Here is a 125,278-nt window from a genome sequence, read left to right as displayed (position 1 = left end):
AATGATCTTTACCAGTAAGCCAAAATAAATAGGTAAACCTAGGAATAAACTTCACAAAACTCTGCAAGAAAGACCTGTATGAAAAAAGAACTTTAAAATTGAATTGAGGGAAATAAAAAAGGTTTGACCATATAGAGAGACATATCATCATCCTGGGTGGAGAAAGTCAATAGTTTAAAGATAGCAATTTTTCCCAAATTCAATTTATATTGAACACAATCTCAATTAAAATGATTTTTTGGAGGAAACTTATCAAAAGGATTCTAAAACCTTCTAGAGCTATAAATGTCTGAATAAAACCTTTGACTGTGTAGATCACAAGAAACTGTAGAAAATTCTTAAAGAGATGGGGATACCAGACTAACTTACCTCCCTCCTGAGAAACCTGTACACAGGTCAAGAAGCAAAAGTTAGAACAGGACATGGAACAACAGACTGGTTCAAAATTGGGAAAAGAGTACATCAAGCCTGCATATTGTCACCCTGCTTATTTAACTTATAATAAGAGTCTATCATGCGAAATGCCAGGCTGGATGAATCACAAGCTGGAATCAGGACTGCCGGGAGAAATATCAAAAACTTCAGATATGCAGATGACACCACCCTTATGGCAGAAAGCGAAGAGGAACTAAAGAGCCTCTTGATGAGGATGAAAGAAGAGAGCGAAAATGCTGGCTTAAAACTCAACATTCATAAAGCTAAGATCATGGCATCTGGTCCCATCACTTCATGGTAAATCAATGGGGAAAAAATGCAAACAGTGACAGACTTTATTTTCTCAGGTTCTAAAATTACTTAGGATGGTGACATCAGCCGTGAAATTAAAAGACGCTTGCTCCTTGGAAGAAAAGCTATGACAAACCTAGACAGTGTATTAAAAAGCAGAGATCACTTTTCTCTTAAAGGTCCATATAGTCAAAACTATGGTTTTTCCAGTAGTCATGTACCGATGTGAGAGTTGGACCATAAAGAAGACTGAGTACCGAAGAACTGATGCTCTCAAGTTGTGGTGCTGGAGAAGACTCTTGAGAGTACCATGGATAGCAAGGAGATCAAACCAGCCAATCTTAAAGGAAATTAGTCCCGAATATTCACTGGAAGGACTGATGCTGAAGCTCCAATACTTTGGCTACCTGATGTGAATAGCTGACTCATGGGAAAAGACCCTGATGCTGGCGATGACTGAGGGCAGGAGAAGAAGGAGATGAGACAGTGGATGAGATGGCTGGATGGCATCATCAGCTCAATGGACATGAGTCCGAGCAAACTCTGGGAGATAGTGAAGGACGGGGAAGCCTGGGGTGCTGAAGTTCATGGGGTCGCAAAGAGTTGGACATGACTAAGCGACTGAACAACAACAAAGGCACTTATGAAAATGGCAAGTAAGAAGAAGCAGGCAGGTACACTCAACCATATATTTAGATATATAGAGGAGCCACAGAAACTAGAGATCACGGTACAATAGCACCAGTATAAGTGGACCAGTCACTAGGGCAAACCAGAGAGTGCAGAAGTACAGCTAAGCAGATCAGTGCAGTTCAAGCTGACAGCTGCGTGGCTAAAGTGACCCTCAGCCTCTCTGAACTTCACATTCCACATCTATAAAATGGGGCTAATAAGCATTGTCGCGAGGCCTGTCAGATAACATACATGAAGTGCTTAGCATGCCACTTGTACACAGTAAGCAAATTCAACAAATTCTAGTGCCTTCCGCAGTAGGATCCAGAACAGGAGCTCTTATCCTTTCTTAATTAGATGGACACTAATAAACTGGCCAGAGCAAAGGGGTCCCACAGTCTCTAATTAATGTAGGGGCAGGTTTCAGGTAATGATGGGCTAGGTGGATGGGCGGATGTAAAAACTTCATTGATAAAGATAGCTTGGGAGATTTCCCTGATGGTTCAGTGGCTAAGACTCCATGCCCCTAATGCAGGGGGCCTGAATTCAACCCCTGCATGCCACAACTAAGAGACCCCACATACTGCAACCAAAGATCCTGCGTGCCGCAACTAAGACCTGGTGCAGCCAAATAAGTAAATAAATAAAAACAGAAGGCAGCCTGCACTGTTATTCACCATCAGTGAGGCGGAGGAGAAGCAGGGAGGGGAAGGAGGCGAGGATGCTGGTCTTGGAGCCCTGGAAGCCACATGGGAGCCAGCCTAGGATTAGCAGCTTCTATGCCCAGGGGACCCAGAATCTCCTTAGGAGGGATGGGTGGGAAGAAAGGGGTGCTGGGCACCCAGCCTGAAACCACCTCCTTGGGGGAGAAGCCTCTAGAGGGGTGACAGCACGTCCAGCGGGATTTGCCCCATCACACTCGACTGGGAAATACCAACCTAGAAATAACTATTTGATTAAGAAATTAGTGCTTGCGGAGTCTCATACCTAGTTATCTCTTGGTTGTTTAGAGAAAAAGGTAGAATGGGTTTTACTTAGAAACTGAGTGCCTTTTGGGAGGGGTGTATCAGTTTGCACTGTGGCTTCCTAGAACAAATAACCATTTTGTTTTATTCCTAGAGAAATAATCCATGACACATGGGTTTTTAATCACAGAATAAAAATGTCAAACTTTATCTTTAGAACAAAATAAATGTTTGAGTATAGTCTTTTGTCATTTATTGTAAAATATGTTATCTATGCTACATCTTGGTAAGCATCTTACTCTCCAACCTTCTTGATAAAATAGGTGAGTAATGAATTTCTGAGCTTGGTGCATTTCCTCTGTAAGAGATCATTTGCATATTTACATTTTCATACTGAAAGAAATCCTAGAAGCTAAACTACAAAAGTTGTAGACTTTGCGTAGATAAACATCTGCTGTTTAATGGTGTTTTGAATCACAAAGCTACCACTTAAATATTATTAATTCTTTTCTTCTTTATAACTGAGTGGGTGGGGATATGGGAAAGAATTGTAAAGAACAGTCACCTCTCTCTCTCTCTCTGTTTCATCCTCTACAGAGCTGAAGTTTCCACACCTGACATGCCTTCCTTGTGTAGTTCAATGAGAACTGAAAGGGAGAAGATTTAAAAGTACTTCAAATTTCTCAAGAGACTACCTAACAGGAGGGTTTGTTTTGTTCATTGATGAAAACACTCTTCAAAGTCTTTCCTGGCTCAGGTTTTTAAAATGTTATATTCACTCTTTCTTGTTACTGATCCGTGGAGAATATGCATTGGTCATTTCATAAATAATATAAATGTTAAGTTTTAACAAGATGGAATATATTCATCATTCATTCATTTAACCAGTAATTCCTGAGCACTTAACATAGACTGCACCCTGGAGATACAAAGATGAACAAAACTCAGTCATCATATCGGCTCTCATGGAACTTACAGTCCACCAGGAGAAATAGACCCTAAGACAGAATCGTACAGATTCTGCAGGGTTACTGCAGTCAGGGAGGGCTTCTGGGAGGAGGTGGCTTTTGAGCTGAAACCTGAAGAATGAGAATGGGCCATACATGGAAGAGCTTAAGAAGAATATTCTGGGCAGAGGTCAGCAAGAGCAACAGCCTGGAGACTGGATATGGAAAGAAGCCAGCATGACTGGAGGGTGGTAGGTGGGAGTAGCAGAGCATGAGCAGAGTCTGTATCAGATCAGACCAAACCTTCAAATGTAAACACGGCTCGTTTCTGAAGAAGCATTCCAGATGGAACACTCCTATCCTTCCACGAGGTGGGCCTAGGTGACCTACCCAGACTCCGATGCAGGTGAGCGTGGGCGGTACTGATGCTTGGAAAGACTAGCTGACCTGCCCAAGAAGCACCAGTGTCCACGGATCCCCTTTCCCTGGCACCAGCTCCTAGAGGGCAGGGGGAGGGTGGGTGACCCAAGGCTTACTCGCTGGTCAGGCCAGGATTAGGCCCAGGGGGAGAAAAGAAGGTAAGTTCACCCACTTCTTTTGACTTCATTATGTAAAGCTCTTTCCAGTAAACCAGGCCCTACCTGAGACTCCTTGGTGGGTCACGGCTACACCAAGAGAAGACGCTTTGCTCGTGGGGCCACCGAGCTCACGCCATAGACAGCCGCAGGAAGTAATACACTTGGGCCTTCTGCATTTCAGAGAACCTGGCCGCCAAAGATTCCAAGGCCCCCAGTCCCTTTCCATCTGTATGGAGGGCTGACCTGAATAAGCAAAGGACAATGGGAGAAGAGACGCAGGGCCACCAGCTTCTAGCTGCGCCCTTCTCAGGAGTGGGAGACAGCCGGCCGTATCTTCTGAAAATAAGGAATGCCGTATGTCAACTAGGCCAGGGGCAGGCTACTTTTTTCTATAAAGGGTCAGAGGCTCAATATTTTAGACATCACAGGCTACATACGTTCTCTGTCATGAAGTCTTCTTTTCTTTTATCTATTAATTGTAATTTTTACTGGGGTATAGTTGCTTTACAATTTTGTGTTAGTTTCTGCTATACCACGAAGCGAGTCAGCTGTATGTATATATATAAATATATCCCTTCCCTTTGGCCCTCCCTCCCAGCCTCCCATCCTGCAACCACCACCCCACCCCTCTAGGTCATGACAGCTCTGAGTTGAGTTCCCTGCTCTACACAGCAGCTTCCCACAGCTATCTATTCTACACACGGCAGTGGACATACCTCATTCCCAATCTTCCAACTTATTCCCTGCCCAACCTGTGGCCACACGTCCATTCCCTACATCTGCATCTCTATTCCTGCCCTGCCAATAGTTTCATCTGTACATTTTAACAAACCTTTGAGAGGATTAAAAACTATTGTTAGCTTGCAGAGCTTACACTGAATCTGGCAAAAAAAAGTTATAGCTTGTTGACTCCTAACCTAGACTGCGTTGTCCTGTCAAATTCAACCTAAGGCTATCTAATCTACATTACCTGCTGTATAAATATTTCTCTTAATTTTTATAAGAATCCTCTGAGATAGGCTTTATATATGACAACCCCATCCCCAGTTCATCCTGTTTTATGGTCAAGAGACGGTAGCTTGGAGAGGTCAAGACACCTACCCAAGGCCATGTGTTTAACAAATGGTAGCAGTAAGATCTGAATCCAGGCAGCCTGTTCTCAGGGTTCCTGGTCTTAATCGTGACACCATACAATCCCCTCAGTAGCTGACTTTGGACGAGTCCATATTTCTTTCTGGGCACACCCCCATCTGCAGTGAGTGGAGACTTCCTCGCGTGAGAGGTATACCTGATGTCATGGCAAGTGGTTCCCGTGGTTCATACACACAGCATTAAATAATGTTGATTCAAACAGTGAGATGACTGGCCTTTCAAATCTCTTAAAACTTCCAGTGATGTCAGGGAAAAAGGCTCAGTCTGACCCTCACATGTCTTTAACATCTCTCCAGCATGTGCTGGTTTCCGTTTATATTAAGAGCTTCCCATTTTTACTGAGTTTCAAGGTTCAGGGTCTTCAGTAGGCAGTGAAACCTAGCTAGAATTTAGGACCACTCTTCTGTTCTTATCATTACTTTCTCTTGTTGCTTCACAGTTTCATTGTTATTGTTTTTATGATTATTTTCTGTTTATGTAAAGTGTTAGTGTTGCTATTGTTGCAATTCTCTTCTTCTTTCCTTCATGGTTATAAGATTGCTGCTGAAGCTCCTGCCATCACATCCATGCCCAAACTGGTAAGGGCAGGTTTCAGCTACTCTTTTCTCCTTCTACCAAGAAAGCAAAAGAATTATACAGACCTCACATTGAACAGAACATGTCACATGGTGGCCTGCAGCAGCAAGAGAGCCTTAAAAAGTGAATGTTTGGCTGGGCACTTGCCACCCGGAACTAATCAGGGTCCTACCTTCAGGGAAAGGGAACAGACACCAGGCTTGGTAATAAGTGTTTACCATAGGCTAGGGGGCCTTTGAACCTTCTTCTTCATGCCTGCGGAGCATAGGCTTGGAAGTCAGAGGGGTGGGAGGATTTGAGGAATTAAGCAGAAAGCCAATTTCTTTTTATCTTGTTTGCCACCAAGATACTGCTTTTCTTGAGTGCAGCCACACACCAATGATCCATTGCCACTCCTAAGAAACAACAGGCACTGAGAAAAGCAAAAACGTCCCAGAGTCTTAGAGAAGGAGGAGGAGTGGTGAGAAATCTTATGGACTTGCTCCTGTGGCCGCTATGGCACGGCGCCCAGCAGAGCGCCTTTTCAGTCTCTGTTGCATAGAAGATGCACTTCCGTCATGTCCGACTCTGTGCGGCCCCATAGACGGCAGCCCACCAGGCTTCCCCGTCCCTGGGATTCTCCAGCAAGAACACTGGAGTGGGTCGCCATTGCCTTCTCCAATACATGAAAGTGAAAAGGGAAAGTGAAGTCGCTCAGTCGTGCCCGACTCTTAGCGACCCCATGGACTGCAGCCCACCAGGCTCCTCCGTCCATGGGATTTTCCAGGCAAGAGTACTGGAGTGGGGTGCCATTGCCTTCTCCTTCTTAAGCGCACACACCTCCAAATATGTACCCTAGATCTAAAAATCTTATAAAATCTCAGTTTATGTTCACCTTCCTTACTATTTCGAAAAATTTTCATATTAGTGATTTGACCCAGAAACATCTAGTAATGGCCCATTGTTCCCCAGGCACTTTCCCAAGTGCTGAGGATACAGAGGTGAGCTATATCCTCAAGCGGCACATATCCTGATGGAAAAGGCAGACAAATACACACATACACACACACACACACAGGGAAGCAGGAGAGTCAAAATATGAAGGTCTGGACCTGGAGGTCAGACGTCTGGGTTTGAAGACAAAATTTGTTGCTTTCTGGCTGTGTGCTTTTGGGCAAATTTGGTTTTGGGCAAATTGCCTCTCTGTGACTAGTTTCCCCATCTATAAAATAAAATAATGAGGATAATTATACTGCGTACTACTTAAGGACACAGTAAGACTGCTTTTTGGCTCATAGCGATAAGAACAGCTTCGCCAAAAAATCAAGAAGGTAAGCTGCAGTCAGTGTTTTAAAAGATTTTAAAAGGAGATGACACGTTAGTACGAACCTCATTTGATGGCTGTATGCATTACATGGCTTAATTTCCATAAAGCGGTTAGAACTGTGGCTAGTATGTACTAAGTACTCGATAAATGTTAACTATTGTCTTATTTTGAGCACAGAGTTTTTAACTGGATGTTGCACAGTGCTATGGAAGTTCCTTAAAGATGCCAAGGAATCCTCCAGGCCAGTTTTAACAGGCATTGTTGCCGCATTCCTGTGCCTTAGTTGAAGACTTCCTCCTTCAGTCACTTGTTCAAAGATGCATTTCATCTGTGTGAGGTAGAGACTCTGGCCCCAGGCATGGAAGCCAAGGTTAAGATTGGGGAGCAGAATATAGTTGGACTGAAGTAGTAATGATGCAATGATGTGTCTGAGCTTGCAAAACCCTGATGACAGGACAACTCTCCTGCGCTATTTCTCATCTTCCCCGCCCCGCCCCCCTTCGTTAGAATACCAATGACTAGCTATTATATCAGCATTTCCAATAAAGTTAAAAGGGGGAAATACAGACAGGCTTCATGGAAAGTATTTTCACTCTCACAACCAGAACCTTAAAAAAATTATCGTTTTAAGATCTTTAGCTTTTCCTACAGCATTGTGGCACCTAACTTTTTGAAAAGCATCATTTCTGAGGAATGATACTTTCTGGGACAACGTAACATAGTCTTCGCCAAGTGACTCAGTTTGAGATATATGTATACATACACAATTTTTTTTTCAATGTCAGGTGGCCCAAACTTACAGAGAAAAAGTGGGCATTGGTATCAGTTTGATGTCAGGGTTTTCCCATGTTAGTGGCTTTAAATACAACGTGATCTGAAGGCATCTGAAGGCATTTGAAATCATTTGAAGACTAAGCTCCAGCTCTGTGTCAAGATGCTCCTGGCTGTGGTCCTTGCCTCTGCCCTGTTCCTCTGCTCTTCAGCCAGCCAGGGGTGTTTCACCTATGTGGGAATCAAGAACATTGTGTACCTCATCGACAGCCTGCAGGTAAGACGCAAAGGCGGGGCACCAGTGGGAAAGGCAGCTATTGAAAATTGAAGTGAAATATAAGAGGATGAACAACATACCACTCTTCATGGGTTCTTGTTTCTCTACTTTTTAGAAAGACACATCTTCAAACTGCAGCTGCAGCACCGATGTAAGTAGATGCTCTTAAGAACTTTCGAAACTGATTTTAATATTCTCATCTGGGATCTTCACATCTGAAATTCCTCTTTTGCAGGCGGCTGATTGTTTGTGTCTGCCCATGTCCTCTGTAAGTATAGTAAAAGTGAATTATCTTGATCTTGTTTTATCTTAAGCTTTTAAGTCAAAATTGTTCGATTTGATGTATTTTAAGTAAGAAAGTGTGACTTCATTACAATCATTACAGATTAGTAACAATTTTGAAAACCTTTCAAAATCTTGAAATTCTATACTGTACACATTTCTTTGCATTTAGTCTCCCTGAGAAGTCTGAACACCTTTCAATAAAAAGAATCTTGAATGTGTTTTGAGATTAGTGGCCATGTGCACAATTAAATCAGTGTGGGACTGAGAATAGAATAAGTGATGTCATTCCTAGCTCATTGTTTTCTAATCCATTTACTGGTAACTCCAGGGTTGCAAAACAATGTAGATAAGATGACAGCCCTTTGTCCTTCCTCTGGCCTCAACTGTTCATATGCTCTGTCTTCTCCCTCTGTCTGTCCCTCCCTGCTTCTCTCCTTCCCTCCCTGTACTTCTCTTCAGCTGATTTATAGTGGTTATTGCAAGGTTTGAAGGCTGACCTCCGGGAGGATAGGGTGTCTGAGATTGCGGGTGGAGGGGAAGTAAAAAGGGTTTCCGGGGAGGAAAGCTTCTGAGGAGGAACCACACATTTATGCCCTAGCCCATCCCCTGGGTTTATAATCCACACTTTTAGCTGCTGCTGCAACAATGGTGGTGGTGGTTTAGTTGCTATGTCACGTCCAACACTTGCGATCCCGTGGATGCAAGGCTCCTCTGTCCATGGGATTCTCCAGGCAAGAATACTAGAGTGGGTTGCCATTGCCCTCTCCAGGGGATCTTCCCAACCCAGGGATCGAACTCGCATCTCTTGGATGAGCAGGCGGATTCTTTACCACTGAGCCACCTGGGAAGCCCAAGTTTAGATTACACTGGTTAAATTAAAATCGCCTCTAAAAGCATTCTCTGTGATTCCTACTCAAAGCTGTTTCTTTTCCTAACTCCCTGTTATTCACCAGGGCAACTGCTCCACAGCATGCTTCCAAGAGGGCCTGTCACAGCTGAGCAACTCCACAGTGAGCACGAGATTCCGCCTGACTCTCAACCAGGTGAAGAGAATAGTCGTAGCCCTCAAGAGCAACAAGTGTGGAGTAAGTGTGTTTTTATCTGTGATGTGCTCTGGTTAGTTATTTCTGTGTGAATGTCGATGCCAACGCCACCTGAATGAGAAAGGGTGATAAGGTTGGCACTGGTAGTTCAGGGTTGATTAGAGACATCTAAGAAACCTATTCAGAATAAGAGAATTAATGTGAGCTCTGCCTGGAGGCCATGGGATCCCAGAGTCAGACACGGCTGAGCAACTGAACTGAACTGCCCGGATGGCTCATCGTTCCATCTCATTTTAAAAAACCACTCACCTCCCTGTTGGCTTTTACTTCTCTCCACCTCTTGAATAATGAAAGAATCTAGCCACATTGTAATTAGAAGCTAAATCTTGAGAATCAGGGCTATAGCCCCATACCATTCTAAATTATCCTAGAGATTCAGTTAGCTGTGTAGACAATGTGACCTGTAAGTTACAGGTTTTCTTTCCACTGAACAGGGAGGTGTTTAAAGGAAGACACATCCACATCCAGGTGGAAGCTTGTCACGTGCCCTAAACGCCTGTGTGTGTGTGTATATATATATATATATATATATATATATATATATACCCTAGACCCTGGAGGAAAGGGCAGGGGGTAAACTATTTCATTACTGTTGCTACAAGGGCCCCTCCTCACTCAGTTACTGGCTTGTAGAGGATTCTGCCATCAATAGCATGCAGTTCTAGGTGCTTCATTTATACTGTTTCCCTGAATACCTGCCTTAATGACAACTGTCAGACTTACGCCCTATGCTGTGAAGGAGGAAACTGACGCTCAGTGAGGTTAACTGATTCGCCCAAGGCTACATGTTTAACAAATGGCAGTGTTGAGATTTGAACTCTGGTCTATAAAACGGCCAAATCCTGTTCTCAGTCATTGTGCTATAAAACAACCTTGGAAGGACAACCAAACAGGACAACAACAAAATTTTAAGCCTCAAAGTATCTCAAGAAGACATCCTCTAATAAGATTTAGGACCCCTTGATAAGGGTGTGTGTGTGTGGCAAGCAGGCGCCTGAAATCCTACCACAAAGTCAAGCATCTGTGCCACCTACACAAATGTTAGCCCTGGAGCCTCACTCATTTGCTCCTTACCTCAAGCCCCTTACTGCCTGCACACCCTCCATCCCAATGACCACCCCTCTCCTGCTCACCAGGTTCTAGGCAGGGCAGTTTCTGGGGTTGCTGGGCTCCCTACTGTCTTAGTCCTCCTTACCTCAAGCCCCTTACTGCCTGCACACCCTCCATCCCAATGACCACCCCTTTCCTGTTCACCAGGTTCTAGGCAGGGCAGTTTCTGGGGTTGCTGGGCTCCATACTGTCCTAGTCCTCCTTACCTCAAGCCCCTTACTGCCTGCACACCCTCCGTCCCAATGACCACCCCTCTCCTGCTCACCAGGTTCTAGGCAGGGCAGTTTCTGGGGTTGCTGGGCTCCATACTGTCCTAGTCACTCTGCCTTTTTCAACTTTCACCCCCACAGTCTTTTGCCTGTGAACAGCCATGCAACCGAACCACAACAGGCAATACGGTGACATTTCTGAAGACTCTGCTGGAAAGTTTCCAGAATGAAAATATGAGAGGCAAAGTGTGAAGCTGAAATGTTATTTATTCTATTTATTGAATTTAGAAAGCCTCCTCTTTAAGTTGTTATAATTTAAAAAATCAAATAAGCCATGTTAAATCAAAATCAGCTGTAATAATTTGTTTAAAATGTTATGTGTTTATTTTGGAATAAATAGATATGGGAAAAAAGCTCAACCTGGTCTGCAAGTGCTTATTTGTTCCCTGATGCTCAGAACAAAGAAAGCCATGAGCTCTGTCAATGAGCTGATGGGTCAAGTGAAGGTGAAACGTGTTGATCGCTCAGTTGTGTCTGACTCTTTGTGACCCCATGGACTGTAGCCCATCAGGCTCCTCTGTCCATGGAACTCTTCCGGCAAGAACATTGGAGTGGGTAGCCATTCCCTTCTCCAAGGGATCTTCCTGACTCAGGGATCGAACCCAGGTCTCCTGCATTGCAGGCATATTGTTTACTGTCTGAGCCACCAGGGAAGCTCCTGATGGATCAAATACTCCTGTAATAACTGTAAGGCTTATTCCCTGAACAAAAACTTGAAGCCTCACGAACTGTGTCTGGGGTTGTTAGGAAGGGTACATGGGAGTGGGCAGACAGTCTGAGGGTGTTGTAGGGGAGGCCAGAGGCAGAACTGAGGTACCCTATCTATGGGTTCTGTTGGAGGGATGTTCAGGGCACTGCCAAGGCATTTGGGGTCCTGAAAAGCCAACTATGTATCTGAAATGGGAGAAGGCAGCAGTTTGGTCAGGCCAGGAGATGAAGGACACCCAAGAACGTGGGCATGTGTGTTTGTAAGAGAGGAAAGCACTTGGCCAAGCTGAAGAAGCAGATGATCTGGGCCAGAGCAGAAAGCAGAGAAACCCTGGGGTCCACATAGTCACCCACTCCCCTGAAGGAGCCTCAGTTAGCACCCACCTTCTGCCAGATGCAGTGCCAAGCTGGGGTGCAGAGCTTCATGGGGGTGTACTGCAGCAATGGTTGAACTAGGTTGTCGGGCTGCCATGGTGTGACTGTAGCTATCTGTCAATTTTATGTGTCAACTTGACCAGGTCTGGCATGCCCAGATATTTGACTAAACGCTCTTCTGAGTTTATGAGGGTGTTTCCGGAAGAGGTGAGCACCTGAATTGGTAGATCGGATTAAGCGGATGCTCTCCTAGTGTGGGTGGGCCCCATCCAATCCACTGAGGGCCTGAAGAGAACACAAAGGAAAGGTAAGGAGAACTCACACTCCGCCCGACAGCTTGAGCTGGGACACTGGTCTCCTAACACTCGGACCAGGACCCATACCACCAGCTCCCCGGCTTCTCAGGCCTTTGACTTGGATTAGAACTACACCACCAGCTTCCTGGTCCTCCAGCCTGGAGACGGCAGAGAGGGGAACTCCTCAGCCTCCATAATTGCATTAGCCAATCCCTTATAATAAAGCTATCTGTCTATCTGCCTGTCTATCCATCCATCCACCTATCCATCAATCTTACTGGCTCTGTTTCTCTAGAGAACTCTGACTATTAAACCATCCATCTCCTGCCTGCCAATGCAGGAGATGTTAAAAAAGTGAGGGTTCCATCCCTGGCTCAGGAAGATCCCTTGGAGTTGGGCCTGGCAACCCACTCCAGTATTCTTGCCTGGAGAATCCCATGGACAGAGGAGCCTGGTGGGCTATGGTCCATAGGGTTGCAAAGAGTCAGGCACAACTGAAGTGACTTAGCATGCACACACCTTAATACTCAACCTACCCCCCCCCCCCCAATCAGTACTTCTGATTCTGTTTCTATGCCACAGTGCTCACCACCTTCTAGGATGCTTTCTCGTGTACTAATTCATCATGGTCACTGTTTACTGTCCTGAGGACACAGAACTTGGTGTTGCTCATGTTTGTGTCCTGAATGCCTATCTTGGGCCTGTCCTGCTCGTGCCCTGGAGGAGGTGCTCTATAAATATTGACTGAATGGATGAAACGCCTTTAAGTTGAAAAGCAAAGGACAAAGTTGTATGTGGACAGGGAATGTGCCCACCTGTAGAAGAATGGTACCTAGAGCATACTATACAAGCTCAGAAAGGTGAATTCCATTCAAACACCCCCAGGAGGGCCCACAGCATGGGATTCACATGGCCTGGCCCCTTGCGGGTGGTGGTGGAGGGGGCAGCCTGCCAGCATCCCTCCTGCTTGGCCTCCCTGGCTCTGTGTGATAGGCAGGAAGGAGGCAGGGTGAAGGGTCTTGGGGTTGGGGTGGTGTGGCAATCAGGATGGCTTTTTCTGCACTGCCTGAAGGCTCAGAGGCTTGGGAAGATCTTAGAGGAATCTAATCAGGGCAGTATTTTTCTAGGTACTGGCAAAATTAAAATGGTTTCTTTTTCCTATGAGTCTAGACCATCCTTCAGTACTTCTGATGTCAATAATAAGTAAAGCTCAGAGCAGCAAGAGCCAGGATTCCTCAAAGGGATTTCCTCAAAGGAATTTCCATCAGTTACAATGTCAAGCAATATCCAACATGACCTGCACAACAAATAGGCCTTGGCCAGAGATGAGGTTCCCTAATGATGTGGGCGGCGTGGTCCCCGTAGCCATCCAGCATGGTTAGCAATAGGGTTGGCATGAATTTCACCCTCCACCTGCATCCAAGCCCCTCCCACACAGGGAAAGTAGCGGAGTTTTGGCACAGGGGGCCAAAGTCAAGGGAGCTTTTTATTATTAGTGAGTCCACGGGAACATCCAATCACGACTATGTTAGTCTTGGTTTTGACACAGACAAGCTTCTCAGTGATGAATTCACAGTGCTGTGTTTGTCAAAGGGCAACAAGTTGGATCTTTAAGTCCAGAGGTTTTCAGTTCAGTGCTTTAAACCTGGTCCTCCCTCAGCACCAAATGCCATCAGGCATGTTGCAGGGGACACGTACCTCCATACAGATGACAGTCACAATCTGTCTACCCTGAGAAAATGGAAAACTTCATGCAGCAGGGGTGGGGCACAGGCTTCCTCGGGATCTTCCACAACCTTAGAATTCGGGCTCCAGCTATGACTGTTTTTACGCACATCTCCCAGCAGCTCCTATATGATTTCCTCTGGGATATTCAAAGGCTGACCCCTACGTGTCCTCAGGGCTCTGCCTCTTGGCGCCCAGCTCCCAGGACTGGAGGCTGCCCTGCCGGCTGTGCTGAGGGCACAGTTCAGCTTTGGCTGCTGTGTGGGCTCCCCAGCTGGCCCGTGGAATCCCACAGAAAAGGCACCTACTTACTATTATATAAAGGCATATACTTACTATTATGTTTTAATATTACTCATGTAATATTAAGCCCTTACTCTCTATGGTCCTTATTGCAAAATTCAGACTTAAATTGAAGAAAGTAGGGAAAACCATTAGACCACTCATGTATGACCTAAATCAAATCCCTTACAATTATACAGTGGAAGTGACAAATAGATTCAAGGGATTAGATCTGATAGACAGTGCCTGAAGAACTATGGATGAAGATTCGTAACACTGTACAAATGGTGGTGAACAAAACCATCCCCAAGAAGAAGAAATGCAAAAAGGCAAAATGGTTGTCTGAGGAGGCCTTATAAATAGCTGAGAAAAGAAGAGAAGCAAAAGGCAAAGGAGAAAAGGGAAGATATATCCATCTGAATGGGAGAAGGAAATGGCAACCCACTCCAGTATTCCTGCCTGGAAAATTCCATGAATGGAGGAGCCTGGCAGGCTATAGTTCATGGGGTCGCAAAGAGTTGGACATTGCTGAGCGACTTCACTTTCTTTCATTCTATAGTTCCTTTTGAAGAAGGAGATGGCACCCCACTCCAATGTTCTTGCCTGGAGAATCCCATGGGCAGAGGGGCCTGATGGGCTACAGTCTATGGGGTTGCAAAGAATCAGACATGACTAAGCAACTAACACACACACACACCCATCTGAATGCAGAGTTCCAAAGAATTGCAAGGAGAGACAAGAAAGCCTTCCTAAGTGATCAATGCAAAGTAATAGAGGAAAACAGAATGGGAAAGGCTAGAGATCTCTTCAAGAAAATTAGAGATACCAAGGGAACATTTCATGCAAAGATGGGCACAATAAAGGACAGAAATGGTATGGACCTAACAGAAGCAGAAGATATTAAGAAGAGGTGGCAAGAATACACAGAAGAACTGTACAAAAAAGATCTTCATGACCCAGATAACCACAATGTTGTAATCACTCACATAGAGCCAGACATCCTGGAATATGAAGTCAAGTGGGCCTTAGGAAGCATCACTATGAACAAACCTAGTAGAGGCGATGGAATTCTAGTTGAGCTATTTCAAATCCTGAAAGATGATGCTGTGAAAGTGCTGCACTCAAATATGCCAGCAAATTTGGAAAACTCAGCAGTGGCCACAGGACTGGAAAAGGTCAGTTTTCATTCCAATCCTAAAAAAAGGCAATGTCACAGAATGTTCAAACTACCTCACAATTGCACTCGTCTCATACGCTAGCAAAGCAATGCTCAAAATTCTCCAAGCCAGGCTTTAACAGTATGTGAACCAAGAACTTCCAGATGTTCAAGTTGGATTTAGAAAAGCAGAGGAACCAGAGATCAAATTTCCAACATCCGCTGGATCACAGAAAAAAGCAAGAGAGTTCCAGAAAAACATCTACTTTTGTTTTATTGACTATGTCAAAGCCTTTGACTGTGTGGATCACAACAAACTGGAAAATTCTTAGAGATGGGAATACCAGACCAGCTTACCTCCCTCCTGAGAAATCTGTACACAGGTCAAGAAGCAACAGTTAGAACTGGACATGGAACAATGGACTAGTTCAAAATTGGGAAAGGAGTACTTCAAGGCTGTATGTTGTCATCCTGCTTATTTAATTTATATGCAGAGTACATCACGTGAAATGCCAGGCTGGATGAATCACAAGCTGGAATCAAGATTGCTAGGAGAGATATCAATAACTTTATATATGCAGATGATACCACCCTTACGGCAGAAAGCAAAGAGAAACTCAAGAGCCTCATGATGAGGGTGAAAGAGGAGAGTGAAAAAGCTGGCTTAAAACTCAGTATTCAAAGAACTGAGATCATGGCATTTGATCCCATCACTTCATGGCAAATAGATGGGGGGAAAATGGAAACAGTGATGGACTTTGTTTTCTTATGTTCCAAAATCACTGTGGATGATGACTGAAGCCATGAAATTAAAAGATGCTTGCTTCTTTGAAGAAAATCTATGACAAACCTAGACAGCATATTAAAAAGCAGAGACATTACTTTGCTCTAAAAGGTCCATAGAGTCAAAGCTATGGTTTTTCCAGTAGTCATGTATGGGTGTAAGAGTTGGACCATAAAGAAAGCTGAGAATTGATGCTTTTGAACTGCGGTGTTGGAAGAGACTCTTGAGCATCACTTGGACTGCAAGGAGATCCAACCAGTCCATCCTAAATAAATCAGTCCTGAATATTCATTGGAAGGACTGATGCTGAAGCTGAAGCTTCAGTTCTTTGGCTACCTGATGTGAAGAACTGATTTATTGGAAAAGACCTTGATGCTGGGAGAGATTGAAGGCAGGAGGAGAAGGGAACAACAGAGGATGAGATGGTTGGATGATATCATTAACTTGAGGGACGTGTGTTTGAGCAAGCTCCGGGAGTTAGTGATGTACAGGGAAGTCTTCATGCTGCAGTCCATGGACTTGCAACGAGTCTGACATGACTGAGCAACTGAACTGAACTGAACTGAACTGTATGGACTGGACTCCTCATGGCTCAGATGGAAAAGAAGCCCAAGGAATATGGGAGACCTGGATTTGATCCCTGGGTTGATAAGATCCTCTGGAGAAGGGAATGGCAATCCACTCCAGTATTCTTGCCTTAGAGAATCCCCATGGACAGAGGCGCCTGGAGGGTGACAGCCGAGTCGGACACGATGGAGTGACTAACACTTTCTTCTTTCTTTCTGTATGTACTAAGCATGCATTATCTCATTTGTGTTACTCGCTCCTTCACATCAGACTCTGTGTGACCTCATGGACTGTATAGATCGCCAGGTTTCTCTATCCATTAGGATTCTCTAGGCAAGAATAACGGAGTGGGTTGCCATTCCCTTCTCCAGGGGATGTTCCCAACCCAGGGATCGAACCTGGGTCTCCCACATTGCAGGCAGATTCTTTTCATCTGAGCATTTAACCTCCTAGTAAACAGCAGGAGACAGGTATTATTTCTGTTTTACAGATGAGGAAATCAAGGCTCAAAAAGGTTAAATGACCTTCCCAAGGTCCCATGGGTTCTGAGATTCAGAGTAGTGATCCAGCCCCAGTTGTCTCTGATTCCAAACGCTTTGCTCTCTGCATTCTGCTCATTTCTTACACTGTGTAGATCAAGTTTCTGTGTTGTGCTTCCTCTGATGACAGCCCAACAGTAAAACAGATTCATGATAATATGGGTCCACATTCTATTATCCAAAAACCCGGGGGCCAGAGGGTTTTCAGAATTCAAACTGTTTAGCCTTTTAGAAAGAGAATATGCTGTTCACACGCCATATATTACACAACATCCAAAGAGAGCCTGGGGTAGGATGCTGTAATTAAACACATTAATATTCTGCAAAGCACACAGAGCCATCACCAAGGCAGTCGGGCCTGGCAGCCAAATGAGTCTCAGCGAGTCTTGGGCTGTTTGGATTTCAGAAATGTGATAAGGGATTTGTGGGTGTTTCTTCAGCTCTGACCCCACTTACAGAAACTGGGGGACACTCTCTCAGCTCCTCTCTGGGCTTCCCCGGGGCACCTCCAGGAGGGTCAGAGACCTCGGTAGCTCCCTGGATGGCCCACCACGAGGCATCCAGGTGACGGCAGCAGGGCCTCCCCCTCTGCTCGTCTCTCCATCCATCTGGGTTTTCTGAATGACTGGTCCCAAACACAGAGCTGTGTCGTGTTACACAATGAGGTTTACAGTCTGCAGCTTCGCAAGTGCCTCCTCAGCAACACTCACCTCACACGGGGATCACAGCAAGGACACATGCTGGCAGCTGGGGATGATTTCAAAACACAACCTAAGGACACGACCAGATGCCAGAGAAGATGGCAGAGAGATAAGCTGCGGCCCACTGTCACAGCTTAGTCACCAGCAGAGCTTTGTGGTTTCCCTCAGCTTTTCTGCAAAAGTGGTATTACCCACAGCTTGCACCCCTGCAGACAGCTCAGAGCAGGGTTCTCAGGGCTGTCTGCAGTGAGGTGCCCTGTTATAACTCTCCTTCCTGTGCCAGGGCAGTTGAGATTGATCTACAAGTCACCTTGTAGACAGGAGAAGAAGGACTAGTATTTACTGTTTACTTTATTATCAGGCACTTGGTGAAGGATGTTTTGTTCACTCTCTAGTTGAAACTTCATGAAGCCCATGAGGTCGGTGTGCAAAGTGAAAGTGAAAGTCGCTCAGTCATGCCTGACTCTTTGTGACCCCGTGGACTATATAGCCCATGGAATTCTCTAGGCCAGAACACTGGAGAGGGCAGCCTTTCCCTTCTCCAAGGTAGGTGTAGGTAGGTAGGTTTTTATGATCAGCTCACAAAAGAGGAAACCGAGGCCCAGAATGGTAATATAGCTTGCCTGGGCACACTGCACAAGTGGAGAAGCCAAGATTCTAACTCAGGTAACTGACTCTACAGCTACATTCTTAAATCTGACCCACAGGAGGGTGGGCCAGCTACTTTGTTCATGTTGCCCGGTCCCTGGCGGGGCTAGTTTTCAGGAGATTCCAGACCAGGGCACACTGCAGAGGGCCAAAGCCAAGCTCAGACACTGCTGGCCTGAGAGTTACCAGCCTACATGCACCTGTCGGTCTGTCCCTCTCTGCCCATCCATCCGATGTGAGGCAGGAAGATACTGTACAGTCTCAGCCCTGCAATTCCTTTCCTACCTTGCTCCCCTCCTTATTCATCCCAGACCAACACCTTTCATCCTCTGGGAAGGGAGTGCTCGGCAGAACTGCAAAGACCATTCACCTATTGACAGTGTACAAACTCAGTGGTTTTGAGTATATTGACAGGGCTGGGCAGCCATCAGCACAGTCTAATTTCAGAACATTTTCATCACCCACAAAAGAAACACATTAGCAGCTGTTTCCTCTTCTCCCTTCCCCCAACCTAACCAACTAATAATCTTTCTGTCTCTATAAATTTGCCCCTTCTGAATTCCCCCATAAATGAAATATGACATGTGTTTTTCTGGGACTGGCTTCTTTGACTTATAATGATGCTTTCAAGGTTCATTATGTTGTAGTATGCATCAGTAGCTCATTTCTTTTTATCTCTTTATTATTATTTTTTAAATTTGGCCATGCTACACAGCATGTGGGATCTTAGTGCCTTGACCAGGGATTGAACCCGCGCTCCCTGCAATGGAAGCCTGGAGTCTTAACCACTGGACCACCAGGGAAGTCCCGTTTCATTTCTTTTCATAGCCAAATAATATTCCATTGCATGGATAGACTCTGTTTTGTTTATCCAATCAGTTGATAGACATTGCATTGATTCTGTTCTTTAGCTGTTATGAATAATGCTGCTGTAAATATTCATAGGGCTTCCCAGGTGGCTCAGTGGTTAAAACTCTGCCTGCCAAAGCAGGGGCCACAGGAGACATGGGTTTGATCCTTAGGCTGGGAAGATTCCCCTGGAGGAGGAAATGGAACCTGCCCTGGTATTCTTGTCTGGGAAATCCCATGGACAGAACAGCCTGGTGGGCAACAGCCCGTGGGGTCACAAAGAGTTGGACGCGACTGAACCGTTGAGCACGCGTGCATGCAAACATTCACATAAAGGTTTTTTGTGTGGATACGTCTTCATTTCTCTCAGGTATATACCTACGGGTGGAACCGCTGAGTCATAAGGTAATGCCGCGTTTAACTTTTGAGGAAATGTCAACCTGTTTACCAAGGTGGTTGCACCATTTTCCATTTCCACCCAGCAATGTATGAGTGTTCCAATTTCTCCACTTAATTGTCACCACTTGTAACTATCTTTCTGACGGCAGCCATCCTGGTGGACAGAAGCGGTACCTCGTGGTAGCTTTGATTTGCATTTCCCTGATAACTAGTGATACACCTTTCCATGTGCTCACTGGCCACCTGTAGAGAAATACCTATTCAAATCTTTTGTTTATTTTTAAGCTGAGTTGTCTTTTTATAGTTGAGTTGTAGGAGTTCTTTGTATCTTCTGGATAAAAGTACCTTATCTGACACAGGTTTTTGCAAATATTTTCTCCCATTTTGTGAGTTGTCTCTTTTCTTCAAGGTACTGACAGTACAAAAGTTTGAAAGTTATCATCCAATGTGTCTGTTTTGTTACCTGTACTTTCGTTGTTCTAAGAACTCTTTGCCTAACCCAAGGTCACAAAGATATAGTTCTGTGTCTTCTTCTACTAGTTTCACAGTTTTACCTCTTACATCTAGGTCTATGATCTGTCTTGGGTTCATGTTTGTATATGGTATGAGATAAAGTTCCAACTTCTGGTATGTAGATGGATACCCAGTTGTCCCAACACCATTTGTTGAAAAGACTATTCTTTCTCCATTGAATTGTCTTGACACCCACATCAAAAACCAATTGGCCATGAATGTAAGGGTTTATTTCTGGACTCTCAGTTTTATCCTGTTGCTTTACAAGTCTATCCTGTGCCAGCATCACATTGTGTGGATCACTATAGCCTCAAAGTAGGGAAGTGTGAGTCCTCCAACTTTACTCTTCTTTATCAAAATTGTTTTGGTGGCTCTGGGTCCTTGGTGTTTCCATATGAATTTTAAGATTAGCTTTTCAGTTTTTGAAAGAAGAAAAAGTAGCTTGGAGTTTTAGAGAGACTGAATTAAATCTGTAAGTCAATTTGGGAAGTACTGCTATTGTAACAATATTTAGTTTTCTGATCCCTGACTTAGACTATCTTTCTGTTTACTGAGAGCTTTAAAAATTTCTTCCAATAAGGTTTATAGTTTCCAGTGTAGAAGTTCTGTACTTCTTTTTATTGAAGTGTGCCTAAGTCTTTCATTTTTCAAATGCTATTGTAAATAGAATTGTTTGCTGAATTTCTGGATTCATTTCTGGAATTTTCATTGCTAAGTTATAAAAATAGAGCTGATTTTTTGTAGGTTGATCTTACATCTGAAAACTTTGCTGAATTTGCTTATTGGGTCTATTGAATAGCAGGTTTTAGTGAATTCTTTAGGATTTTCCATGGACAAGATCATATCATCTGCAAGTAGAAATAACTTAGTTTTCCTTTCCTGTGTGGATGCTTTCTATTTCATTTTCTTACCTAATTACCCTGTCTATAACATCCAGGGCAATGTTGGATAGAAATGGCCAGAGTCTTGTTCCTGATCTTAGTAGGAAAGAATCTAGCCTTTCACCGTAAGTTTGATGTTGGCTGTGGACTATTTGAAGATGCACTTTATCAGGTTGAAGAAACTCTGTTTTCTTTCACTGAGCATTTTTTATCATGAACAAGTATTGGAGTTTGTCCAACGTGTTTTTTGCATCAGTTGAGGTGACTGTTCTTTACTGATTAATATAGATGTTAATTCGTGGCTTTTGAATTTCCAAAGGTAGAGATTCTAGTTCTAGGGGAGGAAGTAACAACAATATGACCCGTGGAAGAGAAACTGGAGAAGAGAGGATGATAGCAGACACTGCGGAGTGCCCGGCCCCCAGATGACCCTGGAGTGGTGGTGGCAGAAATCCAGAGAGGCTTGAGGACCTGAGAAGGAAGGGCTCCTGAGCTGCCCGTCTTGTGCACCCTGGGAGATTACAATCCAAATTGCCTCCTGCTACCCACCAAGTGGTGTGGCATAGGGAGCCCAGGAAAGTGGAGCTGATGCCGGCCCTTGAGTAGCTTCACCATTGACAGCAAGGCTTTTCCCCCAGAACCACGAAGGGCATAGATGTGACATGGAGCACAGTAACGCCAGAGGGGCCTTGGGGTATGCAGAGGCCATGAGGCCAGGACCAGTCGGGAATGAAGATGTCTGCACAGAAGCCACCATGCGGGGGAGGCCATGCCCAAGGACCGGACAGGAAGAGTGCTAGCACAGGGTGGAGCATCTCCCAAGAGCCAGAAGCCTCTCCCTCATACCCCAAACCCCAAGAACTGAAAGTCACCCCGGGAGAGGGAGGAGGAGGAGGAGGAAGTACTGAACTGCCTGAATTTTACTTGGAATTTCTGAATTTTACATCTGAAATGGCAAAATCACTCTTTCTGCCACCAGGTAGAATGAAAGCTTGGAGAAAACTAAACTTCACTAAATTTTTTTTTTTTAAGTGAGTTTCTTTTTTAAAAATCTTTTGTACACCTGAGGACGCGGCTAAATCAGTCAGTGAACACCAGTAGAGCATGGAACGGGCGCCAGTGCTGGGCTCAGCACAAAGGAGACGAAGACGCAGGGATATCTTCCCAAACTACAGGAAGCAGGAGCACAAGGCACTTAGGGGTGGGTCCTGGGATGGGTAAGGGTGACTGAGCCCTCAGCAAGCTGGCCCCTCCCCACGCCCAGCCAAGGGTGGGAAGCAGACAGCCTCTGCGTGGGTCTTCTGGTTCCCAGGTGCTCACAGGCTGGACTCCGCTGCTTGGCCAAATGCTTGCTGGAAACTTCTTTGATTATCAGCCCATCAGAGAGAGCACTGGTAGTCAGAACACTAGAGGACGTGAATCAATGACTCCACAGATATCCTGGGCATCAGAAAGGTCACACTGGCATTGGCATCCACCCACTCAAGCACACAAACCAGATGTCTACTTGGGGGTCCCAAAGGCCTAGGAGCCAAGCATTGCAAAAGTCAGAGCTTTACAGGCAGAGACAAGGCCCAGGGATCACTGTTGTAGCCACTCCATATCACCCCCTGGAAAATGCTAACAACCCAGACTCAGAGAGAGGAAGGCAGGCTGAAACCAGCAACAAGAAATATCATAGAGTGCTCAACGTCCACCACCACCTCCCTATGTTTCGCACTTTACAAAACCACTTTATCACTAGAGTCTTACTGAAGCCCTGGAAGGTAAGTAAGGGAGAGCCACCCAGTGTGGCCATTTTACAGATGAGGAAACTGAGGTCCAAGAGGGCCAAATCTTGCCAAGATTTATGAAGAAGGTAGCTGATTACAGACCTGGAGCTAGAACCTAAGACAAGGTTTCCCTGGCCTGAAGTTAGTTCCACCACAGAGAAGTAAAAGAACAGTGACAATAATGGAGATGATGAGACCCCGAAAATAGGAAGAGAAGTGTCAGGGGGCCCAGTTGCTCTCACCAGTGACACCAATGCCACAAGGTACCAGAAGCGCCGACCTGTGGTGCATTTAGTTGATCTCTGCTGCCACCTAGTGGCGGTTTCACAGTTTATCAGCCAAGAGCACTTTCAGGTGACGTGTGGGGGTGGGATGGGGGGGGTGACGTGTGAGTGTGTGTATGCATATCAGGTGTTCTCAGACTCGTACTCAAAACCATTTTCATATGACACCAAGATGTCGTCTGCCTTTTTATTCTCATCGCAAGTGTACAGTGGAGTTTTCAGAAAACTTCACGCCAAGAGTTTATCACAACTGAGTGAAAGCAGAAGCAAATATGGAATCCAACTGTCTTCTGTTTAAGGCAGACATTAGAAGATTTGCAAAAATGTAAAACAGCAACTCTTTTCATTATCTGTTTTTGTTTGGAAAAAGTAACTGTTTCATTTAAATATGTGATGCTAACAGTCTCACAATACTTTAAGCAAATACTTAAAAAAATCTGTTTTTACTGATGGCCAAAAAGCACATGAAAAGATGCTCAAAATCACTCATTATTAAAGAGAGGCAAATCAAAACTACTGTGAGGTATCACCTCACACCAGTCAGGATGCTGATCACCAAAAAATCTACAAACAGTAAGTGCTGGAGAGGGTGTGGAGAAAAAGGAACCTTCCTACACTGCTGGTGGGCATATAAATTGGTACAATCACTATGAAGAACAGTACAGAGGTTCCTTTAAAAACTAAATATAGAACTACAAGATCCAGCAATTCCAATCCTGGGCACATATCTGGAGAAAAACATAATTCTAAAAGACACATGCACCCCGATGTTCCCTGCAGCACTATCGACAAGAGCGAGGACACGGGAGCGACCTGAATGCCCATCAACCGCGGAGTAGATAAGGAAGATGTTGTGTATATATACATATGTATATATATACACACAACAGACTGTTACTCAGCCATAAACACTAAAATAAGGACACTTGGAGCAGCGTGAATGAATCTGGAGACTAGCGCACTAAACGCAGTAAGTCAGACAAACATCATACGCCACCGCTTACATGCAGACTCTGATAAAAATGGCACAAATGAACTTATTTACATAACAGAAACAGACTCAGAGATCTTGAAATCAAACTTCTGATTACCAGGGGGAGAGGAGAGAGGGATAAATTGGGAGACTGAAAGTGACCTACACACAATACTCCATATAGCTACAAATAGAATAGACAACTAATAAGGACCTATTGCATCTCACAGGGACCTCTACTTAATACTCTGTAATGACCTATATGGGAAAATAATCTTAAAAAAAAAAGAGTGGATAACGTATACATAGAACTGATTCATTTTGCTATATACCTCTAACAACACTCTAAATCAACTATACTCCAATAGAAGTTTTTTTCTAAATTATCAGCTTTAGTTTCTATAAATGTTATAATCTACCTAAATAAAAATCCCTTGCAGCCCTCTGTAGTTTTGCAGGGTGGAAGGACCATGGTGGAGAACCTCTGTTGTAGAGTAACAGTCCCTGGTGTTATTTTCGCTGTCCCCAGGAAGGTAAAAGGGCAAGTTTGAAGTTCTTCAAGCCCAGGATGCAGACACCAGACCTGGTACTCGACATGAAATTCTGTCTTCAGCCTCCCTTAAAACTGGAATTTCATAGGTAAACATATTGCTGATGATGACACAGGATCAGCCTGTACTAAGTTTCCTGAGGGCAGGGTCCCTGCCTGGGTCACTCACCACTTAGCACAAGCAATAAGCAGAGTCAGATTCAACACAGGCTTTTTGGGGTTGAGTGAAAGAAAGGCTACTATGTGTGGACTAAGGAAAACCCTCAAACTGTTGGCCCCAATTATTCCTCAATATTATCTCCTCCAGGAGAATCTAAGAGGAAGCGAAGGCTATTGTCTGGTGACTCCTCCCAGGACTGGCTACATACCAGATTTTTCTGGGTGGGGGTCAAATGCCTTCATTAAGGTAGAGTTGCATCCTTTCCCAGCCCAGGGGTTCCTCTGTGTGTGTGTGTATGTACTCAGAAAGTGTGCTGCAGGCTGTGTGCAACTGGCCCAGGGTGGACAGGACAAGGTGGGCAGAGGAAGAGATGTTGCTCAGAGCCTGGGTGAGCTTGGCCAGTGCAGCCGGGCCAGCAGGAGCCTGAGAAGTAAGTGCCTAGTACAGAACATGACTCTGAAAATAAATGTACCTTTATATTTTTAAAGTACAAAATCAATATACATTCATAAAAAAATGTAAATACTATAATGGTGCACAGAGAAATCACCATTATCATCAAAGTAGAAATTGAAAGTCTTCCCCCAGTTCCATATTTCCAAAATAGCCACTATTAGGTTTGATGTGTCTCCTTCTGGATTCTTTTCAATATCTATGTAATTATCCGTATGTGAATATTATATAACATATTTCAAAAAATGAATAATATCACGTTTTATCCTGCTACTTTATTTTTGCACTTAATATACTGCCAACATCATATTTCCATTTTAACTTACCTCCTTCAATCATGGAGAAGAGCCAAGATGATCAAGAGACCCTGGGACAGGTTCTACCTGAAGAAGGGCATCATGGATCTCAGCTCATCAGGAGCACCCAAGAGAACACCCCAGCTGGCCCAGTGAACACAACACTACTTCCAAGCAAACTGGCAACCAGCAGCAGCACTAGGCAATGATCCACCTGAGGAGGACTTAGTTAGCATGCTCTGGGCTGAGTGGCAGAAAGCACCTCAGGTTCCCCTGGTAATGGACCAGATGCCAGTCCTCTCTTCACCAGCATCCACAGTGCCTGCCCAGCCCAGGGATGCATGCAGACCCAGCTCTTGTGTAAACAGAACTGCCTGTCATGCTCCAGAGTGGAAGAACCACGGGGAACCCTCAAGGCTGTCCCCAACATCAAGGACAGTGTCAAAATAGAGTAAACGCTCAAAAATGTTTGATGACTGAAGGAATGAGCAACACCCTGGTGTTGGCGGGATGGAGAGTTTAGACCACAGCCCGTAGAGCTGCCTTGGGATGCTGCAAGGCCAGGGCTAGTAAAGGAGGAAAATCAAGGAGACCATACTAAGGGTTTTATTTCAAGCAGGGAACCCTTTGCTACAGTAGCAGGATAAACTGACTAGACTGAACGTTTCGACTTTGCACCAGAGCCATGCTTTGTCCTGGCACTGGGTCTGTTAGGAGAGGGGATTTTCAGAGACATGCTCTTAATCACTCAAGGGGGATGGGGGGCTGTGGAGAAATCAAGGAAGACCCTTTCAAGGGGGGGAAAAAGGGTGGGGGGTTTGGAATCTAAAGATACCTTCCCCACTGGGCTTTAGCTGGGAACAGATGCATCAGGCTGGCTGATGGTAGCTCCCCAGGGCACCATGTTGAGAAGGATTCAGAAACTGCATTCATCTCAGGAGAAAGGGGCTGCAGGATGGATGAGGGAAGTCTCTGGTGGGCACAGAAGCGGGAGTGACGTCATGGACACATAATAACAAAAGAGCAGCGGTCTCTCCACGTGGTTCCAGTTAGAAGTCAAATTTAGATTAATGTCATCATAATGGAAATCAGACTGTGGATCAGGAGCTCACTTTGTTCTGTTTTGCTCTCCACATGTAAAGAAGGCCCAGAGAATGCCCGCCCCACCTGCACTCAATGCTGGGCAAGAAGGGATTTCAAGGTGAGCCTGGCTAGCTTAGGGTCAGCACGGAGGCCTTTTCTCTCTTCTGTCAATTCACTGCCGCAGGCTCTGGAGACGCCGCCACCATCAGCATCAGCTATCAAGGAATGAGGTCCTGGTCAGGTGATGCTGGACCTGGGGAAAAAGGAGGAAACGTTAAGACTGTCATCTCACTGGGGTTATCAGTCAGCAAGATCTAGGAGTTAAACTGCTTTTGTGAAGCAACACTGGGCAAAGAATTACCGTGAGAACAGACTGGGGAGGGGCTATGAGGTTGCCCAGGGTTGTTTTGTGAAAGTTCAATGTAAGACGTTGCTGGGGGGAAAAATGTATCTTTTTGCCTTGAAAATGAAATTTTCTTGAAATTGAGAGAGGGCCAGTGAAGTTTGAATGTCACGGAAGAGGGTGGGCCAGCACCATTCCAGAAATCGAGATATACAGCATCCCACCATTTGTTAGGAGCTGCAGCGCTCCCTAATTCTCTGATTGCCTCACCCCACTCTGTCCTCAGTCTAGGCTACAAGGAGGGAATTGACCGCCTTGTCTTCAAAGCATGGCTGCTACCACTGCCAGAGATCTCAGCGCTACTTGGTAAATTCAGATCTAGGACTTGCTGAAGGGCCTTGGTGTTCTCGGGTTAGATCAGGAAGCTGAACTCTCTGGGTGAGGCCTGTTCAAGAGGCTCCAGAAGAGTTCCTGGGAACCCCTCCTCCACCTGAGAGGCACTAGCCCCACCTACCCCTGTGCAGGAAAGACACACAGACATTTGTGCCCTTTGTCCTATCAGAGCATTTTCAGAAGGAAAAACTTCCAGTCACTGCTTTGAAAGGCCAAATCCAAGACAATCAGAATTGGGCTTGCTGGAAACGTCTTCCTTCCTCCTGAAGTAGCCAAATCAGGGTGGCCGCAAGTGGCAGGGGGCCATGGCTCAGGCAAGTGTCCAGCAACTCTGGGATCTGTGAAGCCTTGGTGTTAAAACCCTTTGCAGCTGAAGTTTAATGACATGGAAAAATGGTCCTGAACTATTAAATGGGAGGAGTGAGCTATACAACATTGCATAACATTGGATCCCATTTGGGGGATAAAAAAAAGTTGGAAGAATATTAACAAGGCCATGGGATTAAAGGTATTTTTATTTTATTCTTTTTATTTGCATTTTCTATGTTTTCCTATATTTAAAATGCATTTATTTTATGTAGGAGTTTTTTTTTTTAATCACTTTCATCTGTTAAAAGGAGGATGTGGCCAGTAGCTGAACACAGTTTTAAGAACCAGATTTATCCTCCTTGTCCTGAACATGACCCAAGTACAGTGACTCTTTACCCACGGTATTTAATTATGCAAAATGTGTTGCTACCCTTTCCCTTTTGTAAGGGAGGGCAAAAAGCCAGGAAGGCTGTGGATGTAGGTGCTTTAATAAAAAGCTAAAGCATGTGACTAAAGCAAGCGTCTGGGGCAGGGCCTCGGCTCACTCTCATCAGCCTCATCCATCCTGCCCTTCCGCTGGCTCTAGGATCTGGCCCCATCCATACATCCTAGCTGTGCTCTTGTACAGGACAGGCAGCAGACAGGTTGGCTAGACCTTCCTAGTGAGAACCAACCACCCTTTCTAAGAGACTCTGCAGTCGCCATGACTGAAGCAAAATGGTCTCGTTTTCCAGAAAATTCAGTGACTCATCCCACTTTGTCTTCTGAGCTCTGAAACAAGAGAAAGGGAAACAAGGGAGAAGAAGAGGAGGAGGAATTGAGGGGATATTGGAAGCTGATCGTCCATCTACTCGATGATGTTTCTGTGCAACCACTTGTGTGCCAGATTTCGTGGGAAGCACTAGTGATACAAGGGTGAAAAAATAGTTATAGCTCCCCTGGAACTTTCAGCTGAGTGGGGAGCAGAGCCTATAGTAGGTGCACCTCCTCCTGGCCGAGGCATCAGGGCAGGCTTCCTGCAGGAAGAGGCTTCTACACCAGGCCCTGGATCACAAAGAGGAGTTGGTGAGCCCAAGGACAAGAGGAAGGTCTGAGGAGAGGGTGTCAGGCTGGAAGAGCATGCACAAAGGCCCAGAGGCAAGAGTGAGGATGGTATGTTCAGGATGCTGCTGACGACGAGGGCTTTAAGGACTGACACAACCTAGAGGGCAATCGGGAGCCATCGAGGGCAGTGGGGCAAGGGAGTCACTTACTCAGACTTCAGTTTTCAGATCCCTTTGGTTGCAGCGACTTTTCTATGATGATAACAGGAAAAGGAGAGGGTGTGGGAGGCAGGGGTGGTGGCAAAGGCTGTTCTTTAGGAGCCTCTTCAGTAGTAAGGTGGAGGGACAGTGTACCATACGGTGAGCACCCTGGTTCCAGACCTCTATCTTGGGTTACTGAATTTGTACGGTGAAGCTAATGGACTTCTCCCCAAGGGCTGAATGGGAAACAGACAGGTGAGCTCGCCATAGACAGGTAAGTTCTGGGCCAGCCTCAGTTACTGACCGCCTAGCTCACAATCAGCCACAGGTGGGCATTTCAGAAGAGCTTTTTGATGACAAGAAGGGTGGCAATTCTAGTCCTGAACGAACACAGATTAAACAGGAAACAAACAACAGAGGGAAATTTCTGAAGGCCACACCACTTTCACCGCAAAGAAGGGGTTTTAAGCTCCGGGAGGGCACGAGAGGCAGGGAAGGAGGTGCACTGACCTGGCGCTCAGGGGCTGGTCACCACGCGGTCCCCACGGATCGCCTGCAGCGAGAGCTCGTACCCAAGGAACATGGCTGCGCTCATGGGGAAGCCCCGCACGGCGTTGACCGTGATGCCTCTGAAAAACACCTTTGGCGGGAGGCGGGGTTATCACAGGACATGGACCGGCACCCTTCTCAGGCATCCACACCTCCGCCCTCACCCACATCACTCTCAAGGCACATTTCTTTGCAGGCCCAGTATGCACGCGCTAGATACTACCAGCTCACAGGTGAGTCCCGTGAACACCGCGAACGCTTGCTTAAAACTGCGCTCTCTCTCATGAGCACGCGAAAGCATGCTTGGTTCTGGGACTGCAAGTTACAGCTCCATACGCTCTGCAGTGGCAGCCAGCGCCAGGCCCTGACCAAGCACTGTGACAGGTGCTTCACAGGGCGTCCCAGAAGGGGTAGGCTAGGGGAACTAACTCAGACCGTGCTCCAGATGGCAGATGCAGAGTCCAGGCACAGCGTGGCCAGTTAGCAGCTAGGTTACCTGGGAAACTGGCCAAGGCTCTAGAACTCGATTTTCCCACCTGTCTAATGGGAGTAATAATACTGCTGACCTCCTACAGTTGTTGAGGGAATAAATGACATGTTGCTTTTAAAGGCATTTTCACAGTGCGTGTCCTGCAGTAAACACTCCTTAACTGTTGACAAATCACACCATCCTTATTAACAATAGTGTATGAAATCACTACTTCATACAGAGTGGTACTCCACTTCCATCATAAATACGAATGCTGAGGAGTGCCTGTACTGAGCTGCTAAACTCTGCCTTTAATACAAGAAGACTGGGCTCATCTGTCACCCCTAGGGAACATGGTGCGGTGCTTCCCCTCCGCTGTGAATCTTCCTGCCTGGTACTGGGTAGACATTGATCTATGTGATGTGGTCCCAGCCCCTGGGAAGTGTATAACCTACTAGGGGACATAAGCCCCATTTAGGAATAACTGCAGTGTAACCTATAACATGATGAAAACAAATAAAGGCCTTGGTGAGGGGTGGGGTGGGGAGGTGTGCTGAGCTGCTTCAGCCATGAGCGACTCTTTGTGACCCCACAGGTTGTGGCCCTCCAGGTTCCTCTGTCCCTGGAATTTTCCAGGCAAGAATACTGGAATGGGTTGACATTCCCTCTTCCAGGGGATCTTCCCATCCCAGGGATTGAACCTGCATCTCCTGTATCTCCTGCATTGGCAGGAGGGTGCTTTACCATGAGCGCCACCTGGGAGGCCCCAGGGCGGGGAGGAGCTGTCATTAAATGTCTTCTTCGGGGAGAGACGACACTCTGAAGGCAAGTCGCTGCCCACACATGAATGACCTGAGAACTCTCGGGTGTAAGAGCTAAGCCCGTATGATTTACTAGTCACAGACTACAACTCGGTACTTGCAATTTCCAGAAGATAGAAGTCCAGCCCTTTGCATGCCCCCAGTTTCCTTATTTGTTGAACTCTAGTGTCAGGGTGGGTGCAGACCACTGTCACGGGCCAGGACACCAGGTGACATCCCTTTAGGAGAGGTGTCTGCAGCGTGACACTCGTGGAAACCTAGGACATGCAGCTTTGCCAGGAAGGAGAGAGAAGGGCCTCAGTACACCCGGGGTTGGGGGGAAGCCTTGGCCCCAGGGAAGGGAGCTGATGGGCCAAGAGCCACAGAGATGAGCAAGTGGCCAAGACAAACACTGAAGCGTTCAGGCAGGGGGCAAGCAGGCTCCTTGTAACATTAGCACTCCTCTCTAATGCCTAACCTTTCTGGAATTCCACAGAAATGGAATTCACCCAGGGTGGCTGAATAACAACAAGGAATTGGGTCAGGCTCCAAGAGGAAAATTCCATGCTGGGTGTACACAGAGGTTCCCGTGTGCACCTCCACAAGGCAAGGGAGGCCAGGCAGGACCCAGCCTGGAGTGTGAGCCTCCTCCCCCACAGCACTGGGTCATGTACGAGCTGTGGGCCACTTCAGACAGCCAGAGAGGACCTCCCCCAGCTCTGGCCTGCTCTGCTGTGAGGCCCAAAGATGGCAAGCAGAGTGCAGACCTGCTGGCTTTTACCCTGGCTTTTGGAACACAAAATCAGTAGACAATCTTTCCTCACGAATCCTCAATGGCTCCCCACTTCCCAAGATCAAGGCCATACCCTTCCCTGACCTTCCAGGACCCACATGCCCCTTGCATTTCTCTGAGCTGCCTCTTACACTTGACACTGTGGGCAGTATATTGGCCTGCCATTCCTCCTACTGGGCCAGCTGTCTCCCACCACTGACCCTCTTTTGGTCCCTGGCACTGGAATGCCCTCCAGACTCGGTTCTACCCTCTGGTAGCCCTGCCACGGCCACACCCAGTAGGATTATGACCCATTGCTTCTGTGCCCTTGGTATCTCTGCCATCACAGGCCTTCTCACACCATCCTCCAATCACCTATGACTTGTCTATCCACTCATTAATAGTCCTAATCAGAGTAGTGAGAGCTGGGCTATGTGTATGGCTCCCATTTGAATCCCCAGCACCTGCCCTGTGCTTGGTCTAGAAGATCCTCTATAAATCTGATTAAATGAATCAATGGCTAGTTGGATGCACAGATGAGTGAAGGAATGAGTGAATAGACAAATGAACAAACTCCTCAGTGAGAAAAAACAACAATCTCTGAGCCCATAGAGTCCTGATGGTGGTTGTGGTAGTGGCGAAGGGGGATTCCTGGAGCAGAAGAAAGGTTCCAGATGCCCCCAGTGGCAGAACCAAAGAGCAACCAGCCCTGACGCCTCAGGAAGCCTGCTGCTTACAAACGGTCCTCTCCATCTCTCCTTAGAGTCATCCAGCTTCACCTCACTGTCCTGACCCCACTCGAAGCAGTCACCTCTGTGGAGCCAGAGGACATCAAGTCGCTCCTCCAGCCTCCTTATTGCAGATGACAACTCTCCAAGTGTGAGCTATGGCCCATGTGGTTCAGGATGATCCTCAAAGCAGGCAGAGAATGGATTCCAAACTACCCCACCTTTCTACCATTCTGACTTGGGGCTGCCCCCGAAGTCCATGGACTTCCAGTTCCCCCATCATCAAGACTGCTTTCCTGGTAATCACTGAGTTATAAGGGGCTACTAAAACTGGGCATCATCATCTTTATTTCACTCCTTTCCAGTCCTTTACTACATCGAGTTCTTCCTCCATAGGGAAGTGAGAACAGGCTGCAGCCTCAGTGAGCTGCCGCAGAACTCTGTGGGAACGGGGACTCCATAAAGCCAGCACTAAGCCCACTGGGACTGGAGCCAGCTCCAGGCTTAGGAAAAGGTGCTCTTTCTGCTGCTGCTGGGGATCTGATGGTGAGACTACCCAACTTTCCAGGACGTACAGGATTTTTTTCATGGTACTATGTATGTTTATATGCAAACACTTATACAAACACACATAAATATATATGCATGCATATATGCATGCACAGTTTGTGAATATTTGAAAATATATCACAGAAACTCATAACTGATTGCCTTTGAGAAAAGATTGGGGGTCACAAGAGGGTCACTCTTGTGTCCCTCTTATACCTTTTCAAGCTTCCTATTTTTATATTATAAATACTATAACATTTTAAACCAACTAATAAAAATAATTAGTCTCCATCAATAATGTAATCAACTTTAATATTGCTATTATGACTTAACACCTGTCTGAATATACACTGTGGGTCAGATGCTTTTGAGAGTAAGAAATCAATCATCTGACCTCAGTTGTTTTCTAGGACTCTGCATTTAACAGCACAGTAACATTTTATAGGAAATGATATCAGCAGCATGTTTTGCTTCTGCACACTGTTTGGAAATATGACACATTAATACTTGGGAAAACAGAATATCTCAAAAAGTGAGCATCTCTTTTGAATCTCTCTTATGTTTCCCTCTGTACTTGTTGGTTGAATCACAAACTGTGCTTCTGCTAAAAAAAAAAAAATACAAAAGACAATTGATTCAGCATCCAATTGTGATAACAATTCTCAGTAAAGTGGTTATAGACGGAATATACCTCAACATAATAAAGTCAGATATAACAAGCTCACAGCTAACTTCATTTTCAATGGTGAAAGCTGAAAGCATTTCCTCTAAGACTAGGAACAAGACAAGGAAATCCACTCTTACCACTTTTATCCGGCATGGTATTGGGAGTCCTAGCCACAGCAGTCAGAGAAGAAAAGGAAATAAAAGGAATTTAAATTTGAAAAGCAGTAAAACTGTCACTGTTTGCAGATGGCATAATACTACACACAAAGGGAATCCTAAAGATGCCACCAGTAGTGATGTATGAGATTTTCCAGTGGTCATGTATGGATGTGAGAGTTGGACTGTGAAGAAGGCTGAACGCCGAAAAATTGATGCTTTTGAACTGTGGTGTTGGAGAAGACTCTTGAGAGTCCCTTGGACTGCAAGGAGATCCAACCAGTCCATTCTGAAGGAGATCAGCCCTGGGATTTCTTTGGAGGGAATGATGCTAAAGCTGAAACTCCAGTACTTTGGACAACTCATGCAAAGAGTTGACTCATTGGAAAAGACACACTGATGCTGGGAGGGATTGGGGGCAGGAGGAGAAGGGGACGACAGAGGATGAGATGGCTGGATGGCATCACTGACTCGATGGACGTGAATCTGAGTAAACTCCGGGAGTTGGTGATGGACAGGGAGGCCTGGCGTGCTGCGATCCATGGGGTCACAAAGAGTTGGACACGACTGAGCGACTGAACTGAACTGAAAGATACCACCAAAAAACTATTAGAATTCTTCAATGAATTTAGTAAAGTTGTAGGATACAAAATTAATATACAGAAATTTGTTGCTTACAATGAACTAACAGAAAGAGAAACTAAGAAAACAGTCTTTTTTACAGTTGCATAAAAAATACACAGAAATAAGTTTAACTAAGGAGGTAAAGGACTTGTACTTGGAAAACTATAAGACTTCAGTGATGACACAAAGAGATAAAAAGATACACTATGCTCATGCTCGTTAAAATAATTAATATTATTTAAAAGACCATACTCCTTAAGATAATCTACAAATTAAGTATGATTCCTATCAAAATATCAGTGACATTTTTTCACAGAACTAGAACAAATCATTCTAAAATTTGGATGGAAATACAAAAGACCCAGAATAGCCAAAACAATCTTCAGTTCAGTTCAGTTCAGTCGCTCACTCGTGTCTGACTCTTTGCAACCCCATGAATCGCAGCACGCCAGGCCTCCCTGTCCATCACCATCTCCCGGAGTTCACTCAGACTCACGTCCATAGAGTGCGTGATGCCATCCAGCCATCTCATCCTCTGTCGTCCCCTTCTCCTCCTGCCCCCAATCCCTCCCAGCATCAGTGTGTCTTTTCCAATGAGTCAACTCTTTGCATGAGTTGTCCAAAGTACTGGAGTTTCAGCTTTAGCATCATTCCCTCCAAAGAAATCCCAGGGCTGATCTCCTTCAGAATGGACTGGTTGGATCTCCTTGCAGTCCAAGGGACTCTCAAGAGTCTTCTCCAACACCACAGTTCAAAAGCATCAATTTTTCGGCGTTCAGCCTTCTTCACAGTCCAACTCTCACATCCATACATGACCACAGGAAAAACCATAGCCTTGACTAGACGGACCTCAGTCGGCAAAGTAATGTCTCTGCTTTTGAATATACCATCTAGGTTGGTCATAACTTTTCTTCCAAGGAGTAAGCGTCTTTTAATTTCATGGCTACAGTCACCATCTGCAGTGATTTTGGAGCCCCCCAAAATAAAGTCTGACACTGTTTCCACTGTTTCCCCCATCTATTTCCCATGAAGTGATGGGACCAGATGCCATGATCTTCATTTTCTGAATGTTGAGCTTTAAGCCAACTTTTTCTCTCTCCTCTTTCACTTTCATAAGAAAGAACAAAGCTGGAAGTATCATGTGCCCTGCTTTCAAACTATACTACAAATCTACAATAATCAAAATAGTATGGTACTGGTACAAAAACAAACAAATAGATTAATGGAACAGAATAGAGGGCCCAGAGATGACCCCACACTTACATGGGCAATTGATCTACAACAAAAGAGCTAAAAATGTAAAATAGGGAGAAGATAGCCTCTCCATTAATGGTTTTGGAAAAACTGGACTACTTTCTCACACTATATATAAATGCAAAATACATTAAAGACTTAAATGTAAGACCTGAAACTATAAAACTTCTAGAAGAGATCAAAGGCAGTACATTCTTTGGCATCAGTCTTAGCAATATTTTATGAGCAGTCTCCTCAGGTAAGGAAAACAAAAACAAAAATAAACAAATGGGACTACATCAAACTAAAAAGCTTTTTCACAGTGAAGGAAACTACCAGCAAAAGGAAAAGTCTGCTTAATGAGCGAGAGAAGATATTTGCAAATGATATATCCAACGAGGTTAATATTCAAAATATACAAAGAATGTATACAACTCAATATCATAAAACCAACAACCTGATTTAAAAATGAACGGAGGACCTGCATAGACAGTTATCTAAAGAAGACATATAGATGCCCAACATACACATGGAAAGTACTCAACATCACTAATCATCAGGGAAATGCAAATTAAAACCAGAATAGGATAGCACCTCACACCAGGCAGAATGACTATCATCAGAAAGACAAGAAATAACAAATGTTGTCAAGGATGTGGAGAAAAGTGTTCATAATGGTAAGTTGGTGCAGCCATTATGGAAAATAGTATGGAAGTTCCTCAAATAAATTAAAAAATAGAACAACCACACAATCTACTAATTCCACTCCTGGGTATTTACATAAAGAGAATGAAAATACTAATCAGAAAAGATATATGCACTCCTATGTTCATTGCAGCATTGTTTACAGTAGCCAAGATATGGAAGAAATCTAAGTGTGTATCAATTGATGCCTGGGTAAAGAAGATGCATATATATGCAATGGAATATTACCAAGCCATAAAAAGAATTAAATCTTGACATTTGTGAAAACATGGATGAACCTAGAAGGTGTTATACTAAGTGAAATAAGACAAAGATAAAAACGTATGATTTCACTTATATGTGGAGTCTAAAACACACAACAAATGAGCAAACATAACTAACCAGAAACACAGCCATAGATACAGAGAGAAAACAGGTGGTTGCCAGAGGGGAAGAGTGTTGAGGGGGAGACAAATAGGTGAGGGGGATTAACAAGCACAAACTTTCAGTTACAGAATGAATGAGTCATGGGTATAAAATGTACTGCATGAGGAATATAGTCACTAACTATGCAATATCTTTGTATGGTGACAGATGGTAACTAGACTTATGGTGATCATTTTGAAATGTACAGGAAAATCAAATCACTATGCTGTGTACCAGGAACTAACAATGTGTTGTAGGTTAATTATACTTCTAAAACAAACAAACAGAAAAAAACATTAGATTTGTGGTCACCAGAAGTGAAGGGTGGTGGGAGGGGAAATTAGATGAAGGTGGTCAAAAGGCACAAACTTTGAGTTATAAGATAAATATGTACTAGGGATGTAATATACAATAAGATAAATATAATTAACACTGCTATACAGCATATGTGAAAGTGATTGAGAGGAAACCCTGAGTTCTTATTATAAGGAAAAAAAATGTTTTTCTATGTTTTAGTTTTATATCTGTATGAGATAATGGATGTTCACTAAACTTATTGTGTTAATCATTTCATGATATATGTAAGTCAAATCATTATGTTGTATACCTTAAACGTCCACAATGCTGTACATCAATTATATCTCAGTAAAACTGGAGGGAAAAAACTGAAGTAAGAATTCTAAGAAAATGTCAGAGCAGAAGATGTCAGGACTCTGTCTCCCCACCTAGACAACTATTACACTGACAGAATTTGTCTGATGTAACTAGTATAGAACTCTGGAGTTTACTGAAGGCTTCCAAGTTCCAGGGGAGCATTTGGGAAGTGGTTAATTTTGGTCAATGTTAGCTTTTAGCACAGTAGCAGCTACCTATCCCCCACTCCAAGCCCTTTGGCAGGCAGCTGTGCACAGTTCCTGGAGCAACCTGCACACAGCTTGCAGGAACCAGGGTGGGCAACGAAAACCTCATCCTCCAAATATATGGGACATCTGCTCCTGGCCACTGATTGCTGTTTCTGATCATGAGGTGCAAAGAGGAAGACAGTCATTCTTGTTTAACGTCCCCCTCCGTTTTGAAAGCCCCTCCTCCTCTGGCTGAAGTGATTTCCAGGGAATTTAAAGGAATGGTGACCCCTTTCCCTTCATTTTCCTCTTTTTCCTCTTTTGAGAGCCAGCCATTAAAGGCTAGGAAATTCAAAAGCAACTGCATGTATGGGGAAAATTAAAAGTGACTGTGCATGCCCAAGGAAAAGCACAGGCTCAGAAAAAAAACTGAGAAAACCTTAAGTTTACACCTCAGGTTGATCTTTGGCACAGAGATAGCCTACAACAATCAAAAACGAAACCTACCACACCCTGGGGAAGAGACAGAATCTGATTTCTAGAGTTGCTACTTTATTAGACTCAAATGTCTAGTTTTCAATTAAAAAAATTACAAGGCATATAAGAAATAGGAAAGTATGGTCCACTCAAAGAAAAAAAAATCAACAAAAAATGTCCCCCAAAGAGACCTGATAGCATATCTGCTTGACAAAGACTTTAAAACACCCTTCTTAAAGGTGCTTGAAAAACTAAAGATGTGGAGAGCGTCAAGAAAATCATATGTGAACAAAACAGAAATATCAATTAAAAAAATAGAAAACCCAGAAAGAAGCCAGACAAATTCTGGAGCTGAAATGTACTGAATGAATAACTGAAATGAAAAAAATTTACCAGAAGGATTCAAAGGTTTATTTGAGCAGGTAGAGGAAAGAATGAGCAAACTTAAAGACAGGACAAGAGAAATCATTTGAGTCTTAGACACAGAAAGAAAAAACAGTGAAGGAAAATGAACAGCGCCTAAGGGACTTGAGGGAAACTCTCAAGCACAGCAATATATTGTGGGAGTCCAAGAAGAATGGGGGCGGGCAGAGAGTATTTGAAGTAATATGGCCCAAAACTTCCCAAACTTGATGAAAAACGTGAATGTAAATATTGAAGAAGCTCAATGAACTCCAAGTAATATGGACTCAAAGAGATCCACACTAAGACCCATTATAATAAATTTTTGAAAGACAAAGAGAGAATCTTGCAAGCAGCAAGAGAGAAGTGACTCATTATATACAAAGGATCCTCTATAAGACTTTCAGCAGATTAGTCAGCAGAGACTTCCACGATCAGAAAGCAACGGGCCAATATAAGCCAAGATCTAAAATAAAATAAAAACCGTTGAAAAAGGATTCTGTATCCAGAAAAACTATCCTTCAAGAGTGAGAGATAAATAAAAGCTTAAGAAGTACATTACCACTAGACCTACCCTGTAAGAGCTTTCCTGTGGCTCAGACGGTAAAGAGTCTGCCTGCAATGCAAGAGACCTGGGTTCAATCCCTGGGTTGGGAAGATCCCCTGGAGAAGGGAAAGGCAACCCACTCCAGTATTCTTGCCCGGAGAATCCCATGGATGGAGGAGTCTGGCAGGCTACTGTCCATGGGATCACAGAGTCAGACATGACTGAGTGACTAACACTACCCTGTAAGTGAAGCTCAAGAGAGTCCTGCAGGCTGAAATAAAATATCACTAGACAGTGATTTGAAGGTGTGTGAAGAAATAAAAGTCTCACAATAGGTAGACACACAGGGAGAGTAACACCAGCATCGTGGCAGCACAGGACATCCTTTGTTTTGCCCTTACTTCAACAACAAAGATTAAACAACCATCCATGAACAAAGGTGCCTCTGTGGGAGCTGTGGGATCCAGCACCTTACACCAAGGGACCCAACAGGATGCTGCCCACCTGTGCATCAGCTAATAGGCAGATAGACCTCAGTCCTGGCAGGGAACTCTGCAGTGGCCTGTGAAAAGGTTCCAGCCACTCTTGGCTATAGGACCTGGAGAACACTGACTTGGGCAGTCTCACACAGAACCTTTGTGGAAGTCCAGGTTTCTGGAGGAGAAGTTCTGGCCCTTCATTGGAGCAAAAAAAACAGAAGTTTGAACACACTTGGATGGCAGTTAGTAAAAAAATGGAGGGTTTGGGATGAGGCAGCCATATGAGAGAAGGCCTAGAGGTCAGTAGTAAATTAGTACTAATACATACAAATACCAATGCTAATACTAATAAGTTAACTCTTTCTAAATGTTCTTTATGTATTATGCATTAAGCTGAGCACTTTTTACATGCCTCATTTAATGTAACCTTCAAATGTCTCTTCTGTTTATGGTAGGGATGGTTATCATAGGAGAAATTGAGGACTAGACAGATAAAGTTTGCCTGGATTCCCCTAGCTTACAAGCAGCCAGACCTGGTTTGGAACTCAAGTCTGCTGATTAAAGTTTTGCTGTTGTTCAGTCAAGTTGTTGTTTAGTCGCTAAGTCATGTCTGACTCTTCGCAACTCCATGGACTGTAGCCTGCCAGGCTTCTCCGTCTGTGGGATTTCCCAGGCAAGAGTACTGGAGTGGGTTGCCATTTCCTCCTCCAGGGGATCCAAGGATGGAATCCATGTCTCCTGCGTTGGCAGGCGGGTTTTGTTTTGTGTTTTTTTTTAACCACAGAGCCAACAGAAAAGCCTCTAAGAAGCACTACAAGGAAGCCAGGGGCCCATTCGAGGAACAGCAAGTATGAGGGGTCTAGGAGGTATCATGGGAGGGAAGATAGATAGGGATGAATTAGTTTATAACCTGAGACACTAGATGTGGAAACCTGATCTTCATTCTGAGATAGTTTAGAGGCAAGAAGAGGCTAGGATTTAGGACAAGCCCTCTGGGTTCAGGAGAAGAGAGACAAGGCCAGGCTGGAGGCTACTTCAATAGCTGAGACCAGAGGTGATGGAGTCTGGCTGGCGTTGGGTGGAAAGCAGCAGACAGATCGGGGAATTGGACCTTGTGAGATATGATGACTGTGGCGGGTCTGGGAGTTCTTACTTGGCAAAGCGGTGAGGGCGAGGTGCTGAGCAGGGAGTGAGGAAGGAGTTCCCAGCCTATTTGGCTGAGGAGGCAGGGGACTGGCTCACGCTGGTGGAGTAGAAGGATGCGTGCCTATCTTCTCCTGTGAGAGCACCAGCATCGCAGCTAGCTGTTGAACAACTGTCAACAGGAGGACTCTGGAACCCACCAAAAAAAGATACTCCACATCTAAGGACAAGGGAGAAGCTGCGACCAGACGGCAGGAGGGGTGCAATCACAATAAAACCAAATCCCATACCCACCGGGTGCCGCTGCTGCTGCTGCTGCTGCTAAGTCGCTTCAGTCGTGTCCGACTCTGTGCGACCCCATAGATGGCAGCCCACCAGGCTCCCCCGTCCCTGGGATTCTCCAGGCAAGAACATTGGAGTGGGTTGCCATTTCCTTCTCCAATGTAAGAAAGTGAAAAGTGAAAGTGAAGTCACTCAGTCGTATCTGACTCTTAGCGACCCCATGGACTGCAGCCTACCAGGCTCCTCCGTCCATGGGATTTTCCAGGCAAGAGTACTGGGTGGGCGACTCACAAACCAGAGAACAATAATACCAAAGATTTTCTCCCACGGTTGTAAAGGCTCTAGCCCCCACATCAGGCTTCCCAGCCTGGGGATCTGGCAAAAGAACTGAGAATCTCCAGGGAATCTGCCTTTGAAGGCCAGTGGGATTTGACTATAGAGCTTCCACAGGACTGGATAAGGAGGCAAGCTTGGAGACTTGGAGGTAGGTCCAGGCCCCGGCTCTATCACGCACCAGCTGTGTGACCTCAGATTGGTTACCAGTCCTCTCTGAACCTCTCAGCCCAGTATTTTTTGAGCATGCCCAGGGGAGGGAGTCCAGGGTGAGGCCACTGTGGAAGGCTGGCAGCTCCCCAGAGGCAGTGCTTGCAGTGCTCGGTAGTGGCAACCCCCAGCACTCTGGTTTCCCTATTAAAGCCTGACATCCCTGCATTTGTCTGACCCTGCCTCGGACACGACTGAAGCGACTTAGCAGCAGCAGCAGCAGCAGCCCTTGAAGCAGTTTGATCAAATGTCTAGTTCGATATATGATCAATGATTGTAATAGTGTAACTCTAGAAGGCAATGGCAACCCACTCCAGTACTCTTGCCTGGAAAATCCCATGGGCGGAGGAGCCTGGTAGGCTGCAGTCCATGGGGTTGCTAAGAGTTGGGCACGACTGAGTGACTTCACTTTCACTTTTCACTTTCATGCATTGGAGAAGGAAATGGCAACCCACTCCAGTATTCTTGCCTGGAGAATCCCAGGGATGGGGGGAGCCTCGTGGGCCTCTATCTATGGGGTCGCACAGAGCCGGACACGACTGAAGCGACTTAGCAGTGGCAGCAGCAGCCCTCCTGGGACTGACATTGACCCCAGACGTCACTGACATGTGACTGCTGCAGGGCTTACTTTAAGACCTTCTTTCTGATAACTCTGGGAGATGCAGTCCAGAACACCTCTGTATTTGTTTACATAAACCCCATCAGCTTGCAGTCGGCTCTTCATGACATCCATAGGAGTTGCTGTTCCCCAAGAAATTGCTCCTGTAAAGAGAGAGACAAATAGCTATGAGGGGCTAGCTGGTCAGGATCTGGAGGGGCGCTGGCTCCCTGTAGATTTCTGGAAGGAGCTCAGGGTCAGGACCTAGGAAAGGGGTCCCTGATCCTCCCTCACCACATGCTGTGGGACTCTGCAGAAGTTTTCTGCCTCCTCTAGGCCTTGGGTTTGTCTTCTGTAAAATGTGCCAGCAGTACCTCTCTTCATCGGACTGCTGTGAGGACAAATGAACTAACACGTATGAAGCATTTAGCACAAAGACAGGTGAGTAGTTAGTGCTTCCTAAGCAGAAGCCTGTATTGACAGCTTTTATTGCAAGAAAAGGCCCAGTACCTTCCAAGCACACACAGGGGAGGGAGTTCAGGGTGAGACCTGAGGCTGAAGGCTGGTAGCTCCCCAGAGGCACAATTTATTCTGAACACAGTTCAGTTCAGTCGCTCAGTCGTGTCCGACTCTTTGCGACCCCATGAATCGCAGCACGCCAGGCCTCCCTGTCCATTACCAACTCCCAGAGTTCTCCTAGACTCACATCCATCGAGTCAGTGATGTCATCCAGCTATCTCATCCTCTGTCGTCCCCTTCTCTTCCTGCCCCCAATCCCTCCCAGCATCGGAGTCTTTTCCAATGAGTCAATTCTCCACAGGAGGTGGCCAAAGTACTGGAGTTTCAGCTTTAGCATCATTCCTTCCAAAGAAATCCCAGGGCTGATCTCCTTCAGAATGGACTGGTTGGATCTCCTTGTAGTCCAAGGGACTCTCAAGAGTCTTCCCCAACACCACAGTTCAAAAGCATCAATTCTTAGGCGCTCAGCCTTCTTCACAGTCCAACTCTCACATCCATACATAACCACTGGAAAAACCATAGCCTTGACTAGACGGACCTTAGTCGGCAAAGTAATGTCTCTGCTTTTGAATATACTATCTAGGTTGGTCATAACTTTCCTTCCAAGGAGTAAGCGTCTTTTAATTTCATGGCTGCAATCACCATTTGCAGTGGTTTTGGAGCCCCAAAAAAGAAAGTCTGACACTGTTTCCACTGTTTCCCCACCTATTTCCCATGAAGTGATGGGACCAGATGCCATGATCTTCGTTTTCTGAATGTTGAGCTTTAAGGCAACTTTTTCACTCTCCTCTTTCACTTTCATCAAGAGGCTTTTAGTTCCTCTTCACTTTCTGCCATAAGGGTGGTGTCATCTGCTTATCTGAGGTTATTGATATTTCTGCCAGCAATCTTGATTCCAGCTTGTGTTTCTTCCAGTCCAGCGTTTCTCATGATGTACTCTGCATATACATTAAATAAGCAGGGTGACAATATACAGCCTTGACGTACTCCTTTTCCTATTTGGAACCAGTCTGTTGTTCCATGTCCAGTTCTAACTGTTGCTTCCTGACCTGCACACAGATTTCTCAAGAGGCAGGTCAGGTGGTCCACAGAGACACTAAACAAACACTTGCAGATAGGCTGCTGGCCAGCCGAGGGATTGTAGAGAAGAGGGGAGGGGCAGGTCTTTAAAGAGCGCTTACCTTTTGCAGTGATGTGGAATCGAAGAAGCCTTAGGACCATGTGCCACTGAGTCTTCTTCATCGGATAAAGCTCAGGTGTCCTGGTTTGAGCACTTTTGTGACTTTAAAGGACTCCAAGAAAACAGCCCCAGGTTATTGTGTAAACACAGACATTGGAACATTCTTTGATGGGGAGACAAAAACAAACTGATGCCAAAGTCCAAGGCAGCTGGTTTGCAAAATTTTGTAACTGGTGCCCAGCAGCTCCCAAATGAGGCCTTAGCCTGTCCCCAGCTCCCTGCCCGTCCTGGCCTCCTAGCCTTGGTCCTCTGGGAACCCTCTGGGCATCTCCCACCTCCTGCCAGGAAAAATGGGGCTGCTTTCCCTGGAGTCAGTCCAGGTGCTGCCCTGGCATATCCCTCTGTTCTCAGCCCGTGGGCTTGGATATTACAAAAACAGGTTTGTCTGCCAGGCTACATGCACCTGTTCTCACCAGAAATGAGAGTAGTAGGGGCCTGCCGGCCCTCTCAGCCAACAGGCACTTACTGAGCACTTACTGGGAGCTGGCACAGGCCAGGCCTCAGACATGCAGGGGCCTGGGGAACACTGGGGTCTGATGGCTAAGATGTAGGCTCTTTTATGTATTTCCTGTTTCAAGCACAGCTGGTTATGATGAGGAGGAGAAAGAATGACAATTTTCTTTCTTTCTTTCTTTCTTTTTTAATATTTATTTCACTGCACTGGATCTTAGTTGCAGCACACGGGATCTTTAGTTGCAGCATCTGGTTCCCTGACTAGGGCTTGAACCCTGGGTCCCCTGCACTGGGAGTTCAGAGTCTTAGCCACTGGACCACCAGGGACGTCATGACAACTTTCTTCTTTCCACTGGATCTTTCCTGTCAACATCAAACATACCAGGCTATCAGCCTTCTTAAGAAGCAATCCTCTCTTGACTTCATTCCCCTCTCTGACTATAGCTGAGTTTCTCTCTTCCCCAGCACGGTGCAGTCAAATCCCTCGGAAGTGTTGTGCCTACTTGGGTTCTCCAATTTCTTTCGTCCCATTCTCTCTTGATCCCACTTCAATCAGGTTCTCACACCCTTCTCTTCATCCAAGTCTTGTCAAAGTCACTGGTGGCCTATGTGTTGCTAAATCCAAGCCCTGGGAATAGCAAGTGCAAAGATTTTGTGGTGGAGAGGGAGCCAGGCAAGGTCAAGTTGCAGGAAATGAACCAGTGTGACTGACACTGAACTAAGCAAGGGGACGTGAGCAGAAAAGGAGTGCAGAAAGGTAACAAGCAGATTGCTGATGGCCTTGAAACCACTGCAAGGTCACTGACTTCCAGCTGAAGTGACATGGAGATGCAGCATGGGTTCTGAGGAGGGAGGTTAAATAACCAGTCCATGGTCACAAAGTGACTAAGTGTGGATTTGAACTTGGCTCTTTCTGACGGCAGTGTCCCCGCTATACTGTCTGCATTAGCTGTGTGTCTTTGGGTTGGTCACTCTGAACTTGAGTTTTCTCATCTGAAAAATGGGGAGAGTGATTCCTACCTTCTGGGGAGAATGAAATCCTCATGTTAGAAAGACTTGCAGGGTGCCAATATTTTTAAAAGGTGGACCGTGATAACAGAATTTCTTTCCAAAGCTCAGCGCTACCTGACACAGAGTTGTGCTCAAAATATACCTTCCAACTGAAAGCAGCAAGAGCCCAAGTAGGGACTCAGAGAAGGTGCGGGGAGAAAGAGAGGGGCCATTCCCCATCCCTAGCCCTTCCTCCGCCTGGCTAGGTTTGACCATGTGTATGTGCCTGTAAGTGTGTGAGTGTGTGTGTGTGTGTGTGAGAGTACATGTGTGTGTTAAGTTGCTGTGGTCATGTCCGACTCTTTGCAACCCCATGGACTGTAGCCTGCCAGGCTCCTCTGTCCATGAGGATTCTCCAGGCAAGAATAGTGGAGCGGGTTGCCATGCTCTGCTCCAGGGGATCTTCCCAAGCCAGGGACTGAACCCAAGTCCCCTACATCCCCTACACTGCAGGTAGGTTCTTTATCACTGCGCCACCAAGGAGGCCCCAGGTCTGACCATTGCAGGTGCTTAATGAAGACCTGTTGGAAGAGTGGCTGGATAGCCCCACCCTTGCCCCACAGTCCCACCGTGGTGGTCAGCACAGGGTCAGGGGTCACCCATGCTGCCCTTACCCGCCACTCCGCCTGCCAGCCACACAGCACAGGGGCTGGGGCCTGCGCAGGCCTCGGGCGTGATCCAGTCACTCAGGAACACGTAGGGGATGAAGTAGAGGCAGTAGCCTGGAACGTCCCTCAGCAGCATGGCGCTGGCTCCCCGGTACAGCCCCGCCAGGCCTTCTGTCCGCACGATGGTTGCAAAGCAGTGCACAGGCCCCTGGTAGGCTGGCTGTTCCCCAAGAGCTGCCACTCTGGGCTTCAAACCGAGGTTGGCTGCAAAGACAGAGCAAAAAGGTGGCAAGCGGCCCAAGGCAGGAGACTGGCCATCTCTGGCACTGAGGCAGCCCAGCCCAGCCCATTGAGAGTTCCCACTCACGTCACCAATTGATTTTTACCAAACCTTCTGCCTGTCTTGGCAGCTCACATGGGGCTTCTGAAGTCCCAGTGTGGAGCCCTTGCCAGCACGTGCAGCCAGACTGGAGGCAGTCCCACCAGGTGATAAAACACCTGTTGCCTTAGAACGCCCAGGGGTTCTCTGTCAACCGTCACTATGGCATTCTGAGCAGATGTGACTGCACGATGTCTCAGAACAAATGTGCTGAGCCAGACCAAGCTCTGTCTTGAAGCACAGGCTGTAAAATCCAACACACTGTGTGGGTATGTGTGTGTGTGTGTCTACTTGTGCACAGCATGCTAAAAATCATATGAGATTTAAAACTAAACTGTCCTGGCTCCAAATCCTGGCCCTGCTTACCAACTTTCTGACCTTGCTAGGCACCTTCCAAGTCTTTGTTTCTTTACCTTTGAAAAGAGGACAAGCTCATACTGAAAGTTGCTAAGACAGTAGATCGTAAACACTCTCGCCACATACCCACACAAAATGCTAACTATGTGAGGTGGTGGATGTGCAGACTGACCTTATCTTGATATCATTTCATGATGCATATGTGCACCAAATCATCACACTGTGAATCCTAAACTTGTAGAAGGCTATATGTCAACCATATCTCAATAAAGTTGGGAACCTGTATTTTTTTTTTAATAAAAATGAGAATAGGCTGTTTGAGAGTATAAACAAGGTAATACCTATAAAGAACTCAGCATGGTGCTAGGAACATTGTAGGGGTGCAGTGGTCTCACCAGAGCATTACTGAGACCAGAAGACAGGCTGGAAGCCTGGACATGGTCTCACTGACTCACTCCAGCCCTGGCCAGGCAGTGCCCTGAAACCACTGTGGGCAGAACTGTGCCATTGGCCCCTCAGAGTCCAGGACACAGAGTGCTGTCTCCTTCTCTGACCACTGGGGTCTCTGCTGGCAGATCACTGGTCTTGGTCTGGTTGTTACGTCAGTAGCGTCTTCTCAGGACATATGCAGACAGCAAGTAGTGGCTCTAATCCTTCCACCTGGCTCCTTTCATCTCCCTGTCTGATGCTCATCTACTCTGCTACAGACCCTTTGGCATAGCTCTGACTCATGGCCGGAGAGACCTCCCAGTCCCAGTGCAAATAAAGTAGATCATGTTCTCAGCTTTCCCTTCTTGGAGAACCAAGGTGACGTGACCAGGACAGGAACAGAATGGAGCTTGCTTGTGACCACACACCCATTTTGTCACCTGGGTTCAATTCCCCAGAAGCACCAGCTCATTTGGGTTTTTACAGCATGCTGGCTAAGAGACAGATCACTTTCATTACACAGGTGAACTTCCAAGCCCCCTAAATAGCCCCATCTTTATCAGATGAAGGTCAGGAAAGAATATTCAGCTTCATGATGCCACAGTCCAAAGGGGAAATTTAGGAGTTAAGTACAACTTGTCCTTTTCACTTATCCTGGATGTAGACAAGGTCAAGGGGGAGGTTTCTATTTGCCTGGAAATTTTCCTTTAACAAACTAGTCCCGTATTTTCTTTCCGTATTGAGCGAAGAGAGGGATAATGGCCATGTGCGTTAGGCCAACTGCAGGAGGCCGAGTCCCATTGTCTTTTACAAGGGATCCCGCAGGGAGTGAGCAGGTGTGGCGGCCACATTTAGGGGCACAGGGCACTCTGAGCTCAGGGCAAGGTCAGACACTGCAGTCTTTGAGAGCACTCTGAGAGATCACTGAACACTCCTTTCTCTCCCAAAGCCACTAGGATACCACCAGGGTCATCCTGGAAAAATTCGGCATTAAACCACATAGATGTAATTGTCCCAACATATAAACTTTGCCTCGGCCATGCTTACATGGAAGTATCAGTGATTTGTCCCTAAAATCAAAGTTTCCATGAATCAACTATGAGTACAATGTATAGCTCAAAAGTTACTTACTGAAGGAGAGCTCCTGTTAACATTCTGCTTGTTTGGAGGTATAGATGTTGGAAAAAAAAAAAAAAAACACCTGTCCAACCACCAACTGGCTTTGTCAACAAAAAATCTGCCCTTTTTCTCCTTTTCTTTTCAGGATAAGCAATAAGGAAATTCTCTTATATTCTTCTAGGATTATAACATAAGCAATCTAGCTTTAATTGCTTGAAAATGATCCATTTACAACTATTACATCAATATAATTATAATGCTGACCTGGAACATCAACACGAGTCTAAGCTGGTTGTCAGGGCCTTCTGGACACAAGGTGATACTGTGAAGCCCTCAACTCCTTGCAGCTCATCCCTGACATTTGTAAATAAATTTTTTACTTGGAAATAATTTCAAATTTGAAAAAAAAAAGTACAAAAAAAAAAGAGAAAATTTTACCCAGAACACGTTTACCTCTGCACCTATTTTTAACATTTTACCTTATTTGTTTTATGGTTTGTGTGTCCTCTCCTTCCCTCCCTGTCCATACCCCTCCTCCACTCCTCACTCAAACATGGGTGTGCAATTGAACTGAACAGATGCCTTTGTCCCAATTCCTAAACCTTGCCTGGTTCAGCTCCAGGTAACAGTGACCCGACCTGGAGTCAAGGTTTTCATCAGTCAGTTGTGGGTATGATGTGACTTTCAGGAGTTACTGATAGAATGAGAGAGTCTGATAAAATTGGAAAAACATTTGGCCAAAGAAAGCCAACCTTGTCATCAAGACCCAACCCAGCACCAAATCTGCACTTTCTTTCTTTTTCTCCCAAAATAAGCAATAAGGAAATTTTTTGGCCCATACATACAATATACAATTTTATTCTCTGAGCCATTTCAGGGTGAGTTACATACAAAATAGCCCTTTACCCTTAAATTCTTCAGTCTGTGATTCCTAAGAATCAGGACGCCATCCTACACGCGGTGGGAAAAGAGCCAGGTTCATAATCCACACGGACAAGCCTTGTCTAACGTACTGCCCGCGCTCACACTCTCGGAGGTCTCACGTTGGCCTTTAGCGTGCTTCTCCCCCACCCCATGACAGAATCCAGTCCATCAGGTATTATATTTCGTTATCATGTCTGTGTAGCTTCCTTTCATCTGGAGCATCTCCACAGCCTTGCTTTGTTTTTTCTTTATGACGACACTGACATTTTTTAAGAGTACACCACCCCCCTTCTTGTTAACAGAACTTTCCTTATCTGAGGTTTGTTTGATGTGTCCTTGTTATTACACTGAGATGACGCATGCTTGGCTGGACTTCTTCCCCATTCTCCAGTCTCACCTCTTTTCCCATGGAGACCAATCAACCTCAAGAACCCCTCGTCTTCTCTGGCCTCCTCTACTTGTTTTCATTAGTTTGTTTCTTCAACTGAGGTGTAATTTACATCCCATAAAAGGTGCAGCTTGTAAGTGCACACAGTTGGTGAGTTTTGACCATGACGTGCACCAGATACCACATCCTACTGAGAAAATGACATCTTATGCTTGAAGGAAGCCATTCTGGTCACTCAGGCAGAGCAACACTCTGAAGGCTCCCTAGCCTCTCCTGCTTTTCAAGGTAAAAGGATTCTGTGATGTCAACGTGTCACCCGATGAAAAGCACATCTCTTCCAGGTGATAGTTGTTACCGGCCCACCTACTTTAGTGGTAGTGGTATGGACAATTCACACAGGACCACGAGGCAGAAGACAGCAGGCATTCTGATCAGTTGCTCAAACCACAAGATGCTCCATGGCTCAGCTGGGGAAGGCGTTGCCAGGGAGTCCTGGCAGCCAGACTTAGAAAAGCTCTGAGTCGGAGCCTCTGGTAACTCTAACTCTGGACCAGTTTTAGTCTGGGTAAAACAAATTTTGGTGACCCTTAAAAACTGACTTGGGAGGTTGCTGGCAAGCAGCTCTCAGAAATATACACAACCGATACATGTGAATTTGTATGTCTTTGCACAAGGAACCAGGAAGGAGGTGGGTACTTTGCTCACACTAAACTCCCCTCAGCCTGTTGTTCAGGAACCTCCAGGGCCTGGGCTTGGGGGTGCACACATGCCCGTGAAGGGATTCATATTAGGTATATTTCCTTCTAGGGTGAAATGTATTTAGTTTCCCTCATGAGAACTTTTTGTTCTGAAGTAAGGATAAGATGATGAATCAAATTTTTATTATTTCCTACCCTGAATGCTTTGCTATTTGCTTTGCTATTGAGGCCATTTTTTACTGTCCTCTTTACACTAAGAGCCTTTTACTAAAATAGGTGCAGTAACACTCAAGATGTCTGTGGTTTTCTTTGTTTTCCTAAATTCATTTAGGATCAACTCAAGCCCACAAGACAGGCAGGATGTTCAAAGTCAGTAATATCAGCCCCCACTCTGCTCCTCACCTTCACCTAAGAGCACAGGAAGCCTCCACCGTTCTAAAAAGACCCCTCCTCCGGGCTCCCCTGCGTTGTTCGGCCCAGTCCCCTCCTCGCTCCTTGGACCACACGCTGGGCCACGTGGCTCACTGCTCAGCAGCAGCATCACTCCTTGGACCACACGCTGTGGCCATCTGGCCCCACTGCTCAGCAGCAGCATCTGGCACTTGGCTTGCTGGCTCCTGCCTGGGCCAGGAGGCCCCTCTGATGGCAGGCGCCTCTTCAGAGAGCTTTGCAGGAGATGGGGGCGTCCAGGTTTAGCCAGTCCTCACAGGTACCCACACAGTCACTCCTTGGGGGATCCTCCTACCTCAGAGAGGCTGCACTGGCCCAACTACAGGCTGAGGTCCCTGCAGATCTGCCTCTGGCGCCCCTCTTCTGAGAACCCAGGGACCTGCTGCAGCATCCCACGGTGCCCTTCCCAGACACAAACACAAACACTTTTAACTCTTTCCTTCCTCAGGCAATACTGTTCAGTGTCTTCAGTGGGTCATGGCCTTGGAGACAGGAAAGTCAGGTGAAGCACAGTAACTAATCACAGACCCACTTGAAGTTAGGAGAGCCCAGGCCTCAGGGACACAAAGGACTGACCACTCCCTGGAAGGGAGAGCACCGCCAGACCCCCTCTGTTTGTTGGTGGGGGTTGGAGGTGGACACAACATCATTTCTGAAAACATCAGTTTCTCCAGAAAATCCTTAGCAAGTCAGACACCCACAGATGAGGCCCTGCTGGTCCCCAGTCAACAATGAGCAGGCTCACCAAGTGTTCTGTGCTCAAATACCCCGGGCCAGCAGGCTCTCAAGTGCAAGGGGGGAGCACAGGTTTACTTCAAGGGACCCACAAATCCACAAGCCTTGAAGACTGATAGAATTCCTCAAATATCTCATATACATGTCTGACCATTTTTCTCACATGTGTAGGTGCTATTGTGGGAACTCAATAAACATTACTTAAATACACTGATAATCCACAGTAGTTTCTTATCATATGTGTTTTCTTAATCATGGACAAAAGGTAAAGCCACTGTTCTATGGATTGGACTCCATTTCGTATATTTAAAAAGTACTCGTAGGGACTTTCCTGGTGGTCCAGTGGTTAAGAATCCACCTTCCAGGACTCGGTTCGATCCCTGGTCTGGGAAAACAAGACACAACATGCCTACTGGCAACTAAGCCTGAGTTCCACAACAACCAAGCCAGAGGGCTGAAACTAAGGCCCAACATGGCCAAATAAGATAGATAATTTTTTAGAAAGGTACTCATAGAAAAACCAGGACCCCTAGAGCCTGCCAAGGCTGCACCCTGTCACGGTCTGTTTTGGTGGCTTCTGTTCTTGGAGCACGCGGTTTCCCCCTAACTGGCTCAGGGAGTATTCTGGTATTGGAAACACACACTGTGATGTGTCCCAGGCCCTGTGACCCTGTGCCTGACACTGTGGGCTGTATGTGCCTCAGCACCATTCAGAGAACACTTGAGCATCTGATCGGCAGCTCTAGCAGCGGGGCCTCCCAGAGCCTCACCCCCCATGTTGGACGTTCCTCCAAGCCCAGTCCTGTCTGATCCTTGTGCCAGAAACTAAAAGACACTTCCAAATCATGGTATAAGCTTCCACACTGGCCTAAGATGCTGTGGAAGCAGCCAGTACTAGGGATGGACATCCTCCAACAGACAGGCTGGGTATAACCTCTGTGGTTTGCATTTGAACAGGCTGCGGAACCCTGGGTTCACCTCCCCAGGATATTACTGATGGGAAGCTCTGGCCTGGTTCCTATTTGTAGAGAGTATGGCAGTTTTCTCATGATCTAGAGAGTCCATGACAGGCAGATGGTTTACTAGAAAGAGCTCTGTGTTAGGAGCAGCTGGAGTTTGCTCTGGTGCTCAGTTGTTATTTTCTGTACAACCTAGTGCAAAAGACTCCCCCAACACTAGCCTTCAGTCTCCTTGTCATATACAAAAGGGGAAGAATAAGAGGCCTCTCCATATCCTCACGGGGCTTTTGTGAAAATTAACTGAGAATGCACTTTGGCAAGCACAGTTTACCAAAATGTGTGCTGTACAAATGTATTTTACTTGAGGCAAATAGTTATCACTCTTGTCTTTATTAACTTGTCCTGATGTAATTTCAGATTCCAAAAGAGCCAGACCTGCCAGTCTCAGGCAGCTGTGCCCTGCCGTGACCTGCCAAGCCTCCTGTGGAAGACTGTGGAAACCCACACACCACTGAGAGCTACCAACACCAGTGTCAAGTATAGAGACCAAGACAGTATTTGCCCTTGTCAATTGACTGAAAGAACAGATGGGTGTGTCCCTATTTACTGTATGCAACTTGTACAATGGTGTGTCATGTTGTGTACGTCGTCATTAATTGTGCAAAGCTATGTGAGACCACAGCTTGAAAAAGATTCAAACTGTCCAGAACTCAAGGGTGCCTCTTGAACTGCGTGGCTATATGCCTGGCCTCGTCACAAAACGCCTCCCTCCACTTTCGGGCTGCCATCGCTCCAGCCCTCACTTCCTGTTGGCATACAGCCTACTTGAGAAGAAGGCCCCCACTGTGGTTTCTGTGCCACTTGTCACATTCCAAGAATTCCTGCCTTCCCATAGGCTTCCTTCTTTAGAAACTGATGGAGCAACATATATCTCTTTACAGAGCTTAGCATCAATCATTCCTGCCCTGAACTGGGAAATTCTTAGAAAGTATCAGATGGCTAACCTGCCTAGAGATAAATATGCTTCTGAGCAGCCACACATCTTTATGAGAGCAATAAAACTATGTTGCCAAAGAGACAAACTGATGTAGTCAGGGCCTCTGAGGCATAGTCACTGCCCTTTTCCCAGTCAGACATTTCTGAAGGTCCAGGGAAATCGCAGAAATGGTTTCACCCCATTTTGTCATCAGACAGCCTTCCAGACTCAAATGGGCTTTGTGTTCAGGTGAGTGGCTGATGATCACCCCTCGGCTGGCACTCCCCACTGCTGCCATCCAACCCAGCCCTTGTCAGTGTGTCCTCTCCTCGAGGAGGACCCTCTCCTCCTCGAATCCTGGCTACACTCTCTATCTACCCTTCATCCCATCAGAGATTAAATATATTAAATATGGTAGGGTCAGCCTCCCTCAACTTCCTTCCTCTTGCCTCAAAACTCTCTCTCAATTATCTCTGTCCTTATTCTCTCCCGATTTGGAAGAGAAAGTCTTTTTCTTTGGTCTCCATTCACTGTGACCCTGGCTTCAGCAGCTCCCCCCTCTTCCCTCTCCTCCCCACGATGGTGACAGTAGTCTCTCAGGACTGTGCTTCCAGGGTGTGGAACTGCACGGAAAAGTCACTTAAACCCAGCGTCCATTTCCCCACCCGCCAGATAGAGACTGACAGTGCATATCTCACAGAGTTGCTGTGGTGACTGAATCTCAGGGTGTGTGTCAGCACAGAGCACACGCTCAGGCACGGCACTTGTCAGCTACAGCTGTGAGTGGCAGCACAGCTCCTTCTCAAGCCCCTTGATGAGTTTTCTCATTGCCAGTCCCCTCTGTTTTTGCAGCTCGCCGTGGCATTCGCATCTAATGTCACGACTGCAGCTGTCACTGTGACGTCTGTCACATTCCTGTCTAGACCTCCTGCCCTAGCATTTCAGCTGGAGTTCCCCCCTCCCCAGCAACAGGAACCAAGGCAGGTCTCCACATTCTCACTTGAGACTGCCTCTCCAGCTGGGATCCAAACCGTCACGCGCAAGGACGAGCGTGAGTGCTGACCCACTCCCACCAAGCTCTGTCTCGCAGGCTTCATCTGCTGTTTCATTCCCTGTGCAGGTGGTACCACCTCCCTCATCGCTACCCAGCTTTGAAATCCTGGGTCATTTTCAACACTCTCTTCTCTCCTTATTGGCCTGTTGGTTCTGCATTATCGATAGCTCTCTGAGTTATTGCTCCCCTGTGTTCCCAAAGTCCATGGCCCTGAGACAGGTGTTCCCAGCCTCTCGCCTGGTCTGTGGCAGCAGCTTCCTTACCTCTACCATTCCCACCCCTTCCATTCCTCTGAAGGTCAGGTTCATCACTTCCTGCCACACAGCTTTGCTCAGGTCATGCTGGTGTCCAAGACACCCCATTGCCTGCAGAATAGCACAGAAACCCATACTCAGCTAATAATCCAAGCTCTTCATACCTGACCCTGCATCTTCCACCCCTCCCCACTCATCCCCACACAGACCTGCCCTTCCTGCCCCTGACTCCTTCCCTCCATCGGGTCCTCAGTCTGAAACACCTCCCCCTCCCCACCTCCAATTCCTAGCCAGTATTCAAGCACCCAATTGACAGCCACTTCCTCTTTGGAGCCTTCCTGGTATGCAGAGCCAGATTCTGAGGTTCCAGAGTCTTCCACGGGCCTTTCTCACTCCAGTGCACATTTGATTCCCCACCAGACTGAGGGCTCCATGAACACAGGGGCTGTGTGCATCTGATGCCTGATGTACCCACTCAGCTTGGCTCATTGCAGAGGCTGGGAAAATGCTAGTGAATGAATGAATGGAAGGGTGGATTAAGCAGGCATAACACTCAGCCCTTTGCCTCCAGCTGGGCCTGGTGAAGTCACTGCAAAGGTCAGCACAGAGTTAATGCTGAGTCTTCCTCCAGTCCCCCAAACCCTGGCCTCCTGTGGTGTTAAGGGCTTTGTGATCTGCACATTAATTAGGTTCTTAATGAAAACAGACCTGAAAGCTCCCAGATGGGGGAGGAGTGAGTGTCACTGGCCACTGGGCTCTAGGGTGTGACTTGGCCCAGGTAGAAGAACTGCTGGCCCTGGACCTCAGCCCCGAATTCCAGCACGGGCCCAGCAGGGCGCCTGGTGCAGCTCACGCCCGTGGGGATGGCAGCTTGAAAACGGCACCTTCACAGGCATCTTACTGTCAAGGCCAGGTCTGAAAGAGTTCAGGCCAAGTGACAGAGACCCCAGGGAGAAAACCTCCGTGAAGCTGGGAGTTTGCATGAGGATAACTGCCATCCAGCATGTGCTGGTAGGCAGTGCTAATGGACATTCCCTTTACACTTCAGCAAATGCTGACAGCATCTGGTAAAACCCCTCTATATAACATATTTCACAACACGTACCAAGAATCCGAAAAATGACCATACTCTTTGACCTACTCATGAATCAAAGAGCCCACACATTTAGGGAAATGACTGTAAATGAAGGCAACTCTTTATGGACAAATTTGCTGATCACATCACTATTTTTAAAAGAGGAAAAACTGTAAACAACCTAAATTTACATTAGTAGGAAGACTTCTAAATAATAAGTTTAACTGTATTGCTAACATGTATCTCATGTTTTCAGTGTATCAGACGTTGTGCTCAGATCTCCATGTGTTATGCATGGTTCTATCCCATCCCAGTTATGAACGAGCTACTCTTGCTATTCCTGTATTGCAGATGAGTAAACTGAGGCTTGCGCTTCCCAGGTGGCACTAGTAGTAAAAAACAAACAAATAAAAAACCCACCTGCCAAAGCAGGAGACTTAAAGATGCTGGTTTGATCCCTGGATAGGGAAGATCTCCTGGAGTAGGAAATGGCAACCCACGCAATATTCATGCCTAGAGAATCCCATGGACAGAGGAGCCTGGCGGGTTACAGTCCATAGGATTGCAAAGAGTTTGACACTACTGAAGTGACTTATCACAGCACACAAACTGAGGCTTCTTGACGATCGGTGAAGGTAACAGAAGCAGGTATCTAACCCCAGAAACTGAATTCTTTCCATGCTATACCATCCCTCTCAAAATATGTGTGTGTATTTTATGGACTATTGTACATCTGTTTTGAATATTATCCATCTATTTTCGTTTTATAATGTTATTTTAGTAACATGGAAAATGTTCGTTACACTGTTAACAACAGGATATGAAACTGTCTAGATAACTTGAGTAAAACCTCTTAAAACATTTCATCTATGCACACTGAAAAGGAAGAAGAAATACACCAATGTATTAATGGTGACTGTACTTGGTTGGATGGCTACTCTTTCCCTCCACATTCAGACAATCAGGATGAACTCAATGGCTTTATATCTGCATGTCTCCAACCAGATGAGTGGGGTTCTCACCTCAGCATGGCCTGCATTCCACCTGACATCTGCCCCCAAACAGGGAAGCCAGAGGCCTCTGGCCCCTGCCTTCAGTATGGAGCGTGGTCTCTCACAGACCCCCATTGTCACCACCCAGGAAGTGGACTGGCAATTCTGGGGTAAAGCCGCAAGCCATGAGCAATCCCACAAGCCCCGCACAAGGCAGCCTAAATTTATGCATCTCAGCACAGTTGTCAGGGAGAGTGGGCCTGACTCAGAGCAGAGACCACAAGCTGGAGGCTAACCACAGCCCACACTGTCTAGTCCACACAATGGTCTGGGATGCATGGTGTTATGTTGGTTTGCATTTGACTTTGGTTTTGATTGAACTATCTGACAATTTCCAATTAAAAGATCCTGGGAAAATCTAGCTCTCTGTTTTCTTTTAAAAAGCGAAAGATTTAGGCTGTGTGGCAACAGTCGGCTGGAGCAGAGTTGAAGCCACCCCCTTAGAGAGGATTTGGGCAACTTGCAACTATTCCCATCTCTCCCCATTGCCTCCCAGGCACCAAGGCTGAATGACTGCATTTCTAATATGAGAGTGACATGGAAAGTAAGTATGTTTTGTTTTTCTATAAGAAGGGGGGAAATGAAGCACAGGCTCGGAGGGCTGCAGGTGTTCAAACGATGGAAAAGGGTGCACCCTCCAGGCACCAGTGCTCACGGATGCTTCCTGCCTGGGCCCAGCGAGTCTACCCCCTACCTTTGGCCTAGAGGGTTTCTGAGGAACAAGAGAAAGAAAAACCACATCCTTCCTCTACTTCTGGAGGGATTCCGGGCAGAAAGAACTGCCTGGTGACCCATCCCCTGCCTCCCCATCTTTATCCCCAGTAGTTGATCCTGCCCGGCACCCATAGTCACCAAAGCCCCCTCTCTCGAGCATCTGAGGGGACGAGGGAAGTAAGGAAGAGCGTCCATGCAGAGAAGAGCAGCCCAAAGCCAGAGAATTCAGACCCATCCCTTGGAGCCCACGGGCTGTGCCCCCTACTTGAACAATGTCATTTTAGAGTCAAGTTCCCACTTCCCTTCCCTCCCTCAAAGTTTGCAGCTGGTTTGTACATGATGATTCTGTGCAAAGGCCCAGATGTTACCAAAGTCATTGCAGCCTCAGCTTCTACAAAACCCCTGGGGGCAGAAGCAGAAAGAGCATCAGTGGTCCTGAGTCAGCTGCCTGGGCCCTCATCTCAGCTCCACCCCCAACTTGGGCAGGGACCTCGGGCAGGCAGTGGAATCTCCCCGTGCCTCTGTCTCCCCTTTGTAAATGTCCAGTAACCGGGTTTTTGTGAATATTAAACACACTGAGCTCTTCACACAGTGCCTGCCACATGGTAAGCCCGAGTAAACACTGGCTCCTTGCCCCCACAGCCAGGAGTGTTCTGGCTTAGTCCAGATTGGAGGTTTTAGGGCACAGCTGAGGGGGACCCTCCAGCCTTGGTTTCTACCTTCTCTCCACACACTCAGGTCAACTCCTTTGCGTTTGCACTGTCAGATAAGCCCCTGGGACCAGGTGCCGATGACTTCAAGCTTAGAAGGGCTGAGAAAAGTTTTTCTGTGTACAGGGCCTCTCCTGGTCTAAGAGCCTTCCCTGAGTTCCCTAATGGCTAGCTTCCTGGCACCCTGGGAAGGACAGAACAAGTGCATTTTCATTTTCTGTTGCTGCCTCAAGGGGTTTGCTTAAGAACCGGTTTCCTTCTGGTACCACAGATAAACTTACAACCTGGGCCATGGTCCCATCCATACAGGAGTAGGATGAGATGCTGGGGAGGAATACGGAGAGCGCACACCCCCATGTCCTCCCTGCTCAGAGGACTTATCCAGCTAACAAAGGCTCTGCAAGAGTCCTGACGTCCCAGATGGCAGTCCTAGGGAGTTCTGCCCCAGGCCCCCAGGGCCCAGGTGAGCAGGCACAAGTGGCCCTCAGTGTGGCCTTGACCAGGTGCCCAGTCCTGACCTCCAGGCCCTCTTTCGACTCCTCCCACCACCTTCGCCAAAGCCCTTCCTGACCCCCAGCCTGACTGAGAGCCCCTCCCACTCTCCCCCACCCTATCTGGAGTGGCCCAATGCCTGTCTGCCCATTTGCTGGACAGAGAGCTGCAAGAGGAACAAGACAGAGTCTTCTGTCCACCACTATGGCCTCAGCACTTAGCCATAGGCCTGGCACACAGCAGGTGCATAACTATTGTGTATTGGGTAAATGAATCTCACACTGTCGGGTGGATGTTAAATGGGGCCATGCATAAACAGCACTTAACACAGTGTCAGGACACGATGAGCGCTTAGCAGCTTTGGCAGCTGCTAACGGAGGCTGCTCCGCTCCCTAAAAGTCAGGCTCCTGCACACCCAGGGGTGGGGCCTTTCTTGGGTCTGGCTATTCTGGAGCTGCTCCCGTCCTTCCTCTAGTTTCGGAGGCTTCTAGTCCGGCCTCAGGATTCCTGTAGCTCAGGCCTTAGCCTGCTAAGTCAGTCCCCATTCTAGAACCCTCTTCAGGGAAAGTGTAGGTGGGCGAGGGAAGAACAAAGGATGGAACCCAACACTGTCAAAGTTCACCGATGAACTTGTCTGCGAATGTCCCGGCATCCTGTGTCCCAGCACTCTCCCTGGGTGTCCAGGCTGGCTGGGGGCCCTTACAGATACGCATGCACACCTGCCCCGCTCTCCTCCCCTTCCCGGGATGAGGCGCCTTGGTTGTGAAGCGGGCGGGGCTGCCCCCATGAACCGAGGAGCCCCAGTACTGACACTCGTCCGACATGTGGACCCCGAAGAGCTCCAAGGCTTATGGAGAGGGACCTGCTCTGCACCCTAGACCAACACAACTTCGCGAAAGTAGACAGGAGAGCACAAAAAACCAGCCTGGGGGTCAGGACTCCTGCGCTCTAGGCCTGTTCACAATGCCCCTTCATTTCTCTGCATCTTTGCTTCTGCCTCTGACATAGGACCAGATCAGTGAGCTTCGAACTCTTTTCAGAGGGGCAACCCTTTGGTCAAACTGAATGGTACCAAGACATGACTCAGCATAGGTAGGTGGGGGTGAGGATGCCCCTGCCCTGCATCTCCTCAGTGGCCCCCAGCGGGGCGTGCTCTGTGACTCTCTGGGTGAACCATCCCAGTGTTGCCCTGCATCTCCCTGCATGCTCACAGTGACCATGGGCCCTGGGGCACTGAGCACCTAGCAGCTGTGACTCCTATTCTTGGGGTAGGAGGGGCCCTTGAGGAGCATCAGCACCATGCTTGGAGTCTGTGCAGACCTGCCCTGGACACCTGCCCAGCTGAGCAGGGAGGGCAGGTGAATCAAGGAGCCTGGGTAACAGTCGGGGGAGGAGAGGCACTGGCCCAGGATGCTCCTGAGTGACCTTTTGGGGCTTCAGCCATGTGTCAGCACAGCTGACTCCCCACCCAGCCTCTGTGGGCAGAGGGCTCACATGGAGGCCACTTAGAAGGTGGCCAAGCAGAGGGGTCTTATCCACAACATCTGTCAGGTATATAGCTGAGGTCACAGGAAGGACCAAGATGCAATCCTTCCATCATACAGATAAGGAGACTGAGTCCCAGAAAGGGATGGTATCTTCCCTGAGGAGGCAGACTAAAATGAGAGCCAAGGACCGGACTCCAAGGTCTTGGAATTTGTCTAAGAGCCCCCAGCTCGTCCTTTCTCTACAGCCGGCCCTCTCTGTCCACACAGCAAGTGCCTTCTCGTTCTTTCCAACCTCCTTTATCAAAACTGGTCCCAGGAGAAGAGGCAGGCACCTCTTTCCAGCAGGGAGGACATGTCAGCTCCAGCTCACCACGGGGCAGAGTAGCTAGCTACACAGCAGATAAGAAATGAAACTCTAATGGAACATAGATGGCAAGGTGAGGGGCACCCACTTCATGAACCAGCAGCCAATCCAGCTCAAGGCCTCCTGGCTGCACTCCTTGGTGTGAGGGGCAGGTGTGGTTCTGAGACCCAGACAGTCACACAGGGCCCCTCACTTGACTCAATGCTCTACTCTTGCCCTTTTAAAATTCTTACTAATTTGTAATTAAGAGATTATTTTCGTTTCACACCAGGGGCTACAAACTATAAAGCTGGTGCTGACTGGCCAGTCATGTATTGTGCGTCCTTGAGTAAGTATCTCAACCTCTGGGAGCCTCAGTTTTCCCATCTGCAAAATGGAAACAATCACAGCGCCTGCCTCAGGAAATTGTTCTGAAGATGAATTAAGAGAACACATGTGGGGCTCTTCACAAATGTCTGGTACATAGTAAACCCTTGACTAATGAGAGTTACTGCTATCAATAAAAATGATTTGACATAGCTGCCCTGCTCCATAAAAAGGATATTAACCAAATCCCAGAGCTAGGAAGCCACGAGAGGGTCACAGGTGCCCAGACACCAGGCCGCCTCCCAGGCCTCTTACCTTCCTGAAATGGCTCTGTTTGCATCTGCAGCCGGATCTTGATGAGGTCCACGGGCGCACCCAGCCCGACAGAGACCACGCCGGCCACCATGCTGGCCAGAAGCAGGTCAGACAGCACGTGGGGTGGGCCAGCCTCAGGCTCTCGGCACCGGTGGTGGCGGAGGAACCTCTGTGTGTTGCTGAAGACCCCAAACACCACTGAGTTGTAGACGGCGATGCTGGCAAGGGGGAAGGACATGCCCTTGAAGAAGCCAAACACCTGTGAGGAGACCCAGGAGGAGGACGCATGAGGGCCTGTGCCACCCCTGACACAGACTTTGCCTTCCTGGAGCCCACAGCCTGGTGGGGGAGACACCACAGGAAAAGCAAGCCAGTATGTCGGTGGAAAGAATAAGTGGGCCCTGGTGTGAAAGGAGAAACGGGAGCAAGAGAACATCCTTGCCCTGAGGAGGAACTGGCTTCTGCATGAAGCTGTTTCTTGAGCCATGGTGTGCTGGGCCTGGGACCTGCATTTGTCACCAGAGTGGCAGTGTTCCTGGGCTGTGGCCGAGGGCAGCCCATGGAAGCCCAGTGAGCTTGCCAAGCACCACATGCTCCCTGCTCATGCGCCACTCCAACAAAAGCATTCTCTGGGCATGTGCCAGGCCCTGCAGGACAAGAAGAAAGAAGCACTTTCCGCGGGCACTGAGCTCACAATCTGGAGGCGGGGCAGGGAGGGACCCAGGCAGACAGACTGACAGGCAAGTAAAGTATAGTGCGCTAAGTCTGTAGTGGTGGGGTGTGAAGGGTCCCACAGCTCCCCCAGGGGCACCTGGGCCAGCAGGTAGCTGGGTGCCCCTGAGCATGTGCTTCTGTTGGGACAGAGCCAGAGGGAGAATCCCCAAATGAACAGCATGAAAGGCTTCTGTACACACATACTGCATTCTCAGCAGACACCACAGATGTGCCACCTGGCCTGGAAAATCCCAGAGGCCCTTGGAGGAGTCGGGGCACATCCAGGGCACCAAAGGTGAAAAAGCACTGGGAAGCCATTGTAAAAACTCCAGGCTGTACTCAAGCCGGTTCAGCCTGACCTGCATGCCTGCACCCTGTTTACAAGAGCCTGGACACCACCTCACACACGCGTCCACACGCGTGTGCATGCAAACACACGTGCGTGCACTCAGCATACTCCGGACTCTGCCTCTCCGATAACTCGGGACATCACTTGGCTTTGAACCACCGTGTCTTAGAGGACCGCCAACAGTCCCCACAGAAACCCCAGGGCACATGTCCCCAAACGGAGAACCAACAGCTGCCATTCAGAGGATGGAGGCGTAGGACAACATTACACCGGAGCAGCTAGTGCTGGGTTTGCAGGGCTCACCCTGAGCAGACCATCCAGAGAATCAGAGCAACACGCAGACACAAGACGCACTCCAACCAAGGAGGAGAAACTCCAGGTGCGAGCAGGGGCCTCCTGAGCTCCAGGCCCCTTCCCAGGAGGGAGCCTTGCGGGGACAGAGGCCGATAAGGGGGTCACGTTCCCCGTGACTCAAGGAAAAGCCCAGTGCTGCCACAGGCTTACGCCTATTTCCTTTTTTAAAATTAATTTTTATTGGAGTGCAACTGCTTTACAACGTTGTGCTAGTTTCTGCTCTGCAGCGAAGTGAATCAGCTACACGTACACAAATAGCTGCAGTGTTTTTGATTTCCTTCCTATTTAGGTCACTACGGAGCACTGAGCAGAGTGTCCTGTTCTATGCTGGAGGTTCTCACTAGTTATCTGTTTTATACATGGTAATGTGTGTATATATATATGTGTGTATATATCAATCCCAATCTCCCAGTTCATCCCACCCCCACTTTATCTCCTAGTATCTGTATATTTGTTCTCTGTCTGCTTATGCCTATTTCTTTAACAGTTCATTTCATCCTAAATTTTAAAATTTATTTAAAATTCCCCAAGGAGGAGTCTTCGAAAGTCTTCAAAAAGCACATACTCATTCTCAAGAATGGCACCTGATGCTTCTACACAATCTGTTACTCAGATTTTCCCCTCTGCAGAGAAAACCCCTGGGTCCCCTGGTCTGGAGGCATGGGATACAAGCCTGCTCTGGGTGTCTGGGACCAGAAGAATCACCCCACTCCCACCCCTTGCCCCACTCTGGGATAAAGGGAGCTCGTGGATTGAAGTGGCTTACCTGCCACTCATCTGGTTTTGAAAACCTGACAGGTCACCCTGTTTTTGCAGGAATTTTCCACTCCATGTTCCTAAGTGCCTCAAAATTTCTCCAGAGAGATGACACAGTTTTTTTCCTCAATAATATTGCACCCGGGGACAGGGTTAAGTTTAGGTAATACATAATATTTGAGGAGTGGTGTGAGATGAAGAGGGAACACTGAGCCAAAGGTGATGAGCGTCATGAACAGGGGGTGAGGACGGTGACCTTGGTCCCCAGGAGAACCTTCCCACCAGGAGCACTTACACTCTCCCTCCTGTACACCGTGCGAATGCAGCTGAGGGTGCTCCCATAGCCAGAGCCGGCCTGCAGGCGAGCCTGCGGAGAGAGGCAAAGGCAAGGGCCTGAGGACCAGGCGGAGACAAGTCACGTCCCCACCACTCCCATGATACTGGGCTCCCAGCACACGGCCCCAGAGAGGGGAAGGCCCTGCCCCTGTGACCCCGTCCCAGCCTGGCTGGCCTTCCGTCTTCTACCCGCACCGCCTCCCTACACATCCCATTCGCCCCTTGCTAAATGCAGCAGGAGGCCCCTCGAGCTTCGAGAAGAAGACAGGCCAGTTTGTTGCACAAGAACAACACTGGTTTGGATACATATGGTTTTACTGCATCTTGAATACAAGAGCTAACCTGTGGCTCCGGCCTGTCTGCTGTCCAGCACCCTGCCCTTCCAAATACTCCTGGGAGTGGCCTGCTCACCTCACTTCCCGACAGATACAGAACCCCCGTATCTGTCCCCCCAGTGATGCACTGGGCTCCTCAATGGCCTCCTGCTCCCCTGCTCACTCCTTTTTCTATATCGACACAACAGTCAGCCTAATCTTTTCCAAACAACGATGCATGTTTGTCACTGCTGTATCAAGCTCTGCAGAGGCCTCCCTCCAAAATCAGAAAAATCCCACCCTTAACCAGCACCACAGAGGTCCTGGGTGGTGCCTCTGTGGTGCCTCTCACCAACTCCAGGCAATTTCCTCCACACCTGCTGTGCCTGCCACATTACACATTCCTGGACCCTGGACCATCAGTTTCTTCCTGCTTCCAGAACATTCCACCTACATTTCTCCCCTGGAAGGCTCTTTACTCAGCTTCTTCAGCTCATCTTTTGGGTCTGAACTTCAGTGCTCCAATGATGTGATCTGCTTATCTGTTTTGCTGTTGTTGCTATTCCGTCGCTAAGTCATGTCTTACTCTTTGTGTCCCCGTGGACTGCAGCACACCAGGCTCCTCTATCCTTCACCATCTCCCAGAGTTTGCTCAAATTCATGTCCATTGAGTCAGTGATACTATCTAACCATCTCATCCTCTGCCGCCCCCTTCTCATTTTGCCTTCAATCTTTCCCAGCATCAGGGTCTTTTCCAATGAGTTGGCTCTTCATATCAGATGGCCAAACTATTGGAGCTTCAGCTTCAGCATCAGTTTTTCCAATGAATATTCAGGGCTGATTTCCTTTAGGATTGACTGGTTTGATCTTGCAGTCCAAGGGACTCTCAAGAGTCTTCTCCAACACCACAGACCAAAAGTATCAGTTTTTCAGCACTCAGCCTTCCTTATGGTCCAACTCTCATATCCATACATGACTACTGGAAAAACCATAGCTTTGACTATACGGATCTTTTATGGTAAAGTAATGTCTCTACTTTTTAATACACTGTCTAGATTTGTCATAGTTTTCCTTCCAAGGAGCAAACTTTTTTTTTTTTCATTTCATGGCTGTAGTCATTGTCCACAGTGATTTTGGAACTCAAGAATATAAAATCAGTCGCTGTTTCTACTTTTTCCCCTTCTATTTGCCATGAAGTGACATGACCGGATGCCATGATCTTGGTTTTTTGAATGTTCAGTTTCAAGCCAGCTTTTCACTCTCCTCTTTCACCCTCATCAAGACGCTGTTTACTTCCTCTACAGTTTCTGCCATTAGAGTGGTATTATCTGCATTTCTGAGGTTGTTGATATTTCTCCCAGCAATCTTGATTCCAGCTTGTGCTTTATCCAGCCTGGCATTTTGCATGATGTACTCTGCATAGACTTTAAATAAGCAGGGTGACAATACACAGCCTTGACATAGTCCTTTCCCAATCCTGAGCCAGTCAGTTGTTCCATGTCCTAACTGTTGCTTCTTGACCCTAATACAAGTTTCTTAAGAGACAGGTAAGGTGGTCTGTTATTCCCATCTCTTTAAGAATTTTCCACAGTTTGTGGTGATCTACATAGTCAAAGGCTTTAGCATAGTCAATAAAGCAGAAGTAGATGTTTTTTTCTGGAGTTCCTTTGCTTTCTCCATGGTCCAATGAATGTTGGCAATTTGATTTCTGGTTCTTCTGCCTCTCTGAAGCCCAGCTTACACAGTGGAAAGTTCTTGGTTCACATAACTACTGAAGCCTAGCTTGAAGGATTTTGAGCATAACCTTGCTAGCAAGTGAAACGAATGCAATTGTACAGGAGTTTGAACATTCTTTGGCATTGCTCTTCTTTGCAATTGGAACAAAACTGGTCTTTTCCAGTCCTGTGGCCAGTGCTGAATTTTTCAAATTTGCTGACATATTGAGTGCAGCACTTTAACAGCATCATCTGTTAGGATATTCTGTCACCTCCATTGGCTTTGTAGGGTATTTGGGTTTCCCATGTGGAACAGGGCCATCTTGTATTTTCCTCTCATCCCTGGAGCAGAGCGTGGCCCTGGCACTTGGCCCTTTGCACAGACTGACCACGGGGCTGGGGGATGAGTTGGTGGCATACTCTAATGGAGGCTGACTCTGCTGCCTTGGGTATCTGTAGACAGGCAGAGGGTCTGAGTAAGGCCACAGAGAAGCCCAGGGCATATTTCACCCTGGGCCTAGACCAGAGCAAAGGTCTGTCAGCCCTGGAGGAAGGTGACACCCAGGCCAGCAGCACAGCTCAAGCCTCTAGGGTCTCCAACTGCAATAGGAGCTAGCACATAATATGCACCTACTGCATACATGGGGAAATACTGGGCATCTTATGGAACTTATCTCACAGAATCCCACAAATGCTATGAGGTGTGGATACTATCCCCACCTCACTGATGAAAAAAAGCTGATTCCCCGTATAGTTTCTGATTGCTGCTGTAACAACATATGATAAATTTACTGGCTTAAAACAATGCAACTTTATTTTCTTACAGTGTTCTCAATGGTCTATAGAGAGCTGAGCCCTGTTTAGAGAACCCTGGTCACACTGCATCAGACGTAAACTTTAAGCATACCAGGTGTGCCAGGAGCCCGCAGTGAATCCTGACCCCAGCTCTGCTGCCCCAAGCAGCCAGCCTGGCTCTCCCGCCTGTAGGGTGGGGGTCTCTGCCCCAGGTCAGCAGCTGGGATCCCTCCAGCTTGGCTCTTTCAGAGGGGAGCCTGGGGACCTGGGGCAAGTCGCTTGTCTGCATCACCACACTCCAGCACATGTGCTCTTCGGGAGAGAAAGGCTCGCTCACTGCTCTACCCTTGCTGCCAACGTGACAGTCCTCATGACAGCCCCGCTGCTGGAAGGGGCTCACTGTCCACTTTATAGGTGAGGAAACTGAGGCTCAGAGAGGTTAAGGGAGAGAACACAGGAAGTGGGAACTGGACTCCAGGCTCCTCTGACTCTAGGAGTCTGGCCCAGACCTTTCTCAGGGAATAGGAACTCTAGAGTAAATGCCAGCCAGAAGGAAGGAAAATGTTCTGGAGAGAAACAAGGGCCCCAGGCCAGCCCCGGGCTGGACCCAGAGGCTAGCCATGGAAGCTGGCATCATCAGGCTGGTACTCTCAACAGAGATGTTCTCAGGTGGAACAAAGACTAGATTTTATGTGTTGGGAAAGCTTCCCTGTAGAGGTTCAGAGGGAGGAGTGGAGAAAAGGAGGAGTGTCTTATCCTCTACAGCTGACATGTGGCACAGGGTGGCCAGGCTTGCCACGCCAGGGGCAGGAGATGAGGATAGGGCTTCCAAACAGGCTCTACCAGCCCCTGACCAGGCTGTGGGTAAGGGATGGTTACTCTATCAGGGAAACACACTGGTTGCTTGGGTAAAAAACACGGCTGTTAGATCTGCAGGGGCAGGGACAGGACTTGCTTTGTCCACCACCTCTGCCCTGCCAGCCCCACAGCACCTGCATGGAGAAAGCATCCAGGATGTGTTTGATATATGAGCAAAAGGCTGGACTTGTGTGAGGCAGGAAATACCTTCAACTATCTAGACATGTAGGCTGACCTCCCCATTAGAAGAGAGCAGACCTGGGCTCTGACGGAGGAGGGGCCCACAGTCACATGGGGAGGAAGATGGGGAGAAAAGGGGCCACAGCAGCCCCTGGAGGAGGGCCTGAGAGGTTCCTCTTTGTGCACAATCCTGGCGGAGCATTAGATACGAATGTGAAAGTCAGGGTGAGGAGGCACTGTTAGTGGCTGCCTTCTCAGGGTACAGCTGTGGGTGCTGCTTAGCACCGGGACGGGAGGCAGGGGTGGGGGTGCAGTCAGACGTCCATTTGCAGCACCTCACTTCCCAGGGCTTCAGCTTATCGTGACCTGGGCTAAGCCCTTCCCCTTTCTGGGCCAGTTTCCACACCTGTAGAACAAGGGGCATGGATGATTCCAATGCCAAGGGGCCTTGCTGGCTCCATCAAGTTACCGTGGCTTCCCGTTCCCAACCTGGTCCAGAGTCCTAAGCTGATATTCAAGGCCTACAAGGATTGACTGCCCACCTACCCTTCCTGGATTCTGATCCGTAGCTGCTTTCAGAAACCTGAGGCATCAGCAAAACTGGCCATGTTGGCCTTTCCTAAGCATGACCCCCAGGCAGTGCCCCTACTTCAGTGCCTTTGCCCATTCTGTTCTCTGTGCCTGGGGTATCTTTTCCAATCGCCTGACCTTAGATGCTGGTTCAGATGCCACCTCACACTGGAAGCCTTTTCTGGTTCCTTAGTTTCACAGAGGCTTGCAGGAGAACACTCCCAGTGCCCTCGCCCCCTCCCCTGAAGTTCCTGAGAATCTAGAGGCAGAAACGGAGCATTCATGAAAACAAAATCACTGCCAAGCAATGAGGGTAGAGCATTCCAGGCCGGGCCTCCTAGCTCTCCACCCCCATGGACTGGCACAGAGAGCTGGCCCTGGGCTGGCGACCTTCTGGGGGTCAGAAACAGCAGGCACACTACTGGAGGCAGACTCGCTCCAGGCCTCTTTCCAGAAAGTAATGGTGACATGGCTACCGTACCTTGACTGTATCCAGAGGGTGGCCGACGATGACGCTCGCTGCACCTGGGGATCAAGGAGACTTGCTGGTTACTCAGCCCCTGGACTTCGAGCTTGCCCCAGCTGGCTCTCAGGACAGAACAGAGCACCCAGGCACTTACATTCACTTACTCGGTCCATGCCCAGTCACCAGAAGGGACCCTCAGGCATGGGTTCACACACAGAGCAAGGCAAAGAGAGTGGAGTAAAACCTGGGCCTTGCCTCCAGGATAAGTACGCTATAGAAAGGGAGGTAAAGGTGCTGGGATAACTGGGTACCAGTGCAAAAGAATAAAGTTAGACCCTCCCTCATACCATATAGGGGCTTCCCTGAGAGCTTAGTTGGTAAAGAATCTGCCTGCAATGCAAGAGACCCTGGTTGGATTCCTGGGTCAGGAAGATCTGCTGGAGAAGGGATAGGCTACCCACTCCAGTATTCTTGGGCTTTCCCCTGTGGCTCAGCTGGTAAAGAATCCACTTGCAATGTGGGAGACCTGGGTTCAATCTCTGGGTTGGGAAGATCCCCTGGAGAAGGGGAATGGCTACCCACTCCAGTATTCTGGCCTGGAGACTTCCATGGACTCTATAGTCCAAGGGAGTCACAAAGAGCTGGACATGACTGAGTGACTTTCACTTTCATACCATACACAAAGTTAACTCAAAAGAAACCAAAGATCTATCCGGAAGTACTAAAACTACAGAAATCATATACTAAAACCCAGAGGGAAATCTCTATGACTATAGATTTATAACAGATTCTGAAAGTAGATTAGTGGTTGCCCAGAGGGAGAGGAATGGAATGGGGTTTCTCAATAAATAGGTGTGAGGGATCTTACTGGGGGATGAAATGTTTTAAAGCTAACTTACAGTAATGGTTGCACCACTTAGTAAAATTACTAATAATCACTAAATTGTATACTTGAAATGAGTGGATTTTATGATATGTAAAATAACCGCAATAAAGTTGCTTTAAACGTAACCATATAGCATTTAGGGGCTTCCCAAGTGTCACAGTGGTAAAGAATCCACCTGCCAAGGCAGGAGAAACAGAGATGTGGGTGCAACCCCTGTGTCGGGAACATCCTCTGGAGGAGGGAATGGCAACCCACTCCAGTATTCTTGCCTGGAGAATGCCATGGACAGAGGAGCCTGGCGGGCTAGAGTCCATGGGGTCACAAAGAGTCAGACACAACTGAGCAACTGAGCACACAGATAGCATTTAAACAGCACCTGATACTTATTAAGTATTCCCTGCTGGTACACTCATCTTCATTTCATGGAAGCAAAACCCTGTTGATGTAAACAAAATAAGGCCAATCTCAGAATAAAGGGTGACCCAGTACTTGCCGTGTGAGGTGCAGAGAGTCTTTGTCATCAGAGATTTTGAGACACTCTGGTAGCCTCACCCTCCAGGACATTTCTCAAATCATGTCCCAGGCAGCCCTACTGAAGCTGGTCAGACTACTGAAGGAGCAGTCAAGGAAAGTTTCTCCCTCTCAACAGCTGAAAAGTTGTCTGAAGAGGGCCTGGATGTGCCCCCTGACTGGTAAATTTAGCCCTACCCAAGGGAGCCTGTGCAACAGAACTGTCCCCAGTGCAAGAGATCACCTCTGCTTGGGAGGGTGAGAGACAGGAGCCCTACAGCTTCTGTCCCCCCTACCTGTGGGGGACAGACATGGACTCCTGCTAGGTGGGAGGGGCCACCAGAAGAGGAACCACCGATTCCAGATGCTGTTTCTGTTTTTTCCTTTCCTACAAGCCTCCTGGTCTCCACACCTAGGACACTTGATGGGGCACAAACATGATGGCCACAGCCTCTACCCGAGCATGTCAGTATTTTACTTTGTCTTTGGGGAGCAGCTGCATCCATCAACATCTCTTTTCTGATGATCCTCTTGTGAACATGCATGCTAAGTCGCTTCGGGCCTGTCTGATTCTGCGACCCCATGAACTGTAGCCCGCCAGGCTCCTCTGTCCGTGGGATTCTCCAGGCAAGGATACTGGAGTGGGTTGCCATGCCCTCCTCTGGAGGATCTTCCCAACCTGTGACTCCTGAATTGCAGGTGGATCCTTTACCGCTGAGCCGCCAGGGAGGCCCAATGATCCTCTTAGATGGAGCCAAAAGAAAGACTGTATTTTACAATAAGCAAAGTCTCTCAAACCTCCAATAGCTGAACAAAGGAGGGACAGACCGACCCCCTGCTGGACAGAGAAGAATGAAGAAGGGAGGCAGTGGATGTGACTCTTGCCCAAGCAAACACACCCAGCAGACAGCGGCTCCAGGAGCGGTAGGTAGGGATCAGCCGGCCCAACAGTGCCAGAGGAGAGGTGTGACAGTTGGCAGCAGCTGAAAACCATAAGGGTTTCCCCTGGCTGGCGGGGGGCGTCTGCTGCCGACGTTGGGTCCCCAGCCCTGCTCTCCAGCTCCCCCAACAGCCGGACGCCCGAAGAGCCAGCCTGACTGTGGTGCCGGGCTCGCATCCTGCGCGCCTGGCGTGCGGTGGTCAAGCGCCACCCTCACCTACAAGTCCCCAGGAGTGCCCAAATTCAGGTGCGCACCGGGGCGCCGAAGGGCGTGTACGCGCCGGCATGCTCCATTGGCTGTCCACTCTGATGGGCGGTTTAATCATTACGGATCAGGATCCAGTTTTGCAAACCCGAACTTTGAGGCAATCGCAGGCTCTGAGTGGGACTCGCGGCAGCAGTCGAGAAGCCGCAAGACCAGCCGGGCGGCGGGCGGCGTGCGCCTGGGTAGCGTGTGGGCAGTACGTGGCTGGCGCGGAGCTCCCGAATCAGGCACCGCGTGGAGACCCCCCCCCCCCGTGCAGCGCCCGTCGCCTCGCTCTCTTCCTGTCGGGCAGGGCTGTCCCCGTCCACACTCACATCTGGGGGTCCCTCCATCCCTCCCGCCCGGGGGTGCGCTCACCTCCGATCCAGCCCGCGACAAAGTCTTCCAGTTGGAAGTTGCCCATGGCCCCGGCCGCGGCACCTCGCTTTCCCGTAGCTGGGTCAGTGCCCATTCAGTGTCTTCTGGACAGGGCCTGCGGGCAAGCGCGCCAGACGGGTGAAGTCAGGGACACGGATTCCCTGCAGGCAGGTCCTCCTCCACACCGGGCTGCCCCACTCCCCGCTTGGGGTGCCCGCGGGCGGCTGACATCACGCCCCCAGTGGACCTTAAAGGCACAGAGCGCGGGCCGGCGAGGGAGTATCCACCTGCAGTTATTCATGTCTCTGAGACACTGGAAATGATTTCAGGGACATTTTTCAAATGACAAGAGGTAAAGAGGAAGGCTCTGTCTGAGGTCGGAAAGTATTTGATTACAAACACCAAGGTCACTCTGTGACTGAATTATTTAGCTGGATGGACACATCTTCTCAGCTAAAACAGAGCTGGAATAATTGTAATTGAATGCCCAACTATTTGTCAATAATCTGCCTGCAACACTGGAGTTACAGGAGAGACAGGTTTGGTCCCTGGGTTGGGAAGATCCCCTGCAGAAGGGAATGGCAACCCACTCCAGTATTCTTGCATGGAGAATCCCATGGACAGAGGAGCCTGGTGGGCTACAGTCCACGGGGTCACAGAGTCGGACACGACTGAAGCGACTTAGCATGCACACGCATCCAACTATCATCTAAATCAGAAGTTCTCAATTTTTTGAGCTGATTGAAAGCCATGGACAGCTTCGCAATAAAATACAAAGGACAGACAATTTTCCATAACAACTTTAGCAGTCAGGGGCTCTTCTCCGCCCCACCTTCCACATCTTTCGCAAGCCCCCAGGTTTCAAAATCCGGTCTATTCCTGAATCACTGAAATAATGTGTGGAAAATACCTAGCCCAGGTGGGCTCCAAATCGTCTCTAAATATTATCTTAATAATGTCCAACATGCCCTGAGCACTGGAATCAGGCATCTTCACTGTACCTGGGCTTACTCCTACAGCAGCCCTATGAAATAGGTGTTACCACTACCCCCATTCCTAGGAACATGATGGTATGTCACATAAGTTTTACATAGATTTTAATCTTTTAGAAAACTGGTCAAATTAGGAGATGAAAGTTGTCACATCTGAGCTGTAGGTTTAGCGGTACATGGACAGATTTGAGCTTATTCCCAAAGACCTGGCTACCACAGTGGACCACCCAGGGGAGACCCCACCAGATTTGAAGGTCCGGCAGCACCCCTGGCTGAGGGCACAGAGTCCCCTGCTGAGAGCACCCAGGCCAGGTAGGAATTTCTAAGGCCCTGGAAACTCTCAGCCTGTCCCTGGCCAGGCCTTCAGGAGGGGTGAGGCGAGCCTGGAAGTCTCCTCTGACTGCTGCCTAGACATGATGTCTGGGTGGCCAGGTAGCAAGCACACAGTGCCTCTGGAAGTGTGAACCTTGCAGGTCCCAGAAGCTACTGATGCCTCGGCCCCAAGGCTGTCTGGACCAGCCCCCATCCCCAGCAGGCAAGCAGGCCCAAATCTAGCTCAGCCACCTTGACTGAGACACTTCCTGCCACCCCCAAATGTATACCCCTCTGTCTCTGCCCACGTGCTGCAGACAAGCCCATGGAGCCCGTGCTGCCTTGCCCTGAAGACGTGCTCAAGCCAGAGTTTAGGCACAGTCTCACTTCCTCCTCACAGTAGCTGTGAGGAGGCACTGGTGTCAGCCCAGTGACGGCCACTCTTAGGTGTCAACTTGGCTGGTGACAGTGCCCAGTGACTTAATCAAACACGGATCTAGCTGTGGCTGTGAAGCGAATCTGTGGATGTGGCGGCCAACTGATTTTAAGCCAGGGAGTTTATCCTTGATAATGAGCAAACTTCATCCAACATGGAGGTTTCCCTGAGGAAGAAATTCCACATGGGATATGAGTGGTTCCAGCCTCCCAGACTGCCCTCCAGATTTCACGTTGCCCAGCCAGACCCTACTGTTAGGTCACAAAGAATCTCCTGCTGGTTTTACTGTGTACACCTGTGAAACAGACAAGGTGGCTCATAGCGGGCGTAGGGAGGTTTAATGAGACCCCATCTGGTCAGGGGGTCTCATGACCCCAGAGCTGCGAGCTGGGGAGGCATTCTAGGAACAACCTAACAGATTGCCCTTGACCATCCCCCACACATTTCTCATCCCTCCCACCTTCCTGCCCAGCTCCTTGCCTCAAAATGGCAGTGGGGTGCTCATGTCTCCCTGGGCCTGTGCTGAGCCCCATCAGCCATGGATTCTCTCTTCCCTGTCCATCCCCAGGCAGGGATGCTTACTGTCATCCCAGCTGTGTCCCACTAGCTGCCCTGGGCCCAGAGACAGCAGGACATGGAGGTCCAAGGTCATGTCAAACTCTTCAGGGACCCAGCTCCCTCCAGGCTCAGGCTTAGCCTGCACTGTCCAGCCTGAAAGGCAGGGGGCGGGGCAGTCATCTCTCTCTCAATCCCACTCTGGAGGCAGGTCCTGCACCCAGCCAGGCCCCAGCTGAAAGTACATGCTTACTAGAAACATGATCTATCTATGTGGAGTGAGGGCTCCCTGGCACCCCCAGTGTCCTGCTAGTTCCCAGCAGGGCACCTGGCCTTAGCACCTGAGGTTGCAGGAAATGGCAGGGGGTAAGGTCTGGGGGAGGGGCCTCTGCTGGGCCCACCCTTCTCCCCCACCCCACACAGCGATGTCACATCCTCCAGGCCAGCGTGGCACGACCACTGCCCAAGCCTCCCTCCTCCAAGGTAAGACAGAGTCTGCCACTGAGGCTTGATCTTAAAAGGGCCGAGACAAGTGAGGGCTACCAGTAGCAACCAACCAAACTGTGCCCTGCCATGCTTGGGACACATGCCAGGGCAGTGATGAGAAATCAAAGGTCTCCAAAGAGTGGTCATTTTGTGAACTCACCTTGGAGCCCATCCACAGTGGCAAGCCTGCCAGTCCCCCCAGGTCCACTCTTTTGGGGGACCACCCAGCAGGTGCTGGGGGAGGGGGTGCTGTCATTCCCTCAGGCCCTCAGTTTGGCACCAAATGGGAAGGTCCCGAGTTGGCAGGCAGAGGCCCCGGAGCCCTGGGACAGCTTCCTGAGCCCAGAAAGCAGCTGCTTGAACTGCTAATGAGCTGCAGCAGTGCCAAGGGTGTGAGCTCCTCTCCAGAAGGAAGCTCTGTGCTCCATCCCCAAATGTGGGCCACAGATCTGCCCATGAGGCTCCCCACTGAGGGGGGTGGGGAGGACCGGTTCTCGTGGCAGCTGGGGGCGGGCTAGAGAACCCTAGACCCGGGAGGACGGGAGGACGCTGAGTGTGGGGAGGGCTCTGGGCTGCTGCTTGGTCCTGGCATCCCCACGTTGGAGCAATGTTTGTGGTGCTGCTGTGCACACTGTATGCCTTGGGAGAGAGCAGGTGAAGCAACTGAGGCAAAGAGATGTCAACTCCCTGGGGTGCTAGGGCCAGAAAGATCCCCCGGCTCCTTTCTTCCTCAGCTCCTTCCCCAAAGGTAACCCCCAGAGCAGCTTCCACCACAGTGGCAGTGAGGATGTGCAGATGGGCGGTGCTCTGACAATCAGTGGTGCACATCCCATTTCTCACTTGTCCTTTCTAGTCGGCATCAGTGTCTGCTCTCAGGAAGGTCTCTGTCAGAGCGGGGACTGTTTGCCCGAGATGCCACAGGGGGCGACTGTGAGAACACTGGGTGAGCTGTGTGCCAGGTAGAAGTCAGGGAAGGCCCCCAGGCTGGGAGCCTCCTGGTTGCACCCTGAGTCTCTCCGGCCTCGGGTCTCTACATCCTCAACACTCTAGGCCAAGCCCAGGTCCCCTGCCTGTGCCCACCTACTATACCTGGGCCAGCTGCTGCTCCTGCCTGACCCCCACCCCCCACCCCGACCCCCGTGGCAAAGACCCTGCTCTCTCTATCCTCAGAGTTCATCCCCTGCTCCTTTTTCCATTTGGGGACCCTCAGGGCCCTCACGTGGCCCCCTCCCAGCTGCATCTGTCATCTCTCAGCTCACGACCCCCACACCTTGTCTCCCGCCTGTCTTTCCTCAGCACCTCTGCTCAGATGGCCCTGCTCCCCTCTGTTGAGGGGCCATTAGCAACTCCCCATAGCCATGGGCATGGCTGTCTTTCTTCTTTGGGTGCTTGTACTTCCTGCCTCACTCTGTGCCAGCCTCGGATAATGGGAATTCTGGGGTCCCGTCCCTGAGTCTGGTTCTGATTTTCAAGGTGCTACTGGAGTTCTTCATTTGGGGCAGGATTCCTTACTTTACTTTCTCTCTGAGAAAGTCTATTCAGAGCCATGTTCTGACTGTATTTGGGTCTAGGTCCATTCAATTTGATGCTCCAAGTCAAAAAATAGAGGTGACTGGCTGTGAAGTGAGGGGGGCCAAGCAGCTGCCAGGATTCTGGGCTGCCTGGGCTCTGCTTCTGGTGCTGCTGTTCACTGGGGGCACCTTGGGCAGGTCCAGGCCTCAATTTCCCCTTTGCCTTTTGTAGCAAAGTAGAAGTCTGAAATTGTGGACCATGAAGATGACAGAAGTGGATGTCTTCTTAAGACAGGCCACCAGAGGGCGCTGCTGCACAGCATTTGGGGCTCTCAAGAAGCGAAGAAAGGCTTACCTGTGGCAAGAGGGAGGGGTCGCTGGCCTACTTTCCCTGGCGCTAGGCTGGCAGGCAGAGCCAGTATACACGTGGGCACTGAAAGAGCTGCTGACACGGAGGCTCAGGAGGAGTCTGAGGGTGCCAGGGTGAACCTCTCAGGGGCCTGATGAGGACTTGCCTGGTAGTCAGGGACTAAGACTCCACTCTCCCAATTCAGGGTGTCCAGGTTTGATCCCTGGTCAGGGAACTAGATCCCACAGCCTGCAACTAAAGGTCCTGCATGCCGCAACCAAGATCAAAGATCCTGTGTGTCGCAACTATGACCTGGCACAGCTAACTAAATAAATAAATATTTAAAAGTAAAAAAAGAAATTTGAGACCAGACTTAAGACCCCACACCTTGAAGAAAGAGTCTGGGTAACAAACTCAGCTCTGAACCCACCCAAACCCATGGCTCTCTGCTCCAGGGTGAACATGAACATGGCAAAGAGCAGTTTCCTGTTTTTAAGAGAGGGGAGATGTGAAGGACTCCCAGGACATCTCATTTTTGATGCGACTACAAAGAAAAAGACTTCAAAGAATAAAATCTCAAAACCATATGGATTCGATTTTCTCCAAAATAGAGACTTCCTAAGCGAAAAATGATTTGCCAAGGGAGAGGCTGAAGAGAACCAGCCTTAAATGAGGTTCAAGTTCATTTGCAGGGGAGTGGGCAGAAGGGAAGTTGCCTGCTGCCCCATGGTTACGTGGTTCTGCTGAAGCCAGGTCTCCTGGCAAAGCAGGCAAGCTCCAGCCCTCTCTCCACTGCAGGAACACTGCCTAAGGGGACCCCCACCTTCTCCCTCCACCCAGGCGCCTCATAATAACCACTCCTCCCCTAACTTTAGACACATAAAACCATGTTGGGCCCCTTTTCTGCCTTATTGATGCTTTATCCAACAATTGACCTGAGTATCTACCAGGAACCCTGATGCTGGGAAAGACTGAAGGCAGGAGGAGAGGGGACAATGGAGCATGAGATGGTTGGATGGCATCACTGACTCAATGGACATGAGTCTGAGCAAGCTCCAGGAGTTGGTGATGGACAGGGAAGCCTGGCATGCTGCAGTCCATGGGGTTGCAAAGAGTCGGACATGACTGAGCGGCTGAACTGAACAGAACCTACCAGAAACTAAGTATAATCTGGGGACTGGGGATATAGTCATTGTCTTAGCACATTCCTCCCAAGTGTAGAGTTAAGACTACTTCCCTCTGACTCTCCTACCCTAACTCCAGAGCCTGATCCGGTGAATGAGCCCTTTCTCCCCATGAACCCCCAGAATTTGGCACTATATTTTATGGTAGCCAGTCTCCAAGATGGTGGTCTTCTGACCACTCACACCCTTGTGAGGTCTCTTTGCACACTGAATTAGAACTCACCTGTGTGGCCAACAGAGTATGGTAGAGGTGACACTACGTGACTTTGAAGGCTCAGCCATATTAGGCATCCCAGCTTCTGTCTCTGGGATTGATCACTCTGGGGAAGCCAGTCACCATGTTGTGAGGCTGCTCAGGTAGCCTTGTGGAAAAGCCTCCTCACAAGGTGAGGAGCAGAGGCCTCCTGCCAACAACCGGCACAGATTTGCCAACCATGTGAGGCAGGAAGCAGATCCTCCAGTCCACAGTCAAGCCTTCAAGCGATTGCAGCCCTGGTCAACATCTTACCTGCAGCTTCATGAGAGATCCCAAGCTATAACCACCCAGCCAAGCTGCTCCCAGACTCCTTAACCTTGAGGCTGGGAGAAAATTCATGTTTATTGTTATGTTAAGCTACTGAAAGTGTTAGTTGCTCAGTGCTGTTTGACTCTTTGCTACCCCATGGAGCCAGCCGGGCTCCTCTGTCATGGAATTCTCCAGGCAAGAATACCGGAGTGGGTAGCCATTTCCTTCTCCAGGAGATCTTCCCAACCCAGGGATCAAACCTGGGTCTCTGGCATTGCAGGCAGATTCTTTACCATCTGATCCACCAGGGAAGCCCACTGAGCGACTAACAAACATAATTTAAACATAACATAAATATAATTAAGCATTGAGATAATATGTTATATGTGCTGTGCTTAGTCACTCAGCCATGTCCGAGTCTTTGCAACCCCACGGACTGTAGCCTGCCAGGCTCCTCTCTCCATGGGGATTCTCCAGGCAAGATTACTGGAATGGGTTGCCATGCCCTCCTCCAGCGGATCTTCCCAACCCAGAGACTGAACCCAGGTCTCCCGCATTGCAAGTGGATTTTTTACCACCTGAGCCACTAGGGAGGCCCAATATGTTACATGGAAATAGATGTTGACTTAGAGTTCGATAGAGCTTCAGTTAGGTACTGTTAGCAGCCCCATTTGACAGAGGCGACTGTCCAGGTACAGGGGGATTAAATGGCCAGCCAAAGAACGCAGAGCTGGAAAGCACTAGAGCCAGGATCGAAACACTACCCAGCTCTGGAGTCCATGCTTACAACTAGTGTGCTTGTATTGTCTGTGCCATGTGCTGTGCTCAGATGCCGGTCGTGTCTAATTATTTGCGACCCTGTGGACTGTAGCTTTCCATCTCTGTATTCTTTGGTTGGCCATTTAATCCCCCTGTGCCTGGACCTCCTCCTCGGTAAAATGGAGCTGCTAACAGTACCTAGCTGAAGTGGTACCGAACTCAAAATCAACATGTTACGTGACGTACAGTGCTCAGCACTGTGGTTGGCGCACAATGAACACTCAACGGAAGTTACTTCTCAACCTTGTTCCAGCCTCTGTTCTCATGTTGTGTTCATGTCTGTGTCAACCCAGAGCAGCTTCTGGCTGGTGCTAGCTGGATGGATGAGAAGCAACCTGCTCTTGAAGATAAACCCTCCCACCCTCCCACCCAGGACCTCTCTGCCCCAGATCCTTCCTTCAAACCACTCCCTCAAGAGAGCTCCCAGTCTTGAAAAGCTCCAGGGTCTCTTCAGCCCCCTGAGCAAGTGAGGTCCCGCCCGCTTGCTCAGGAGATGATGATGCTTGGCGGCAGGGCTCCCAGCCTGACATGCACTCTATGAGCCCCACACACAGGACCAGGGAGTCATCCCTGGGGCCCGGCTCAGAAAGCACAGGAGGGGGTGGCCCTGGTTTCTCACACACCCAGACACACCTCCTAACTGTCTGAAGGCAGTGAGGGCTCAAGGATGCCAGCCAGCACAGATCCACCCACACCCGGCTCTGAGGAACACACAAGGGGTCAGGCCAGTCCCCTCAGGCCAAGCCAAGGAGTCTTCCAGCAAGGCCACTAGATTTCATCCATCACACTCCTAACCCCAAGTCTCCCAGCCCAAAGGGAAATCACAGCAAACAACAAAAGCGAAACTTTTTAGAAGAAATTCTTGCATGTACCTGAAGTGAGTGACTGCTTTCTTTCCCGTCCTCCTCAGCTTCCCCATCCTCAGGAAGAGTGGGGAGCAGGGGCAGGCATCCCCCTGGTCAGGAACAAATCAGCCACCGGGGTGTGTGGGTCAGAAGAAGGGGCAGGGAGCCAGCACGGCGGGACAGAGTGGCTGTGAGCATGGGGCGTGACCCGGCACTAGGGACGGTTTCCAGCAGCGGCCAGTGAGCACGTGCACAGCCCCAGGCCAGCACACGGCCCGCATCCACCTGCTGCAGCCTCAGGGCCCTCTGCTGCGGTACACAGGGTGAACCTGGCGTTGGGGCACCAGACAACATGTCCACGCGGTCCAGGTAGGCAGGGGCTCGGCAGACTACGTTGCTCCAAAGAGCAGAGAGCTGGAGGAGGAAAGGCAGAGGGGCAGTGAGGAGGAGGGAGGTGGGGGCAGGTCCAGGGCAGCCTGTCAGGGAGCAGCTGACTCTCCCCTGGCTGTGTCAAGACTCCCCGAGGAGGGGCATGAGGGCAAGTGCTCAAGTGCTCAGGGCCCCAGGTCAGATGGACCTGGGTGTGAATCCCAGCTCTGCTCTCCATGAGCTGTGTGAGCTCAGGCACGTTACTTGACCTCCCTGAGCTTGTTTCTTCAGCTGTAGAATGCAGATGACCCCAGTGTCTGTACCTCAGGACTATGGAGATGATCTCTGTGAGGTGCCTAGCATACAGTACGTGCTCCATAAGTGGAAGCCACAAGTATTACTCCAAAGCATCAAATTAGTGTACCAAGTCCAGCCCTGGGAGTGGAATGATTTATTCACAAACCAGTCTCTGATCTCCGCACCTCTCAAGTGTTCAGGCAAACCCTGCTCCCTCCCCTTTGTGGAGGCACTCCTGGGACAGCTGCTCTCCATTGGGCAGGTTTTCCAGCCAGGAGAGAGGAGTGGGAGCAGCCAGGGTGGTGGGGTCACTTGCTGGGGGTGTGGCTGAGCATGGGATGCAGGCTGAGCTCTCCTCTGCTGACTCAGACCCCAGGGTCAAGCCACCCACTAGTAGGGTGCAGGGTCTTCTTTTGAGACCAACAGGAGAGCCTGGGCTTGGGTGCCTCCCTCCAGAGGGGAAAATGAAGGCCTGGGGGCTGCAGTCCCAGGCCAGCTCCAGTCCCACGACAAGCTGAGCCCTGGAGCCTTGCCCCCAGTCACTTCCCCTCTTGCGTGCTGATCATCAGGTACTGGGGGCTGTCTGCTGGTGGTTCCTGCCACCACCAGCTCCTGCTCCCTCACAGTGTGGCTGCCCTGGGCCTGGGCAGCTTTCCTGCGGACTCCTGGCCCCACAGTGGAGAGGCGGGGGGCCCAGGGCTTATGTGCAGCCCCTCCTCGGGGCTTCTGTAGTAAGGCACAAATCCTGAAGCATGAAGGGACTGGGACCCGAAGGCAACGTCGCTGGAGAGAGGGATGTCCAGGCCGCTGTCATGGGAATGCCCGGCTGAGACCAGCAGGATAGGGCAGCAGGCAGCTGAGTGAGAGCGCCGAGAGGTGAGGTCTGCTGGGCCAGCCTGGGTCAGGGGGAGACAAGAAGGTCAGCCAGGCTTCCAGGTTCGGCCTGACACCCAGGGCTAGCCTGGGCCTCCACTCCTCAGTAGCACTAGGAGCAGAAGGGAGAGGCGTGCCTGCCCTACAGAAGGGAAGCTCTCAGTGGTGCAGGGAACCCCCTCCACCCCCCGCCTAGGGCTCCCAGCTGGGATTAGAACCCACTCATCCCACTGCCTCCATCTTGCAGGCACAGGGATCGGTGCCAGCTTCATGATGCTGGAAGTGGCTGTTAGTGATTCTGTGGGGCTTGGGCTTTGGGTCAAATCCCAGGACTGCTCTTGATAGCAGCATCTCTGGCCAAGTTGCTGAACTTCTTTAAGTCTCATTCCACAAAATGGGAATACTGATACCTACCTCATCGGAGTCTTACTAGGAAAAATGAAATGGCACACGTGAATCATTTGTCTGGGAGCCTACGAACTAAACAAATAGTAGCTACTACTATTATCTGTCTTTATACGGAAACTGAGAATTATGAAGCTTAAAACACATTTCCCAGGCTACTTTCCGAGTAAGTGGCCAAGCTAGGATTAAGTGAGGCGGTCTGCCTCCAGCGTCTGTGCTCTTAACCAATGACACTGCTCCAGCTGACCCTGGGGGGCCCTGGCCAAGCCTACGGGAGGGACCTGGGAGAGGTCTGAAGGGCCCCAGGGCACCCAGTGCTGCTCCACACACCCTCCGTAGTCTCCCTGACTCACAGAGCAGTCGCCGCTTACTGTCCTTGTGCAGCGGCAGCAGGCCTGCATCTCCCTCCTGGTAGGGGGGCCACGGGAGCCTGCACGTGACCCGCCAGGGAGGGCCAGGCTGGGGAAACTCTCCTCCTTGGAGCGATAGTGAGGGAAGAAGCTGCTGGGCAGCTCTGAGTCCTCCTCTCTGACACTCTGGTCTCCTCCTTGGTCCCTGAAGACCTCAGGCCGTGGGACCAACTCCTCCTCAGCCAGGAGCTGCCCGTAGGTGCGGAAGAAGGGCAGGCACTCCAGGGCCACCAGGGGCCCATGGGAGAGGTCAAGGTTGCTGAGGGACTCACTGCCCCCTGAACCGGTGGCCTGTAGTTGCTGGGATGGGGGCTCTGGGTTGTCCTCCTCCAGGAGCCTCAGAGAGGACAAGACTCTGGGCTCAGCCTTGCAGCTCTCCTGGAACATCTGGGAAGAGAAGGGTGTTCCATCTGTCATGGCACCCAACTCCCTCAGCCCCTCCAGCTTTCCCTCCCCTGCTCCTGCCAACACTGGAGGCTAGAGGGGTTTTCCAAATGCAGCTCTGCTTGGTTAAACCCAGGGTGGCTCCCCAGCCAGGGTCAGGTTGCCCACAAGCCCCAGGGCACCCAGCCTGCTGGCACCCACAGTTTCACAGTGCCTTCCTTCTCCCTCCTGTAGATGCCAGTCAGCCTTCTGTCCTTCCTACAGTCATAGCAAGTAGGTCCTGCTTCAGAGCCTGTGCCCAAACCTGCTTTTAGCCTCTCAGCTAAGAGGAGCATTTCCAACCCCCACCTCCCTCAGCTGACTCTGGATCACCTTGCCCTTCACTTCTACACTGAAACAGTTTTTTTGATCAGAAGTCTGCCTGCTCCATGTGTGAGCAGTCTTTTCTCACTCAACTGATACTTTTCCAACAAGTGAGGGGTCTAACTTGCTGACTTTCAGTGCATCTAGAATGCCCTATGGGCTTCCCAGAGGCTCAGTGGTTAAAAAAAAAAAAAAAAAAATCTGCCTGCAATGCAGGAGCCACAGGAGACATGAGTGGGGTTGATCCCTGAGTTGGGAAGATCCCCTGAAGGAGGGCATGGCAACCCACTCCAGTATTCTTGCCTGGAGAAGCTCCATGGACAGAGGAGCCTGGCAGGCTACTGTCCGCGGGGTAGCAAAGGGTTGGACTTGACTGAAGAGACTTAGCGCACATGCACACACCCTACACGCTGTCCACCCCAGCCACGCAGACCTCCTCTAGGTCCTTCTTACTTGCCAGCTATCCTCTTGCCACAGGGCCTCTGCATGTGCTAACGCTCCTGCCTGGACTCTCTCCCCTCTCCTTTCTCCTAGTTGACAACTTCTCCAGCTCCTGGCTTAGGGTCTCTTCCCTAACTCCTGGCTTGGTTGTTTCACTCTACCATTGACTCCCACCACCCTGGGACTTCTCATTCAGAGCATCCATTCCTCTGCAGTGAAACATTCATCTGCATGATTACTTGATTAATGCCTTTCATCTCACTGTTTATAAATTCCACCTAGGCAGAAGCAGCAGCAGGCCAAGGCCCGTCTGTCTTCTATATCCTTGGAGTCTACAACAGCCCTGACACCCTGCTGCTGCTAAGTCACTTCAGTCGTGTCCAACTCTGTGCGACCCCATAGACGGCAGCCCACCAGGCTCCCCCATCCCTGGGCTTCTCCAGGGAAGAGCACTAGAGCAGGTTGCCATTTCCTTCTCCAATGCATGAAAGCGAAAAGTGAAAGGGAAGTCGCTCAGTCGTGTCCAACTCTTAGCGACCCCATGGACTGCAGCCTACCAGGCTCCTCCGTCCTTGGGATTTTCCAGGCAAGAGTACTGGAGTGGAGCCCTGACAGGCAGTAGATACCAAATAATGAAAGAATAAAAGGAAGGTTGAAGTGAAAGAAAGAGGAAGAAAAAGAATGCTGAACTGGGCTTGGCCAGGAAAAAAGTCCTTACCAGACTCAGCGTCACCAGGAGGGAGAAGCCATGTCTTAGGGTAGGGTGGGGTGGAGAATGAGGAATTACAGCCCTGAGGGGACAGAGGTACCCAGAGCACCTGTCAGTGAAAAGCCAGCCCGTGTTCCACCTTTGTTTGTCAGGACCATGGGTATATAGTGGGGTCTGTGGGTTGCACACATGGCTTCTGGGTCACACAGGAGGGGCCTACTGTTTTCTGACCCTTGCCTTCTTGATCCTTGATGGGGCCGCTGGGCCTGGAGTGCCACCTTCTGCCACAGGCCACATGGTCCATGCTTGCCCCAACTCCTGTGTAAAGTTTGAGCACAAGGTACCCATCCAAGTCTTAACCCTTGGTCAGTGCCTGCTACCCTGCTGACCGTGAGCTCCTGGAGACAGGGGACCAGGCCCTCCTCTGAGTCCCACATGCTCCACTCAAGCCACTTTTGCTGAGTTTCTGCCACTCACCAGACACCCCATGGGCACTCCCAGAGTGTCCTCTTTCTCTGGGAGTCCTTAGAAGCACATGAGGACAAAGCCTTTCCAGCTTTGCTGGGTCAAGAAAACAGGACAGACTAGCAGTGGTGCCGGGGTTTGAGCCTGAGTCTGCCCTGCTCTGAAGCCTTTTCACTGTGATTTACATGGTATCGAGAGTTGAAACGTGTCCCCTGTAAGATAGGAGGTCCTAACCCCTGGAAGCTGTGAATGAGACCTTACTTAGAAACGGGCTCTTTGCAAATGGAATCCAGTTAAGATGTCATCCTAGATTAGAGTGGACTCCAGATCCAATGATTGGTGTCCTTATAAGATGAAGAGCATTTGGACATAGACACAGGGAGAATGCCATGTGACAATGGAGGCAGAGATTAGAGCAATGCTGAGATGAGCCAAGAAATGCCAAGGACTGCCAGCAACCACCGGAAGCTCAGAGAGGCGCAGGGAACAGATTCTCTCTGAGCCCTGAAAGAGGACCCAGCCCACACCTTGATTTTGGCTCCTGACCTTCAGAACTGGGACAGAATCCGTTTGCACTGTGTGAACCACCCAGTTTGCAGTGACTTATTTCAGTGACCCTAGGACACCACCTCACACGGGTAGTGTGGTTGGTTGGATGGCTGGTTGTGTGGATGAAGGGCTCTGACACAAGGATGAAGACTGGAAGGGCTCTTCTGGAGAGCAGCTTGTGGGGAGAGGCCCACCGTCATGACCACGGGCCCCTCTGTGGGCTGGGCTCACCTAGGCCTTACCCTTCCTGTCATGCGGTGGTGCTGGCCCAGTGTGGGCCTCCCAGTGGTGGGCCAACAGCTCTCCCAGACCTCAGTCTTTCCCACCTGGGTCCTGGCTCCTCTCCACCAGCCAGCCTGGACTGAAGGAAGTCAGAGTTGCCTCCATTAACTCTCCAAGGGGCTCAGCCAAAGGTGGCCAGTGCACAATGCTGTTTACACTATCTCCCCTCGGATGCTACCTCCAGCGGCCGTTGGGGAGTCAGCAGCAGCCCTGAGTCATGACAAGATCAAGCTTCATCTTCAAACTCTGGGTGAAAAGACAAAGCCTCCTCAGCAGGTCCCTTCCTCCTGGCCTCCTCCTCCCCCTGGGAAACCTCTGCGCCTGGCAGAGAAGATTCCATCATGAAGTCACAAGGCCTGGTGCCAGGCAAAAAGCCAGATGGCTCCGTTACCATGGAGACTCCTGTCCAAGCACCCAACACCTGTGATCATCACCTGCCTCTTAATTCAGCTGAATCCAGAACCTTCCCAGAGGCTCAGGGGGACAAAGGGCAGGCAGGCATCTTCCGGAAATCAGATCAGTTCTCCACGATGGGGCCAGTGAACTCACTGGGAGACTTGTGCCTGGAGACTGACAGAGTCCCCCAGGGCCTCCAGCAGAAGGTGAGGAGGGGTCTCAAGCATCTATTCTGCTGCCTGGGACCATCTGGACCTCTCCATACCTGGACGCCCCAGGCTCCTTGGGAATGCAGCCGAAGCCCGGATCTCTGGTCTCTATCTCTGCGGCCCCTCCTCTGTTGCTCTTCCCTGGTCACCAGTGAGCACGAAGTGAGACGGCCACGCAAGGACTGATTGTGCCAAACGTCTACCTTCTCCCATGGAGCCAGCAGCCCCAGCTTCTCTCCCAGGCCTGGTGCTCCTGCTCAGAGTGAAGAGACGAGCATCTGTCACCACTTGCCTAGTGTCTTACCCCACTGAATGATTCCCACACAGTCCTCTCTACAGACTTCCAAGCTGCAAAGCGCATCACTATGAGGCCACTGTACAAATTGGAGACTTGAGCCAAAGTACTAGGAGAAGCAGACTTCAGAGTTAGTCTTTAGCCTAAGGGCTCAAGACAGGAGGTCCCCAGCCCACCATGGAGTGGAGGTGACGGGCACAAGGCCTGGGCGTCTCCAGGACCACAGGTTTACCCAGTGGGAGATTCCAAGCAAAGTGTGACTCAGTGGACCCCTAGGCCCAGGCAGGGCTCCCCCATCTCCCTGTCAGCTTTTCTCTTTTAATAGATTCAATTCCTGAATGCATATGGAATTTATTTTTTGTAAGTGGTAACAGATAAGGCTCTAATTTTTATATGTTGAATGGTTAGTCAGTTGACTCAACATCATTTATGGATACATCATTTCTCTCACAACCTGATTTAAAATACCAAAGCATAACCCACTTTCTAAATTCTTAACTGTCTCAAACTCAAGTCAGTTTCTTGAAATTATTGTTTTGTCCCTCTCTTTGACTCGCTTAGTACCAATGCCGTATTATTTTGATCTCTTTAGTTTGATAATAATTTTAATTCATGTTATATAATCATCTTTTAAAAAATCAGTGTTATCAAGGTCTAATTTATATACACTGTAAAGTACATGGTCCACCAAAAATCTAAGATCATGGCAGCTTGTCCCATCACTTCATGGCAGATAGGTGGGGAAACAATGGAAAGACTTTATTTGTGGGGGGCTCCAAAATCACTGCAGATGGTGACTGCAGCCATGAAATTAAAAGACACTTGCTCCTTGGGTCTGAGCCACCAGGGAAGTCCCTTTGGAAAAAAGGCTATGACAAACCTAAACAGCGTATTAAAAAGCAGAGACATTACTTTGCTGACAAAGGCCCACATAGTCAGAGTTATGGTTTTTTGAGTAGTCATGTATGGATGTGAGAGTTGGACCATAAAGAAGGCTGAGCGCTAAAGAATTGATGCTTTCAAATTCTGATGCTGGAGAAGATTCTTGAGAGTCCCTTGGACAGCAAGGAGATCAAACCCGTCAATCCTAAAGAAAATCAACCCTGAATACTCATTGGAAGGACTGATGCTGAAGCTGAAGCTCCAACACTTTGGCCACTGATGCAAAAAGCCACCTCATTGGAAAAGACCCTGATGCTGGGAAAGATTGAGGACAGGAGAAGGGGGAGACAGAGGTTGAGATGGTGGGATGGCATCACTAACTCAATGGACATGAGTTTCAGCAAACTCCGGGAGACTGTGAAGGACAGGGAAGCCTGGCATGCTGCAGTCCATGGGGTTGCAAAGAGTCAGACATGACTGAACAATAATAACAAATCTATACACCCATATGACAACCCCAAAATTAATATACAGAAATACCTCTTTTTAGGTAATCCTCTCTTTGCTTCCCAACTCCAAGCAACCACTGATTTGCTTTTTGATGGTAAAGATACATTCTAGAATAAATGGAAGCATACAATATATATTCTTTAATATGTGACTTTTTGTTTCACATTTTAAGACTCATTCCTACTGTGGCACAGTTTGCTCCTTTTTATCAGTGAGCAGTATAACATTGTATGGCATGACAACGTGTTTATCCATTCATCTGTATAGAGGCATTTCCGTTGTTTCCTTTATAAATAAAAAGCTGCTCTGAATAGTTATATACAGGACTTAACATGTGAATACTTGGTAAATATTTTGAATTCAAATAGCTTGATCACAGGCTTCCCTGGTGGCTCAGTGCTAAAGAATCTGCCTGCTAATGCAGGAAACACAGGCTCAATCCCTGGTCTGGAAAGATTCCACATGCTGCCAAGCAACTAAGCTCAACAGTGACACAACTATTCAGCCTGTGCTCTAGACCCCGGGAACCACAACCACCTGAAGCCCTTGAGCCCTAGGGCCTGTACTCCGCAACAAAAGAAGCCTGCGCACCACAGCTAAAGAGTAGCCCCTGCTTGCTACCAGAAAAGAAGCCTGCACAGCAGTGAAGACCCAGACAGCCAAAAATAAATAAATAAAACCAATGAAAAAAAATACAGTAAGTGCATATTTAAATAAGAAACTGCCAAATTGTTTCCAAAGTGGTTATACCATTTTTACACTCCTGATAGCAATGTATGAAGGTTCTAGTAGCTTCACATTCTTGTGTGTTGTGTGTGTGTTAGTCGTTCAGTCGTGTTCGACTCTGAGAACCCACGGACTATAACAGTAGCCTGCCAGGCTCCCCTGTCCATGGAATTCTCCAGGCAAGAGTACTGGAGTGGGTTGCCGTTCCCGTCTCAAGGGTATCTTCCCGACCCAGAGATCAAACCCAAGGCTCCTGAATTGCAGGCAGATTCTTCACCGCCTGAGCCACCAGGGAAGTCCATCACACGTTCTCGCCATCATTTAAAAATTTTGCCATTCTAGTGGGTATATCACCCCACTCCAGTACTCTTGCCTGAAAAATCCCATGGATGGAGGAGCCTGGTGGGCTGCAGTCCATGGGGTTGCTAAGAGTCGGACACGACGGAGCGACTTCACTTTCACTTTTCACTTTCATGCACTGGAGAAGGAAATGGCAACCCGCTCCAGTGTTCTTGCCTGGAGAATCCCAGGAGTGGGGGAGCCTGGTGGGCTGCCGTCTATGGGGTCGCATAGAGTCGGACACGACTGAAGTGACTTAGCAGCAGTGAGTATGTAGTGGTATATCTTTATGGCTTTAATTTGCATAAATTACTAATGATATTTAGCATCTTTTCACGTGCATGGTCTTTTCCTAATGTGGGAAAGATTGAAGGCAGGAGAAGAGGGTGAGAGAGGATGAAATGGTTGGATGGCATCACTGATTCAATGGACATGAACTTGGGCAAACTCCAGCTGATGGCAAGGGACAGGGAGGTCTGGTGTGCTGCAGTCCATAGGATTGCAGAGTCGGACACGACCTGGTGACTGAACAACAAACACGTGCATGTTGTCAATTTATGTTATCTTCATTTCTGTCCAAGTCTTTTGCCAACTCTTATCAACTCTATCGTAATTGTTAAAGTCTTGGTGGGACTTCCCTGGCAGTCCAGTGGTTAGGACATGGGCTTTCAGTGCCAAGGACCCGGATTTGATCCCTGGTCAGGAAACTAAGATCCCACAAGTTCAGCATGGCAATAAAAAAAAAAAATGTAAACTGCATCTATTCAAAGTGTACACTTTGATACATTTTCACTTATATCCACACTTGAGGAACCATCACCACAATCAGGTTAACAGATACTTTTACCATCCCCCCAAATTTCCTCCTGCACTTCTGTTCTGTCCCTCCCTCAGGTCCGTCCCCAGGCAACTGACTTGCTCTCTGTCACGATAGATTATTTTTCATGTTTTATCCTTTGGGGAATTGATAGAGCCTCTTGCATATGTCAATTTCTTTCTTTCACCAAATTTGGGAAGCTCTAGGCCAAATATTTGTCAAATATTTTCTTCCCAGCTTGCTTTTCCTCTCCTTCTGGGACTCCAATAACACACATGTTATTTTTTAAAAGTACATTTTCCCACAGATCCCTGGAGCTCCGTTCATTTTTTCTGATTTTCTTTTTTTCTCTGTTCCTCAGATTGTTTAATTTCTATTGATTTCTTCAAGTTTACAGGTTTTTCTTCTGGTTATCACCAACCTGCTATTGAAATCATCCAGTGAACTTTTTAGTTTCAGATTTTGAGTTTTTCAGTTCTAACATTTCCATCTGGTTCTTTATTATAGTTTTATTTCTCTGTTGAGAACTTCTATCCTTTTAATCATTTCCAGTATTTTTTTAACCTGATGGAACACAGTTATCACATCTTCTTTTGAAGTCTTTGATAATTCCAGCACATGGGTCACCTTGCTTCATAAGTTGCTTCGGTCATGTCCAACTCTGCGACCCTATCGACTGAAGCCCGCCAGGCTCCTCTGTCCATGGGATTCTTCAGGCAAGAATACTGGAGTGGGTTGGCATGCCCTTCTCCAGGGGATCTTCCTGACCCAGGGACTGAACCCAAGTCTCTCATGTCTCCTGCAGTGGCGGGCGGGTTCTTTACCACTAGTGCCACCTGGGATACCTTGGCACTGGCATCTATTTTCCCTTGAGAACTGGCCACATTTTTCTGGTTCTTTATGTGCTAGGTAATTTTGAAATGTCCTGGACGTTATGAATATTATGTTGTAGATTTGGGTCCTGTATAGAATCCTCTGGAGACAGTTGATGCTTTTGTTTTAGAAGGCAATCCAGGTTCAAGCTGCAAGTTCTGTCTTACCTTCTGTATGCAGTGGTTCAAATCTTAGTTCAGTTTTCTAAGCCTTTGTTGTGTTGCAGTGGCGGTTTGGGTCTGTCCTGTGCTTACATTATTTAGTGAATAGGCTAAAAAGATGGGTCCCTGAGAGCATAAAACTCATTTTAAAAAGCTTTTATGTACATGGTTTAAACCTGAGTTTGGTCCCAAAGCTTGGCGGTGCTGATTTGGGTCTGTCCCACTCACATGTAGCTCAGGGCTTAGGTCAAGACTTAACATTATATACACTACTACCAGACCTGGCACGCTGCCCCCTGTGTTGCTCTCACATGGCGGCTCTACTCCCACCTGAGCAAGCCAGCAGCTTTCCTCCAAGAAACTTCCTAGGTGACCCCAGAGGCTGTATTAACCTGCTAGGGCTGCCATAATACAAGCCCACAGACTAGGTGATGTAAACACTCGAATTTATCTTCTCACAGTCCTGGAGGCTAGAAGTCTGAGGTCGAGGTACAGGCAGGGTTGATTTCTTTTGAGGCCTTGCTCCTTCCCTTATAGACGGGTCCCTCCTCATGGTGTCGTCCCATGTGCATGTCCATGTCCTAGTCTCCTCTTCTTGTGAGGACACCGTCATATGCCTCTATGGGCTTCCCCGTGGCAAAGAATCTGCCAGTTCAGGAGACACGGGTTTGACCCCTGGGTGGGGAAGATCCCCTGGAGAAGGAAATAGCTATCCACTCCAGTATTCTTGCCTGGAGAATTCCATGGACAGAGGAGCCTGGTGGGCTACAGTCCATGGGGTCACAAAGAGTCAGACATGACAGCACGCACACACATAAGGACATCAACCGTATTGGATTAGGGCCCCTCCTGATGACCTCGTTTTGCCTTCACTGTCTCTTTAAAGACTCTGACGGATTCATGTTGATATATGGCAAAAACCAACACGATATTGTAAAGCAATTATCTTCCAATTAAAAATAAATAAATTTAAATTTAAAAAAAAAGAACTTATCTCCAAATTACATTTGAAGGTACTAGATGTTAGGCTGTAACATGGGAATTTGGGGGGATACAACTGGGCTCGTAACAGGTGCTCATTCTTCTTCTGTGCCCCTTTCTCAGACTGTGCACAGATAGAATGGCCTCCTCCTGCCTCCCCGGATCCCCAGAGCCGCTCCTGTGCTCCCCTGTCCTCTGCAGGGACTTTGCCACTAGCCCTCTCTGAGCCTCAGAGTCCTCATCTGTGAAGTGGGGATAATAGCAGCCTAAGCTAGTGATAAGAATTAATGTAGAGAACAGTCGTAAATGATCAGAAGAGTGCCTGGAACATAGTAACCTCCCTACCAGGTGATAGTAATTATTACTGTTACCTCTCCCACGGGTCCCCGGGCTCCTTGTCCAAAACCTCTCAAAGTACCCCAAACCTCTCAGCTCACAAGACCTAGATGGGGACATGAAGAGTGACCTCTCCCACAGGGCTGCCAGGGCTCCGAGGACACCGGTCAGGAATCTCTAAAGTGACAGATCTGTGCGACCCCATAGACTGCAGCCTCCAGGCTCCCCCGTCCCTGGGATTCTCCAGGCAAGAACACGGGAGTGGGTTGCCATTTCCTTCTCCAATGCATAAACTGAAAAGTGAAAGTGAAGTCGCTCAGTCGTGTCTGACTCTTTGTGACCCCAGGGACTGCAGTCCACCAGGCTCCTCCATCCATGGAATTTTCCAGGCAAGAGTACTGGAGTGTGGTGCCATTGCCTTCTCCAACATATAGATAGGAAGGAATATTGTATAAATTATACATATAAGCTGACATTAACCTTTGTACTTATTTTGTGTATTTTAAAATACCAGTCATTAAGCCAATCAGCTATTATGGAGATATTCTATTACTTCAACACAAATTTTACTTAAATGTACTGACTATTACTTTTAAATGAGAAGGAAGAAAAATTGTATGCCGTACAGTTCCCTCAGAACTCTTTCATGTAACTTTCAGTGGGGAAAATAGGTACTTTCCTTGTTATCCACAAGGGGGAAGACTGATTCCATTTCTTCTGGAAGGCACATTTTGGGTCATCATTAAAAATAATTTTCAACTATTATTTCTGATTTTTTGTGTGTGTGACTATTTCTTTCAAAGAAATGAACTTCTATTCATGCAAGACATCTTTTTTTTTTTAAGCTGACAACTTACAGATGGCCAGTGGTTTGAAAACATTTCAAAATCATTTACACACACACACACTGCCCGCAGTCAATCATTAAAGAGTCTAACAAATGCCACATCCAGAATGTAAGAACTCTGTGGTCTTTCCACTAGAAAGTCAAGCAAATTATTTAAATTCACAGGAAAGGAAAAAAAAAAAAGAAAGAAACTTCTCAACATCAAACAGAAAACATTCTCTCTTTGAAAATGTAAATCCCTTAAATATATTCAAGAATTTTAACAAGCATCCCAGAAAACTATCCTATTACTCTTTGAAGCCCATAAAGAATTTTCTGAAAACAGTCACAGGCTACTCTGGGCTGTGGGGAGAGGCTTATAAGTGACAATAGAGGTGGAAGGGGGGCCCATGAGTCCCTGGGCACCTTTTTCCAGAAAGGCAGAACCACCTTTAGAGACTCACTGGGCAAATGCAGGGGTGTGGGGGAAATCTAAGAGGAAGGCATAGGATCCGTTTCCCATCTGGTTTACATCTGGGATTAGAAATAGGACACAGAGCTCTGAACTATAGCAAGAGCCTCGGAGAAGATATTAAGAGCAGAGAGTTGTGGAGAACTTGGATCTCTCATCTGTTCCCCCCTCCAATCCAAGCCTGAGGTGGGGGGGTGGCAGGGGGGTGGAGGGTGGGAGGGCATTCCAAGAGGATAAACGGGGATGGAAGGCAAGCCAGAGGTAAAAATGGTTGATGCTCAACCCTCTTTCAAGCAAATAAACAAACATTATCTTCAGTTCTGGGAACTGGATCTCCATCTAAGTTCAGGAAAACACGAGTCTAGAAGATAACAGCTATTTACTCAAAAAAGTTTTTCCTAAGAAAATAATTGGATGATATTTTCAGAGATATGGCTTTAAGGTACTTATCACAGTGTTGTTTATAACAGAATAAGTTCTATGAAAAATAAAATTAAAAAAGAAAGTCCCTAAAAATTTGACCAAATATGTGACCTAAACAATGGGAGATTGGTCAGATAAAGGATATTATATCCACACATGTAAATATTATGAATTAGCTTAAAATTATAACATAGAAATGTGTTCATTGCTATGGAAAAAGAGTCATAATATATTAACTGAAAGACAGCTTGGTTGTGAAATAGATTATGCAGAATGCATATATTTTGGTGTACTTGTGTATGTTATCATTTCTCTTTTTTGCTAATTTAAAAATTTTAGTCCTACTAAAAATAATATACAAAATATGTGCTAGCTACACAAAAGTTATTTATAAAAAGACAACTCAAAATGTCTATCAAAACTCCAGCAAGATTATTTAAAGATACAGGCAAGATTATTCAAAAATATATATGGAAAGACAAAGGAACTAGAATAGCTAAAATAATTTTTGAAAAAGAATAAAATGAGAAGAATCACTCTACCTGATTTTAAGATTTAGGACTTCCAGATGTTCAAGCTGGTTTTAGAAAAGGCAGAGGAACCAGAGATCAAATTGCCAACATCTGTTGGATCATCGAAAATGCAAGAGAGTTCCAGAAAACATCTATTTCTGCTTTATTGACTATGCCAAAGCCTTTGACTGTGTGGATCACAATACACTGTGGAAAATTCTGAAAGAGATGGGAATACCAGACCACCTGACCTGCCTCTTGAGAAACCTATATGCAGGTCAGGAAGCAACAATTAGAACTGGACATGGAACAACAGACTGGTTCCAAATAGGAAAAGGAGTACATCAAGGCTGTATATTGTCACCCTGCTTATTTAAATTTTATGCAGAGTACATCATGAGAAACGCTGGGCTGGAAGAAGCACAAGCTGGAATCAAGATTGCTGGGAGAAATATCAATAACCTCAGATATGCAGATGACACCACCTTTATGGCAGAAAGTGAAGAGGAACAAAAAAGCCTCTTGATGAAAGTGAAAGAGGAGAGTGAAAAAGTTGGCTTAAAGCTCAACATTCAGAAAACGAAGATCATGGCATCCGGTCCCATCACTTCATGGGAAATAGATGGGGGAAACAGTGGAAGCAGTGCCAGACTTTATTTTCTGGGGCTCCAAAATCACTGCAGATGGTGATCGCAGCCATGAAATGAAAAGACGCTTACTTCTTGGAAGGAAAGTTATGACCAACCTAGACAGCATATTCAAAAGCAGAGACATTACTTTGCCAACAAAGGTCCATCTGGTCAAGCCTATGGTTTTCCCAGTAGTCACGTATGGATGTGAGAGTTGGACTGTGAAGAAGGCTGAGCGCCAAAGAACTGATGCTTTTGAACTGTGGTGTTGGAGAAGACTCTTGAGAGTCCCTTGGACTGCAAGGAGATCCAACCAGTCCATTCTGAAGGAGATCAGCCCTGGGTGTTCTTTGGAAGGATTGATGCTAAAGCTGAAACTCCAGTACTTTGGCCACCTCATGCGAAGAGTTAACTCATTGGAAAAGACTGTGATGCTGGGAGGGATTGGGGGCAGGAGGAGAAGGGGACGACAGAGGATGAGATGGCTGGATGGCATCACGGACTCGATGCACTTGAGTTTGAGTGAATTCCGGGAGTTGGTGATGGACAGAGAGGCCTGGTGTGCTGCGATTCATGGGGTCGCAAAGAGTCGGACACGACTGAGTGACTGAACTGAATACTACAGCAACCAAGATAGTGTGGTATTGGTGGAGACACACATAGATCAATGAAACAGAAAAGAACCCAGAAATAGGCCCACATGTATATGCCCATGGGGTTGCAAAGAGTCAGACATGACTGAGCGACTAAGCACAGCACACACATGCCCAGCTGATTTCTGACAAAAGTGCAAAAGCAAATCTTTAGCGGGGACAGCCTTTTCAACAAATGGTGATGGAACAATTGGACATCTGCGGGCTACAAAAATGAACTAACTTCAACCTAAGTCTCACATTTTATTTTGAAAATTAACTCAAAGTGTATCACAAACATAAATTTAAAACTATAAAACTTTTAGAACAAAACAAGCCTTCAAGGCCAAGTAAGATTTCATAAATGTAATGATAAAAATTGTCCCTTAAATTGATACATTGGACTTCATCAAAATGAAGAACTCTTGCTCTGAAAAACACCTTGCTAAGAGAATGGAGAAAAAGCTATAGAGTGGGAGAAAATATTTGCAAACTGCCTATCTGACAAAGGACTATTATCCCTGCAGGTAAACAAATTACAAAATGGACCAGTAAAAAAAAACCCAAACAATCCAATCAGAAAATGGACAAAAGACAAGGAAAGATATTTCACCAAAAAGGATATGCAGATGGCCAAAACACACATGAAAAGTGTTCAGCACCATTATTTGCAAGACATTACCGTTGGAGGAAGCTGAATAAACAGTACGCAGGATCTCTCTATACTATTGCTCACAACTGCATGTACATCTACAATGATCCTGAAATAAAAGGTTTAATTAGAATAAGAAGTAGATGAGGCTGTTCCCAGAACATTGGCAGACATGGGCCCGTGTACGGCGGTCTTCATTAAAGGCCTTGCATCCTGCAGGGGAAACAGATCGAGTGTGTTGTCTATACCCAGGAGTGCCTCATTGTCGAAGTGGCAGCCAGAGTCAGGGCCATGGGAAGGGGGAGGATCCCCTATCAACCCCCTGCCCTGTCTGCATTCTCAGGACGGGAGGAGACGGGCTGGCAGGGCCTCTCCTCAGTCAGTGCTGAGCCAGGCCTAGACCTCGGCAGCACAGCCTCAGTGCAGTGCACACCTGGATGGGCCCTGCCCACAGGCACTGAGATCTGGGAGTCAGTTGACATCCATCAGGAACCAACAAATGGGTAGGCAGGGCCTGGTCAGGGCTGTCTCAGAACCAATGGCTGTTGAGCTACAAGTCCTTAATAAGAGCAGCTTTCTGCAATTAAATAACCACAGGCGGTCTTTCTGCAAACCCTAGCACTCCACTTAGGAACCAAAAGGTAAACATAACATGACTTATTACTCTACAAAATCCAAGAAAAGCGGTTTCGATCTGTTAACGGCCTCCAATGAGGAGGCAGCTCCCTGAGATGCACACGAGCCATCAGATTGAGGGAACGGAGAATCTGAAGGGAGCACTGTACCTTGAAGGGCTGCTGTCTGCAGGCACTAGCATCTGGCACATGCTGCTCCCTGGAGCGTGCACACAGGTGACGACAGGAGTGATGCACAGAGGCCAAGGAGGAGTACAGCCCCAGTGGGTGAGCAAAGCAGGTGAGGCGGGCCAGCAACCCCAGCGGCTCTCTCTCTTTGCTCAAAACAGCACTAACGCTGAACCTAAGATAGCATCTCATCCTGTCGTGCTGCTCTTCTTTCTGTTTCCCACCTTAAGGCCTGAGTGCTCTGCCCCCAGTTCTGACCTGCTTCTGTTGGGTCCCAGCACACTCTTCCCCAGAAGGGCCGTCCATCCCAGACCGCTCCCTCCAAATTGGTTTCCTGCCCCACCTCCACCCACTGCCCCCATCACGCCTCCCTCCTCCCTCTAAGCACTGATCTTCAGGAAGTATCTTGTGTACTAGTTTGTTATCCCCACCAAAGAGGATGCTCCATAAGAACAGGAAGCTGGTCTTATTCCCCCATTATTCCATTACCTGGCACAGAAAGTCTCCATAAAGACTTGGTGAAAGAATCAGTGATTGAAGCTGTGTCTTCCTATAGCAGCTTTAATTCTACCCAGGAAAAGCTGTGGTCACAGTAAAGCCTCCTCTCAGGGGTTTGGCTGCCTATGGGAAACTCAAAAGAGCAAAGAGCCCCATCTTTTCGGCAATCCCTTTGGTAGGAAGTTTTGTCAGAGTCTGACAAGCCAAGTCAGGGTTGCTTCTCTGAAGTCTCTGAGTCGATGCTGTTTGCCGGCAGGCTGGGTTTGGTGACTGCCTTCTCTCCTGTTCCTGTCCTGCATGGTCTATGTGACAGTGTCAGCATGCTCTAAGAACAGAGATGTTAGAGTATTCCAAGGCCTCTTCTTCAGGTTTAGATGGGGTGCGTTGAAATCACTTCCCAGTGATGAGATCAGGGTCAGGAGACCCAGCTCCTGTGGGGTGGCTGTTGTGCCAAAGACCCACCCCACAACTTTGGGCCAGACACTTCCCATCTCTTGGCATCTCTGGGCCTCGATTTCTGTAAAGGAAACATGGCTGCTGGACTCCCATCTTCAATAGGCTCTCTGTTCTGCCCAGGGTTCCTGTGGGGTGGGAAAAGTTCTGCTTTTCCCTCAAGAGAAAAGGTTCATGGTAGTAAGTGCACTCTATGGACTGAATGTCTGTGGCCCTAAAATTCATATGTCAAAACCTAATGCCCAAAGCAATACTAGGAGGTGGGGAGGTGATGAGGTCATGAGGGTGGAGCTCTCAGCATGAAGTTAGTGCCCTTATAATGGGACCCAGACAGTTCCCTTGCCTTCCTGCTATGTGAGGTTTACAGCAAAGTAGGCCCTCCCCAGACCCTGAATCTGCCAGTGCCGTGATCATGGACCTCCCAGCCTCCATAACTGTGAGAAATAAGTTTCTGTTGTTTAGAAGCTACAAGTCTGTGGTATTCTGTTACAACAGCCAGAAGGACTAAGACAGTAGGCTCCCTGCACCCAGAAGCCCACCTTGGGAGCTCTTAACAAACTCTGCCCTGGACGAAAGGCCCTTGTGTGAGGAGCTAGATGGTACAAAGGTTCGGTCACCTTAGAGGGATGCCTCCCAGGGTGGGGTTTGGGGAGCTGGACGAGGCCTCTCACTCTCGAGAGCTACTAGACTTCAGACAAGCCACTTCAGCATCCTGAGCTTCATTGTGCTCATCTGTGACAAATACAGTGCCTGGCACAGGGTAAATTCTCAACAAATGGCAGCTCTTAGTATGGTGGTGCTGCTGCTGATGATGGAGGAGGAGATGGTGAAGAAGGTAAATTCATACTCAAAAAAGTCACAACCTCTGGTTGTGCTCTTGACAGACAAAGGGGTCGGGCTGGAGCCTCCTTTGAAAATATAAAGTGTATTTATTTACACAGGAGGTATGGAGAACAGCTCCAGGCTTGGAACAGTGACGTGCCTTCCCAAAGAAGCATGTTAAGGCCAGATACTTCTAGAAGCCAGTAACACTGAGAAATTATAGAATAACCCAGATACTTGTTTCCCAGCTAATTTTAGCTCTTACAAGTAATGATGTGATAGCTAGTAAGTGAATTCCAGAGGCCACAATGAAGTGCACCATTAAAAATGATACCTAGGAAGATTGTAGCAATGTGAGGCCAGGCTTAGCAGAGAAGGGGGAGCACAGAATGCAAACCTGTGTTCCAATTACATCTGTTTAGAAAAACGTCTGCTTACAGACAAACTCTGGAAGCGAAAATTGAAAACAGTTGATTTGCTTGACTGATGGGATTAGGAGTGATTAAAGCAACATTTTTGTTATGGTTGTTATATTGTGGTTTGTGCCATTTTTTAAGTAAAAAAAAGCAGAGGGGAGGATCATAAGGGAATGGGTGTTGCTCAAGGGCCCCTGGCACTCCCTAGAGCTGTCCCCCTCATTCATTTCTCTTCTTTCTCTGATACTACGTCTTTCCCTTTTGCTACCAGTCAAAATGGCTCCAGACCCAACAGGACCTGTTGAAGAGGGATTTTTGCAAACTTACAGTAGCTGAAAGCATAGCCAATCGACTGGCCAGTGAAAAAGCATTGCTGGGCTTTGTCATCAAACCTTTTAGCACAATGGGTAAAGAAACATAGGGCAAAGGGAAAGTTTGGGGGAAGCCAGACCATGACAACAGATGTCTTCAAGGAGCCTGTGAATCAAGAAACTCTGAACCCTCAAGTAGAGCCCACAAGGGCTGGCTGCTTCATCAGCCAGAAGACACCCAGCCATGCAGGCTTCTTGGAAGAAAAGCAGATGTTGTGTAGTGAGCAAAGGGGGCACTTAAGACATCAGGCCCTGTCTGGGGTGACCCCTGTGGAGTGGGCAGCCAGGGTGGAGAGATGCAGGACCTGTAATAATCACTCACACTTGAACAACAGCTGTGAGCCCCCATCATTGTCCTGACAGTCGGGGATCTTGCAAGGTGCCCTGGAATGCCAGCCTTGCCCTCAGCTGAGCCATGATGGGGCTCAGGCTCTGGGCTCCTGTGGCCTCTCCCAGGCAGAGTCCATAAACTGCAATGTATCTCTCCAGGGGACAGAACTGAGTCTCTGAAGAAACAAGTAACTCGCCCGAGGTCCAAGACCACGTCCTTATAAATAACACGGTGATGCAAATCCACGCCATGTTCCTGATTGCCTGCTGTAATGAATGATGTGGAGGAGCAACCCAGTGTCAGGAAAGAGGAAGGAAAGAAAATTCCCTTGGGGCTCACACACCACTGATGGATCCCTCAGACAGCTGGTTTACAAGGTCAAACTGTCCAGAAGGTACCAACTGCTATTACCAGCGTGAGAAGCTTGGGGACAGGCAGCATGGAACTTCAGGTGGCTGGGCCAACAGACAGACCCAGACAGCCCGACACAGTGCTGTCTTCAAGTCGAGCAAACGTGAATGAAAAATGTTGGAAATTTAAAAGAGAAATACAGACTCCTGACCCCTGCCTGCTCAATTAACATGCTCACACAGAGATTCAGAAGAGAGGAGAATTGATTTTCAACTTTTGCTCTGCTCTAGGTCTTCTGAAATTGTTCACAACCAAGGCAAAACCACACAGTACCACTTCCCTCCAGCATGGTACCTGGAACCTGTAGGATGAACACTGAACTCTGCCCAGGCTGGGAGAAGCCCCACATACCTGGGCTGCAGGCCCTCCTGCTGGTCCTTTCTAGTTTTCAGCAACATGCCATCACCAGAGCACATCTTATCATAATAATCGGAGAGGAATTCCAGGGCATCACAACTACATCTTCTTTGGGTTGAGTCCAAGTAATCATCCCAGAGCTTTGGCATCAGTCCAGTCAGTGAGCAAAGCTGTCAGCAGCCTCTGTGGACACACAGTTCTTTTCCACCTCCTCTCCCTTTCTCTGACCCACAGTCCCTTGACGACTTTCCTCCTCCTGCAGGAATTGTTCCTACTTCTTATTTCTCCTGGCTCTTACACTTGATTTTGGAGAGCAGAGGTCTGTTCCTATTGTGCAGTGCTCAGACCATCTAGCCAGGAACTTTCAACCAGCTTTAGTTGTGGAATCCTCTGGAGAATAATCTTAGGTGGGCCCCCTTGTATAATCAGACAGAGGTGGATTGAATCAGACAGAGCTGGCTGAAATGGGAACTGGAGCTCAGAGCCCTCTGGCCAGGTCCCCCTCTGCTACCTGCTCCTAAGAGCACCCCTTCATCAGGGTGGCACTTGCACCCCAATATGCTCAAGAATGTGAAGAGGATGTGGGTCAGGGCCAGAGGTGGAGCCAGAACCCAGGCCTCCTGACTCCAGCTGGAGGTGTCCACTTCTCCCACCTCCAGGAGAACAAAGCAGCCTTTTCCATACCTACACCCCCTGCTCCACTCCCCATTTTAGAAAAAAAAAACTTTATTTATTAATTAATTTGTTTTTGGCTGTGCGTCTTTGTTGCTTTTTTTCAGGCTTTCTCTAGTTGCAGCAAGTGGAGGCCACTCTTCACTGCAGTGTGCAGGCTCCGCATTGTGGTGGCTTCTCTTGCTGCAGAGCACAGGCTCTGGGCACATGGGCTTCAGAAGTTGCAGCTCACAGCTGAGTTGCTCTGAGGCATGTGGAGTCTTTCCAGACCAGGGATCAAACCCATGTCCCCTGCATTGGCATGCAGATTCCTAAGCACTGGACCACCAGGGAATTCCTTCCACTCCCCACTTTTGTTGGCATGAGTCTAGCGATTCCTAGGGCCGTTTTCCTCATTTCCCTTCTTGCCCCACCCTGGTATCTCTGTGCAATGAATTGTGGGGCAATCAGGTGAGCTGGATCCACCAAGGTAGTGCCGAAGCTGGGCTGTGCAAGGGCAGATGGACACCTGTACCAAAGGTGTTATGAAACTTTCTCTGGGCATCAAACCATCTGAGGAACCTACTATCACTAAGTACCAGCAACAGGAAATACCGGAGTCACAGAACATTGATTCCCATTAGAGCCACCTTCCTGTTTTGTAAATGTGTATAAGTGACAGTCACATAAGTCTCTTGGGTCACAGGAGGAGCCTCATGGTTTAGATGGAAGGACAGTGAAGTCGGCATCAGGGACAGTTCTGCAGCCAACTCTGGGGTTCTTAGCACATGCTGCCCCTCTGGGACCTGGGCTCCTCTCTACTAAGGGGATATAATCCCCACCACCTTCCTTGCCTCACTGGGGTACAGAGTGGGGCATGAAGAGGCCGTGGAGAGTGTGACCTGTAGACAGAAATTAGACAGCCAGGTGGTGTAGAGCTTGGCTCTGTAATTGGGCACACCTGGGTTTCAGGGTGAGCATGGCCAGTGCTGGGACCCTGGGCAAGCTCTTTCATCTCTGTGAGCCTCGTCTGAAGGGGAGCAGAGGACCCACATCTGAGTGGGGCTCTGTGTGTGTGTGTGTGTGTGTGTGTGTGTGTGTGTGTGTGTGTCTGTGAGGTACTCAGCACAGGGCCTGGACCCCATCACCAAATCCATATCCTCCTTCCACAGAGGGCCTGGGCAGTGATTCCACATCAACCAAGGCTTTCAGATGCTTAAAAAGCAACTCGGCTGTGTCCTGGCAACAGAAGGGCACGTGGGCAATGCTAACCCCTTCCGTGCATGGGTCCAGGCAGCTGTCCACTTCAGTCCATTCTGGACCTGAGAAATGAGTCTGAGTCACCTGGATCCACCTGGGGTGGGGATCCTGGGGAAAGACCCCACCTCATATCAAGGAGCTCAGCTGCTAAAATAAGCAGGGGCTGCAGTGACTTTGGGCTACTGCATTTTGCAAGCTCAGCCAGCTTTAAGAATGAAATGGATTACATGCAGTTTTCAAAACAAATGATTTGGGGAGGAGGGGACTGTTGATCCAACAGATCTATGAGCCCCTTTAGAATTTGGTTCCTTTCTGGATGGGCCGCAGCCCCCTCTGCTTTGGGCTAGACAGAGCCTCTTCACCCCTGAGCTCCAAGTTGCTGCAGAAATGGTGCCTGTCCTGGCTTTGTGAGGAGGGGAGGGGAAGGGTGGGTGCAAGCCACAGAAATAGCTCCAGGCTGCCCAACCCCCTCCCACATTCCTGAGCAGGTCCAGGCAGTTCCCCAACTGAAAGTTCTGAGGGCTCCCAACTTCTGCCTGGCTCGTCCTACGTCCTACGCGTAGCAGCTTGAACGCCTTCCCCTCCTTCTCCTGTTGCTCCTTTGAAGGTCAGTTCCTGGGGGACATGGGAGCACCCTTTCCTGTCCCCCATCACCTCTCTGCATCTCTCCCCTTGGGGCTTCATGGGCAGGGAGGGAAGCCAGTTTTCATTCTTCCTGCTTCTCCTACATGCCTGAACAGCTCCCGCAACCCACCAGCGAACACCCCCACCCCCAGAGCACTGGGATGCACACTCCTGCTGCCTCTGGGACATGAGTGGCTCACTTACATGTGGGCTAATTTACACGTCTTTTAAGTCCATCAGACTGATTTTGACAGTTGATGTGGGCTCTGAGAAACTTCCAAGGAGAAAAACAAACCCTAGATTTATAAAGTGAAAACATAGGCTCTTTAATTTGTTTCATTTCTATTCTCAAAGTTAATTATTTTTTAAATTAAACATTGTATTTTGAAAAGACTGTAAATTTACATGCAATTTTTAAGAAATACAGAGGGATTCTCTGTGCCTTCATCCTATTTCCCTCAATGCTAACATCTCATAAACTATAGCACAATATCAGAACCAGAAAAGAGGGGACATGTGTATATGTGTGGCTGATTCACTTTGCTAAGTAGCAGAAACTAACGCAACATTGTGAAACAACTATACTCCAATAAAAATTTAAAAGAATCACAGCCAGGATACCAACAATCATACAATCTACTGATTGTCATCAGATTTTCCCTAGTTTAACTTGTACTTTTATGTGTGTGTGTTCAGCTCAATAGTTTTATTATATATGTAGGTGCTGTACAGTCCCAAAGCCACAGCATCCCTCTCTTTGCCCTTTTATAATCACACCTCACCCTTAGCAATTACTAGTCTGGTTTCCATTTTTAACATTTTATCATTTCCAAAACATAATATAAATGATATCATATAGTATGTAACCTTTTGGGACTGGCTTTTTTCACCTGGCATAATTCTCCAGAGAGTCATTCAACTTGTGTGTATCAAGAGTTCTCTCTTGCCAAGTAGTAATCCAAGGCTACCCTGAGCAGGAGGCAGGTAGTGAGCTGCCTGACGCTTGTGACATCCAAGCAGAAGTTGCATGTTTACTGCTCAGGGACAGGATAGAGAACAAGCTTTCTCAGTGAGAGGGATACTCACCAACAGAACAAAATTGGTTCTTGGGGAACAAGAAGTCTTAGCTATTGTAATGGCTGTGGCCCTCCAAAAGGTCATAGTACACAAACAGATTTATGATGTATCTGTGATACTCAAATTTCATAGGAGGCAGCAGTTGGGGAGAATGGCTAAACAGGCTGGGCAACACTGCTACCGAGGGGCTGTCATGCTGGCAGGAGCTCGGGGTAGATGGTCACAAGGACCACTCCCCCTAGTCTGGGGTTTCCCACAACCCAGATCCCACACTTGTAACTTAGGGTTTCAGACCCATGGGTCTATCCCTTCAGTTCAGTTCAGTTCAGTCACTCAGTTGTGTCCGACGTTTTGTGACCCCATGGATCGCAGCACGCCAGGTCTCCCTGTCCATCACCATCTCCTGGAGTTCACTCAGACTCACGTCCATCGAGTCCGTGATGCCATCCAGCCATCTCATCCTCGGTCGTCCCCTTCTCCTCCTGCCCCCAATCCCTCCCAGCATCAGAGTCTTTTCCAATGACTCAACTCTTCGCATAAGATGGCCAAAGTACTGGAGCTTTAGCTTTAGCATCAATCCTTCCAAAGAAATCCCAGGATAGACCCTAAGGGATAGATTCAACCCTGGGTCTATCCCTTATTAACCTTTTATGTAGATAAATTCAGGGACTGCCTTTTTATCACAATATCAGGAAAGACAGCTAGACAAGGTTCCTCTCACAGATGCCTGAAACCTCTTGAAGAGAAAGCAAAGCCAATCATCTTCCTGGTGGCGCTAATGATAAAGAACCTGCCTGCCAATGCAGGAGACACAAGAGATATGGGTTCAATCCCTGGGTCAGGAGATCCCCTGGAGGAGGGTATGGCAACCCACTCCAGTATTCTTGCCTGGAAAATCTGATGGATAGAGGAACCTGGAGGGTTACGGTCCATAGGGTCACAAAGAGTTGAACACGACTGAAGTGATATAGTACGTACTGTAAGACAGGTTTACACTCTACTCCTCAGAAAGCAGCAGACTCATTCACACTAGGGTGTAAAGACATGATAACCAATGAGATCAGAGCGTGGTCCCTGTGGGGAATTTCATCTTAACCTGGTGGCTCAGATGGTAAAGACTCTGTGTGCAATGCGGGAGACCTGGGTTGAATCCCTGGATCGGGAAGATCCACTGGAGAAGGGAATGGCTATCCACTCCAGTATTCTTTCCTGGAGAAGCCCATGGACAGAGGAGCCTGGCGGGCTACAGTCCATTGGGTAGCAAAGGGTCAGACATGACTGAACAGTTTCCCTTTTCTGTGGCTGCTCAGGAGATTCTGGTGAGTGCTTAGGTCAGCAATAAGCTCACTTTCTTTGAAACCCAGACCACCACCTACTCGCAGGCCCATATAAAGGTGCTCGTCAAAACCTCAGCTCTCTATGTCAATGTACCAACCATGTGCATGGTGGGGGCTTGAGCAGCTCTCCCCGAGTTTTCTCAGTGAATGTGCTCAGTCCTGCTTCTCTCCCTGAGGAGGGGGATGTCCTGGAGTAGGGGGCTAGGGAAGGCTGAAGGTGACTTTTCCCTGGAGGAAACAGCCTCTATCTTGAGGAAAGGAGGATGGTTTGGTCAAAATGTCTTCTCAGCACTGAGAGTTGTGTTTCAAAGTAGAAACATGCCACCTGGTGACAAGGGGCCCAAGCTATGTCTACCACAAAGCCTTGAAGAACAGACTCTGGGAGACTGGCACAGTTAACAGTGCTAGGAATTAAAGAATAAATCTTGACAGGCATCTATGAGAACCAAGTAAATGCCAGGAGATACAAAGAAGGAGTCATGCAGCCCAGGGAAACGGGACTGCACAAGGAAAAGGGCGCAAAGCTACACCCTGGGCAAGTCAGCTCTGTAACCCAGGGCCATGGCTTCACTGGGGCACAGTTTCCTAATTACAGGTATGATTGATTCCAAGCAAGAAAAGGCAGTGTTATCCAAGTTGAGAGTTTTCTTTCAGAAGGTATTAGCACAGAACGGATGGATTAGTAATTCAAGAAATTTGCTTTTTCCTACAAGTGCATTTGTATGCCAACTCTCCCATATCCAAACCTTCCATCCTTCCCCTGGGGCTCTTGAGAGAGTCCTGAGAGGTGAAGTCACCTCCGCCAGCCACAGCCTCCTGACGCCCTCCCGGGCAGCAGCCCATTCAGCAGCTCCGGTGCATGTCTGTGTCAGTCCATGAAGGGGTGGTGGCTCAGCCACATGGTAGTGGGGAGGGAAGAGCTGGGAGGAGTGGGAAGGTGGGGGTGAAAAGGTCACCAAAGCCAATGGGAGCCATCAGTCACTCACCACCGCGGTAGGCTTTTGGGAAGAGCTGTGCCACCCTGGCTGGGGTGGAGACCCCTGGGCACACTCCAGGAACCTAAACACAAACCTGACTTAATTCAGCCCTGTCATACTGACTCCCACGTTCACAGAGAGACAAGACAGACAGAGAACTGCCCATTCTGGGCTAAAAGCCCAGCCCAGAAGAGGAACCATTTCAAACACTGGACCAGTAGCCACGTTCTATTAAGTGCACCTCTGCTCTTTCTTTCAGATGTGGTCTGTCTGCTCAGCCCCACTCTCTGCCCCAGTCCATCCCTCACCTCCTGTCTGCCCCGAGCCTCTGGCCTCCTATCTTCTGCTTCTTCAGTTGGGCCCCCACAATGCCATCCCTTTACCTTTCTGCAACATGGGTCAGATTCTCACACTCCTTGAGGGGTTCCCTTTGCCTGTGGGGAAGCCTCAGACTCTTTGCCCTGCCCCTCAGCATCATTTCTCCAGTGTCATCCCCTGGCCCCAACACATACACCCCACGCCTGAGCCCAGAGCACTAGGCAGAGTGTAGTCTGCAGGTCACCGTGATAGAGTCCAGGGCTGCAGGGACCCCCTCCTTCCCCAAGCCATGCTGTCTTCACCTAACTCACTAACCCCAGATGTGCTTACAGGGGTCTTCTACCCACCAGTGTGTGACCTTGGGCAATCACATCACCGTTTTGTGCTTCTTTTGCTTCATCTTAAAAATGGAGATAATCAGAGGGCTTTCCTATTTCTTCAGCCTGGGATGGGGATTTGATGACTTGATGCCAAGTGCCAGGGGTAGGAAGTGCTCACAGAGTGCCAACTCTTGGACCTCCCTGGTGGTACACTGGTTAAGAATCTCCCTATTAGTGCAGGGGATACGGGTTTGATCCCTGGTCCGGGAACATTCCACATGCTGTCGAGCAACTAAGCCTGAACACAACTACTGAGCCCGTGTGTTGCAACTACTGAAGCCCATGTGCCTAGAGCCTGTGCTTCGCAACAAGAGAAGACACTGCAACGAGAAGCCTGTGCACCGCAATGAAGAGTAGCCAGCCCCTGCTCACTGCAATTAGAAAAAGTCCACGCACAAAGCAATACCCAGCGCAGCCAAAAATAAATAAATAGAAACAGGCGCTTCCCTGGTGGCTCAGTGGTAAAGAATCTGCCTGCCAATGCAGGAGACACAGGTTCAAACCCTGGGCCAAGAAGATCCCACATGCAAAAGAGCAACTAAGCCTGTGCACCATAACTGTTAAGCCTGTGCTCTAGAGCCCAGGGTCTGCAACTACTGAGCTCATGCAGCTGTAACTACTGAAGTCAGCACGCCTTAGAGCTGTGTTCTGCAACAAGAGAAGCCACCACAATGAGTAGCCCATGCAGTGCAACTAGAAAGAAGCCCCCACTCACCACAACTAGAGAAAAGTCCATGCAGCAACAAAGACCCAGCACGGCCAAAAATAAAAATTCATAAAATTATTTTTAAAAGAAAGAAATTGAGGGGAAAAAAGGGTGTCAACTCTCACTAGTGTTTTTAACTTTCCTCGGTGCCTTGGGCAGCCAGGGCACCTAAGCTACACTGTGTGGGGGATGATGATACCCAGCCCCATAGGGGTTGGTCTGCATTTCAAGCCTGAGATCAAGGCAGGCTTCCAGCTGTGGATGAGCTGGAGTGACTACAGGAAGTACAAGGTGAGGGAAATTATGAAGGTTGATATCCACCCTCCTGGCCGCTTCCTTGCCCATGTGCCCCTTTTGTAAGGTCAAGGACTGGGGCTAGAGGAATCAGTGGAACAGCAAAGCCCTCATCTGCTTCTACCCTTTACAGTAATTCCCCATGGGAAGCTCAGTGCATTCCTGTGGTCCTGGGTTTTCTGACTTCTGCCTGATTACTTACTCTGCTCTCTCTCCAAGGGCCCTGTAAGCAAGTGAATATATGCCTCTCTGCACCAGGTCACACCTGACCTGCTCCACAAGGATAGCCAGAGCCCAGTACCCTTGAAGGGAAGGGGGTGTTCCAGGGTAGATGATTCCAGCTTAACAGCTTCACAACTGAGAAAGCATTCTCAATAAGCCTTGTCTGTACTCCTCCCTGGAGGGGTGAGGGAGATGAGCAGCCGGAGTTCCTATTCCCAGAACTGCTTCTGGCATGGTTTCCCATAGCTGGCCACCTGGGTGCCGAGGGGAGAACCCTGTGCCCACAGGTCTGCAGCAGCCTGCCAGGAGGGGGGCTCAGGTGGGCTATGCAGAGTGCCGCAGTATTCTCCACCCACCCAGCCCCAGAGCAGGAAGGTAGTTCCACAAAGACTACACAGCTATGACAAGGAAAGAGGTGTGGGGGCAGGGTGAGTGAGGACCACACAAACCTCCCTGAAACAGAGCATCAGAAAGTCTCCATCACTTGGAGATGGGAAGTTAGAAGTCAGTGATGGAATTTCAGTTCTCATGAACTAAACTAGAGCAAGTCTCAACCTATTTAAGCCTTAGTTTCCTCATGTGCAAAATGGAAAGAATGTCTGTCCGCTCCCTCAGGGGTCTGTTAATTTATTCGTTTGTTCACCTACTAATTAAACTGGGGTCACATGCCAGGCCTAAAGGCGGGTGCCAGGAGAAATCTCCCAGGTCCCTGGAGCCTCCAGAAACGCACAGTCCAGCTCCTCTGATAACCACAGAAGCTCACATTAGTGAAAAAGGCTTAGTAAAACTGTGAAAATGCCAAACCACTGGCATCACTAGCATGAAATGTCTCACACTGAATGTCATCTGCTGAAAAGGGGCAAAATATCTGTTAAGTCTCACTGCTTCTCAGACTTTCATGTGTGTGAGGGTATCTCGTTAAACTGGAGAGTCTGATTCAGAAGGGCTGGGGTGAGCCTGAGCTTCTGCATTTCTAACAAGCTCTCGGGGCAGCTGCTTCTGGTCTGTGGCCACATTTTGAGTAATAAGGTATGAGGTTAATACTGAGTGATTACTGTTCACTAAACCCAAAATGTAAATTAGTTTATCCAACCAGCTAATTGTAGGATTTAGGGAGAGGAGAACACAGAATGGGTAAGTTTTGAGGGAGTTGCCTGACGATGGGCAGGTTCTAGAATATGGGGCTTCCCTGCATGGTGGCCAGTGAGGATGGTCCATCCATCTATAAGACACAGGGGTGAGGCACAGGGGCACTTGAGGGAAGTGAGGTCTGGGGGAGGGGACAGGTGCACACACTTCCTGGGTTGTGTCCAGGATGCTTCGTGGAAAGGCAGGCCACCCGAGAGGCTAGCATGGATTGATCACAGACCTTGGCGAGCTTCTTCTGGGTACCCTCTTCTCCCTGCAAGAGTGCATGGGGAGGAAGCTGGTCGGTCTTAGGTGGGTCTCATCTGAAACTGTTTAGATTCAGGGAACAAACTGGCTTAGGCCAGATATTACCTTCAGGACAAAGTATCAACTCAGAGCCTGAGGCAGGAAGCTCTCAAATTTCAGGAGGAGTGGGCTAGGATGGGGAGGTGGCTAGCCTCTTTGCTGCTGCTGCTGCTGCTGCTGCTGCTAAATCGCTTCAGTCGTGTCCAACTCTGTGCGAACCCATAGACAGCAGCCCACCAGCCTCCCCCGAGCCTGGGATTCTCCAGGCAAGAACACTGGAGTAGGTTGCCATTTCCTTCTCCAATGCATGAAAGTGAAAGTGAAGTTGCTCAGTGAAAGTGAAGTCAATCAGTCGTGTCTGACTCTTAGCGACCCCGTGGACTGCAGCCCACCAGGCTCCTCCATCCATGGGATTTTCCAGGCAAGAACACTGGAGTGGGTTGCCATTTCCTTCTCCAATGCATGAAAGTGAAAGTGAAGTCGCTCTGTCATGTCCGACTCTTAGCAACCCCGTGGACTGCAGCCCACCAGGCTCCTCCACCCATGGGATTCTCCAGGCAAGAGCACTGGAGTGGGGTGCCCTTGCCTTCTCTGAGCCTCTTCTTTAGGCCCTCTCTAAGTCTTTGTTTCTGTGTGTTCTCCAAAGAGTCTACTGTTAATGCTGCGGAAGGCGCCCAACGAGGGGGTGGCTATGTACTGGAGTCATAAATTTGTCCTTGAAAGAAGTAGCCCACTCAAACACACATGCTTTACAGTAAGAACAGAGCTGGGGCACCTGGAAAATTCTCTTCTTCACTTGATGAACTCCTTACCCCAAAAATAAAGCCATAAACTTGTTCAACAGCTGGAATTTTCCCTCTGAAGAGAGTACCTTGTCTGGCAGTTGACTTAAGCAGTTATTTGCAGCCTATAATTTTCACAAAAACAGTAGGGTGTGCCTGGTGGGAGATGTTTTCTACAATCCCATGGAATAAAAAAAAAAAAAAAAAACAATGAGAAAACTTTGGAACAAAGGATACTCTGATTCCATCAGAAAATCGACAATTCAGGGTCACGGCCAAGAAAGACATGGAAAGTTTTCAAGTAGACTTGTGAGGAGCTGAGAGCACTGTGAAAAGTACAACCTGCAGGGTGCCTGGGTGGGAAGAGGGGGAGGGGATGCTGGGAGCAGGGGGCCAGTAAGGAGGTGGTTGCAACACCGCAGGTGAGAAAGCCTGGGGCCCACGGAGGGGGCAGGAGTGAAAATTAGGAAGAGGGATCCAGGAGGAAAACTCTGCAAAGGGGGAACCACCAGGACTTGGCCCTGAATAAACTGTAGAGAAGGAAGGTCCAGAGATAACCACAATCCTGAGGGACCAACTCCAGGTAACTGAAGAATACAGGCCAGGCAATGAGGAAAGGTCACAAAAGGATGGACAGATTTTAACATGCTGGGAAGAGTTTTACAGGGTTGATAACAATTTGGAAGTAGGCTCCGTTTGTTGTCTATACATCCCCGGGTCTATAGGGAGAGAGCCAGTTGAAGTGAATGAAGAGGATTGATGAGAGGAAGGAGATGCTGGCAACTTTACTTCTCTGGGACACTCTTTGTAGTGTCCTTTAGCACTGAAGATTTTCTCCTTTGCTCCAAACTGCATGAAAACAGCAGTTCATAGGGCATTCCTGAGAACTCACCTGCATGGTTAGTTTACACCCACACAGGAGGCCACAGGAACCTGAGAGGCTGACCTGGAGTGGGTTGCACTTCTCCCGTGGGCTGGGGACACATATAATCTACCACAGCTGAATATCATCAGCTTCATGCAAGCCTCATGTCTGCCACCCTTAATTCCCCTTGGGCTGAAGAGCAGGAGAGGACTCAGGATGATGAAAAGGCCTTTTGTGTTTTCTTCTAAACTAACTGAGAAACCTATATGTAGGTCAGGAAGCAACAGTTAGAACCGGACATGGAACAGATTGGTTCCAAATAGGAAAAAGAGTATGTCAAGGCTATATATTGTCACCCTGCTTATTTAACTTATATGCAGAGTACATCATGGGAAACGCTGGGCTGGAAGAAGCACAACCTGGAATCAAGATTGCCAGGAGAAATATCAATAACCTCAGATATGTAGATGACACCACCCTTATGGCAGAAAGTGAAGAGGAACAAAAAAGCCTCTTGATGAAAGTGAAAGAAGAAAGTGAAAAAGTTGGCTTAAAGCTCAACATCCAGAAAACTAAGAGGCATCTGGTCCCATCACTTCATGGCAAATAGATGGGGAAACAGTTTCAGACTTTATTTTTTGGTGCTCCAAAATCACTGCAGATGGTGATTGCAGCCACGAAATTAAAAGACTGCTTACTCCTTGGAAGAAAAGTTATGACCAACCTAGATAGCATATTCAAAAGCAGAGACATTACTTTGCCGACAAAGATCCATCTGGTCAAGACTATGGTTTTTCCAGTGGTCATGTATGGATGTGAGAGTTGGCCTGTGAAGAAAGCTGAGCGCTGAAGAATTGATGCTTTTGAACTGTGGTGTTGGAGAAGACTCTTGAGAGTCCCTTGGACTGCAAGGAGATCCAACCAGTCCATTCTGAAGGAGATCGGTCCTGGGTGTTCATTGGAAGGACTGATGCTAAAGCTGAAACTCCAGTACTTTGGCCACCTCATGCGAAAAGTTGACTCACTGGAAAAGACTCTGATGCTGGGAGGGATTGGGGGCAGGAAGAGAAGGGGACGACAGAGGATGAGATGACTGGATGGCATTACTGAGTCAACTGACATGAGTTTGAGTGAACTCCAGGAGTTGGTGATAGACAGGGAGGCCTGGCATGCTGCGATTCATGGGGCTGCAAAGAGTCGGACATGACTGAGCTGAACTGAATTGACCTGCCTGGCGAGGGAGAAAACATTCTTGGATTCCACCCTGCGCCTTTCACGTTGGGGTTCCTATTTGAATACACCAGTTATTTCCTCTTCCAGATCCTCTTACTGCTGCTACACATCTAAGATGATGGAGTAACATGGAAGCTCATCTCAGACCCCAGCTTAGCTGCCTGGACCCTCACTGACCACTTCTGCGAGTGTTTCTTAGGTTTCTGAGTCTGTTTTGCTGATACAACTGCTATCATTCAGAGCTGACCAATGCTAGTTGCTGTAACAGAATATATCAACTCTCAATGGCTTAACTCAGAAAAGGCCTATTTCTCACTCACAGAAAATCCACAGTGGATATTCCTAAACGGTGTGCTCTCCTGCATTGCGTCCTCAAGAGGAAAATCGGGCTCCTTCCACTGTGCGGCTCCACCATCTTTGAATCTTTTAGACTTCATGGCCAGGCCTCTAAGTGGCATGTATCCATTTACCTTATATTTTATATAAGCATCCCAAAGACAGCTCCTAATTTGGCAAATAAAAAAAGTTCAGTCAGCTTTATTCACGTGATGGGTTAAGAGGAAAGAAACTAATACTTCTTCAGGTAGAAAAGCTCATTCTGGGGAGAGAATGAAACATTTGAAACTTGCTATTATGGAAACTGTCTATCCTTCTCATCCATACACATGAGGATGAGTTCTCAGCTAGCATCTAAACTCCTAGATAAAGAACAGCTCCAGAAAGGCCTTTGGACTGCACCTTCCTCCCAGGAATAGCCGTAACTTACCTCTCATTCATGGAGCTGCTCTTCTCTGCAGGTCCTACCCTAGGCACACAACATATGTCACAGCTAATTCCCAGGACAGTCTGCAATGTATTCATGAATATGCCCACTTTACAGAGGAACAGACTGAACACTTGAGAAGTTAAAACTGGAATTTGATCCCAGACTGTCTGGCTCCAAGACCCACACTAGTTTCACAACATAAGCCTGCTTTTCTCAGTGATCAAAACAAAACAAAACCAGAACCAGCAAAGGAGACAGCAGCGGCTTCAGAGGCCTCACACCCTTTCATGCGGTCCACAGCAAAAGGTAAATATTAGCATGTGGGAGCCATCTCTGCCCTTTGAACATCAGGTCTGCTCTGGGTTCCCAGTGACAATAATTTGAGGCTACAATTCCCACTTCCTGCATTAGCTATGAGTATACACAGATTGCGAAACTGCAAAAAAGCAGCTGCCCCTTGCAGCAGAAGGTAGCAATTACAACAGACTCTGCTCATAGCCCTTTGCACTTACCAGCTCCAGCTGAGGCCGGGACAATGTACTTGAGATCTCACCGTAAAGACAGACCTAGCTCCAGTGCCAGGAACCAGTTCATCCCAGCACACACCAGCCAATTATGCCCTCTTCCTCCCAACTCTGTGGTCAATGCCTTCACACTAGGAACTTAAGTTGGCCTTGGCAGGAGCATTTACACCACAGGAATTGGTAAATGCCTCAAATCAGGGCTTTTTGTTTAACCCAGAAATCCAGCTGATGGTATTCTTGGAAAAGACGTGTGTTGGGGGAGTGAACAGCTGTGCATTGAGAATTGGTGGGAAACAACAGTATAAATAACAGCAGCCAACATGAACTAAGCACTTACAATGTTCCTGGCACTGTGCTGAGCTCTCAAGTATTATCATACATGACCCATAGGAACCATAGGATGTAAGTATTATTTTTATCACCATTGAAAAAGGAAAAAACTAAAGTTCAGCAAAGGCTAATATATAGTAAGCCAAGATTCAAGCTCAGGATTTATAACAAATAACCCTGCTTTTTAACCACCACACTTGACCTCTCAGCACAGCAGCAGCAGTGTCTCTCAAATATGGTTTGAGGACTCCTGCTTCGAAAGCACTGAGGCTGGTTTACTAAAATGCAGATTCCGGGGCCTTACTCTTTGTATACTGACATGGAACCTCTGGGGTGGGGGGCCCAGGACTCTGGATTTTTATTGAGCCCTCTGGCAACTCTCCTGCTCACTAACATTTGCAAACAAGGACTGATGGATTAAGATTTGGCCTCCAGTTAGGATCTTCCCAGATTGCTAAATCATGTTCAACTCTTTGTGACCCCATGGACTACAGCACTCCAGACTCCCCTGTCCTTCACTATTTCCCAGAGTTTGCTCAGATTCGTGTCCATTGAGTTGGTGATGCTATCTAACCATAGCTTCCCACAACATTTAGTGGGAAACCTGGCCAGAAAGCTGGTCTTGGCTTGGGTGGGGCTGGAGCCCAGAGCCCAGAGCCCAGAGCCCAGTGCCCAGAGCTGGGGGATCCAGACTGATGCCAGATCCTTCCCCAGAAGCAGGTGAGTCCTCGTGCTGGGCAGCCTCTGTGAGCAGTAGGACAAGGGCAATGCTGGCACCTGGTGTGGAGCTGGGGACTGGGGCACCCAAGGAGCTGACTGTCATTGCAAAGAGCTGTTGGTCGAGACATCAATGTACAAAAGTTTTCAGTATGTGGAGCAAAGCTGCTATGTGTTATTTTCTTCTCAAAATGACATTTTGCACCCTTAGTAATAATAAAGTCACTTTGGCAGGACAGTCATGCAGCCTAAATGGAAACACTATCCAGTGACATGGCATTTTACCAACTTTAGGCAGAGCAAGTGCCATCTTCACGGGTATGGATCATATCTTCCTCTCTACTTTTGCAGATGTTGCAAGTTTCTGTAATAAAAGATTAAAAAACAAAAAGGAAAATGCCTGGACATAATCTATATTCTTTTCCATAGTCCCTGCTGCCTGGGAGACTGGAAGGTCTGAGTCCGAGTGATATGGAGCTTACAGGAAAAGGATGTCCCAGCTCAAGTCCGAGCTGCCCAGGACCCACCCTCCTTCCTCGAGTTCAGCCCCAGGTACCCAGGCCTCAAGCTCCTGTATCCATCCATCCATCCCTCAACCCTTATTTGCTGTCCTCCTGCTATGAAGCCTGCTCCATGCCAGGTGCTGCATCCAGCAATCAATAGGACAGGCCTGGTGCTCTGTCCCCGTGACCTCACAGGCAGGGAAATAGACAACACACACGTAAACAAGCACTTGAGAGCCTTTCAGACTGATAAGGGTTATGAGACAATAAAACAGGATGGTGGGAAAGACAGGGATAGGGAGGCTGCTCTAGCTAAGGGGACCATGGGAGGCATCTCTGAAGAGGTGACATGGGAGTAGGGACCACGAGGGTACCTCACTATGGGGAAGCAGTGAACCATGAGGGTACCTTAGGGAAGTGTTCCAGGCAGAGGGAATGGCAAGTGCAGAGGTCCTGAGGCAGGCATATGCTTGGGAGTAAATGAGAGATAACAAGGAAGCTGAAGTGGCTAAGGTGGAGCAAGCAGGAGAGGGGGTAGGAGCTGAGATCAGGAGACGGGCCAGGCAGCGAAGATCATGCGGGACCTCGCAGGCTGGGTAGGGGGCTTGGATTTTACTCCAAGTGGAAGGCCCTGAACAATCTGGTTTGCAGTGAGGAGAAGAGACATTAGTGGATAAGAGTGGTGGCTGGTGGATCAGCTCAGAGATCACTGCAGTTTCTGAGGCAGCAGGTGAGAACAGCTTGGACTAGTGTGGCAGCAGAGGAAAGGGAGAGAGGAGGTCAGGCCTGGGCTGCTTTTGGCGGTAGAGGACTTGCTGATGGGTTGGGGGGAAGGGGAGGGGAAGAGCAGAGTCAAGGATAACTCCTGGGGTGGGGGTCTGAGCAACGGGGTGAAGACAGAGGTTGAGCACTGAGAAGAGAAAATGTGGGTGATGAACCAGCGAGCAAAAGCAAGGCCTGGTGATGGGGGAGAAAAAGGGGCCAGAAAGTGAGCAGTAGGAATGCAACATGATGCCAGAGAGACAGTAGCAGAAGCCAAGCCTTGTAGGGCCTCTTCTTTGGGCTGCAGAGCTGGCCAATCAGAGGCAGTCAGCGCCCCCTGCCATCAGGACCCTTCCTCAGTAGCGCCTGGGCTGTGGGTGCAGAGTATCCGAAGACTGGGGTTGTGCCCAACAGGACATGAATAAAGGGAGTCACCATGGCCAGCCTCACACTCCACTGGAGGGACCCCACCCTAGAGTGTACTCACCATGCACTCACACCCACACCTCCCGCACACGCCATATTCTCTTCGTGCGTTCCTCTGTCTACTTGTTCAAACAGCACCTGTTGTTGAATCCATCACACATTTTCTTTCTCCTATGAAGCCTTTCCTGGTCATTGAAGTCAAAAAGGAACTGCTCTGCTTGCCCATCCCTGCCCCCATGGTGTCTCCTCGGCTCTTTCAGGACACTTGTCACGGCCTGCCTGTCGTGCCGGGGAAATGAGACGGCCACACATCAGCAGCTGCAGGGAGGGACTGAGCCCCTTATGCCTTCATCCTCCTGGGAGCTCCTCCTCCTTCAGGGCTTACCCCAGGTGGCCCCTTCTGGATGTCCATGTAGTTCTAGGGGCCCCTTCTCCAGAGCCCCCACTGTATCCAGCACTTGCTCCCGGAGAGCACTGGGCTAGCTGCCCTGGGATTGTCTGTGCTTGTCCATCTCCTCACAAACCAGGCACCTCTCCATGCAGAAGAGCAATAATGGCTGATAGAAACTATACTGATTATGTGCTAAGCTGTGCACTAAGTGCCTTTTATGTTCCCATCCATCCCTTGAAATGGGTAATACTGTTAATTCAGATTCCATACGGGGAGGCTGAGGCTGGAAGAATCTAAGAGTCTCATCTGTCTTCATACCCTGGGCAACACCTGGGATTTGTTTTTTTTTTTTTCCCCCGCATTTTAATTTATTTATTTATTTTTATTTTATTTTACAATACTGTATTGGTTTTGCCATACATTGACATGAATCCGCCACGGGTGTACATGAGTTCCCAATCCTGAACCCCCCTCCCACCTCTCTCCCCATATCATCTCTCTGGGTCAACCCAGTGCACCAGCCCCAGGCATCCTGTATCCTGTATCGAACCTAGACTGGCGATTCATTTCTCACATGACAGCATACATGTTTCAATGCCATTTTCCCAAATCATCCCACCCTCTCCCTCTCCCACAGAGTCCAAAAGTCTGTTTTTCTGTGAGATCCTGCTCTGGCTCTCTGGTACCTCCCACACCCAATCCCAGGGGAGAGAGGGTCCGAATCACCTTTAGAGCCTCAGCACAAATCACCAGGGGCCAGGAGCCCCAGGACATGTGTCTCCCTCTAGGCTGCTCTGACCTGTGTTGAATTGGCCACTAGACAGGCCATATTTACTCAGGTGCCAGGTGTAACAGGTGGTGGTGGAGGTGGCAGGTGGGGGGAATCTGGTCTCAGAGGCTGGACAACTTCTCACAGACAGGAAGCTCTCTTTGAAAAGAAAGGGCTGGGTTGATGGCCAGATGGGCAGCGGGAATGAGACAGCTGAGTTCAAAGAGAGTATTGCAGGGTGACTGCCTCCTGAGAACAAAGCAGGCAGTGGCCACACGATTCATCTGTGTTCCAGCCAGGCCAGTACACCCTCAAGAGCAGCCTCTGACAGGTTGCCAGGGGTTAGGATGTGAGACTTTGCCACGGGGATCAGTCACCCATCGGGGGTTATTGACATCCTGATGCTCTGGGAAGGCTCCATCTCCGGGGAGTGAAAGCCCAGGGATGGTCCTTTTCCTTATTTGTAAAATGTAGAATAATACCTGAAAGAGTTAATGGAAGAATTAAATGAGATAATTCTCAAAAGCTCTTTACATACTTCCTGGAACACAGTAAATACAAAACAAAATACTAGCTAATTTTGATCCAACTTGACCTTTACATGTGTCTCTTAAAGTAACTGTATGCAAGACAGGGAAAGAGACACAGATATGTATAATGGACTTTTGGACTCAGAGGGAGAGGGAGAGGGTGGGATGATTTGGGAGAATGACATTCTAACATGTATACTATCATGTAAGAATTGAATCGCCAGTCTATGTCTGACGCAGGATGCAGCATGCTTGGGGCTGGTGCATGGGGATGACCCAGAGAGATGTTATGGGGAGGGGAGGTGGGAGGGGGTTCATGTTTGGGAACGCATGTAAGAATTAAAGATTTTAAAATTTTAAAAATAAAAAACTGAAAAAAATAAAAAAATAAAATAAAGTAACTGGCCAAACAGTAATGACCCTAAAGTCAGAAGTCTTCACTTCGTGAATGCAACCAAATGACCATACATCTCTGGGCCTCAGTTTTCTCTTCTTTAAAATGGGGATGTTGCCACCATCCTGCTCAATATTTGACAAGAATCTACATTGCTCATGCACAAGGAAGATCTTTGGAAAGCCCAGAGCCTGGGGAAGGAGTAGTTATAAATTGTCTTGTACCTTAGCTAGCTTATCCAGAATCTACCTGCTCCAGTAAAGGACAGGCCTGAGGTTGGGGATTGGATGTAACTGAGAAGCTGAGCTGCTTAAGAAGACAACCTTGTTTTTTGCCGATTTGCCACTACAAGGCATATGCAGAGACTGTGCTCCACAGCACATCCTCACAGCAAGGAAATGTCTCCGGCCCTGAGCCTCCCTTACCCTGGAGCAGTACACAGACCCATCACTAAAACCTTCACCTTCTTCACCACTTCAAGCCAGGTCCCAAACAGATGTGACAGCTGGAACGCTAACTGAACAGTGCCAATTGACACAGTTATTTGCCACATCTCAGGATGGAAATGTTTGCAAGAGTGTGAGGCTGCTGTAGAAACCCAACACTCAACCTATCATTGTGCACAGATCACTGGAAAGGTGCTCACTCATGGGTGCTGGTGATTCTGCAACCACTTCCCTTCAGATCTGGGGGGCAGGGGGGGCACTTACAGGGACAGGATGCTGAAGGGTGTGGCAGTGGGGGTGAGGAGGCCTCCAAAGAAGAGCAAAGATGTCCCCTCAGTCAGATGCTGCACTGGGTGCTCAGGACACAGAGGTGACTGTGACCATCCCCTCCTGATGGAGCCCACAGTCTGTCACGGAGCACATCACAGTGTGGTGTCAGCAGCAATCAGAGGACACCCAGGGTGCTTGAGGAGAGTACAGCAGGTGGATGCAGTAACTGAAGAGTCAGGAAAGTTAACCAGGCAGGCAGGGAAGAGTGTGGGCAGCAATGGCAGGCATAGTTCTTGATCTTGTTCTAAAAACACCCCCCACATTACAGCACAGTGGGGCTGGGGTAGAGACAGCTCCTTGCAGACCGAGCGAGTGTGTGGCTCATCCTTGGCCTTGGTATCTACAGCCAAAGAAGCTAAGAAACTGCCGTTCTCACCTTTTTCTGAACCAAAGGGAGTCCTGGCTGGGCTGCCTTGTGCGTTTATCACTAAGACATTCTTGGCTCAGAGATCGAAGTGCTCAAGAGCACCCCTGAATAGTGATTGAAGTTTCCAGGTTTGCCTTGGGGAAATTCCTCCAGATCTCAGACTTCTTGTCTTCTTACACTCTGGACGAAACAACACAAGCCTGCACATCTGCCTTAGCTATTTTTGCCTGTGGGTCCCTGTCTGATATAAAATATTACCATCTTGTTCATTGCTCACTATGAATGGCATTTTCATAGCCATTTCTATAGTAATTAAATTTCTTGAGGGTTTTTTTTTTTTCCCAGTGCTGATGAGAGTGGTAAAGGGCTGTCAGGAGGGATGAAAAAGCACAGGCAGGTCCTATCAAGAAGGCTTTTTTCCCTGCATGTAGCCAGAAAGGAGACCTGTTTGACATTTAATAGTATTTCTCTAAGTATGCTCCTTGGAGCCCCAGCTTCACACCAGCTAAAAGGTGTTTTGTGAGAAAGGCATCCCAAGATCAAGTTTGTTTGGGAAATACTAGATTTAAAAATGTTGAACAGGTTTCCTGACTTTGAGACTTCTTGGAATCTTTCATATGCAGATGGGCACTGAAAATCTCCAGGAGAGAAGATAGCACCTGTAGGCATGACCCAGATTCTCCCCACTCTAAGAATAAGATCCTCTGTCGGTTTCCTAGAGCTGCAAACCAAAGTCACAAACTGGATGACCTAACACAACAAAAACTGATCTCTCACTAAGATCATGGCAACTGGTCCCATCACCTCATGGCAAATAGATGGGGGAACAATGGAAACAGTGACAGATTTTGTTTTCTTGGGCTCCAAAATCACTGCAGACAGTGACTGCAGCCATGAAATTAAAACATAATTGCTCCTTGGAAGAAAAGCTATGATGAACCCAGACAGCATATTAAAAAGCAAAGACATCACTTTGCTAACAAAAGTCTGTCTAGTCAGAGCTATGGTTTGTCCAGTATGTATGGATGTGACAGTTGGACCATAAAGAAGGCTGAGTGCCGAAGAATTGATGCTTTTGAACTGTGGTGTTGGAGAAGACTCTTGACAGTCCCTTGGACAGCAAGGAGATTAGACAAGTAAATCCTAAAGGAAATCAACCCTGAAAGTTCATTGGAAGGACGGAGCCTAAAGCTCCAATACTTTGGCCACAGGATGAGAAGAGCTGACTTATTGGAAAAGACCCTGATGCTGTGAAGACTGAGGACAGGAGGAGAAGGGGGCAACAGAGGATGAGTGTTTGGATGGCATCATCAACTCAATGGACATGAATTTAAGCAAACTCTGAGAGATACTAAAGGACAGGGAAGCCTGCTGTGCTGCAGTCCATGGGGTCGCAAAGAGCTGGATGTGACTTAGTGACCGAACAACAGCACGGTGCTGAAGGCAAGTTGGTTAAGGTGGTGTCTCCAGACTTATCTTTCTCACCTGCATGTCAAAGTCCTAACATCCATCTCATAGGACAATTGTGACAGTTAAAGAGATAAATAAGCAGGAGAGTGACATGGTCAGATTAGTTTTTTGGAAGAAAACAGTCACCCTGGTTTCTGTGTGGAAGATGAGTTGGCAGAGTCCAACTCAGGTCTTGATCATGCTGGGCCCCATTTTGGGTGCATTCCAGGAAACACCCCATACAGTGTTATCTGTCCATGATAACACATGTGTGTGAGGAATGCCCAGATCTTGACTCTGTGAGCTTCTGCTCAGAGAACAGGGAGTCAGGGCTGTCTTTCTGAACCACCATCAGTCAGCTCAGACACCACCATGGGACATGGACCAAACTACTAAAAGTTTGGGGTGCATTTTCTTCTCCAAATGTGGGAGTGATACACAAGTGTCCCTTACAACATGACATGAGGACTGAGTGACAAAATGCATAGCAAGGAGCTTTGATATGCACATAGGGCTCAAGACATGGTGGTGGTAGGGGTTATGCTCCTCAACATACTGCCTCCAGAAGGTTACCAAGTGGCCCCCTCAGCCTATTCGGCTTACTGTGGTCCCAGGGTGGGTATCAGAGGAAATTGTCAGAAAAAAAATCTCATAAGATGAGAAAGTGCTAAATTCAGCCTGTAAGCCCCAGTAAAGTCGTCCTTAGCTGTGTGCTGAAGCTTCTGACTGCCAGTGATGGGTGCAGGGAGAACAAGGTGGCCACAGCCTGGGCCGAGTGGACCTGGGGAGGCAGCAGGGAATAGGTCATTAGAGCATCTTGAGGGGCTGATGGTCCAAATTCTGAGGCAGATGGGCATCACCACCACTGCTGCAGGGCTGGAGGCCAGGAACACACTGCGAATGGGGAAGGCTGAGGGTCTCCAGGGAGAGCTGTGGGTCTCCAGAGGACTTCATGCAGATGGCAGGGAAGGGGACTCATCGCCAGGACCCAGCAGTGCTGCCTGTCGACTGCAAGGCAGGAAAGCGAGCCCCAGCTCCCTTGTGATTTATGGGGGACAAAACGTCTCAACCTGCACCCAACCTGGGTTTAGAAACTTAGAGCAAGGGGAGGCCTGGCCCCCACGTGCACAGTGGCATCCACTGTGTTGCTGCTGGCAGAGCATCCTGCAGAGCCTCCAAGATGGGGAGCCCAGGTGTGCACGCAGAGCCCAAAGGGACTTAAGAATTCCCTTCTCTCTCTCTGACAGGGTGCCTGTGCTTTGACCTGCTTCTGCAGACAGTGCCTGTGAAGATAAAAGGGAACCTGCACATCAAGGGAAGAATTTCCAACCAGAGTCCCCTCTGTAACCAGGGCAGAGCCTTGGGAGGCAATAGGAAAGAAACCCTAAGGCTGGACCCGCCAGCCATCTGTGCAGAGGAGCTGGGCCAGCAGACACCCAGAAGGACCAGATGCCGGCCTGCAGGGACCTCTCCAGACTGTGGCTCCTGAGCTGGCACCCCTCTGGTTCAGGGCTCCTCAGCCCCAGCACAGTGCCTGATGTTTAGCACACCTTCACTCAGTAATTGACAAGGCCTGAAATTCACATTTTTAGTCCAACACCATTTTCTGTGAGTCATGTGAAAAATGTTGATGGAGGTCCAGAGATAACAAAATAAGAGACAATCAGGGTGAATAAGTCCTCAGACCATGGAATTTAGGTTCTGTTTCCCTGGTGGCTTGGATGGTAAAGAATCTGCAGGCAGTGCAGATTCCTGGATTCCATCCTTGGGTCAACGACATCCCCTGGAAAAGGGAATGGCTACCCACTCCAGTATTCTTGCCTGGAAAATTCCATGGACAGAGTAGGTGCCTGGTGGGCTACAGCCCATGGGATTGCAAAGAGTCGGACATGACTGAGTGACTAGCACTTTAACTTTTCACTTTTCACTTTTTTCTCCCACTTGATGAGCTCTGCAACCTTACAGATAAGAAGGTTGCCCGTGATGGGTCCTACCTCTCTAGGTAGTTGTGATCACTGATGAGTCCATGAAGAGGTGGTCTTTCACAATCCTGCCTGCACAGAGTATATGTTCAATAAATGTGGGTTCTTGATATTTTTTCACTGAGACATAAACCATATAAAATTTTGTATAAAATAAAATACATAGATCTTAAGTATTCCATTTGATGAGTTTTGGCAATATAAACCTGTATAGATATTGTATAAATCTGCCTAGCTATCATCTGAGTGAAGGTCTAGACGTGAAGCATTTCCAATCACCCCTGAAAGTTCCCTCATAACCTTTTCCAGTTGATCTCTGCCTCCCTGCTCACAGAGGCAACTGTTTTCTGATTTCCATCATCATATATTAGCTTTGTCCATTCGAACACTTCATATAAAGGGAAGCATACAGTATGTTCCCTGGACTCATTACTCTATATCTGTTTTTGTTGTTGTCGTTCAGGATAATGTTTTTGAAACTCATCCATGTTGTAGGTGTTAGTATGTTGCTGTTTTTTTTTTTTAATTGGTGCATCCTGAATATTCATTGGAAGGACTGATGCTGAAGCTGAAGCTGCAGTACTTTGGCCATCTGATGCAAAGAGCTGACTCACTGGAAAAGACCTTAATGCTAAGAAAGATTGAAGGCAGGAGGAGAAGGGGGAAAGAGAGGATAAGAAGGCTGGCTGGTATCGCTGACTCAATGGACATGAGTTTTAGCCAGCTCCAGGAGATAGTGAAGGATAAGGAAGCCTGGAGTGCTGCAGTCCATGGGGTCACAAAGAATCAGACACAACTTAGCAACTGAACAACAACAATAGCATTGGTGCCTAGTATTCCACTGTATGCCCTGGAGGAGAAAATGGCTGTTCACTCCAGTGTTCTTGCTGGGATAATCTCATAGACAGAGAAGCCTGGCACGCTATAGTCCATGGGGTTGTAAAGAGTTGGACACCACTGAAGCGACTGAGCATGCGTGCATGCATTCCATTGTATGAATGTATCACTTGTGAAAAAAATCTATTCTTCTACTGATGAACATTTGGTTTGTTTCCAGTTTAGGGCTATTATAAATAAGTCTATCATAATTATCACATTATGATATAATATCATAAAATATATTTCTTGTACAAATATGTTTTCATTTCTCTTGGGTAAACAGGAGTGAAATCACTGGTCATAGAATAGATATATTGTCGGAGGGTGGAGGGAACGAAAATTGTCCACAGAACTGAGAAGGTATCTTGAGACCAAAAAACAAGGCAGACAGTTCCATTCAGTGTATAGATCAGGTTACTATAGGGTAGCGTGCCCACAGGGTAGAACCAGGGAGAAATAATCCAGAAGTATTTGCAACTGTATTCCACACCACCAAGGGGCCATTGGGACAACTTTATAATTAATCTAGGGTATACAGGTCCATACTTGAAAACAGTAAGTACATTCTTACGTCAGGATTTATGAATGGGTAACTAGCCTCGTGGGCACTGGAAATACGTCAGGGAAGGTCTTCATCATTGTTTGGTGACTAACAGAGCAGAGAGGCCACCTAGATCCAATGATCACTAAACAATATCTAAAACCACATAGTCTTCAATGACAGAGAAGAGATTTACTGCACAGTACAGTCCTGGGTAGGATCAGTGGAAGGACAGGAGGAAGCAAGCAGGCTCAAGATGGTGGCAGTTATGCTAAGAGCCATACATTTATGTTTATAGGAAACTGCTAAGTCATTTACCAAAGTGACTGTCTCATTTTAGATTCTCACCAGTATGGCATGAGAGGTCCATTTGCTCCATATCCTCACTAGCATTTGGAGTAATTGGCCCTTTTGAAATTTTAACCATTGTATTAGGTGAGATATAATATCTCAATGTGATTTTAATTTACATTTTCCTGATGACTAATGATGTTGATTATCTTTTCATGTGTTTGGTGGCCATTTGCATGTCTTACTTTGCAAGATTTCTGTTCTCATTTTTAAAATTGGCTTGTCTTTCCGTTTTGCTCTGCGGAAGTTCTTGACATATTCTTAATATAATTCCTTTATCAGCTATGTGTATTTCATATATTTTCCCTTCTGTGGCTTACCTATCTCCATTTCCTTAATAGTGTCTTTTGAAGATGAAAACCCAGAAACTTAGTTTTGACACCTAATTCATTATTCTTTCCCTGTATGGTTAGTGCTTTTTGTATCTTGTCTAAAAAATATTTGCTTACTCCAAGGCTGTGAAGATAATCTCTTTTTCTTTTCTAGAAGATTTTTGATTCTAGGTTTTATATTTAGGTTTATGATC

The 125,278-nt window shown here is 48.0% G+C and overlaps 2 protein-coding genes across 3 annotated transcripts; one reads left to right on the top strand and one right to left on the bottom strand.

Moving 5' to 3' along the window:
* Nucleotides 1-7,841: 7,841 nt before the first annotated feature.
* Nucleotides 7,842-11,086, top strand: IL9 (interleukin 9). The gene is made up of 5 exons (XM_004008812.6): nucleotides 7,842-7,970; nucleotides 8,086-8,121; nucleotides 8,206-8,238; nucleotides 9,209-9,340; nucleotides 10,819-11,086. The coding sequence occupies exons 1-5, from the start codon at nucleotides 7,857-7,859 to the stop codon at nucleotides 10,927-10,929; spliced, it is 426 nt and encodes a 141-aa protein (XP_004008861.2). The 5' UTR covers nucleotides 7,842-7,856; the 3' UTR covers nucleotides 10,930-11,086.
* Nucleotides 11,087-23,389: 12,303 nt separating this feature from the next.
* SLC25A48 (solute carrier family 25 member 48) lies at nucleotides 23,390-71,664 on the bottom strand. Of its 2 annotated transcripts, XM_027970266.3 has the most exons (8): nucleotides 71,462-71,664; nucleotides 68,519-68,562; nucleotides 63,565-63,636; nucleotides 61,097-61,355; nucleotides 45,866-46,123; nucleotides 42,020-42,153; nucleotides 29,531-29,660; nucleotides 23,390-26,984 (listed from the first exon to the last, which is right to left on the bottom strand). In XM_027970266.3, exons 1-7 carry the CDS (start codon nucleotides 71,553-71,555, stop codon nucleotides 29,538-29,540), a joined length of 984 nt encoding a protein of 327 aa, XP_027826067.1. In that variant the 5' UTR covers nucleotides 71,556-71,664; the 3' UTR covers nucleotides 23,390-26,984; nucleotides 29,531-29,537. The 2 variants fall into 2 exon arrangements, with proteins under 2 accessions (XP_027826067.1, XP_060272498.1); XM_060416515.1 differs by lacking the exons at nucleotides 23,390-26,984; nucleotides 29,531-29,660; nucleotides 42,020-42,153 and adding an exon at nucleotides 43,678-44,564.
* Between the last annotated feature and the right edge of the window lie 53,614 nt (nucleotides 71,665-125,278).

This window comes from Ovis aries, chromosome 5 (genome assembly GCF_016772045.2).
Source record: "Ovis aries strain OAR_USU_Benz2616 breed Rambouillet chromosome 5, ARS-UI_Ramb_v3.0, whole genome shotgun sequence".
Lineage (NCBI taxonomy): Eukaryota > Metazoa > Chordata > Mammalia > Artiodactyla > Bovidae > Ovis > Ovis aries.
This window is presented reverse-complemented; position numbering and strand designations above follow the sequence as displayed.

Excerpts from the sequence above, each read along its gene's own strand:
- IL9 (XM_004008812.6), top strand. The coding sequence starts at position 7,857 with ATGCTCCTGGCTGTGGTCCTTGCCTCTGCCCTGTTCCTCTGCTCTTCA. Across the intron at positions 7,971-8,085 it reads ACCTCATCGACAGCCTGCAG|AAAGACACATCTTCAAACTG; the intron begins GTAAGACGCAAA and ends TCTACTTTTTAG. Across the intron at positions 8,239-9,208 it reads TGTGTCTGCCCATGTCCTCT|GGCAACTGCTCCACAGCATG; the intron begins GTAAGTATAGTA and ends GTTATTCACCAG.
- SLC25A48 (XM_027970266.3), bottom strand. The coding sequence starts at position 71,555 with ATGGGCACTGACCCAGCTACGGGAAAGCGAGGTGCCGCGGCCGGGGCC. Across the intron at positions 68,563-71,461 it reads TGTCGCGGGCTGGATCGGAG|GTGCAGCGAGCGTCATCGTC; the intron begins GTGAGCGCACCC and ends CTTGATCCCCAG. Across the intron at positions 46,124-61,096 it reads AACAGAGCCATTTCAGGAAG|CCAACCTCGGTTTGAAGCCC; the intron begins GTAAGAGGCCTG and ends CTGTCTTTGCAG.